This window comes from Pinus tabuliformis, chromosome 9, assembly GCF_031772625.1.
Source record: "Pinus tabuliformis cultivar Carrire ecotype Pingquan chromosome 9, CPIR1, whole genome shotgun sequence".
Lineage (NCBI taxonomy): Eukaryota > Viridiplantae > Streptophyta > Pinopsida > Pinales > Pinaceae > Pinus > Pinus tabuliformis.
In genome coordinates, this window is record NC_142307.1 from 903832253 (window position 1) to 903976431 (window position 144179).

A 144179-nucleotide genomic window follows, 5' to 3' on the forward strand; every position below is an offset into this window, starting at 1 on the left:
TCCACTTGGACCCCCAACACTGTATCTTTTAGTTTTTATGTTTACCTAATTGTAGCACAATTTACTATTTTTGGCAGTTTTTCGGTTCGTGAACTTCCGGAGTTGTTTTGAGCTCCAAAACGAAGTTTTTACGGAAAATGAAATGAAGTATTATGATAACCAAACAGAGATCGTATGCTAAAGTTACGACCCTGGAAAGTTTATGTAACAATTTACCCAAACAGGGCCCACAGTTTTGGCGATTCATCTCCTTGGGTTAGGTTTTTGGATGTTCAAGGTTTTCCTTTGTTTCTCAATAATAATAGGTCTTTGAGCCTTATTGTAACACACTTCATAGGCATGTAGCCACCACATCTCTTCTCAGAGATAAGCTACTATAGCCCAAGCTAGTTTATTTCCATTCTGTTTGTAAGCATATTTCAGTATTCTGACATTAATGAAATGAAGTGTTATTTCTGTTGCAATTCTGTATTTATGGTTATATGTTTAATTTGTTGCATTCATGTTTAAGTTCAGATCAGTGGTATCATAGCGGTTTGCTCTTTCTCTGTTTTCTTTGCATGTCCCCAACGAGGTTAGGGTATAAGGAGTTAAGGCTTGATCTGGTTGAACCTTTGTAAGACCAGTCTCACAAACCCCGATAGCCTCTCATAGCAGAAGAAAATAATGATGAGGGGGCAGGAGATCCATTCCAAATATTTCTTAAGGAATCCCTTGAGCGATATAGGAACGTGGTGATGGATAACTTTTCCCAGATCCTTCGACGACTACCCATAGGCGACGCATCTTCATCCAACAGCAACTCTGGAGGCGCTACTCCTTTTAAGGTACAAGTTAACTTTGATATTCCCGTATTTGAGGGACATATAGATGTAGACGTTGTAGATAAATGGTTGAATCTGTTGGATATATATATATATATATATATATATATATATATATATATATATATTATATTAGTTCATGACTTTTCTAATCGGGAAAATATTACTTTTTCACTTCTCAAAGCTGCCCCACACGTCAAGGACTAGTGGGAAACCTATTGTGAATAAAAGGATGAGAGGGAATCCTCACTGTTTTCATTCGCACCCACTTGGGATTCTTTCTGAGACGCCATTAAGGAACACTATTATCTTATTGGGAGTTATGAACATAAATACATAAAGTGGACCATGCTATGGTAGGGAAGGGACCAAGATGTGTCGGAGTTCACAAATGTTTTCCATACTCTCTGCACGAAGTTGGGTATCAAGTATTTTGAGTAGCATTTGTTACTCAAGTATCATGATTGTCTACACAAGTACATATAGGATGAGATGGAGTTCCTGGACATCTCCTCACTTGGCACGACATACTGTTATGTTATCAAGATTGAGCAGAAGTTTAAACAGAGGAAGCGAGACTTTGGATCTACGAATTCAAAGCAAGGAAAAGGCGCCCCCAAACCACAAAGCAAAGGCCAAAGCCAAGGCGGTGCGACCCAAAACAACCCACAGAAGTCGCAACCAAAGAACAACACCATGAAGACAAAGAAGGACATGGGAAAATGGTGTGAGTTCCATAGAAGTTCCACCCACAACGCAAGTGAGTGTCGAGCTAAGTAGTCACTAGTGGCCGATTTGAAGGATTTTGAATCAGATGTAGGTTCGACTCTAAGTCAGAACTCGACAAGGGGAATGACAAAGGGAAGTAGATCATTGATGCGGAGCCCGATGCCACTGTGGCCACCACCAAGATCCAGAAGAATGAGCTTGAAGATCCAGAGGAGGGGGAATGCCTCTTCCACTCACATATGTGGGTGAAAGGTTCTCCGATGGAGTTCTTTGTCAATAGCGAGAGCCAAAATAACCTCATTTCAGCAGAGGTCATGAATTAGTTAGGCCTACCGACGAAAACACGTCTACAGCCATACACCATCGAGTGGATTCACCAAGGACAAGATCTTTGCGTCAGCCAATAGTGTCGGCTTCCCTACAGCATCAAGCCCTTCACAGATGAGGTACTGTGTGATGTTGTTCGTCTTGAAGTTTATGATGTATTATTAGGACAACCATACTTGTGGAAGTGACATGTTCTATATGAGTCTAGACCTCACTTTGCGATTATTACTTTGGGCAATAAGTTGTATAGGATACTGGAGGTAGACCCGTCTACTGCTATCTCTTTGATCAGTGGAAAGCAATGTAGTAAGATCATTTCTCAGACCAGGAAATTTGTTTTCCATATGATTCACCCTCAGGGCAAGAAGAAGTTTGTAGCCACGACTTCTAGACAGGTCTCCTTCACACAATAGAAGCAAATGGACAAGGTCGTGGAGGAGTACAGATACATTTTTGCCTCACCTATAGGGGCACCTCTACACTGTCAGGTCAAGCACTCCAATGATCTGACCCCTGGCGCGTCGCTACCTAATGGACCAATCTATCGACTCTTTGTTCTGGAGAGCGATGAGATCAAGATGCAGATTCAGGAGTTGTTGCAGAAAGGGCACATCAAGCCAAGCTCATCACCTTGTGGGAGCCCAATTGTATTGGTACAGAAGAAGGATGGGACCTAGAGATTCTGTATTGACTATTGGGTGATGAACAAGGTCATTGTCTGGAATAGGTACCCAATCCCACAGATTGATGACCTTTTGGACCAGCTCAAGGGGGCCAAATATTTATGTAAGATTGACTTGAAGTCCAGTTATCACCAGGTGCCTATCGAACCCTCCAATGTGTGGAAGTCTGCCTTCAAATCCAAGGAGGCCCTTTTAGAATGGTTGGTCATGCCTTCTGGGTTGACGAATTCCCCCACAACCTTCATGAGATTCATGGACGACATCTTGCAACCCTTCACCAATGCATTTGTGGTGGTGTATTTAAATGACATCTTGATATTCAACGAGAGTTGGGAAGAGCACCTTTGCCATATTCGACAAATCCTTCGAACCCTGCGACAACACAAGCTATGTGCCAATTTGGAGAAATGCACTTTTAGCATGACCCAGGTTCAATATATGGGGTACATCATTAATGAGCAAGGTGTGCACGTGGACCTAACCAAGGTACAAGTCATTCGGGATTTGCCAGCCCCAACCACTGTAACAGGGCTTTGCAACTTTCTGGCTCTTGCTAATTTCTACCACAAGTTTGTGTTCATGTTCTCTCATATCACTTGACCTTAAGTCAAGTCACCAAGGGTGGAGCGAAAGCAAAGTTTTTTTGGTCTGAAACCCGACATAAGGTGTTTTCTGAGTTAAAGCATCACCTCTGCTTTGCACCAGTGCTCACGCTACCAAACTTGCAACAACCATTTGAGATTGAGACAGACGCCTCAGACTATGCTATTGGTGTAGTTCTTACTCAGCAGGGGCATCCAATGGCTTACCACAATCTGAAAGTATCCCACTTATGACAAAGAAATGTATTCCATTGTGCAGGCATGTGGTCAATGGAAGCATTACATCATGGGGAAGGAAACGGTCATCCACACATACCACTGACCCACTGCAATTCATACAGACACAAGGGAACTTGCAAAATGATCACCATTAGAAATGGTCCACATACCTACAACAATTCCATTTGAACATTAAGTACGAGAATTGTAGCACCAATAACGTTGCAGACTTCCTCAGCCAACCACCAGTCATGGCGCTGATCACTATGCTCGACTCCTCTGGGAACAAGACTTCGGGGTGGCCACATCTTTACGAGAGTGATCCAAAATGCAGCAACACATACTAGACACTCCTAGAAGGTAAGAAAGTTCAAAATTTTCACCCCCAAGATGCATTGTTATGCCACATGGGACACATCTGTGTCCCTTCAAGCGAGCATGCCAAGATGATTTGGGAGGCACACTTCAGTCGGATTGCTGGACATTCCAAAGTAAAGAAAACAATGGCAGTACTGCAGAAGTATTTTTGTTGGCCGAACCTTCGTCAGGATGTTGGGAGGTACATTAAATCCTGCACTACCTATGACTTTTCCAAACCAGCCATAAAGAAGCAAGGCCTATATAGTCCTCTGCCTACTCCTAGTTGACCTTAGGAATTGATCTCCATGGATTACATGTCGGGTCTTCCTTCTACTAAGCACGACGACGACTTTGTTTTCGTTGTCGTCGACAGATTCTCTAAGATGGCCATTATGGCGACCTACAAGAAGAGTGTCATAATAGAGGCCACTGCTAAGCTCTTCTTTGTGCGAGTGTGGGTACACTTTGGGATCCCATAGTCCATTGTCCCTGATTGGGACAACAAATTCCTAAGTGCATTTTGATAAAGTATTTGGTCGATGTTGGATACCAAACTCACTAAGTCCACGACTTTCCACCCCCAAACTGATGGCCAAACAGAAGTCGTCAACAGGATGATTGTACACATTTTGCACATGTACAACTCGCAGAATCCATGCACATGGGATGAAAGCCTCCCCTATGTCCAGCACAGCTACAACAGAGCTCTCCACAGCTCAACGGGCCACAACCCATTTTAGGTAAGGTTGGGATTTCAGCCATGATGTCCCATTGATGTGGCCATACCATTTGCAACTAATCAGGCAGATTTGGTTCATGTCCAGTGTGAAGCCAACAAGGCTAACAACTTCATTGAGCACATTCAACACATCCGCCAGCAATTCCATGATATATTGGACAAAGCCATTGCTAAGTACAAGCAGCACGATGATCAACATCGGGTGTCGCACAAGTTCTAGGTGGGCGACAAGTTTGGCTACATTTGCAGGAGTAGCGTCTCGCTGGACCCCACCGCAAGCTTCGCTCGCTCTGATATGGGCCATACACCATCACCAAGGTTGCAGGGGACAATGCCTTTGAGATTAGCATTCCATTGTTCCATGGTCTTCACCTAGTTTTCAATGTAGATCGCCTTCAGCCATACTTTCCACCATTATTTGACACATCCGACGTTGCAGAACAACTCACACCAATAGAGCTAAACCCAAATTACATGGAATAGGCCACAACTGATCGAATCATGGACACAAAGATCAAGAACACTCACCAGCAGAAGATCCAACTATATCGGGTTGTCAAAGCTGGCCAACTCCTTCACCAAGGCTAGTGGCTCACAAGGGACCAAGTTCAGCAAAAGTTTCCCCATCTCATGGAGGCACTCAACGCAATGGGGACCATTGCTTCCTAACGGGGGAGGAATGATCCAAGTGGATATTGGTGGCCACCCGTCTATTCCACTTGGACCCCCAACATTATCTTTTTCAGTTTCCTTATTTGTAGCACAATTTACTTTTTTTGGCAATTTTTCGGGTCTTGAACTTCCACAGCCATTTGAGGCCCTAAACGACGTTTTTAGGGAAAAAGGAGAGACTGGTAATGTCCAAAATTAACTTGCCTATTTGTTTTCAACCTCCTCTTTGAGATCTTCAAAACGAAGTATTATGATAGCCAAATGGAGATCGTATGCCAAAGTTACGACCCCGAGAAGTTGATGTACCAATTTACTCAAACAGAGCCCACAGTTTTGGCGCTTCATCTCCTAGGTTTAGGTTTTTGGATGTTTAGGGTTTTCCATTATTTCTCAATAATAAATGGCCCTTTGAGCCTCATTGTAACACAGTTCAGAGCTATGTACCCACCACATCTCTTCTCAAAGATAAGCTACCATCGCCCCAACTAGTTTATTTCCATTCTGTTTATAAGCATATTTCAATATTCTGAAATTAATGAAATGAAGTGTTATTTCTACTGCAATTTAGTATTTATGGTTATATGTATAATTTGTTGCGTTCATGTTTAAGTTTAGATCATTGTTATCAAAGTGGTCTGCTCTTTCTCTGTTTTTCTGTGCATGTCCCCAATGAGGTCAGGGTATAAGGAGTTAGGGCTCAATCTGATTGAACCTTTGCAAGACTAGCCTCACAAACCCTGACGACCTACCATGGTGGAAGAAAAGAAAGATGAGGGGCAAGAGATCCTTTCAAAATATTGCTCAAGGAATGCTTTGAGTGATAGAGGAACGCGATGATGGATAACTTTGCCCAGATCCTTCAACGACTACCCATAGGAGACGCATCTTCATCCAGCATCCAATCTAGAGGCACCACTCCTTTTAAGGTATAAATTAACTTCGATATTCCCGTATTTGAGGGCTAGATAGGTGGAGATGCCGTAGATAAATGGTTGAATCTGTTGGACATATATTTTTCAGTTCATGACTTTTCCAATCGGGAAAAGATTACTTTTTCACTTCTCAAAGTCACCCCACATGTCAAGGACTGGTGGGAAACCTACTGTGAACAAAAGGACGAGAGGGAATCCTCATTTTTTTCAGCCACACCCACTTGGGATTCTTTCTGAGACGCCATCAAGGAACAATATTACCCTGTTGGGAGCTATGAAGATAAATACATAAAGTGGACCACGCTACGATAGGGAAGGGATCAAGATGTGCTAAAGTTCACAAATGTTTTCCATACCCTCTACACGAAGTTGGGTATCAAGTATTTTGAGTGGCATTTGGTACTCAAGTACCATGACTATTTACACAAGTACATCCAGGATGAGATGTAGTTCCTGGATGAGATGTAGCTTGGCATGACATATCGATACGTTGTCAAGATTGAGGAGAATTTTAAACAAAAGAAGCGAGACTTTGGATCTGCGATTCTGAAGCAAGGAAAAGGCACCCCCAAACCACAAAGAAAAGGCCAAAGCCAAGGTGGGGCAACCCAAGACAACCCGCCAAAGCTGCAAGCAAAGTACAACACCATGAAGACAAAGAAGGACACAGGAAAATGGTGCGAGTTCCATAAGAGCTCCACTCACAACGCAAGTGATTGTCGGGCCAAGCAGTCACTTGTGGCCGAGCTAAAGGCTTCCAAATCATATGCAGGTTTCGGCTTTGAGTCAGAATCCGACAAGGGGAATGAAAAAGGGAAGTAAATCATTGATGCAGAGCCTAGTGCCATTGTGGCCACCACCAAGATCCAGAAGAATGAGCCTGGAGATCCAGAGGAGGGGGAACGTCTCTTCCACTCATAGATGTGGTAAAAAGGCTCTTCGCTGCAGTTCATTGATGACAACGGGAGCCAAAAGAACCTCATTTCAGTAGAGGTGGTGAAGCAGTTTGGCTTACCGATGACAACACATCTGCAGTCGTACACTACACGATTGGGTGGCTTCACCAAGGACGAGATCTCTACGTCAGCCAGCAATGTCGACTTCCCTACAACATCAAGCTCTTCACAGATGAGGTACTATGTGATGTTGCTCCTCTTGAAGTTTGTGATGTATTATTAGGACAACCATACTTGTGGAAGCAACATGTTGTATATGAGTCTAGACCTCACTCTATGATTATTACTTTGGGCAATAATTTGTACAGGACACCGGAGGTAGCCCCGCCTACTACCATCTCTTTGATCACTACAAAGAAATGCAGTAATATCATTTCCCATACTAGGAAATTTGTTTTCCTTATGATTCACCCTTAGGAAAAGAAGAAGGTTGTGGCCACGACTTTCAGACAGGGCTCCTCCGCACAATAGCAACAAATGGACAAGGTCGTGGAGGAGTACAAAGACATTTTTGCCTCACCTATAGGGATACCTTTGCACTGTCAGGTAAAGCATTGCATTGATCTGACCCCGGGCGTGCCGCTACCCAATGGATCAATCTATCGACACTTTGTTCTGGAGAACGATAAGATCAAGAGGCAGATTCAAGAGTTGTTGCAGAAAGGGGACATCAAGCCAAGCTCATCACCTTGTGGGAGCCCTATTGTATTGGTACAGAAGAAGGACAGGACCTGGAGACTCTGTATTGACTATCAGGCGCTTAATAAGATCACTATCCGGAATAGGTACCCAATCCCACAGATTGATGACCTTATGGACCAGCTCAAGGGGGCCAAATATTTCAGCAAGATTGACTTGAAGTCTAGTTATCACCAAGTGCCTATCGAACCCTTTGATGTGTGGAAGACTTCCTTCAAATCCAAGGAGGGCCTTTTCGAATGGTTAGTCATGCCTTTCGGGTTGACGAATGCCCCCACAACCTTCATGAGATTGATGGACGACATCTTGCAACCCTTCACCAATGCATTCGTGGTGGTGTATTTAGATGACATCTTGATCTTCAACCAGAATTGGGAAGAGCACAACTACCATATTCGACAGGTCCTTCAAACCCTGCGACAACACAAGTTGTGTGTCAATTTGGAGAAATGCACTTTTGGCATGACTTAGGTTCAATGTCTGGGTTACATCATTAATGAGTAGGGTGTGCATGTGGACCCAACCAAGGTACAAGTCATTTGGGGTTGGACAACCCCAACTACTCTAATAGAGCTTCACAGCTTTCTGGGTCTTGCCAAGTTCTACCGTAGGTTCATGTTGGGGTTCTCTCATATCACTTGGCCTTTAAGACAAGTCACCAAGGGCGGAGCGAAAGAAAAGTTTTTTTGGTTCGAAACCCAACATAAGGCATTTTTCGAGTTGAATCATCACCTCTGCGTTGCACCAATGCTCACGTTACCAGACCTACAACAACCATTTGAGATTGAGATAGAAGCTTTCAACTATGCTATTGGTGCAGTTCTTACTCAGCAGGGGCATCCAATGGCTTACCACAGTGAGAAACTTTTAGATACAATCTAAAAATATTCCACTTACAACAAAAAAATGTATTCTATTATGCAGGCATGCCGTCAATGGAAGCATTACATCTTGGGGAAGGAAACGGTCATCCACATAGACCACCGACCCCTGCAGTTCATACAAACAAAAGGGAAATTGCAGAACGATCACCATCAGAAATGGTCCACATACCTGCAACAATTCCATTTAAACATTAAGTACAAGAAGAGCAACACCATAATGTTGCAAACTGTCTCAGCCGACCACTAGTCATGGCACTGATCACTGTGCTCGACTCCTGTGGGCACGAGACTTCGGGGTGACCGCATCTTTACGAGAGCGATCCAAAATTCAGCAGCACATACCAGGCACTCCTGGAAGGTAAGCAAGTTCAAAATTTTCACCTCCAAGATGCACTATTATGCCATCTAGGACACATCTGTGTTCCTTCTAGTGAGCGTGCCAATATGATATGGGAGGCGCACTATAGTCGGGTCGCTGAACATTTCAAAGTAGAGAAAACAGTGATAGTACTTCATAAGTATTTTTATTGGCCGAACCTTCATCAGGACGGTGGGAGGTACATTAAATCTTGCACTGCTTGCGCCATTGCCAAACCAACCATCAAAAAGCAAGGCCTATATACTCCTCTCCCTACTCCAAGTCGGATTTGGGAATCTCTCTCCATGGATTACATGTTGGGCCTTCCTTCTACTAAGCACGATGATGATGGTGTTTCTGTGGTCGTTGACAGATTCTCCAAGATGGTGATTATGGCGGCCTGCAAGAAGAGTATCACAACAGAGGCCACTTCTAAGCTCTTCTTTGAGCGAGTGTGGGTACACTTTGGGATCCCATAGTCCATTGTCTCTGATCGAGACAACAGAGTCCTAAGTGCATTTTGGTCAAGTCTCTAGTCGATGCTGGATACAAAACTCACAAAGTCCACAACTTTCCATCCCCAAACTGATGGCCAAACAAAAGTCATCAACATGATGATCGTACACATTATGCTCATGTATAACTCAAAGCATCCACGCACATGGGATGAAAGCCTCCCCTATGTCCAACACAACTACAACAGAGCTCTCCACAGCTCAACGAGCCACAACCCCTTTTAGTTAGGGCTGGGATTTCAGCCATTATGTCCCATTTATGTGGCCATACCATTTGTAGTTACGCAGGCAGATTCAGCTCATGTCCAGTCAGAAGCCGACAGGGCTAACAACTTCATTGAGCGCATTCAACACATTCGCCAATAGGTCCATGATATATTGGACAAAGCCAATGATAAGTACAAGCAACGCCATGATCAACATTGGGTGCCACATAATTTACAGGTGGGCGACAAAGTTTGGCTACATTTGCAGAAGGAGCGCCTCGTTGGACCCCACCGCAAGCTTCGCTCGCTCTGATATGGGCCATACACCATCACCAAGGTTATAGGGGACAATGCCTTTGAGCTTAACATTCCATCGTTCCTTGGTCTGCACCTAGTGTTCAATGTAGACCACCTTCGGACATACTTTCCACCATTGCTGGACACATTCGACGTTGTAGAACAACTCACACCAATAGAGCTAAACCCAGACATCATGGAACAAGCCACAATTGATCGGATCATGGACACACAGATCAAGAACACTTGCCAACAAAAGATCCAACTATATTGGGTTGTCAAAACTGACCAACTCCTTCACCAAGGAAAATGGCTCACCAAGGACCAAGTTCAGCAGAAGTTTCCCTATCTCATGAAGGTACTCAACGTAATGGGGACCATTGCTTCCTAAGGGGGGAGGAATGATAGGTGGATATTGATGACCACTTGCCTATTCCACTTGGACCCCCAACACTGTCTCTTTCAATGTTTTTTTTTTTCCTTAATTGTAGCACAATTTACTATTTTTTGCAGTTTTTTGGGTGTTGAACTTCCGAAGCCGTTTTGAGGCCCTAAATGACGTTTTTAGGGAAAACGAAACATCTAAAAATCTCATTTGCCTCCTCTTTGAGATCTTCAAATTGAGATATTATGATAGCCAAACGACGATCGTATGCCAAAGTTACGACCTCGGGAAGTGGATGTACCAATTTACCCAAACGGGGTCCACAGTTTTGGCACTTCATCTCCTAGGGTTAAGTTTTTGGATGTTTAAGGTTTTTCATCGTTTTTTAATAATAAATAAGCATTTGAGCCTCATTCTAACATAGTTCAAAGGCATGTAGCCACCACATCTCTTCTCAGAGATAAGCTACCATCGCATGAGCTAATTTATTTCCATTATGTTTGTAAGCATATTTTGGTATTAAGATATTAATGAAATGAAGTGTTATTTCTGCTGCAATTCTGTATTTATGATTATATGTGTAATTTGTTGTGTTCCTGTTTAAGTTTGGATCACCTTTGAAACCACTCGAGCCCCTCTAAGCTCCCTTTCTTTCCCCTCTTGCAGAGTCATAGTTCCCCATTCTTTTGTTCATATCCTTTTGTAGTTAGTGATATGTTTTATTATTATTATTCAATCTAAAATTTTACATATTACATCGCTTGACTTTTAGTCATTCATCATGTACACATATACATTACTAGTACGATGATCTAAACTGAGGTATTACATACCTAACATATATTATTGTTGCAGTGTATCTCCCTAAGCTTGGTATGATGTGTCACCTTGGTAGAATTTATTATTGCAACATGTCACCTTATTATATATAAGGTTGGAATGATCATGGGTTAACTCCAGATTTGCATTAAGGGAGAATGCCATTCTAAAAAGCTACATGTGTCTAACATTTCCACATGTCCTTTTTTATTTTTATTTTTATGCCTTAATGCATAAACCAAAGATGATGAAGGGGCACAGTGTGGCCTCCTACCCCTCCTCAACTTTGTCATATTTAAAATTTATGCACTCCTTTATTAATATTAAAATTTTTTCTTTTTTCTTTTTGTATATATTCATTTTAAATAAAATTTTCCAATACAAATATATTTTTGTGATATTTTTGTAGAAATCACACTATAACTTCAACAATTGATCCTTGTTTTACAATTTGTGAGATGCTAGGAGAAATTAATGCACAAGGATCTCCAGTGAATGGCTTTTGATACATTTTACCACTTTATTCATACTCATTTGTTTATGGAATACAGATTTAGGCACTTTGACAACTTTTTAACATTAAATATTTATGCGACTTTTGAGTTTAGATTGAGATTCTGTTAGTTTTGTGTTGCTGCATGATTTACATAAACATCTACTACCTACTTGTGAATTCAAATGCACCACCTAGCTTAAATGCAACATTTTGTCAAAAGCGGGCCCAACAACCTAAAAGTAAGTTTAAGAGGGTGCCCCATTTTAGATAACAACAATTAGTATGGATGGAAACTTTCTAATACAAATAGAAAAGCCAAACATAAATTAGAGACACTATCATTCACACAAAAGACAAATAAATTTTGTTTTGTTTTTTCCCTCAAGGCTTTACTTTCACAACATAAATTAATCTAAGCTTCCATACAAGCTCTTATGAGCGTACCCTATTCTCTTGCCAAAAGGTAAAACACAAGTTGAAGAAGCTTACAAAATCTTTGGTGAATGTAGTGACATTCTCTTGGGAAGTCCCAAGCCATGGAACCTTAAAACCATCAATGCCTCATTTAAGTGAAATGGAGGTGAGACCAGAGAAATAAAGTCAATATTTCAATAAATGGCCATCATTTATTTTTTTGTTTAATAAAGAAGCCTTGGAATGAAATCACCAACAAATATGAATTGCAATTTTAGTCAAAAAGTGGTTTTCAAGAATAAGCATGGTGTAAAATTTTATGAGAGAATGAATACAACGCAAAAACTTCATCCATTAACTCAGGTCTTTAAAAGCTAACATTTGGTCAGTTGAAAAAGAGTGACTTGTGAAAGGGATCTAATGCTATTGACATAGAGCCTCACATGCCAAATGTTGAATTATTAAGAGGAGCCAAGTAGGGCTTGGAGTTTCTTCATCTAGCAATGTAGAGCTTATGTTGAATGACCAAAAAGCATTAGGGAGCGTTTGGAATTTCCCGATCCATTAATTTTAGTTGTAGAAGATATTCTCAAAGCTAACAATTCTAGTTGTAGAGCAAGAGCAAATGCATGGAAGTTGAAATTATATTTTTCACACATATTTAACCCATATATGCCCCCTGCGGGGTCACATCATTAAATAATTGAGTGCATAGTAAGAAAGGGGGGGGGGATGGTGGGATGGGTGGGTCTGGGGATTAAGAGTGATCTTGCTAATTGATTGACCCATTCGAGTAAGCCATATATCAAGCAAGCAAGCTTGTTTCACTTTAAGCCTACCATTATTAACTTCCTCATCACATCATTAAGGCCCATGACCCATCATTACTTGTTGGAGGATGATGTCGAAGTAGCCTAAAGGGGACCTTATTGATGGCATGAATCATTCACAAAGAAAGAGAAACATTGTTGAAAAAATGTAGGGGTAGGATTGTTAAACTTTGCTCTTTTAAAGACAACTAACATGTGTAGGCAATATAGGAGGATTGGGTACTAAATAACATGTTAGACTTAAGACACCCTTAATGGGGGATGAGGAACCTCAATTTTTGTCATTGAGGGATGACAAGCTGTGACAAGGAAGCAACAAGGTGACAAATCAAACCTAACAATGTTAGACACATCCACATGGGCAAGGGATAAACAATATTTAGCGCATGCCCTTGCTATGCCACACAATTAACTACTTTACTTGTCTTGTGCTAGTTCATATCTATCAAATGTGTTAGTTAATGTATATAGAATAAGACTACTTTTTCTTGGCATTATTGCTTAAGACATATTCACTATGGAGTTGAGCATGAACAACCCTAAAACTATTCATAATTTCATTTTAAAGTGTAAGATAATATTATCACATCAACCTAGAAACTTGCATTTCAAAGCTAACCCCAAAATTGACATTTTTTTTTGATGTCTATAATCTTATAAATGATCACCATATCACAATTAGTGTGGGCCATTCACAACAAACACTTATGATGATGTTAACATACACATAAAATTTTAAAAAATACATATATGAAACAAAATATTAACATAAAGATATACCACTACAATAAAAAATGGAGTTGTCTATAATGCGACTTTTTGAGATTCCGGTGATGGAATCCGGCGGAAGAAATTGAGATGAAATCATGATTTGTTGCAGTTAAAATGGTTTTTTAACTGCATATTCGGATTCAGCACCCTGAAAAACCCCTGGGACGCTTTCATTGTGCAGAAACTAGTTATCAAACTTCGATTTCAATAAATTACTGCCGGATTTTCACCGGAAAAAATCGCCGGAAAGGCTTTCAAAAAGTCGCGTTAAAGACTACGGCATAAAAAATATACATAAATAATAATTACAAATCAATAAATAATGAGTAAAGACTATGGCATAAAAAATATACATAAATAATAATTACAAATCAATAAATAATGAGTAAAATACGAAAATGAAACTGTGGATAATGTCTTTACTTTATAAAGAATACAAAAACTAGAAAAACAACTTAAATATTATGTCTGGATAATGAATCACATTTGGTTGGTTCAAAAAATATAGTACAAAATTGGTTGATATGATTAATCCAAAATATCTTTATTTCTAAACAGTGTAAATAAAAAAAACTTAAACTCAAAACACTAAAATATTTATAATCTAAATTTTAAAATAAAAACTTATCATTACAGACCAAAAAAATTAAAACAAAATTTATTATAAAACTTAAACTCAAACCACTAAAATATTTATAATCCAAATTTTAAAATAAAAACTTATCATTACGAACCAAAAAAATTAAAATAAAATTTTTTAATTTATAATAAATTATTTGATATGAGTGATTCAAATTACCCTATTGCTTATAGATAAAAAATTATTAAAAATATAATTAATTATAACAATTAGATCTATCATAATTCCAAAATTAGAATTTAAAATACACTAAAATCACAATCTTCTATTATAATGAAAATTCTAATTCAATTAAAATTGAATTATTAAAAAGAAATATTCATAAAAACCCTTCTGGTGGCCGTATATCCCACTGTCCTAAAAGGAGCGTGGAGACTGATAACTTTGACATATGACATGATTACCATGGCCGCATGATTTTGACTGTGACCAAAAAAAAAGTAGGTGTCCGACTTTAACGCTGTCCAGCAAATTCAAATACGGCGAGCGAAAAAAGAGAGGAGAATGCTAAAATACCCGTAAATGAGGCGAGCGAAATTTATTAAAAAATCATAAAATTAATGAAATGATTGATTTAAAAGCATCGGGATCTATGTTTTTTCAAACATAGCGCATTTGGGTTCGGCGTCCTGTCCTCACTGGAATTTTCTTTTCACTTGATCTGCCTCGTCTGGATTGGGCTGGACTGAAATACATTGAACATTGGAGTTGTCGAGCGCGAGATATGGGTCAGCAGTCCCTCATTTACAGCTTTGTTGCAAGGGGCACGGTGGTCTTGGCTGAGTACACCCAATTCACGGGCAATTTCACAACAATTGCCAATCAATGCCTTCAGAAGATTCCTGCCAGCAATAATAAGTTCACCTACAATTGCGATCGTCACACATTCAATTATCTCGTCGAAGATGGTTACAGTAAGCGGTTTTTTTCGTTTTATTAAAATTTGAATTCGTCACGGCTTTGTTCTCATTGGATTGCATTGCACTGTGATACCATTCCCATGGGAATTCAGGAATTTTCTAGTGGAACCGACCCAGTTCCGTTGCTTTGCTTTTAGGGTGTATATTTTGTGTTCATTTATGGTTCTGTGGGAATTGAACTCGTGACCATCTGTTGACAAATGGAGTTTGAGCTTGCTTTGGACACAGTCTGATAATGGGTTGCTGGTTTATACTTCTTTTATAGAGTAGAAGGGCACTACGTTTTAGCTGGTCAATAGATGTTAGCTCTTAATTATTAATAAGTAAACAATATTGCGATCTAAGAAGTCAGTGGTAGAGATCTCGTATTATGAGAAAAACCTAACTAGGTTACACTTCTTCAGTTAGATAGATCGCCAGATCGGCAGGGGTTGGTGCCTGCTTTTTCTTCAAGGCACACAGAGGCAAACTAAGGGTATTTGTATCCACGGTTCCTTTAGGACGGAGGTCATTTGGATAGTGCTCCAGATCATGAAGATTGCCGTGAGAGAAATTCTGAGTGGTTCAACTGTGAGGATTGAATATTCTTAAATGGCCAGTGTGGACTTGCCAAACCATGATGAGAACATGGGTGCCTAGTAAGCATGGAGTTATGTTTGATCCTTGAGCTTAGCTGGTTACAAAAACGACTATCTTAATCCAATTATATGGTTAAAAGATCAAATTAAAAATGAAATCAAATTATACTGTATGCTTCATTTGCTCTTGCCTGCAAACTGTCAGGCTAAGTCTGCCTTCTTGTGTTGCATTACTGAGTTGCTGCCTTGTATTGCGCATTTGTTTGTAACACGACATGTGGATGTTTTCTCTGAGACTTCTTTTGAATAGATGTTTATGGGCTAGTTTTGAACCTTGGGCAGTGTATCCTTGAGAAAAAAATGGATTGAAATGCTGTGCAGATCTCTTGTCTATATGCACATATGGATGCTGGCCTTGGAGGATGCTTGTGAAATGATTTTGTAGACGTAGAAATGCAATGCAATGGCTAAAGTATTTACTCAATACATTTATTACCATTCGTTGACTGATATAATGTAGTAATGTACGGCAGGTTTAAGGTTGTTGTGTAGTAATATTCCACACCTAAGACATTAGAAAAGTAAGTGAGACTAGAAAACTAAAAGATATCCTAGATTAGTATCATACTCTAAATATATCTGTTTGGGACTCAATTACTGATTGGAAAGCTATACTATTCGATTACTGGAGTTGTATGTGGATAAAATAGTCATCCAGATTCTTATTATCTAAGGTCTTAGTTGCCTAGGTACTGCTCTCGGGATTTGGGAAATCCATTCCTGCTGTCTTATAAGTGCTGGAAGCATTGGAAGTTGTAGGAAATATTCCAAAAGCATGGAGAGTGGTTCTGGGAACTTGGCGGGAGCTTTTGGGTGTGGAGTGTGCCTCTACTAGTGTTGTTTCCATGTCATTTTGCACATTCCTGGCTGCATGGTACCCAAATTACCTTTGTTTTTGCGTGTTTCCTGCCTGGTTGGGCAGACAAACCGCCAACTAGGAAGAATGCACGCTTATGAATCTGCATATTTGTATGATTTGCACTCGTTGTTGTTCTGTTTTCCAAAGGTGTATGATGTCCATTGTCTTAATGGTTGTTGTGTCTTAACTTTCTTGACTAACTTCGGTATTCATCTTTTCATTTTTATTCTTCTTAATGGTTCCATTTGAATTTTCCTGGATGAAGTTATTAATTTTAATCCAGGAAACATGACATGCGTCCAGGATATGTGTTTCTGTATTCTATGTATCAGACATGTGACATACTAGGACCTGTATGGAACAAGCATTTGACACCTTCTAAAAGAGGGCATGTGTCAAACATGTGCCCTGGCACTACCCCTATGTGTCCTGTCCTACTTATAGAATGAGGGACAAGTGGTTGAAGGGAAGGTCAAAGATATGGGATGTATTTCTTGATGATATGAGTTTGAACTTTGGACAACAATTTTTAATTGGCATTAGCCAACTTGGCTCTTAATGAACTGATGTTGGGTCTTGACTCTTGACTCTTAAGCCAACTTGGCTCTTAATGAACTGATGTTGGGTCTTGACTCTTGACTCTTAATGAACTGATGTTGTAGCCGGTCAATGATGGTGATCCTCTTGAGGGGTTGTCCTCGATGCCATTGGATGTAGATATTGGATTGGACATAAAGGAGGAGGAGTAGGAGGATGAGGATGGAGGAGAGAGCAGCGATAGTGGTGGTGATATTGATGACTCTAACATGGACAAGCTATGAGATTATTACAACTATGGTTCAAATATCCACCCCTTTTGCATTTGCTACAAGGATTCTTGCATATAGTATTAGTAATTCTGTATCTATGTAATACATTTTGATTTTGATGACATGAAATGACTCTGAGAAAACTGTAGGCTATGGTTCTAATTTCTAAACCTCTTTTATGAGTAGAATATTTCTCGTGTGTTTGATCATTGCTGATGAAGTAACTAGTTGTATCAATATTTTGTAAATGTATAAGAAATATTGCATTTTTAATGTCTACATCAAATTTTTGTATTTGTATCTAATGTGTCCCTTTTGTTCTGTTTTGGGGATTGATGTATCTTGTGTCAGATACTCATGTTTACATATCCTTCATGTCTTGTGTTCCAATGTCATGTGACTTAAGTTTTAAAGGCTGTCACATCCTAAGTCTGTTGATCTACCTTTGTTATTCATCTTTTCATTTTATTTTGTTCTCAATGATCCCATGTTAGTTTACATTTCCAAACAGTCCAAGACTGTTTTGAAATTCATCTAGACACTAGGTTTTGGACCTTTCATTATCAATTTGGATAAAGTTCAAATCATTATATAATAAAATATATTGACAACTATTATAAAAGAAGGAAGAAAAGAAGGGTTATAATATTTATTCATCTTTTCATTTTATTTTGTTCTCAATGATCCCATGTTAGTTTACATTTCCAAACAGTCCAAGACTGTTTTGAAATTCATCTAGACACTAGGTTTTGGACCTTTCATTATCAATTTGGATAAAGTTCAAATCATTATATAATAAAATATATTGACAACTATTATAAAAGAAGGAAGAAAAGAAGGTTTATAATATTTAGTTAAATTATGTATTATGATAATTTTACACACAGTTACATATTAATATTAGGCTCTTATTAATGTTAATAGGTATTGATAGTTACATGTTTTAGAGAGCATTAGAGAGCTCCACATTGAATTCGGTTCCTACATATTTTTGTTTTGTTTTAATATATATATTTACTGTGTTATTGGATCCACAAGGTCTTAATGCTGGATCCACGGATCTGCGTTTCAGATCTGAATATGTATCTCCTCAGATCCACGTAGGATCCATCATGTAAATGAATTCGTCAAACCCATTCGTCAAACCCAGACACAGATCCTGCACTGCTGAAATGGATCCTGTGCCAACTAGCCCTCACACGCTGAATCGCGATTCCCAAGCAAATAACATCAGATTTTTAGGTTTTCTTAAATTTTTTTAAGGATATTTGCCACCTATTTGAAACCTTATTTAGCAAAGAAATCTATTTAAACTTTTAGTTAAATTACTTATTAATACTTATTATAGTTGTATAGTAGTATAAGTAAGTTATTAATTACCTGTAGCCTGTATGGCACATGATAATGCCAGTAGGAAAGGTCTGAGATTAAGAATTTTAATTTTCAATTTTTGATAATGCTAGTGGGAAAGCCTTGAGACAATACATAGATGATAGTAGATACTTCGTTTTCAGTTTCCTAATTGTATAAAGGATGGCTGTGTCATTAATAATTTAATTAGATCAAGACCATTCAACCCTAGGAATAGTATGTTACATAGACTATAGCATATTCTCAAACAGTGTATATCATTACTAGCTGGGAATTTTTAGACTTTAAGGCATCTTTCAAGGAAGATGACAGGTAGATCATGATGTAGAGTTGAAATATTCAAGTGACGAGGACGTAGATCCCTTTCTGGATATGTAGTTACACTTTACATCATCATATCAATAGAGTGACCATTGATGAGACACTCAGTTTTGTTGTTAGTTGTTACAGTTATCTTTTTCGTGTAAGCCATGACGCATCGTGATTTCAGTCTTTAGATTTATAAATTATCTAATGATTTCCGTTCTAATGTTGTGATTCATGAATGGTTTCATTTTTAATTTTGAATATGTTTTTTTTTAAATTTAAAAAATATTATTGTATTTTTTGTACATGGCATTTCCCCGCCATATCTGGATCTTGTTTTTTCAAAAATCTGGTGGATCTGTATCCCAATCCGTATCCATTACTGGTAACTGAGTATATTTATTACCTCTCTTAGTTGCTGTTTCTTTTGAATTTTTGCAAAAATTCTAACTGCTTAGGAGACCTCTACCCTTGTTTTGGACGTTCCCATGTTTCAGCAACTTGTGCAAAACAGGTTAATGTTCTTTATCGAAGTTAATGTCATCCTTCTATGTCATTACGTCCTGCCCACAAACCAATTATATAGATGGTTATTTCTCAACCAAAAATAACTTGTGCCTTTTGTCTTAGAATTCGTTCAAACTTATTATTGAGGTACTTTGTGAAAAGTAAAGGACTTAATCACGATGTTACCAGAAACGATAAATTAGAAACAGAACATGACAGGACAATGGAATGAGAAATGGAGGCCAGAGGATTTTGGGATTAGAAATATCCCTTCCATGCATATTATGGAAACAAGATTAAAAACTCAAAGGTAAAATACATGGTTTTTTTCTATGCTATAAATTGAATTTCATTAACGTCATAATGCTTAGGTGTCCTTTAAAGATCTAATGGCTGTATTTTTTGGATGCCACAATGGGCAGAGAGATGCCCTGTCCCGTAAATGCTATTTTTCAACTATTTTTGTCAGAAAAGGTACTGTGCTGTACGGTTTCGGGTAACTTAGCTTGATCATACTAAGTCAAACTTAATAGAATTGCTGATAGACTTCTTTGTGAAGATAAAAAAACCGTGGCATGTCTATTTTTAAAGATGATCGGAACATGTTCTGGGTCATTGGGACTGTTTCTTGTCACCCACGTCTAGCGTGGACTTCCCCAAGCCATGGGGAAAATGTAGGGATAACTGCGGAGTTACATCTGAGCCGATACTCTCACCAGCTAAAAATTGAAATCAAGAAGTTGGCCTAACTATAAGTGCTTTAAAATGCTAGTGCAGTACTTGAAGCACACTAACATTTTTGTGAGCTTTATTACTTTTAGAACAGACTGAGAGACTAATCAATGATTAATGATTACTGTTACCACTCTCCAAAGAGTTGTCTCAGCATAAAGAAAATTTAGGTTCTTAGAATCGAATTTTAAGTCTCTGCTAAAATTTGAAGGAAACTACTTATGGGCTATTTCAGTTTGACTTTATAATTTTAGATGAAGTTTAGCTGACTGGAACTTCAGGTGAATTGTTTTGGCATCCAGAGTTTTAACTTTCAATTTCAAATTACATTAGGAAAGGATAGCAGTATCTGCTCTAGCAGCTTTGTGTCAACATATGCATTAATATTCTTGATTATACTTCGTTCTCAATTTCTCTTTAATCTTGCAAAGGGGTTTCATTTGAACACACAATTGTGTTAGGTCCGTCACAGTGAGAATTTTGCTCTGAGAAACTGGCTTAGAATCGAAGCAATTATTTATGTTGACAACGAGAACAGATCAGTTCCAAGTTCTTCCCAACTGTTTCTGTTGGAAGGGTTAATAATATAATATCTGATTAATTCCCAAAAATCAACAAATTTGGGCTTCTTTTGTATACACCATGGGTGTAAAGTTGGAACTAAATACTAGTCAGTTATACCAAGAGGTGGACTCTTAAAACATCAGTAGCAGCATAGATCTACTTACTTTTTGCCACAAGGATTTCTAATTCAATTGAAATCATGCTTTCATTGATATCAAGCAGCAGAAAGCTTGGAGTTTGCAAATCAAGGCGGCAAGAGTAGCCTCCACTGAGTTGGTACTGCAAACTTAAATTTGGATCAAAAGATTCTCAAGATGATTAAAATGAATATGAAAATGTGAAGCAGGAAAAAAGTGCTCTTTAAATAGAGATATCAGGAAAAGGGGGTAAAGCTGACTGAGCATGTCTTAGTTGTTCTACCTAGGGAAAGAGTTGCAACACCAGAAAGTCATAAATTGCTGCATTGATATTCTTCTGCACCTGGAGTTTTTATTACATATTGTGATAAAAAAATAATAGAATTTTTTCAAAAAAATCGTTAATTCTCTTGGTGATATTTTTAATATTCTTAACTGCTAGAATATGATTTAATGTTGTCTAGTGGCTTGACATAATTTTGTACTTCGTGTTATATGATGATTATTATAACATCATTTGTGGGGCACTTATACATGTGAAATGGCCTCACTAGACTTTTGTAATATTGCACATGTGCACATAGAGATAGTTTTGGGAGTTATTTGGTGGTGAGCTATCTTTGAGGTACTGGTGACCTGTATTCATAGGTTATTCTTATCCAGTACTCCCTTATCTCTTGATGGGCTTATCAACAATTTTTATGAATTGGTGGATCTCCATCCACAATTGTGCCTTATGATCAACGGTCCAGGTTTCTCTTGGTTACTATAAATTTAGGCAATTGTTATTGGATCTATAAGAGAGTGGCAGGTGGCTTATGGTATTGATCATTATCCTTTACCCTATGGGTTCTTGGGCTAGATCAACCATATGCTTGGGAGTTGTATGAATTCCATATGAACTCCATTCTTAAGCATTCTCTAGCTATAATTGGGAGGGTTTATTGAAGAATAAGAAGGCATTTCAGATGTGGATTGTTAAATTTCCATTAAACCTAGCACCTGGTAAGTCATTAACCTAGCAAAAAGTAGATCTATTGAATAATTTACATAGCTAGGTTCTTAACTTAGTTAGCAGAAGTAAAAATAACCAATCTCATAAAAAACACGACACACAAAGTCTGCCCAACAAAGTTTTTCATTAATAATCCAAACTTACACGGGCTTCTGTCTTGGGATACTGGCCCAATTAAGAAAATACAGAAACTTGGATTTGATCTAGCAGATTTTCCCTAGATTGATGCTTGATTTTCTTTGCAGTTCTAGATATCTAGCTTCCCTGCATTCCCTCGGATCTAGCACATCGCTTACTGAGATGCCTCTCTTAATCTTGTGCTGCTGTAGTGCGCCTTTCTCCTCTCATTAGCCTTGGTTTTATAACTTTAAATTGAGCTAAATCCCTAACCCTAACCCTAATCTTCAAAGTGATTAACGATCGAGATTAGATCTCGCCTCACTTGAGATCAATGGCTAAGATTAAAACATAATCACTAAAGTAAATTATTTACTTTTCCTAAGTTTCTTTTAGTTCAATAAGCCAACATAATAATATGTGCTTTTTGCTAAGTTACATTAGCAATCTTGCTCACACTAGAGCAAGTGTTCTAAGGAGACTACGGGCGATTTTTGCATGCCTAGACATAAGACCTGTGCAGAAGTACTTGTTTGAGCTACAAACATCAACATGGATGTTTCCCTACCTTGAGGCTTTACCATGTAAATCTCTTGCCTCCTCTCTTTTGATTGTTAGATCCGCTTTATTGGTTTGATGCTTTTCGTAGGGTTTTGGATAAGATAGATCTTTGGTTATATGTTTATGTATATGTTTCCAGTCTTTCACAGTATTAGAGCATATTGACTATATCTAACTACTTGGAAAAAAATCATTGCATTGAATTTTTTTGGGCATTAAATTTAAGTATATTAATTGTATTCTTCAAGTCTGCTAGTCTAGTTTTTTATTTTTATTTTTATAAATGTATAAATTTAAAAATAAATTTAGCCCATAAAGATTAGTTTATAAACATGCAATTTATATGCCAACCCTTGACAGGCCTTTAATTAGATCTAAAGCAACTGATGGCCGAATTTGACAAGAAAACAACCAATCTTGACTAATTTGCATACTCTCGATCAAATGTCAGGACCAACGTTGCACGAAACGAGGACTGAACGAGGACGTTTTTTGGGAAGCAGTGACGCGGAAGCGTCATTTCCAAAAATCTAGGAAGCGAAGCGTCTCGGAAGCGTCTACTATATATATATATATATATTAATATTTGTTTTGCATTTATATTCAAAACAAACATCCCAAATACCAAATTAGTTGTAGAAGACATGAAAAAATGCATATTTTTACATAAATCAAGATAGATATGTCATCCATGATTCCATTGTACATCAATGATTAATTATTCGAGCATCAACCATCTATATTCTAGCAATTGCAAACATACATCAAATTTTTAAGCATATTATAAAACATAAAATATTTAAGCATATTATAAGACATAAAATATAAAGCATATTATCTAGCAAGTGAGCAACTGTCAACATTTGTCATGTCCAAAATTCAAATAATAATGTTTACAAAATAGGCCACTTGGTCACTGCCAAGACAAAAAGGTTCAAATTCACAACAAGCCTACAAGTCTAATGATTAATCTACGAAAAAAGTAGTAAATTGTGAATATATCTACTAATCTCTTCTCCTTCCACCACGAAGAGAACGTGGCGGTGGGCCTCCACGTGGTGGCAATGAAGAAGATGGTGCATGTGGAAGTTGCGGGAGTGGGGTTGAAATTGATGAAGACGAATCCCTTGCTGTTGGTGTTGAACCATGGAAGTTGGGAACCAAGGGACCAGATGGGGGTGGCATCTCAACTCGATCATCATCATCCAGGAATCACTCAAAAAATTCATACCAAAAAAATCACTAGTTAACAAAAAAAATAAAAAAACAGGAATTAGGGAAATGCTTTATAAGCAAAATTCATACCACAATGGACATACCTGGAGAAGAGCATCCTCTAGTTGCTCTAATCGCAACACTCCATCCTCCAAATTGGGCTCCTCTGGATTCTTGTCCCAAACCTTAAGGTCTTTATTATTCTTTGCATCATCACAATAATGGGACAACAATCGCAAGTTGTAATGAACATAAACCAAGCTCTCTGCCCGATCTAAACTCAACCTGTTCCTTTTAACATTGTGGATGAAAGAATAAGAGCTCCAACACCTCTTTGCAGAAGAAGTGTTTACCACCTGTGATAGCACCCGCAATGCCAAAGTCTGTAGAAGTGGAGTAGCACCTCCATGCATGTTCCACCACTCAAGAGAAGAAAAACTCTCTCGATCTCTAATTGCATGCATGCTCCCAAATGGACAAGTGCTAAGCATATAGTTGCTCAACTGTTTCCGTACCATGGCAGCCTCCTCCTCATCAGGGACTAATTTACCCAATGCAATCATATATTTTTCTAGAACCTCTGGATCTAGGTGTGGTTTTCTCTTGCTCCCCCCGGTGCTGGTGTTGAAAGCCATGATGGATGATAGTATTTAGGTGTCAAAACATATGCTAATGCATGCAATGGAACATTTAGCATTTCCCATCAGTTTTCCACCTCTGCATGAATATAATTGTACAAGGTGATATCTCTAGGCTCAACAATGTCTTTAATCTGCCCCAACATGCTATCCATTTACTCATACACCTACCCAATTATTGGCCGATCTGAATCTGCAAACTTGATCATGTAATAAATTGGTTTGGTGATTTGCAAAACATATTTAATCTGTGACCAAAGAACATGTCAAGAATAATGTACTTGGCTACATTAGCACCATCTTTATGAGTGTTAATTTCCTCACATGATTCAGAGGTCACCATATTAGTTAAAGCTTGTCTCACCTTCACTAGCCTCCTAAAGGTGAGGTAATAACTTGCAAATCTTGTCTGCAAGTTTAAGCAACTGCAACTTGGAGTAAGTGCCATAGAAGTAGTTTACCCTTGTATGCCCCGTGATAAATTTATTGAGTTGCTTCCCTTTCCTGTAAAGCTCATTAATCCATCCACAATCTTTATGCTTCACAATCAGTGTTGCACGAAGCGCCCCCCCCGGTTCGAAGCTCCGAAGCGCGTCCCGTACGGAAGCGCCTAGGAAGCTTCATCGGAAGCGGCGCTTCGGCTTTTTAAGCCGCTTCCTGGAATTTCCGAAGCGCCGGACGGAAGCGCCGCTTCCATGCCTCCGAAGCGCGCTTCATACGGCGCTTCGGGCCTCAGAAGCGCGGCGCTTCGGAGCAGGAAGCACACGCTTCACGCACGCTTCGGCCAAACAGGGCGCGCGCAAGGGAAAAAGACATTCTTTTTTTAATTTTTTTTTTAAGTTATGTTAACTCAGCATTAAGGGGGTGGGTTAGGGTGAGGTTAGAGTGAGGTTAAGGTGAGGAATGAAAAGAATAAAGCCCCCATTCATTCCTCATTTTCTCACTTTGAGTTTATGAGAGTTGGAGAAGAGAGGAAAGGAGAGGAGAAGAGAGGAGAGCTTGGAGGAGTGAAGAAGGAGGAGCTAGGAGAAGGAGGAGGAGCTTGGAGGACTTCATCTACAAGAGCTAAAGAGGTAAGTTCAAACCCCAAACTCCCTTGCTTTTTTGACAATTTTTTTGTATTTTTCTCCTCCCTCTCCTACTCTTTCCCATTGTTTCTACTTGCTCCTTTATTTACAGGTTGTCCACCACCTATATCCATATTCCAAGATGGTGTTCTTTTGGCTTCTATGTATCATTCCACTCTTGGTTTTAATGATGGCAAAGGTGAATAGGAATAGAAGGGAAGAAACAGAAGAGGACAGTGGTGATGGTCCTAATAGGAGTGACCCAATGTATGATGAGGAGGAAGGGTTTGAAGAGGAAGGGGATGAACCTGAAGGGGACACTGAAACACAAGATGGGAAAGCTACATCAACACCCTTGTGGAACTATGTGACCAAACTTGATGGGGGAAAGGGTGGTGGATCTTACAAATTTGTGTGCCCTCATGGTTGTCATGGAGGAAAACCATATTGTGGTTCATATACCCGTCTGAGGAGGCATCTTTGTGGGGTGCTGGACAGTGATGAAAAAAAGGGTCCTGTGGGGGTACAAATTTGCCCAAACATTTCAACTGAAGAAAGAAGAAAATACATCCAAATAGAGATGGCTGCACAACAAAAAAACAAGAAACAAAAACTCATTTTGAATCAAGTGCAACCTCTAAATTTGGTAGTTGCTCATCTCCTCATGGTACTTCTGCAAGCTCTGGAGGTAGAAGAACAATAGGGGATTTCCTTAATGTTGCTGGGAGGGATGATGTGGATGGAAAGATAGTCGTTTTCTTTGTGCTTGCGGTGTACCATTCAATGTGCTTCGCTCTCCCTATTGGCATGAAATGGTAAAGGCCATTGATGAAACCCCAAAAGGATACAAGGCCCCCAACTATGAGAAAGCTAGAAAAATGTTATTAGAAAGAGAAAAAGCTAAGGTTCAAAGAGCTTTGACACGTTTTACAAATGAGTGGGTAGATTCTGGGGTATCCATTGTATCAGATGGGTGGACAAATATTAGAAACCAACATTTGATAAATGTTCTTGGTGTTTCTTCTAGTGGTGCAGTATTTATTGCATGTCATGACTCCTCCTCCATCACTGCATCTGCACAAAACATTGCAGATCTCCTATTGAAATCAATCAAAGATGTTGGTCCGAATAATGTGGTTCAAGTGATCACAGATAATGCAACAAATTGTAAGGCAACAGGAAAAATTATTGAGCGTACTCATCCACACATCTTTTGGTCTGGGTGCCTGGTTCACACATTGAACCTTTTGATGCATGATATTGTGAAACACAAAGAATGTGGGTGGATTGCTGAGGTTTACAGGAGAGGGAAGCAGCTCATTAAATTCATCACAGGGCATACAAGGGTAAACTACTTCTATGGCACTTACTCCAAGTTGCAATTGCTTAAAATTGCAAAGACAAGATTTGCTAGTTATTACCTCACCTTTAGGCGGCTAGTGAAGGTGAGACAAGCTTTAACTAATCAGGTGTGTGCTGAAACATGGGATGAAATTAACACTGACATAGATGGTGCTAATGCAGTCAAGGACATTGTTCTTGACAGTTACTTTTGGGGACAGGTTAAATATGTTTTGCAATTCACCAAACCAATTTATTACATGATCAAGTTTGCAGATTCAGATCGACCAGTAATTGGGGAGGTGTATGAGCAAATGGATAGCATGTTGGGGCAGATTAAAGACATTGTTGAGCCTAGAGATACCACCTTGTACAATTATATTCGTGTAGAGGTGGAAAACCGATGGGAAATGCTAAATGTTCCATTGCGTGCATTAGCATATGTTTTGACACCTAAATACTATCATCCATCATGGCTTTCAACACCAGCACCTGGGGGGGGAAGCAGGAGAAAACCACACCAAGATCAAGAGGTTCACAAAAAATATATGGCTGCATTGAGTAAATTAATCCCTGATGAGGAGGAGGCTGCATTGGTACAGAGACAGGTGAGCAACTATACGCTCAACACTGGTCCATTTGGGAGCATGCATGCAATTAAAGGTCGAGAGACTTTTTCTGCTCTTGAGTGGTGGAACATGCATGGAGGGGGTACTCCACTTCTACAGAGTTTGGCATTGCGGGTGCTATCACAGGTGGTAAACACTTCTTCTGCAGAGAGGTGTTGGAGCTCTTATTCTTTTCCACAGTGTTAAAAGGAACAGGTTGAATTTAGACCGGGCAGAGAGCTTGGTTTATGTTCATTACAACTTGCGATTGTTGTCCCATTACTGTGAAGATGCAAAGTCTAATAAAGACTTGTTGATTTGGGACAAGAATCCAGAGGAGCCCAATTTGGAGGATGGAGTGTTGCGATTAGAGCAATTAGAGGATGCTCTTATCCAGGTATGTCCATTGTGGTATGAATTTTCCAATTTTCCCTTATAAAGCATTTCTCTAATTCATGTTTTTAATTTTTTTTTGTTAACTAGTGTTTTTTTTTTTGCATGAATTTTTTGAGCGATTCTAGGATGATGATGACCGTGTTGATATGCCACCACCCCCACCCCCATCTGGTCCCTTGGTTCCTAGGTTCCATGGTTCAACACCAACAACAGGGGGTTCTTCTTCATCAGTTTCAGTGCCACGACTTCCACAGGCACCATCTTCTTCATTGCCACCACATGGAGGCCCGCCACCACGTTCTATTCGTGGTGGAAGGAGGAGAGATTAGTAGATATATTCACAATACTACTTTTTGTCATAGATTACTCATTAGACTTGTAGACTTGTGAATTTGAATTTTGAACCTTTTTGGCTTGGCGGTGACCAAGTGACATATTTTGTAAACATTATTATTTGAATTTTGGACATGACAAATGTTGACAGTTGCTCACTTGCTAGATAAATCATAATATGCTCTATGTTTTATGTTTTATAATATGCTTAAATGTTTAATGTTTTATAATATGCTTAAAAAATTTGATGTATGTTTGTAATAGCTAGAATATAGATGATTGTTGTACATACTAGTAACTACAATGGAATCATGGATGCCATATCTATCTTGATTTATGCAAAAATATGCATGTTTTCATGTCTTCTACAATTAATTTGGTATTTGGGATGTTTGTTTTGAGTATAAATGCAAAAAAATATAATATATATATATATATATATATATATAGCAGACGCTTCCGCGGACGCTTCGCTTCCTAGATTTTTGGAAAATGACGCTTCGGCGTCCCCGCTTCCACTTCGCTCCCGCTTCATGCAACATTGTTCACAATATCATGCATCAAAAGGTTCAATGTGTGCACCAAGCACCTAGACCAAAAGATGTGTGGATGAGTACGCTCAATAACCATTTCCTGCTGCCTTACAATTTGCTGCATTATCTGTGATCACTTGAACCACATTATTCGGACCAACATCTCTGATTGATTGCAATAAGAGATCTGCAATGTTTTGGGAACTTGCACTGATGGAGGAGGAGTCATGACATGTGATAAATACTGCACCACTAGCAAAAACACCAAGAACATTGATCAAATGTTGGTTTTTAATATTTGTCCACCCATTTGATACAATGGATACCCCACAATCCGCCCACTCATTTGTAAAATGTGTCAAAGCTCTCTGAACCTTTGCTTTTTCTCTTTCTAATAACATTGTTCTAGCTTTCTCATAGTTGGGGGGACTTGTATCCTTTTGGGGCTTCATTGATGGCCTTTACCATTTCATGCCAATAGGGAGAGCGAAGCACATTGAATGGTACACGGCAAGCACAAAGAAATCAGAGTATCTTTCCATCCACATCGTCCCTCCCAACAACATTCAAGAAATCGCCTATTGTTCTTTTACCTCTGGAGCTTGCAGAAGTACCATGAAGAGATGAGCTGCCAAATCTAGAGGTTGCACTTGATTTAGACTGATTTTTTTGTGTCTTGCTTTTTTGTTGTGCAACCTCCTCTATTTGGATGTATTTTCTTCTTTGTTCAGCTGAAATGTTTGGGAAAATTTGTATCCCGACAACACCCTTTTTATCATCACTGTCCATCACCCCATAAAGATGCCTCCTCACATGGGTATATGAACCACTAAATGGCTTTCCTCCATGATAACCATGAAGGCACAAAAATTTCTAGCTCCCACTACCTTTTCCCCCTTCAAGTTTGGTCACATAGTTCCACAAGGGTGTCAATGCAGTTTTCCCCTTAGTGTTTCATTGTTCCCTTCAAGTTCCATCCCCTTCCTCTCCAAACCCTTCCTCTTCATCATACACTGGGTCACTCATATGGGGACCACTATCTTCTTGTTCTTCTTCCTTCTATTCCTAATACCCCTTGCCATCATTAAAACCAAAAGTGGAATGATACATAGAAGCGAAAAGAACACCATCTTGGAATATGAATATAGGTGGTGGATAACTTGCAATTAAATGATCAAGAAGAAAGAATTGGAAAGAGTAGGAGAGGGAGGAGAAAAATACAAAAGACAATGACAAAAAATGAGGGAGTTTGGGGTTTGCACTTACTTTAGCTCTTGTAGATGGAAGCCCTTCTTTACTCCTCCAAGCTCCTCCTCCTTCTTCTAGCTCCTCCTTCACTCCTCCAAGCTCTCCTCAAGTTTCTCCTCTCTTTCTCCTCTCTTCTCCAAGCTCTCAAAAAATACAAGTGAGCAAATGAGAGGTGAAAGGGCCTTTTAATCCCTTCATTCCTTACCCTAACCCATCTTGGACCCACCCCCAAGCAATAGATTTTTTTTTTTTAAAGTTGAATTAGTGGGGCCGCATAGCGGAATCGGCTAACGGCCCACGAAATCGGTTGCAATCCGTACGGATTCAACCCCGAAACGTGGTGTTTCTGTTGGGCGATTGACCGACTGAAACGCGGATTGGGCCGAACGGTTTCGATAGGGCAGGAACCGTCTTTTCTAGCCTGATCCGCGTTTTGGAATTTTCGAAACGCGTTTCAGCCGACGGATCACCCATGGATCCGTACGGATCGCGTTTTGGGGTTTTGATCCTTGGGGGGGTGTTTCATACAACACTGGTTAGGACTCAGTACCAGATATGCTAAAAAATGCTTAGAACTTGAAGAAATCAAGCATGTGATCTAGATCCAATTTGCAAATCTATAAAAAGCAGGGCTAAGGAAATTAGATCTGAGGTGCTAGACTAGCAGATTTAAAAGATAAAATAGTTCTACTTGTAAATTGATGCTAGAAAAAAAAAACTTCAATTGCTATTGTCTAATGCTCATGGAAGGAAATAGATCTCCTGTCCAATATTTCAACAAACAAAGAAGTTCATCCAAGGAGTTAGATGTATGACTTTGGTACCATAATCGGCCTTCATTTTCGCTACATATTGAGACTATCTTTTCCCAAACATGAGCCGTCTATTCATTGTAATATGTTTTTTAAGTAATTCTTCAACAATGTACCAAATGGATTTGATATAAAATATCATAGATTTGATCAAATTGATTATTATAGTATGTTATGTATTTGGTTGTCATGAGGTCTTGGGTTCAAAACCCATTCCCTCTCAACTATAACTATCCTTTTGTCAAATGGCTTTTGCATTTGGAGGACTTGCCACATCACTGCCATGTAGACTCAGCGACCCTTCCAATGTGTGCCACATCAATAGGTGCATCCAAATACAACTTGCCATCTCAGTTGTCACGTGTCATTTTATACACTGCCATGTGTCATTTTCAACACATGCCATATCAACATTTTGTACATGCCAATAAGCATTATGTACATGCCATGTTAGATTTTGTACCTTGCCATGTCAGTATATGATTGATTCCATTTACACCAATCAGAGGTTGACATGTGGCACTTCTAGCTTAGCTTGCGAGAATCGGCACCAATAATTTTAAGCTGATTTTAAAATTACCATAACTTTGTCATATGACTTTAGTTCAGTGTGGTTTTTTGTATACTATATTTTCCAATTCTCTATATGGTGACATAGTTGGATCTAATGATTTATTGTATTTGATGTTGGTGATTTTTATTTGTTCCAAAATCTCAAGGCTAGACCCATTTTTGGAACTTAAAATGGTCATAACTCACTGATACATACACCATTTTGAGTGATTTTTTTTTTCTCTTTTCCAAATGCATAAAATTTCATAGTCTATGTAATGGTGATATCAATTTCTAATGATTTGACCATATGATTATTGAGAATGGTAATGGAGACATTTCTCTTTTGTTTGACTGCAACAATAGTCTATTTGAGATAGTTTTTTGATGGTAGAAATTTGGTTTTATTCTTGGCACAATGTATTTATGATGGGGAGACCATTTTGATTTTACATTGCATTTGGTGCATATTTATGCACTTGTTGAACTTGATGATCATTGTGAGATCACGTTCAAGTTCTTGATGATCATTGTGGGAAGCATGTTCAAGTTGGTCGTCGACACTTTTTAGCTTGTTGGGTCACATTCAGCTTCATCTTTTACTATCATTCATGTCTTCTTGGAGGGATTGTTCTTCAACACAATTTGGACTTGCCATGATGATTTCCCCCTTTGCTTTTAGTGGATCTTTCTTGCAGTTAGCTTTCTATTTATTTCATCTGTTAAAGAGTGGTGTGTGTGAAGAGTTTGGAGACATATTGGTTTTGCAGATTATTACTCTATTTTCAGTTTCTTAGCATTTCACCATGAAGATATTGATGTTGTAATTGCTCATGAAGATATCAATGTTGTCATTGCTGGTCATTTTGCATTGATTCTTGATGGTAGCAGTCTTCTCCTTGTGCCTTATTGAGGACATGGTTGCAGCTTATGGACGTTTTTATACATTGTTCCACTCAACAGCTTATCCTTGACAACAACAAAGTTTGAAGCTATCTTTGCCACTTATCTAGGATGTTTGAAGTTTATGGGGAAATGCAATGTAAAGTTATCTTCTTCTAAATGTGTTCATTACAATACCTAATGTAATGATTATCTAGTGACCTCATTTAATGATGTATAGCCTATCATTATGATGATAGTGAGAACATCATTTTGAGGTCTTTGTGCACACAATGAGGCATCATTAGACTAGTGAGATCTCAAATAGCTCACATTATTGGTCTATTATTCTTATGTAACACAACTCCTTTCTTGACTTAGGTGTTCATTCCTTTAGTTAACATTAGAGGGGATTTTTGATGTGTTTTAATATTGTCCAGTGGCTTGATGTAATTTTGTAATTATGATTAACATTATATCATTTGTGGGGTACTCTTACATGTAACATGGCCTCACTAGACTTTTTTAATACTGCACACATTCAAATGGAGATGGTTTTGGGTAATTTGGTGGTGATTTGTCTCTCAGGTAGTAGTGACCTGCACCCATAGCTCATTCTTATCCACTACTTCTCGCATATCTCTTGATGAGTTTATCATCAACTTTTATGGATTGGTTGATCACCACCCTTCATTGTGCCTTATGAACAATGGTCCAGGTTTCTCCTGGTTACTATACTTTGAGGCAATTGGTCTTGAATCTATAAGAGAGTGGAGGGTGGTTTATGGTATTGAACTGGAAGTTGCATGGATCCCATATGTTCTATAGCTGATGTAATTGCAAGAATTTGTTGAAGAATAAGATCTTGGTTCTGTGGATGTTTCCCCACCATGGGGTTTTACCACATAAATTCCTTGCCTTCTCTCTCTTTCTTGATTATTAGATCTATTTTACTGATTTGATGCTTTCCACAGGAGTCAAGATATGATAGATCTATGTTTATATGTTTATGGAATATGCATATGTTCCTGGTCTTCCATAAACGGTATTTGTCTTATGTTCTTATATTCTGCTGTACTTTCTATTATTTTGCCATACTTTAGGATCCATATGCATGTCTTTTCAACATTCTGTGTATGTTATGGATTGATTATATCTATGAATTAACATTAGAGGAAATAAGCCCAATAATACTTTGCCACTGCGTACCTGTTCAAACAGAGTGTGTCAATGTTCATACACATGGTTGTTTGATGTGTCTCCTTGACAAGGGAGATTGAATTTGCTTGTCACAAAAGGCACACGCACTTAACTGAATTTAAGTAGGACAATATTCTATTCTAATTATACCAAAACGTTGGGTTGAATTGCAAGTATATTGGAATATTATTTAATTTCAGACTTCTTGTTGACTTGTTACAGATAAATCTATCATACTAATATTCTGAGCTAAACATTGATTAGTTAAATATTGCAAAGTCAAGAGAGTCAGCAAATGCAGGTTATGTTATATTTCAATCGAGACAAAGAAGAGTATGCAAGAATCAACTTACATCACCAAGAGAGATTAGGATAATCTAAATAATTTAATATTTTTGTCTTCCATCTGGATTATGCCCAATTCAAATAAGGAAACTTCATGAAGTTTCTTTCCAAACAAGTTCAGAGTTCCTTATTTGGGACTGTTCATGATATGAGCCTTTTGGAGCAGTTCTGTTGTTGTTTGAACTTGGGAAATTATTTCGTATCTCATATTTGATTTTCATCAACAATATGTAGGATTCTTTTGTTGTCAGAGCTTTAGTACTTTAATTTTTCTTCTGGGAGAATTGTTGCCTAATATTTGCTGGGCATACTTTTTTTTCCCAAATTACATGCTCTTGGGGAACCCCCGAGGACCTCCCCTCATTTTCAAGATGTTACCCAGGGTAACCCCTAGAATCTTCAGGGTAACCCTAGAATCTTCGGGGCACAGGGCTGGTCAACAACTAGGCTTGAAGCCATTACAGTAATACAATTGTTAAGAGCTCAGCATGTCACTTGCGGGAACTGGGGATACTTTTTTTTTCCCAAATTACATGCTCTCGGGGAACCCCCGAGCATCTCCCCTCATTTTGAAGATGTTACCCAGGGTAACCACTAGAATCTTCAGGGTAACCCTAAAATCTTCGGGGCACAAGGCTGGTCAACAACTAGGCTTGAAGCCATTACAGTAATACAATTGTTAAGAGCTCAGCATGTCACTTGCGGGAATCGAACTTGTGTGGGGAGGATAACAACATTCCGGCCAACCACCTGAGTTAAACCAATTGACTTTTATTGGGCATACTAATGAAATTTCTTTTGAAGTTTCCATGTGTCGGTTGAATATTTCGAGGCTGGTCTTGATTGCCATTTAGCTACTTATTGTTATGCTGTGACTAATTGTTGTCTCTAATTCTATAATTGCTTTTGTGGGAGAGCTGATCACAACTTTTAGAAGCTTGTCTTTGCTGCTTCTAATAAGCTATTAGCTGCTTTACTGTGGCAAATCCTTTTTTGTAGAGTAATATAAACTCTTTTGTTGGAGTGCTTGCTGCATGTTTCAAGTCATAATCTTGTAAGTTATACTATTTTTTCATCACAGGCTTTAAAATCTCATGGTTCCTGACCAATTACTGTTTTGTTTATTCTGTGTTGCAGCATACTGTGTTGTTGCAGATGAATCAGTTGGAAGACAACTACCAATTGCCTTTCTGGAGCGCATTAAGGATGACTTCAAGAAACGATATGGTGGTGGAAAAGCTGACACAGCTGTTGCTCACAGCCTTAATAAAGACTTTGGGTAAGGGTAAAAGACACAAGTAGCTGTCACGACAAATAAACTTTTACTCTGGAAATTTATTTTCCTTTCTTTTTCTGGTTCAATTTATTAAGTTGGGACTTGCCTTGTTCGTTCTTGAAGACCAAAATTGAAAGATCATATGCAGTATTGTGTTGATCACCCAGAAGAGATTAACAAACTTGCAAAAGTGAAGGCTCAGGTTTCTGAAGTTAAAGGCGTAATGATGGAGAATATTGAGAAGGTAATTTCTTTCTCTCATGAACATTTATGAGAGCATCTAGGATCACTAATTGAACATAAGCACCCCTATTTGGCGGACCTTTTTTTGAAAATGCATCATATATTTCATTGTAAATCAAATGTATGTACATCAAGTTTGTCACATAATGAACTGTCACACAAGATCTCCCTACACAAGCAATGAGATTTAGCATGTCTGCTTTGGTTCCAACTTAAAGAGTATCGGTGTATTTCATAAAGTTGGCATTCGTGGCTCGAATTGGGATAGCCAATTATGATCTGAATGCGGAAACTTCTCCCAGGTTGAGCAGAGTATTTGCCTAATGAATAGTTGCTCAACAATGCTATTTTCATGTGCAAGAGATTTATGTCTGTCTGACCACATCTCACACACTCTTCTGCCTGCTCAGAATATAATCTATTTGTCCGAAGAAATAAACTCCCTCCAACGAAGAGGAGAAATAAAGAGAACATTAAACTGGACAACAATTTAGGCCCAAAACATTCTGGGAATCTTTCAGTTTCACATTATATGCTTAACTATTTCAAGTTTATGACAAACCACACAATATTTGTTTGTAAAACTAGTGCAATGTAGTTAATTCTTTACCGTTTATCTATTATAAGGACTGAAATCCAAGTATGAGTGGGACTTATAGATACTGTGACACCTCCTGATTCACCTTGTTTTCTAATATTTAACATTCCATTTTTTATTAATGATTTTCCATTGCTCAAGTTGGCCAAATCTTAGCATAAAGCTCCTTGGTTTGATAGTACTTAAGCGGCTTAGCATAAGACTATCTCCACATCTTCCAAATAGGTCCATGAGCATCCACGTATAGCTAAAACAGATGATCATTTGGAATAAAAAAATTTCCTTACATCTGTTACTAATCTTGTCATTAAAGCCATCAAGTCTTCCTCCTTAGACCCCTCCATAAAAAATAACTCGTTCCAAACAAACTGCAGACCCCTAGAAACTATGGACAACCTAAGATTCATAAAACAGATACCCCCCGAGACCCATTGTCACTGCCATTGGTGTATGGTGTACCTACCCATGCCTTCTCCCGCTTTCTTGCACAAAAACTTAAACCCTTGACTGGCCAAACCCCTTCCGTTATTAAAGACTTCTATGACTTTATTCAAAAATCAAAACTTTTACACCTTGATTAACATGACGTCATGGTAAGTTTTGATGTGGTTTCCTTATTCGCAAAAATCCCGGTACTTGAAGCCATTAATCCTCTCTCCAATATGATTGACCCGGAGACCCTTTGTCTTGTCGACATTTGCCTTATCCACCTTCTTTACCTACCAAGGAGTCTGTTATGAGCAAATAGAAGGTATTGCAATGGGTTACTCTCTTTCCCCCGTTGTCGCCAATATTTATATGGAAAATTTCGAAACCAAAGCTTTGAATATCTTTCATTTAAAGCCCAAATGTTGGTCACGGTTTGTGGACGACACTTTTGTAATATGGCCCCATGGTCTTCTCGCCATAGATTCCTTTTTAACCCATCTCAACAACATATACCCCCACATCCAATACACCATGGAAATCCATGAATCCAACTTGCTTCCTTTTCTAGATGTTCTTGTCTCTCGTCAAACTAATGGTACCCTCTCCCACCAAGTCTATGGGAAAAAAACCCACTCCGACCGTTATCTCCATGCCAACTCTCATCATCACCCTGCTCAAAAGTTGATTGTTCTCAAAATCTTAGCCACTCGAGCCTTTCGAAACTCAGCTCCCTAATTTCTTGTAAAGGCTCTTAGCCAATGGTTACTCCCTTTCTCAGATCAAAAGAGCCCTCCATTCTGTAGCCCACCCAAATCTTTAAAACAACTTCCGTTCACCCCCTTTCTAGAATTTCCCTCCCCTATACCCATGGCTTCATTGATCACATCTCTAAGATTCTTTCGAAAAAGAATGTCAAAGCACTGTTTTATCCCCATACCACCCTTAACAATCTGTTTGGGTTTTCCAAAGACAAATTGGATCGCATGCTTGGCCCAAGAGTTTATCACATCCCTTGCTCATGTGTAAAATCATATCGGTTAAACTGGTAGGTCCTTTAACATGTGACTCAAAGAGCATATAGCTGACACCCATCATAATCAAATCTCAAAATCCACTCTAGCAGAGCACTCCCACAATACCAATCACCTCATCAATATTGATGATTTCAAAATCTTGGGTTCAACTCCTTTCTACCCCTAGTGCATTATTAGAGAAGCCCTCGAAATAGAAAAACATCCCAACAAATTCAATTGTGAAGATGGCTATAAAATTAGTCAGCCTTGGAAACCCACCATCCATTTTCTCACTATCCCAAACTCCTAACACCTCTCACTAGTATTTTTATTTCATCCATTGTCACCCCCTTGAGGCCTCCCTCTATAACCCTTATGAAGTTATACCTCTTCTCTTTTATCCTGTTTCCCCCTTATTTCCTTCACCCTCATCCTTGTTAAACTTGTTACTCCCCTTATTATTCTTGTTTTCTTTCTTACACCTCCCTCCCAATTTTCGTCACATTGTTCTTATATCTTCAATCATTGTTTTGAATTTTATCTAATCGTTAGTACCCTTCCCCCTGTTGGAAAATGTAACTAGTTTCGGTCTTCATAATGAAAGAAAAAATATTATTGAATTTATCTATTATTTTTATCTTTTGATTTAGCATGTTCTTCATGCTCATTAGAGTAATAAAGAGTCACAAAAATTTGTAAAAGAGTCATGTCAAATTTGACATTTGTAAAGAAAGGAAAATAATCTTTTATTCTTACAAAATTTGTTATCAAACCTTCAAGTCGGCCCTCCCTCTGTAAATCCGGTTTGTGTGGCATCACCTTCCTGGACAACTATATAAAGAGGTAACTTGACTTCCAAGAGATAGCAAATCATCTGAAAAGGAAGTGCGAATTCTGTGATTGAGTAAAGAGAAGAATAACAAAACTGAAGTCAAGGAGAAGTTTGAAGCAATGTTGCACGAATTGTACTCGTATAAGACTCATCTGGCTATTGACTCAACGACCCGTATAAAGACACGGGAATGACTCGTATAACACTCGACAAAATACAAAAAAAAGTTTAAAAAATATGATCTCCAAAAAAAAATTAAAAAAATATGAATTTTGAGTGGGTCCACGGGTCTTATGCGGGTCTTCACAGGTTCAATACGAGTAGATGTGTTCTATGCGGGTTTGGACGAGTACGAGTAGAGATCGCGCGTCCTATGGGAGTGATCCGTCTCGTTATAGAACCCGTCAAGACCCGCGAGTCTTAGGAGAGTGGTGCTACATTGGTTTGAAGTCAAAACAAAAGAAGGCAGACCAAATTCTAAATCCTATTCTTTCACACGTGTGATTTCTTTGAAGTTCTGTGATAGGGCCAAAAATCTGAAGCAACTTACAATTTGTGAGGGTAGAAATTTCTCTGAAGTTGGTAATCGAACAATGATCTTTTTTTTGTAGCTTGATTGAAGTTTGAAGAAACTTAACTTTGACTTTGACTTGGGAAGAGGGTTGACTTGGAAGAAAGATTTGGTCTTGGGTTGGATATCTCATTTTGAATTGATTCAATAAGAGGATTGTTGGGTTTTCCCCTTTTGAGGGGTTTTGCCCTGGCTTGAAAGCCTAAATTTTTGTGTCTCTTACTTCTTTGTGATCTTGGAAGAATAGTTTGTGTAATTGCTTGATGAAGAAGAAATAATAACTAATAAAAGAAAGAAGATTAACTCTCACAAGTAATTACCAAGTAAGAAAATCTACTTTACCTTTGATTTTCTAACATGGTATTAGAGCTAAGGTGAAGAGGAGACACTATTACTAGATAGAAAATAGATGGTCATCTTTGGAGCAACTATATTTAAAGACATCTCTAATAGAACAGTTCAGTAGCAACTTTCTTCCAATTCTACATGCCTAATTCAATGGCTTTTGCATGCAAGGAGAACAATAAGCTAGAAGGCACATCCAACTTCAAGGCATGAAAAAAGAGAATTGACTTAGTTCTTAGAGAGAATGATGTCATGAAATTCATTCTAGGAAAGGTTCCAACTCCAAATGAAAATAATGCCCAGGAAATGGAAAAATATGAAAAAGGGAAAATTAAGGCTCAAAGAATTCTCTTTGAGTCTATCAAAGACCACCTTAAATCTTTTGCATCAGATGCATCTACATCTAAAGAAGTCTATGATACCTTGGTGAAATTATACATCAAAGATCAACTTCAAGAAGTTGGTGAGAAAATATTTGATCCAGAATTAATTATAGTGGCAATCAAGGCCTTACCTAAAGAGTGGGATGGTTTTGCATGCAGCATCTATGCAAGAAAAGAAGCTCCATCATTTGAAGAATTATGGGCTTAATGTTCAATAGAAGAATCTAGAATCAAAATTAATTAAGTCAATGGAGTTGCATTAATTGATAGAGACTGATTGGAAAGGTCAACCAAGTTGTGTCCAAAGTTGACTGAACAATAGATTGGCTAACCCTTTATTGTTATAATCAATTAGTTGAAGGAACTATGTGATGAACTATCGTCAAGGCAAGAAGCAGTGCAGTGTTGGACACAGTACATGATGCAGTAGGTGAAGACCTTAAGTACATGGTCATGGACTGTTAGGAGGCAGATTTGGAGCGCTAGTTCAAGAAGTTGCAAGATGAGCAGACTCAGTGATAAGAGGGCTGGTTGAGGAAGCTACAACAATTGCATGTAGCTGATGTAAGGGAAGTATGAGTACTTCTGAGACAAGCTGAGTCTTGTTGATGCACTCTCCCTGTTTGAGAGGAAATGAGCATGGATTTCTCCTCTTAGGTTGAGAGGGAGTAAGGTTGGATACTGGTTCTTGTTGAGTCAGGTATTGTGGCAAATTAGGATTGATATCATAAATCAAGTACATGGACATGGATAAGGAGAATGGTGGATTGGATAAGCATCTTGGATAGTCATTTTTGAGTCATGTACTATGATGGATTATGATGGAGATCCTAAGTCAAGTACAAGGACTTGGATAAAGAATGGTCCGGTGGACAAACATTCCTTGAGGGAAATGGTCCGGTGGAGGACATACTCTAGGTATCCTAGGTGGAGTATGTACTTCAGAGAGGCGATGTGGTGTTCGATGGAATGCCTCCTAGCATTGTGCTCTGATCTTGTGAAGAGATAGAGTGTACCTATCAAGGCCTTGTTTATGTGACAATGCTGGCTATGATGATAATATTCTCATTGATGCTTATCAATCTAGATCCCTTCTTATGTGAATATTTCAACTTGAGATAGACCTGTTGAGTCATTATGAATACCTCCCTAGTTAAGAGGGAGTGTTGGAAAATGTAACTAGTGTCGGTCTTCATAATGAAAGAAAAAATATTATTAAAGTTATTTTTTCATTTTTTTTTTTATCTTTTGATCTAGCATGTTCTTCATACTCATTAGAGTAAAAAAGAGTCAAAGAAATTTGTAAAAGAGTCATGTCAAATTTGACATTTGTAAAGAAAGGAAATAATTTTTTATTCTTGTAAAATTTGTTATCAAACCTCCAAGTCGGCCCTCCCTCTGTCAAGTTGGCCTGTGTGGCATCACTATCCAACTATATAAAGAGGTAACTTGACCTCCAAGAGATAGCAGATCATTTGAAAAGGAAGTGCGAGTTTTGTCATTGAGTAAAGAGAAGAATAACAAAACCGAAGTCAAGGGGAATTTTGAAGTCAAACAAAAGAAGGTAGACCAAATTCTAAATCTTACCCTTTCACACGTGCGATTTCTCTAAAGGTCTGAGATAGGGCCAAAACTCTGAAGCAACTTAGAATTTGTGACAGGGCTGAAATTTTTTTGAAGTTGGTAACTGGACAGTGATCTGATTTTTGCAGCTTGATTGAAGTTTGAAGAAACTTGACTTTGACTTTGACTTGGGAGGAGGGTTGACTTGGAGGAATTCTTTCGTGGGTTGGATATTTCATTTTGAATTGATTCAATAAGAAGAGGATTGTTGGGTTTTCCCCTTTTGAGGGGTTTTTCCCTGGCTTGAAAGCCTAAATTTCTGTGTCTCTTACTTCTTTGTAATCTTGGAAGAATAGTTTGTGTAATTGCTTGATGAAGAAGAAACAATAAGTAAAAAAAGAAAGAAGACAAACTCTAATAAGTAATTAGCAAGTAAGAAAATCTACTTTACCTTTAATTTTCTAACACCCCCTCGTCATTCCTCTCCCCATTTTAATCTTCTTTTGTTTCTCTTCCCTTCCCCTTCTCCTTTTTAATAACTATAATTAATAATTTCTAGCTAACATTCCTTACCAAAAGCTTCAAATCATTGTCATTTACTTTGATTTGTTTCTTTGAATAAACTAACATCATTTCCTTTATTAAATTTTTTTGCCCCTTGTAATATTATCTTCTTAATCACTTAACGACACACAGTGAAAAGGATTAAGACATTAGCGCTATTACCTTTAATAATACTATTGATATCTATATTAATAATATATTAATCCTATCAACATTATCATTTTGAATATTACAACATTAATACTTAAGTCGTTTAATATTAATACTAATGCTTTTAGCCCCCGACGCAGCGCAATTTGTGATGACCGTGAAAATGAAGTGGTTATGTACTAGGACGTTCGAGGTTCGAATCCCCTCGATTTACCTGTGTCTGTAGAAGGGGCATACATAGGCACCTAGGGGTTATAGTGGTAACAATAGAAATTGGCCTTGTTTCATGCAAATATGAAACCAACCTAGTTACTGATTCCTCTAGTCACAAAAAAATACTATTGCTTTTAATAATATCAATTTTACTATTACTTTTAATAATATCAATTTTACTATTATTAATATTATTAATTAAACTTATTTCTTGATTATTATTATTAATATCATTTAAATAATAATATTAATTCATTTGTTTTATTAATAACAATATTAATAAGGTCAAAAGATCTTAGCTTGGTTTGGTGAACAATTCGTTACCCTAGTTGCATGGGTTTAAGTCTCCAGAGGCATGTAATTGGCGTGGTTGTGGCATTTATGAAATAGTTGCATTTGGTGTAATAGTGGAAGCTATCAAAGCTATCAATTCTTACGAAATTCCGGTTTCGATTTAAAAAAAAAGATGAAATAAATATTAACAATATTACTATTTAAATATTACTAACAATAACATTAATAGTAATGATATTACTAAAATACTTTTATAATATAATAATACTACTAATAACAATACCAATATCTCTAAGAATGCACGCTTCTATGATTCATGACTTATATCAAGTATTTTCTGGACTAGATCACATACAAATTTTCAAGTCAATGCGTTTTTATCCACTCACTGTGGTTCATCATCAGGAAATAGATTAATAGTTGAACTAGAGAATTAATATATAGTAGAGGTGCAACGGCTAATTCGAGCAGTTAAAATGTTTTATTAATTAATTTATCAATTATCTATTATTTAATCATGTAGCTAGAATGACTAACCCAAAAGTGACAATATTCTATTAAATTATTTATTCATTTATCTATAATTTAATATTTCAATCTAAAGTTCCTTTTGACTAAATAATAGATTAATTAAATAAATATCACTCTTGTATATTATTTTTTGACTTTTGTTTAATTCTTTTATTGATTTTTAATTTCCATTCCCTTTTAGGATTTTTATTTCAATTCTCTAATATGTTCCTATTAAAGAAATTAAACAAAAGTCAAAAAATAAGAAGAGTGATATTTCTATTATTAATCAAAATGTACTTTAGATTGAAATATTAAATTATAGATAAATGAATAAATAATTTAATAAAATATTGACTGTTGGGTTAGCCGTTTCAACTTCATGATTAAATAATAGATAATTGAATAAATAAATTAATAAAATATTTTGATTGTTGGGATTAGCCATTGCATCTCTACTATATATTAATTCTCTAGTTTAGCGATCCATCTATGCCCTGATGATGAACCACACCATAGTAAGTGGTTCGAAACGCATTGACTTGAAGATTTGTATGTGATTTAGTTTGAAAAATACTTTGATATAATACCAATATCTATTACTTACTAAACATATTAACTCAACATTTCGATAATAGTATTAATAACAAGTTTAAACAAATTAATAATTTGCTAATTATGTCAATAGCCATGTCTCTTTTGGAATAGGGCTTTCAGAATCTTAATTTAATTATCAATAAATACTAGCTGGAATATTTGAAAATATTTATAGTAGTATACACAAATCAATGGTTGAGATTTATCTCCAAAGTAGTTATGTCCTAATGATGAACCACACTTGTTGGTTCGAAACGAGTCGGCCAAAAATTTCTCTCATGTGATTTCTACGGAAAGACTTAATTCATTATGGATCACAAAAGCCTGAATAAAATAGTTATGTTTTATTTACTTTTTTAATTAAATTGGTTAATTAAACAAATGCCATATGAACAAGTGCCATATGAAGTGAGTTATGGTTTTTGGGCATGTGGCATTGATAAGCCATGGTATTGTAACAAAGCCTCTTTACAAATTAAGAATCTCCATGGTAAAGTGGGGCTAAATCTCCATAGTTAAGATTCCTGCCCCATTTTTTTTAAACGTGTATATATCTATATATATATATATATATAAAATAATTAATAATAATTTAAAAGTAAGTTATAATTTACATATTTGTTTATGATTTTTTTTAATTTTTACCAATGTGAGATGTGTCATGAAGTAATTGTTTTGATGCTTACTATGAATTGATGTCTATCTATGTTTATTATCCATTTAATTTATATGTCTGCTTTAATTAATATCTATAACAAGATCCCCCTTTTTTGGCCTATCTAATTATTTTTAGTCTTATGGACCTAACTTATCCCTAAAAATTCCTATTAGTAATAACATCATTACTTTGTGACAAATTACAACAATAATATTGCCTTTTAATTTTAATAATATTGATTTTACTCTTGGGCTAAATCTCCATAGTTAAGATTCTTGCTCCATGTTTTTTCAAACATGTATATATATATATATATATATATATAAAATTAATAATAATTTAAAAGTAAGTTATAATTTACATTTTTTTTTTATGATATTTTTTTTTTTTTTTTAATTTTTTACCAATGTGAGATGTGTCATGAAGTAATTATTTTGATGCTTATTATGAATTGATGTCTATCTATGTTTATTATCCATTTAATTTATATGTCTGCTTTAATTAATATCTGTAACAAGATCCCCTTTTTTGGCCTATCTAATCATTTTTAGTCTTATGGACCTAACTTATCCCTAAAAATTCCTATTAGTAATAACATCATTACTTTGTGACAAATTACAACGATAATATTGCCTCTTAATTTTAATAATATTGATTTTACTGTCAAGTCCCACTAGCACAACCAATTGAGGATGGGCCTCGTCAGCAAGGCGAGCCAGGATCAAACCTCATAGGGGGTGGTTGTGCCCTGTGTTACGGGAAGGAGACATGCTAAAAATTCTAGTTAGCTAAGGGTTGGTGTGGCCCAGGTTGGGTGCGATCCGTAGGTGACTTTGACGACTTAGATACGCCTGGGTCGTGACTTCTCAAGCCACAGGTCAAGCCTGGAGGATCCTAGACAACTTGACAAAAAAATAAAAATAATATCAATTTTACTATTACGAATATTATTAATTAAACATATCTCTTGATTTTTTTTTTTTTTTTGTAAGCTTGGTAGGACTACATCTTCATCATTCCAATTTCTCACTCCGATTAGGGGGATAGCACAAGATTTGAACCCATGACTTCCGGTTCGGTGAGACTTCATTTCCACGACCATTGCCAATTGAGCTACCCCAAGCGGACTATTATTACTTTTTTTTAACCAGAATGATAGTTTGGTATTTATATGCAAGTCTATGCTTGGATCACAACAAATACATTTGGTAGTAAATCTTCAAAATTTTTTCATGAACCTTCTTATCCAACAAAACTACAAATTTTTCCAAAGGGACTCCAAATTGCACAAGAAAAAATGGGGTTTTGTAGGTATATACCTTACAAAACTGGTCCATCAAAAAACATAATTTACATGCCATACTATAATTGATTGATAATTTGATAATGCAGTCCTTCATAACTGTGTAATGCCAATTCATTTAGCTTTAAGGAATAGGAGAAGCCCTGATTCAAGCATTGATTTTTAAATATCCCAATTTTAATTTACATCCTTCATTAGCACATAAGTTTGAATCTTGATTGAGATCACAGAGAACATGGAAATATGTTATTGAAGAGAACCATTTCGTTGCTTTCCTAATTCTTTCCATAAAACTTTCTAATGTTTTCTCCCTCGGAGAGGAGCCCTTCACTAAGTCTTGAATAAGGAGGGAGTCTACGAAAACAGTGAGATAAGTTACATGTTTTTCTTTTGCTAACTGAATCCCCTGGTAGAGGGCACAAGTTTCAGCTTGGTTGTTTGTCATGCATTCTAGGCCGCATGAATACTATGCAACTTTAACTTCCTTAGCCCCATGAATACTTTGCAACTTTAACTTCCTTGGGGCCATAGAGCACCCATCCCCCTCTTGCCATTCCTCTCTTAATTTTAATTTTAATTTTTTTAATCTGCAGAAAAATTGTAAACTTTTATTAATATTTATAAAAAGTTACATAAGTACATGCCTTATGCATTCAACATAAACATTCCTCTCTTAATTATTATTACTACTAATAATAATAATAATAATATCAATTAAATTAACAATACTAATAATATTAATTAATAATAATACAAATAAGATTATAGAAATAAATATTAATAATACTACTATTCAAATAATATTAATACTAACATTAATGTTAGTATTAATACTGATAAACTATCATAGTATTAATAATATTACTGATAACAATACTATTAACATTTACTAATTAAACCCCCGGATGCGGGTGCTGGCACGTCACAGGGGGTCGAGCCACATGCCCAGCATGTGCCGCCCCGTGCTAATAGTTATAGTTAATGGGAATACGCCGCCAAAGATCAAAATTCCGCAACCCGAGCTCTGGGCATTCAATGCCGTGCAGAGTGAATAGATGGAGTTGCAGTATGCAGTTATTGCTCGCCCACAGCGAGGGAATGAGGCAGGATATCAAGGTGCAGAAGAGACGCTACGAGCGCATTGGCATAGTGAGGCTGGGGAGACACAGACGCGGGAGAATTCTGGGTGGGCGGTTATCCTACCACCTCGGCAAGCAGTCTTGGTCTTCAGTCGTTGCAATTCAGGTATATGCCTTCGGTGGGAGCAGCAATCCAAGAGCTTGCAAGGCAAACTGGTTACAAGGAGTGAATTTCCTCCCTCAGGCAAAGATTGCTCAGAGGTTGACACGCCTGAGGGGGACTTGTGGCGAGATCCGCCTTGTGTTTGGTCTTACAATCCGCCTCAGGTTCACGAGGAAGACAGAGGGGTGTCCATGGCAAAGCTACGGGAACGGCAACCAAGCAGAAGAGGACCTGGGCGAGGTTCGTCCTCTCGACAGCCGGCAGCGGATGAGCACCATCACTGCTGCTGCTGCTACTGCTACAGGCGGGCAAGAGCCACACCAATTCGAGCTGGGCAATTCGTGGAGGTTGGTAGCTCAAGTGAAGGGGAGCCAGTTCTTCCAGCATTTGGCTCGGTTGTGTTCACCCTGGGAAGCTCACAGGACACTGCAGGTATCAATGCTCATATTTCAGTTCTTTTTACTAAAGTTCCTGAAAGGAATGATGGTGGGAAGCCTCCAGGATCAGCGGAACCACCTCCAGTGGGCACAGGGGAGGAAAGCCCTGTTCTGCAGCCACCAACTGAGGTGGGCACCTCAGGGAAGGAGATTATGCACGCACCCTCGCATCCTCAGGCGCCGGAACCTCAGAGTACTGCAAAGGATCCATGGACCGCCATGTGGGAAGGAGTCCCTGAAGGCAAGGGATGGTGCTATATCGTGGAAGATAAGAGTCTCTGCGACGACTGATCCTCCAACGCGCGCACCGGCTCATGCCTTTCTCTCTCAGCTCGGTTCCAGGATAACGGTCTCTGCGGGTACTTGGGTTCTGGTCATCACTGTGTTTGTTCACTTGCAATTTTTAAATCTGTCTTGTCTATGTTGGTCTAGTTTATACTCAGTTTTTAGTATGGTCTTGTACATGTCGGTCCAATGTAAGTTCTCTGATGGACATAGTCCACAGTCAATTTTTGAGGGGAGCCCCTGCGTGGGCCGTCATGTTCTGTTGCTTGTCAAGTCATTTTGGTTTCCAGCCTCAGTAAGTTTTTGGAGGAATTTAGGAAGTTCTGTAAGTGCTGCCCCTGCGAGGGAGCTTTTTGTTTCAAAGCTAAGCTATCCAGAGTGCCACTGCTGGCCCTGGACGGCATGTCTCACTGATTGTAAAGTTTACCTGTAAATATAATACAATAGAATAGCTAGTTTTTACCGAGAAAAAAAAAAAAAAATTTACTAATTAAACATATTAACTCAACATTTCAATAATAATATTATTATTAACAAGTTTATAATAATAATAATAATAATACCCCTCTTTTACCTAACTAATGATTTGTAATTTGAACCTAACTTATCACTATAATTTCTTTTTAATATTTGTAGTTATAATTAATAATATTTCTAATAATATCTAGACTAATGTTAATAATATTAATATTAATTATGAATGCTAGCAAAGACTTCACATCCCATTATCTAAATTCAATGTGATCCAAACAAGTCTTTGTGATGGGTAATGTGCCCTAACCAATAACAATAAAATCAAGGCTAGGTAAAATTGGGTAGAAATGCCTCCCTTGCCAACTATATGGCTAGAAATGAAAACAATAGTTGGCCATTTAACATCCATGGTCATACAAAGCAAAGAAACTAGGGATCTTGTAAACACAAAAAATCTAGAGTAGTTATCAAATTTCTAATCTTTCGAACCTTGGATTTTCTGTGAGGGTTTGTAGGCCCCCTCGACATTCAACAAAGCTACCTACATTGTGGGTCGATAGTGGTATATATAGTGTTCAACATCATCTTCAACAATCTTGATCAACACCTCTAGGGGATCAATGAGACCATGCTTTTGAGACTAGAGGCTTATATCCAATCGTTCGAGATATGAACCTTTGCTAACTTCGGATATTCCTTAACATTTGTGGTTGCTTGAGTATTTAGCAAGGGGAGCGGATAGTGTTCTTGTTGACAACTCCCTCGAGGAGTAACTTTCTCCTTCCTAATTTTCCAGGTAGTGGGATCAAGAGGGGTTGACATTAACATAATGATTGACTGTGCCAACTATACTATTTGTTTGTCGACGTCACATTGCTCTAAAATTTCTTTTGGACCGCTTGCACCATATATCCTCATTATTGTGTTGGGAAGCATTTTGAGCTTGGGATAGAGGAACACAATTAACCAAAGGATGAGAGAATCATATCATACCATAAGGGCACAATCCCATATTGTATGGTCTAAACTAAACACCTAAGCAATTATTTAGGATTTTGATATGCCTCAAGGGATTTTGACTTGTCAAATTTTAGATAGGCTCTCCTCTAGGGTACAAGATTAAAGAAACAAGGAGCCTCGTTATAGATAAATTCCCCAGTTAGTGAGGTTATGTGAAATAATCCCAAATTGCATGAGTAGGTTGGGAATTCCAGTCAAACAAAGCAACATAGCTAGGTAGGTTGTTTGATTGAGAAATTCAGAATCCATGGGGACACTCCCATCAAGATGTTTTGATAAAGATAGGCACCAAGAGATCTAATAACAACTCTTCTTAAAGGAAAACATAAAAAGTCATCTTGTTAGGCATGGGGTGTTGTCAAACAATGGAACCCATGTGGCTTCCAAACTTCCTTATCCCATGTCTTAATAATGGCCTATGTAGGAATCTGATTGAAAATATTCTTGAAAAATATGTACTTTTTAAGCTCATCATAGACAATAATATGCTCATCAACAAAAATATCCATAAGGATTTCATCAGGGATTAGATTAGTGGTTCGTGAAATGCCTTCAGTACAAACTTTCGAGGGGCCTCTAGTGGAATCATTGTTTTCATAGTGAACACACTCAATGTTGCTATGGATAGCAACTTTCAATGGATCAAATGACACATCCTCACTTGTAAGAAATGCCATTAATATGCTCTCGAAAGCCTTGTGACAAGATGGAATGACCACTTAGGGTCATCACAAGACAACTAACCTATTAGGATCCATATTATTGGTGATAATTAGGGATAGATGCATATAGAACCAAACCACACAATTCGTAGCTAGATCTCTACTCTTTAATCTTCCTTCTTGTAAATTGTTTATTTGATTGTCACAAGGAGGAATTTCTATCTTGGTCTTCACTTTGAGAGAGGATCCTAATTTGGTAGTAGAGAATTATTTCTATTTAGAATGGAAAATTATCTCTGAGGAATAATTTCCTATACAATTGAAACAACTATTGTCAAAGTTCGTAGCATTTGAGTGATGTGGGTCATTTGTTTGTCTAGATTAACCATTTTTCTATTGAGATTAGCAATGCTTTGTCGAGTACTTAATTCGGCAATGCAATTTGTCTTCCTTCTTTTCCTTTTTCTTAGATCAAGTTTCTACCATAAATTATGTAAGGATCTCTTGTAAGTACTTGCAAAACAATGCATTGATATCAATTTGATTTGAAAGGGGTGTACACTTATGAAACACACAACCACAACACCAATTGCACAAAAGTTATTTCACCACCCACAATCTCAATATTATGGTTCAACTTATAAATTCTTTGACAAATCAAACAAAAAATCCAAGATGATGGTGCAATTGTTTAGACATCATAAAAGCCAACTCAATTTCATTAACAAAGAGAAGATGTACAACATGAAGTGTTCTCACAGTGTTGAAAATGATAGCGAGAAAGGGTTCCTTGATTTGTGCCTTAATCCAATGGAACTCAAAGAGTTCTTCCTTAGCATGCATGAATTCCTATAAGTTAGGAATCAATTCCTATAATTTAGGATGAATTCCTAAGATTTAGGATGATTCCCTACAAATTAGGACGAGTTCCTATAATTTAGGATGAGTTCCTAAAAGTTAGGACGAGTTATGAAGCAGTTAACTAATGTGCAAAAGTGGAAGGTCGAGTTTATTGTCTTCTAGTGCGAGTTAATTTGGGAAAAGGACAAGTGATTGAATCTCAAGTTCTAAAATTGAGACGAGACGAGTTGCATGAGTTAGTTAACTAAGTTAACTCATCAATCACAAAATCAATTCCTAAAATATAATTTGCCAGATTTAGCCATTCAAATTGCTTATAAGGAGGATGAAGGCACTCATTGTAATCATTCTTCTTGAGCACAAGTATTGTGTGTGAGCTTGTGAGAGAGCGGGACAAGGAGCTTGTATATGAGTTGGTAGAGAGCAATTTTCCTTGGTAATTGTGCTAGGAAATAGGAGGAAATTCCTATTTTATAGGAGTAGCCTATGTGCTAGGTTTTAGGAGGATTTGCGCTAGGAAACAAGCCTCCAAGATTGCACAAAGGAGAAGGAATGGAGATCAGGGCCTTGTAGGTGTTTCAACTTAGTACAAGTAGAGGAAATCATATTTGTTTCTATTGAAACAAAGTTGTATTGTAAGAGATCTTTTGCTCAATATTCTATTAATAAAATTCTCAATCAAACAGAGGGTTTTCCCAGTCGGGTTCTGTAGAAAAAATGTGTTGTTGAATTGTGTTATTGTGCATTTATTTATGTTCTTATTCCACTGCAAAATAAGTAGAGAAATTCTGCGTTTATATGAAAAGAAATTAGATTTTAGATTGTTTATATTAGCAGTTGCAAAATTTCGTGGATTTTCTACATGGTATTAGAGCAGTGAACAAAATCGACCAACACAGATTTCAGATTTGTGAGATGGACACAACAGGGTTGAGAGATCAGGATAGACTTGATGGCGCCTTGAACTTTGGTGCTTGGAAAGTACGGATGTCATTCTTGTTGGACGAGTTTGGACTGAAGGATTATGCTGAGAAGGGTGTTGCAAAACCTTCCGATCTAAGCCAGTTACAACAGTTCCAAAGGGAGATGGCCAAAGCTAAGAGGATGATCTTAGATGGACTCTGGGATCATATAGTTTTGCTTGTTTCCGGTAAGGATACCACAAAAGAAATGTGGGATGCTGTTGAAGCTATACCAGGATCCCTATGAGAATCATAAAACGATTCTCAAGGAAAAGCCGAGGACAGTCAAGATGCAGAAGGGTGAGAACGTAACTTTCTATCTCACCAAAGGTCAAAATGTTCGTGATGAGCTAGCAATTGTAGGAGAGAAGCTTGATGACAGTGAGCTAGTGCGGACAACTATAAATGGGTTCACAAAGAATGGCAAACCTTTGTTTAGGGAATATTTGGACGAGATGAGCTACCAGATTGGGAACACATGTGGAGTGATTTCACTCAGGAGGAGCTCAGGCTCAGTCTTGTCGAGGGCAACAATGGCAAGGGGTCGAAGATTGAGACTGAAGATAATTTTGCTCTTGCAGGTAAAGCCAAGGGCAAGAAGGGCCAAGGAGAGGCCGAGTCTAGTCAAAAGGGCAAGAAGAAGGATCTAAGCAAGATCAAGTGCTTCCATTGCCATGAGTTTGGGCACTATGCTACTAAGTGTCCAAATTGAAAGGAGTTCAGTAAGGATCATGTTGCTGCATCAGTAGAGGTAGATGTATTTTCTGCCCAGTTCGAGAAAGATTTCTCATTGATTGCTTGCATGGAAAGCTTAGCAGATAATAATATATGGTATATTGATTCAGGAGCATCCTTCCACATGACTGGGAACAAGAAGAGTTTCATCCACCTGAAGGAGAAGGACATGCAATTTTAGATTGAGGTAGGAGATGATGGTCAATGTGCAACTAGAGGAGTTGGTACTGTCAGTTTTCACAGGGAGTTAGGTAATCCTCTTCATCTTTGATATATTCTTTATGTTCCAGGATTAAAGCAAAATCTTGTTTCAGTAGCTACCCTTGAGGACAAGGGATATGATATAATCTTCAACAGAGGTAAGGCATACCTCCGACACTTAGCTTCTGGATGTAAGAAGCGGATAGGTGTGAGGGTGAAGAATCTCTACAAATTGCATGTAGAGACAGGTGTAGCCTTGAGTAGCAAGCCAGGGAGAGCTCAGAGTAGAGAAGTGGTGGTTGAGCAAAATCAAGATAGAGCTCTCAGGATGGAGCCTTAGCCAGTATCTCAGTTTCGGTCTAAGTTAGTTGGCAATTGGGATGACCAATAGGATGATGAGGAGCATAACCCAGGCCGAGTGGAGGCAACCACTCAGTCAAAGACTTCTAGTATAGGGAGAGTTTGAGCTAAGTGGGCAGAGGATTTGGTCAAGGGAGATCAAAAGAGAGTTGAATCTTCCAGTATCACTTGCAGCCAGAGGAAGCAACCATAGAGGTACACAAGGTACATGGCACTTATGACTGAAGTGATGGACTCACAGAACATAGTGGGAAAGTACAAATCTTCAGATCAGGTTCCATAAAGGAAAGAAGGTAAGTCTTCTAGTTTAGAGGCAGTAGTTGCAACAACGGAGAACATGGTAGCATTGGAGACAAATCTAGTTGGACGAGGGTCTTCTAGAAACACCTTCCTCACTAAGAGGGAGTGTTGAGAATGATAGTGAGAAAGGGTTCCTTGATTTGTGCCTTAATCAAAGGGACATCAACGAGTTCTTCCTTAGCATTCTCAAATTTCTATAAGTTAGGAATCAATACCTATAAGTTAGAAGCTAATTCCTATAAGTTAAGATGAATTCCTAAGATTTAGGATGAGTCCCTGCAAATTAGGTCGAGTTCCTATAATTTAGGACGAGTTCTTAAAAGTTAGGACGAGTTATGAAGCAGTTAACTAATGTGCAAAAGTGGAAGGCCAAGTTTATTGTCTTCTAGTGCGAGATAATTTGGGAAAAGGACAAGTGATTGAATCTCAAGTTCCAGAATTGAGATGAGACAAGTTGTATGCGTTAGTTAACTCAATTAATTGATCAATCACAAAATCAACTCCTAAAATATAATTTGCCAGATTTAGCCATTGTAATTGCTTATAAAGAGGACGAAGGCACAAGTATTATGTGTGAGCTTGTGAGAGAGAAAAATAAGAAGGAGCTTGTATGTGAGTTGGTAGAGAGCAATTTTCCTTGGGAATTGCACTAGGAAATAGGAGGAAATTCCTATTTTATAAGAGTAGCATATGCGTTAGGATTTAGGTGGATTTGCGCTAGGAAAGAGGCCTCCAAGATTACGCAAAGGAGAAGGAAAGGAAATTAGGGTCTTGTAGGTGTTTCAACTTAGTACAAGTAGAGGAAATTAGGGTCTTGTAGGTGTTTCAACTTAGTACAAGCAGAGGAAATTAGATTGGTTTCTATTGAAACAAAGTTGTACTGCAAGAAATCTATTGCTCAATATTCTATCAATAAAATTCTTAATCAAGCAGAGGGTTTTCCTAGTTGGGTTCCCTAGAAAAATTGTGTTGTTGAATTGTGTATTTATATCTATTCGTATTCTGTTGCAAAATAAGTAGAGAAATTCTGTGTCTATATGAAAACAATTAGATTTTAGATTGTTCATATTAGCAGTTCCAAAATTTCGTGGATTTTTTACACAGTGGCAGAGAATTATTTCTATTTTGAATGGGAATATTTCACGTTTTCTAAGGATTAGTTTCTTATCGTGCTATAACAACTATTCTGAAAGTCAATGGCATCTGGGTTGCTGAGAATTCAGAGGGAAATGAATATGTTAATTCTCTTTAACTTGATAACTGCTTGTGTTACCTTTTTCCTTATTAGCTTTGTTCCTTATTATTATAATGTGAGATACATCAAACAACTACCAAAACAATAAGAACAGTGACACAGTATATAGGCTGCAAGCCAGGGCCAAAACCAATGTTGCACAAAGCAGGGACGAAACATGGACCTTTTTTGGAAGTGGGGATGCGGAAGCGTCATTTCCAAAAATCAAGGAAGCGAAGCATCTCGGAAGCGTCTACTATATATATACATATATTTATATTATTTTGCATTTATATTCAAAACAAACATCCCAAATACCAAATTAGTTGTAGAAGACATGAAAACATGCATATTTTTACATAAATCAAGATAGATATGGCATCCATGATTCCATTGTACATCAATGATTAATTATTCGAGCATCAACCATCTATATTCTAGCAATTACAAACATACATCAAATTTTTAAGCATATTATAAAACATAAAACATTTAAGCATATTATAAAACATAAAACATAAAGCATATTATCTAGCAAGTGAGCAACTGTCAACATTAGTCATGTCCAAAATTCAAATAATAATGTTTACAAAATAGGCCACTTGGTCACTGCCAAGACAAAAAGGTTCAAATTCACAACAAGCCTACAAGTCTATTGATTAATCTACGATAAAAGTAGTAAATTGTGAATATATCTACTAATCTCTCCTCCTTCCACCATGAAGAGAACGTGGCAGTGGGCCTCCACGTGGTGGCAATGAAGAAGATGGTGCTTGTAGAAGTTGTGGGAGTGGGATTGAAACTGATGAAGATGAAGCGTTGGTGTTGAACCATGGAACCTGGGAACCAAGGGACCATATGGGGGTGGCATCTCAACTCAATCATCATCATCCCGGAATCGCTCAAAAAATTCATACAAAAAAAACCAATAGTTAACAAAAAATTAAAAAACAGGAATTAGAGAAATGCTTTATAAGCGAAATTCATACTACAATGGACATACTTGGAGAAGAGCATCCTCTAATTGCTCTAATCACAACACTCCATCCTCCAAATTGGGCTCCTCTGGATTCTTGTTCCAAACCTTAAGGTTTCTATTATTCTTTGCATCATCACAATAATGGGATAACAATCGCAAGTTGTAATGAACATACACTTAAGCTCTCTGCCCGGTCTAAACTCAACCTGTTCCTTTTAACGTTGTGGATGAAAGAGTAAGAGCTCCAACACCTCTCTACAGAAGAAGTGTTTCCCATTTGTGATAGCACCCGCAATGCCAAAGTATGTAGAAGTGGAGTAGCACCTCCATGCATGTTCCACCACTCAAGAGAAGAAAAATTCTCTCGATCTCTAATTGCTTGCATGCTCCCAAATGGACCAGTGCTAAGCATATAGTTGCTCAACTGTTTCCAGACCATGGCAGCCTCATCCTCATAAGGGACTAATTTACCCAATGCAATCATATAGTTTTCTAGAACCTCTGGATCTAGGTGTGGTTTTCTCCTGCTCCGCCCCCAGGTGTTGGGGTTGAAAGCCATGATGGATGATAGTATTTAGGTGTCAAAACATATGCTAATGCATGCAATGGAACATTTAGCATTTCCCATCGGTTTTCCACCTCTGCACAAATATTATTTTATAAGGTGATAATGTTTTTAATCTGCCCCAACATGCTATCCATTTGCTCATACACCTCCCCAATTTTTGGCCGATCTGAATTTGCAAACTTGATCATGTAATAAATTGGTTTGGTGATTTGCAAAATATATTTAATCTGTGACCAAAAGAACATGTCAAAAATAATGTCCTTGGCTACATTAACACCATCTTTATCACTGTTAATTTCCTCCCATGATTCAGAGGTCACCATATTAGTTAAAGCTTGTCTCATCTTCATTAGCCGCCTAAAGGTGAGGTAATAACTTGCAAATCTTGTTTTTGCAAGTTTAAGCAATTGCAACTTGGAGTAAGTGCCATAGAAGTAGTTTACCCTTGTATGCCCTGTGATAAATTTAATGAGTTGTTTCCCTTTCCCGTAAAGCTCATTAATCCATCGACATTCGTTATGCTTCACAATACCATGCATCAAAAGGTTCAATGTGTGAACCAAGCACCTAGACCAAAATATGTGTGGACGAGTACGCTCAATAACTTTTCCTGTTGCCTTACAATTTGCTCATTATCTGTGATCACTTGAACTACATTATTCGGACCAACATCTCTGATTGATTGCAATAGGAGATTTGCAATGTTTTGGGAACTTGCATTGATGGAGGAGTCATGACATGTGATAAATACTGCACCACTAGCAAAAACACCAAGAAAAGTTATCAATGTTAGTTTCTAATATTTGTCCACCCATCTAATACAATGGATACCCCACAATCCACCCACTCATTTGTGAAATGTGTCAAAGCTCTTTGAACCTTTGCTTTTTCTCTTTCTAATAACAATGTTCTAGCTTTCTCTTGGGGGACTTGTATCCTTTTGGGGCTTCATTGATGGCCTTTACCATTTCATGCTAATAGGGAGAGCCAAGCAAATTGAATGGTACACTGCAAGCACAAAGAAATCAGACTATCTTTCCATCCACATCATCCTTCCCAACAACATTCAAGAAATCCCCTATTGTTCTTTTACCTCCAGAGCTTGTAGAAGTACCATGAGGAGATGAGCTACCGAATCTAGAGGTTGCACTTGATTCAGAGTGAGTTTTTTGTTTCTTGCTTTTTTTGTTGTGCAACCTCCTCTATTTGGATGTATTTTCTTCTTTTTTTAGCTAAAATATTTGGGCAAATTTGTATCCCCAAAACACCCTTTTTATCATCACTGTCCATCACCTCACAAAGATGCCTCCTCACACGGTTATATGAACCACTAAATGGTTTTCCTCCATTACAACCATGAGGGCACAAAAATTTGTAGCTTCCATCACCTTTACCCCCTTCAAGTTTGGTCGCATAGTTCCACAAAGGTGTCAATGTAGCTTTCCCCTCTAGTGTTTCAGTATTCCCTTCAAGTTCATCCCCTTCCTCTTCAAACCCTTCCTCCTCATCATACATTGGGTCACTCATATGGGGACCACTATCCTCTTGTTCTTCTTCCCTTCTATTCCTACTCCCCCTTGCCATCATTAAAACCAAAAGTGGAATGATACATAGAAGCCAAAAGAACACCATCTTGGAATATGAATATAGGTGGTGGACAACCTGCAATTAAATGAGCAAGAAGAAAGAATGGGAAAGAGTAGGAGAGGGAGGAGAAAAATACAAAAAACAATGACAAAAAAATGAGGGAGTTTGGGGTTTGCACTTACCTCTTTAGCTCTTGTAGATGGAAGCCCTTCTTTACTCCTCCAAGCTTTCCTTAAGTCTCTCCTCTCTTTTCCAAGCCCTCAAAAAATACAAGTGAGCAAATGAGAGGTGAAAGGGCCTTAGTGGGGCCAGACGGTAGCCCACGGAATTGGTTGCGATCCGTACGGATCCAACCCCGAAACTTGGCGTTTTCGCTGGGCGATCTGCCAACCGAAACGCGGATCAGACCAGACGGTTCCGACAGGGTAGGAACCGTCTTTTCTGACCCGATCCGTGTTTCGGCTGATGGATCTGTACATATCGCGTTTCAGGGTTTTGATTCGGGGGGGGGGGGGGCGTTTCGTGCAACACTGGTCGAAACCCCTCCTCTTGATGGGAAAACCCTTAAATCTCTTCTCTTCTTATAGATCCTTCAATTGACGAATACCAAGACCTAGTGACTCAGACAAATACCCTCCAAGATCAAGATCAACCACTAACTCGGCCTCCTGTTGCAAGAACTTCGACCTCCTACTGCAGATCTGAAATTTTGTCTCCCCGACAACTGCTGCAACTGTTGCTGCCACACTAGAAAACTTTGATCTTCTTCTAGTAGCCTTCCTCTTCCCTTCGCTTGCCTTTCCTTGAGACTTAGGGCTAGAGAGATGCCCTAAGTGACCTTTGCTTGACTTCTTTCCTCTCCTCCTTCCAAGATCGAACCAGAGATAACCCTTGTGCAAAAACCCTAGCTTTGTCTTGCACGTGGGAGAGAGAGAACTAGCCCCTTGGACCTCTTCTTCGTCCTCTTCTTCGCATAGAATGAGTGATGAGTGAGTTGTTCTTTGGAGGACGAGTACCTCTCTTTATATAGGCCTCTTCAAGGGGTAGACGTGGCTCTTCACTTAGGCCGACTTGACAACTCTAGGCCCTACTTGATCTTGGAGGGAATTTCGACATTTTAAGACAATTTTTTCTTTTCTTTACAAGATACAATGTGCCCATTGGGGTCTTTAGTATATGACAATGACTCTTAGACCTAGGACAAACTCTAGAAGCACTCAATGGGTACTTGACCTATAAAATAAAAGAACTTGAGCATGAAACCCATGCTCCAATAATAATAATTTCTTTTCATTTCATAATTTACAAGAATAAATTTCGTACTTATGAAGACCGAACCTAGTTACACATTTTTCAACACTCCCTCTTAACTAGGGAGGTATTCATAAGAGGTACATGGTCATTCTCAATCTGAAGATATCTCATAAAAGGAGTCGGATTGGTAACCCATTTGTCTAGCATTATATTAACCAACATTGTCACATAGCAAGGCCTTGACTAACAACTCTATCTCTCCACAAGATCAGAGCACAATGCTGGCGAGACCAATGATTTATAGACACCATCATCATTGTCTCTCAAGGTACATACTCCAAGCGGGGGTTCACCAAGTATGTCCTTCTTTGGACTATTCTTATCTTGGATAGCTAGTCAAAGAATATCGGTCCACGACTACTCTTGTCTTGAATGCCCTACCACATTCTCAAAGAGTATCGAATGCCAGATGGTTACCCAATCCTCCATTCTTTCTTCCCAAGTGAAGACAAGAATGTAGTGTCTATCTCTCCCTCTCAATTAGGGAGGATACATCAACCAAACCAAGCTTGTCTCTTAAGTACGCAAGCTTCTTGTTCGAAAGTGACTTTGTCAATATGTCAACTACCTGCTCATCAATGGAGATATACTGTAGCTGCAACACACCATTTTGTACTAGCTCTCGAATATATTTGTACTTCTTGTTTATATGCTTTGTCTTTCCATGAAACACTAGATCTTCAGACAAACTTATACAACTGGTATTATCGCAAAATATCACTATAGGGTTCATCAGTCCTTCAAAGTTCAAACTAGTCGGATAACAACTTCCTTAGCCATATGGCTTCTCTGCTTACTTCATAGGTTGGAACGTATTCAGCCTCAGCACTACTCAAAGCAACCATGTCTTGCTTTTTGCTCATCCATGAGACCATGGAGGATCCCAAACTGAAACATCCTCCTGTAGTGCTCCTTCCATCTTGCTCACTGCCTCCCCAGTTGGAATCTGTATATCCAATCAGTTGGACATCATTCCTTCTATCATACTTCAGACAGTAGTGGATGGTTCCTCGCAGATATCTCAGAATATGTTTTGTTGCTATCCAATGATCATGCTTCAACTCCACTTGGAATTGACTGAGAACATTTACTGCAAAGCATATGTTTGGTCGAGTATTCACCAAGTACATTAGTGAGCCAATAAGTTGTCTATACTTGGAAGGATCCACAGGGCTTGATTCAGAACTCCTTAGTCTCTTCAAGTTTGTGATCATTGGAGTGGTCATAGGTTTGCAGTCCATCATGTCAAACCTTTTCAGCATCTTGATCACGTACTTTCCTTGACCCAAATAAACTTCATCAGGTCCTTGCCAGACTTTTAGTCTCAAATAGTAATGCATCAACCCAAGATCCTTCATGTCAAATTATGCTACTAGTTGCTCCTTACATTCTTCAATTCGACCTTCTACACCTGTCAAGAGAAGATCATCTTCGAATCAACAAAACTTTTTGTGAAACCTATACTTTGCAGGCATGCATCCATTCTAGCATACCATGCCCTTGGTGCTTGCTTGAGGCCATATAATAGTTTCTTCAATCTGCGAACATATGCCTTACATCTTTAACTTCGAATCCCAAGGGTTGATCTATATAGACTTCTTCATCTATTGTGCCATTTAGAAATGCAGTCTTGACATCCATTTGGTGGATGTTCCATCCCATCGATGCTGCCAGAGAGACTAATGAATGAATCGTTGTATATCTTGCTGTTGGAGCAAATGTCTCTTTGTAGTCGATGCCTTCTAATTGAGAGAAACCTCTAGCCACAAATCTTGCCTTATATTTATCTATACTTCCATCTGCTGCATGTTTGATCTTATAGATCCACTTGGAAGTTACCACAAATTTGTCTTCGGGCCTAGGTACGATCTCCCAGACTCCATTCTTCATTATAGATTGATACTCTTCATTCATGGCATCTTTCCATTCTTGATTATTTACAACCTCTTCAAAAGTGGATGGTTCTGCTTCTATTAGTTTTGTCATGTATGCAACATACCCAGAATATCTCTTAGGTTTCTTGACTTTTCTAAATGAGCCTTTCGCCGCCCCATGACCTTTTGCATCAAGTAATGTAGATTTCAACCAATTAGGTATTTTCCTTGTTTCAGGGATGACCACAGGTTGAACAGGCTCACTAGGACCTTCTTCTTCATGGTGTGATTCTTCTTCTCCCTTATCAACTTCCTCGTCAAACACTGGAAATTCTTCATCACCAAAGTTTATGGAAAGTTCCTTTGGTTTCTTGAATGCAATGCTTTTATCAAATATGACATCTTGACTGACTTCTATGTGATGTCCTTCCTTTATGTAGATCCTATAGGCTTTCGATGAGTTGTCGTACCCAACAAATGTTCCCTTCATGCCTGATGGATCTAGCTTCTTTCTTTTGTCCTTTGGTATATCGATATATACAGGACAACCAACGATCCGTAGATGATCTACAGATGGCTTCTTTCCAGTGAACACTTTCTCTGAAGTTTTGTTGTTTAGGGACCTGTGGGGACTTAGATTCTGAATGTAAACAACTGTTTTCGTGGCCTCTCTCCATTGAAACTTAGGTAGATCATGATCGTGTAACATTGCTCTTACACTTTCTTCAATGGATCTATTCTTCCATTCCGCAACTCCATTTTGCTCAGGATTCTATGGGACTATCAACTCCCTCTTAATCCCAGACTCCTTACAAAATGCTATAATCTCTTTGGATGTATATTCTCCTCCATTATCAGATCTTAGTATCTTGATTCTTCTTTCTGTAAGGTTCTCCACTTCAGCTTTGAATTCTTGAAATTTTGTGAACACTTTGTCCTTGGTTTTTATTAAGTAAACCCAGGTCTTTCTTGAATGATCATCTATAAATGTGACATGATCATCTATAGATGTGACATAATATAGATGACCTCCAAGTGATTTAGGAGTCATAGGGCCACATGCATCGGAGTGAATGAGATCCAAGATTTCTTTTGACTGTAAAGCACTGCTTCCAGATGGTCTCATGGTATTTTTACCCAATGCACATCGCTTACATACTCTTTCATGATCTTCCTTCAGTTCAGGTATTCCATATACTATGGAACTTAGAGTTGGAAGGATCTTGAAATGTAGGTGACCAAATCTTCTATGTTAGAGTTCACACAAGCTAATTTCAATGTGAACTAGGGCTTGGGCCATAGGAGATATCAGTCTATAGAGTCTTCCTTCTCGAATGCCAATGACTTTAGCTTGTTCTATACTTGAGTCTTTACTCCATACAACAACCCTTCCATCAATGAAAGCTACTCTATCACCCTTATCTTCTAAGCTTGAAATGGAAAGTAAGTTCTTATGCAAACCTGGAACAAATAGAATGTTGTTGAGGTGGATGTTGCTTCCATTCTCCAGCTTTATAGATGTTGATCCAATACCTTTTACGGGATAGCTCTTGTTATCTCCAAGTTCCACTGAATAAGTGGATTTTCCTTTTGATAAGGTCTTCAATTGTTTGGAATGGCCAGTCATGTGTCTTGATGCACCACTATCAATTACCCAAATGTCTTCATCTTGGAATGTGCCAGAGAGAGCCGAGAAGAGACCTTCATCCTTTTCCTTGATTGATACCTTCTTTGAAGAAAATAAGAGACTCCATGCTTTCTTGATACCTTCCTTGAGATGGCTTGCTATCTTGGAACGTTAGTTTTTGGTAGCATCAGATGTGCTCTAGCCATGAAAATTGGAGAGGCCAAGGCACATGAGTTCTAAAGAACCCAGAAACTGTTTGGTGAAATTCCACCCGGATTGTATTTTATTAAAATAATTAATATTTTTAATGGGGTTTCTAAGTCTAAACTTAGGAAAATTAAAGTATTAATGGATATTAATTAAAATACGGGTGGGAATGTTCTAGAACGTGAATCAAGTCAAGTTTTAATCGTAGCCTTTGATTAGAGACTTAATCTCGACCGTTGAAGTCTCAACGAGAAAAGTATAAGGAGGCTTGGGGTTCTTTTAGAAACACACACAGAGAGAACGAATTGATCTAGAGTTCGATTTCTCGGGCTAGGAAGCTGAGAAATTCGAACTGAGTTATCATTCTGCAGCAAAGGGGCAAGGATAGTTTGGGAATACTGGACAGAGAGGTGCAGAGACACTAGTGGAGGTAGCACAACAGCTAGAAGGATTGATGCTGGGCCAATCTAGGTCCACGTAGGCCTGACGAAAAGCCAGAAGGGCCAACACAGAAGTGAGGCTGCCCTCGCGCAGAAAGCTGAAAACTGCCGGGGAGATGTCGGAATAGCCGGGAGAGGTTGACGCAGGAGTTCCAGAGGCAGAAGAGAGCGCTGAGATGATGCAGAGCCTATAAGGCTGACACAGGGCCTATGTAGGGCCAACACAGAGATAGTCGGGGTTAACCAGTTCTGCTGCTGGATCAGCCAGAATCTGATGGGTGAAGTGAGGTAATCTCACCCAGTTTTTCACCATTATATTTTTTCTCTGTCACTGGATTACCGGGAGGGAAACCAACATTGTATTCACAACTACTGCTTAATAATATAAAACCCTCAGAGCTGTTGCATCGATTTTCCCGCATTGGGTTTTTCCGGGGACTATTTTGTCCAAAAATAACTGAGTCCTATGTATCTTGTTCTTTGCTCAGTTTTTTGTTTCATGTAATCAAATAAATTGGTGTAGGCTTACGAAGTAATTTGCTTCAGTATTATTCAGAAAATAACTTGATAATGTATATTGAAGTCAAGTAGGAGAAGTAAATTCAGTTTTGCTGCAGTAGGGGTTCCTTGAGGATAGGAATTTTCACATGGTATCAGAGCATTGATTTTGAAACAGGAAGAGTAGATCCAACGCTGAGCAGAGAGGCCAATAGCTACATTTGGCAGCAATTCGAATCTCCTTGAAGGGATTGCGCCTTGCTGGGAAAGCAGAGATTCCGAGGAAATCTCTCTTTGAGAGGTATGATTTCTGGTTCGTGAGTTTGCAGAGGTAGAGGGAGTGACGCAGAGCCTTAGCGCAATGCTTGAAGGACGCAGTTTCTGCTGGGGCAGAAATCCGTCGAAAAAGAGCGAAGACACATAGAAGGGGAATTTTCTCCTCGGAGGATTTTTCTCGCCAAAAGTTTGAATTTTTCACTTGCCGGGCAGCAGACCAGTGCTGAGCAGTGACTAGAGGAGTCAGTTCGACAGTTTGGGTGAGATGGCATCACATGGGCTCAGAGATCAAGATAGGTTGGAAGGAGCTTCCAACTATGTCATATGGAAGACCAGAATCTTAGCTGTTCTGGAGGAGTACGATCTCGAAGCCTACGTCAAGAGTGTTGTGGCTGTTCCCGCAAACAATGATCAGAAGAATAAGTACAAGGCGGAGTAGGGAACGGCAAAGAGGTTCATACTCGATGGAGTTCGTGATCATGTGGTCTCACACTTGTAGGGCAAAGATACAACCCGAGAAATGTGGGAAGCTTTGTCTTCATTGTGTGAAGGTTCTTCCGAACAATGGAAGATGTACTTAGAGCAAAAGTTGCAACGTACATTGATGCAGAAGGGAGAAGGGGTTAACTCCTATCTTCAACGTCTTCAGGACACTAGAGACCAACTTGCTGCAGTGGGGTCTACTCCTTAGCCTACTACGATGGTAAGGACATCCCTGAATGGAGTTTCAGATGAATGGCAAGGCTTCATCCAAAGTATATTGGGTAGGGAAAGACTACCTTCATGGGAGGAAATCTGGGCAGCCCTTCAACATGAAGAATTAAGGAGGGATCTGGTTAAGGTCAACCTCAATGGAAGCAGTGGGAGTGGCACGAAGACCAAGGAGGAGGAGGAGAATGCAACTCTAGCATCAAAGGGACAACATAAGCAGAAGCGGAAGGACATTTCGAAGGTGAAATGTTTCAGATGTGGCGAGATGGGCCACTTTGCATCCTAGTGTCCTTTGAAACAAAAGGATAAGGATGAGAAACATGATAATAAGGTTTCTCTAGCAAAAATTGATGAAGATGAGTTTGCCATGAGTGCCCACGCATCTCCAGGAGGGAAATGGGGCGATATTGAACTGTAGTCGGGTTGACTACATGTGGGCAGGATCCTTGAGGAGTCCACCTCTTGGATCAATTCCTTGCTACGGGAACCCAAATATTCAGTAGTAGCAAGATGGACTTAGTGTTAGATGATGCAGTGGGTTGGTTGGAGAGATAGATGCAGTACCCTAAGACCAAAGATTGATCAACGCAGAGCAAGGTTGGCAGTAATGCAGATGGCATAGTGCAGAGGTCAACAACAACGCAGAAGATTCAAAGGGTCAAAGACTAGTAGCAGTCAGATTCCAACATTCACATGTTATTATGCTAAACACAATTAGTTCAGAAATTTGGGATGCTTTTCTGTTGCTGAGCAACAACAATTGGAAAATGACGCAGTGCTGAGCTAACAGTGGTAGTGTTAGCATCAGATGCAGAGGGAGATGTAGTACAGATGCAGCAGTGGCAGTGGCAATGCCATGGGCAGCAATAGCACAATGTTGGTGGCAGCAAAAGTGCGGAAAGGAGATGCTTCAGAGACAGAGCAACATGCAGTCGGACATTGTTGCTAGAGCACATTCCTTGCTAAGAGAGAGTGTTAGTTTTTGGTAGCATCAGATGTGCTCTAGCCATGAAAATTGGTGGAGAGGCTAAGACACATGAGTTCTAAAGAACTCAAAACCTGTTTGGTGAAATTCCACCCGGATTGTATTTTATTAAAATAGTTAATATTTTAATGGGGCTCCTAAGTCTAAACTTAGGAAAATTAAAGTATTAATGGGTATTAATCAAAATATGGGTGAGAATGTTTTAGAAAGCGAATCAAGTCAAGTTTTAATCTTAGCCGTTGATTAGAGACTTAATCTCGGCCGGTGAAGTCTCAACAAGAAAAGTATAAGGAGAAGGCTTGGGGTTCATTTAGAAACACACACGGAGAGAACGAATTGATCTAAAGTTCAATTTCTGGGGCTAGGAAGTTGAGAAATTCGAACTGAGTGATCATTTAGCAGAGGAGCATGGATAGTTCAGGAATACTGGACAGAGAGGCAGAGGGACTCTAGTGGAGGCAACATAGCAGCTAGAAGGGCTGACGCTGGGCCAATTTGGGCCTATGCAGGCTTGACGCAGAGCCAGAAGGGCCAACGCAGAAGTGAGGCTGCCCTCACGTAGAAAGTCGAACACTGTTGGGGAGCTGCCGGAACAACCAAGAGAGGTTGATGCAGGGGTTCCAGAGGCAGAAGAGACAGCGCAGCGCAACACTGACGTAGGGCCTACGCAGGGTTAGCACAAAGATAGCCAGGGTTAACCAGTTCTGTTGCCGGATCAACCAGAATTTGTCGGGTGAAGTGAGGTAATCTCGTTTAGTTGTCTGCCATTATATTTTTTCTTTGTCACTGGATTGGCGAGAGGGCAACTAGCATTGTATTAAGAACCACTGCTTAATAATATAAAATCCTCAGAGCTGCTGCAGCGGTTTCCCGCATTGGGTTTTTCCGGGGACTATTTTGTCCAAAAATAACTGAGTCCTATGTATCTTGTCCTTTGCTCAGTTTCTTGTTTCATGTAATCAAATAAGTTGTAGGCTGCCGAAGTAATTTGCTTCAGTATTATTCATAAAATAACTTGATAATGTATATTAAAGCCAAGTAGGAGAAGTAGATTCAGTTTTGCTGCAGTAGGGGTTCCTTGAGGATAGGAATTTTCACATGGAACACTTCTTGATGAGCTTCTTCATTGTAGAGGAGATCTTCATGATGCCCTTTGCTAACCTTAGCTCTGATACCATGTTGAGAATTCAATAGGGCAATGAATATGTTAATTCTCTTTAACTTGATAACTGCTTGTGTTACCTTTTTCCTTATTATCTTTGTTCCTTATTATTATAATGTGAGATACATCAAACATCTACCAAAACAATAAGAACAATGACACAGTATATAGGCTGCAAGCCAGGGCCAAAACCCCTCCTCTTGAGGGGAAAACCCTTAAATCTCTTCTCTTTTTATATATCCTTCAATTGACGAATACCAAGACTTAGTGACTCAAACAAATACCCTCCAAGATCAAGACCAATCACTAACTCGGCCTCTTGCTGCAAGAACTTTGACCTCCTACTGCAGATCCAATTTTTTTTTCTCCCCGACAACTGTTGCAACTGCTGTTGCCACACTAGAAAACTTTGATCTTCTTCTAATAGCCTTCCTCTTCCCTTCACTTCCCTTTCCTTAAGGCTTAGGGCTAGAGAGATGCCCTAAGTGACCTTCACTTGACTTCTTTCCTCTCCTCCTTCCAAGATCGAACTAGAGACGACCTTTGCGCAGAAACCCTAGCTTTGTCTTGGACGTGGGAGAGAGAGAACTAGCCCAAACACTTCGACTTCCTTTGACCTCTTCTTCGTCCTCTTCTTCGCATAGAATGAGTGATGAGTGAGTTGTTATTTGGAGGACAAGCTCCTTTCTTTATATAGGCCTCTTTAAGGGGTAGATGTGGCTCTTCACTTAGGCCGACTTGACAACTTCTAGGCCAACTTGATCTTGGAGGGCATTTTGACACTTTTAAAGACAAAATTAAATTTTCTTTACAAGATACAATGTGCCCATTGGGGTCTCCAATATATGACAATTACTCTTAGGCCTAGGACAAACCCTAGAAGCATTCAATGCGTGCGTGACTTATAAAATAAAAGAACTTGAGCATGAAACCCATGCTCCAATAATAATAATTTCTTTTCATTTTATAATTTACAAGAATACATTTCATACTTTTGAAGACCGAACCTAGTTAAACATTTTTCAACATGAATGATGTAAATCATTTGTTGGTCTTGATGAATCATTGTGCCACTGAGATTGGAAATTCCCTCCTAGAGTAGTTCAATTCAATTTTGCAACTTGTCTTCCATCTCTTTCTTTGTCAGTATCTACCATAAACTATTAAGAATCTCCCTCAAAATGATGCTTTGATACTAATTTGATTTGAAATGCTACTTACTAAATGCACAACCATAACACAAATTACACAAATTTTATTTCACCATACACAACCTCAATGTCATGACACAACTTATAAACTAAACAAATTAGACAAAAGGACACAGATGATAGTGGAATTGTTTAGGCAACAAAAAACTCAACACTAGAATTTTATTAATAAATAAAAAAGGTACAACATGAAGTGACCAAGTAATATAGCCCATATACAATGTCATGACTGGTATAAATAGATGAGTTAAGGGAAAACAAAGCATTTTGTCTCTCATTTGTTCATGTTCTATATAGCATGATAATATACAAAAACGAGATAAATATATGAGGTTGTCAGAAGATGATGATCTACTGTGGTTGTTGGAATTTGTTTGAGTTGTCCTACTATGATCCTGTGCTTTACACTATTTTGCTGTGGTGCTTATGACAATGTTAGTGTACACATTTGTGCACTCGTGCAACCATACCCATCATGAGCAATCTGGGCACATAGTTAGATTCCTCAACCTAACTTTTAGCATGCTTGTGACAAAAACACTTTTTCTCGCAAGTCTATTACAATGCATAACTTGCACCAATTGCTTCTTCACACATTTCTTTTGTGAAGCAACAACCATTTATACATGCTCATACTTGGATTTGTCGACAAACTTCTCCTTAGCACAACTTCCACATTGTCATGCACATAGTCAACCTTTAATATCATTTAGGATCAAACTAAGAAGAAACCACCATAGAAGTTGCTTGTGTTTGGTGACGAAGAGACACTAGTTCAAGAGAATTTTTCTTGTTGTGTGTTTCCAAGAGCAAAGAAATGAAATAAAATTATGTTAATGTCCTGTAATGACCAAGATAGTGAACAAACTAGAAGATACAAGTAATAATAAAAAAATATTTCCCAAGGCATTTTGTCCCTGAAAAAGAAAAACAAATGACATACTAACAAATAAAATTAGCTTTAAACTTGAGCAAACCTATGGCAATGTAGTAAACTACAATCTTGGAGAGGATGGCAAAGACAACAAGCAATGCCATAATGGAGGGAGCATGTTAACCAAGCTACAATTAGATTGCTTAAGACAAAGTGGCCTTTAGTCAAAGGTCAGAACCAACGGGGGACCACGTTTCCCATTGATCATTATGAAGTTAGCAACACTGAGCTTGGTAATGCCACATATATAATGGTAGACTAAGAGGAGTCGATTGGGCTAAGGGAGGCACAAACACTCTTCTAACACCTAAGTCGACAAATTCTTAGAAGGGGAAAATACGCTGATGTGCTCACATCCATGAAAATTACATTAGGCATGGGACGGAGTAACAACCTCTCTCCGTTTGAGTCCTAGAACTAATATGATGAGCCAACCATGGGGCAACTCGAGCAAGGGGAAAATGTATGATCAATTTGATAATATAAGGAGGCACTATATGAACAATATGACAATATTGATATTGCCAATATTTCTAAGTTTCCCATGATGCTTGATTCTCCCACTGACCATGATGGGTCGAAATAAGGATGTGATTAATCTAGTAGATTTGGAGGAGTAATGCTTGCCTTATCATAAAAGGGCAATTGCTTCTATGAGAAACGAGCCCAAGCATGTTTAGTTAAGATAATGGAAGAAGTAGAAAGGGACCTTGTAATAATGGGGACACTTGAGAATAAAATGTTCCTCATCCTCAACCTTCCAGATCGACTGTAGTTTGCAAGAACCATATTCTTGAGAGATATGGTGATTTATCTTGATTTGTGATGAGAACACAACCTTAATTAATTGGCCAAGAGGGATGTTGAGACTTTTGTGACCAATATTGTTATAGATAGTTTAGACAAATAGTAATATTAAAAATAATCTACAAGAAATGTTCTGGATAGAAAGTTAGATTGGGGCTAAGAGGTTGAGAGGGAGAAACTCAAGTAACCTGGATAGACTACCAACATATGTCTTCCACAATCACTCTATTAATCTTTTCTTTTAGGAGGAGAAGGTGACGAGGGGCATCTAAAGAGTTCTTACAAACGCTATAGAATACCAACATCGACTCTGCCCTAAGTATCCAAGGGAGACAATCTCCTCAAAATAAAAAAGCGCCAAGTAATGATATCTTTTGTTATCCTGAGGATGAGTTGTCAAAAGATCAATCTTTGAAGATAAGAGATAAGCTTGAGGATCCTCTTGGGATGAATGGGGCAAGCTCCAGACATAAATTAGAAAATATTTTGATGAATAGCCCCTTTGCAATGGATAATGGTTTGAACTCTCTCTACATGTGCCCAATCAACAGTTCTCATGTTTGCACCCCAAACTTTTGAGCCATAGAAAACAATGGGCTTAATAATGGTTTCAAAAATATATTTTTGGAGGGATGCCTTGGAAATGGATCTGGAAGCACTAGTACTTGAACACATTTATTATGCATATCCCTTACAAAGGTGTGTTCGGGGCATGGGTCTTAAGCTAAATATAGGACATGTAAATTGTATGAGCAGAGAAGTTTAAGCGATAGTGATCTCAACTAGTCCATCCCTAAAGTAAAAAAATGAAGCATGGATAGAGCATCCATAAATGTGTTAAAGATGAAAACCTTAGTCTCGCTAAGGTTAACATGAGCTTGCAACGACTACAAAAGAGGGTAGAGTATCTAAATCTCTACAATTTATGGTATTGAATTGAGATGTTAGCTGAGTTGAAGCACAACTATCCTTGAGGTGTACAAGCAACTTGACCTTGCTATGCATATTGAAATTCATTGGTAGTTGTTTCTGCCGAAGCTGAGGGGAGCCATAGAGTGTGTTGAAGGGAAATTTGAATTGAAAAATTAGCTTAATTATAAAGATTGTTGTTGGAAATGTTGATTTTGTTAAATTTTCTACAAGGTGTACAATAGAATAGAATTTTATGGTAGATAATTACTTCCTAATGATTTCCAACCAGTATTTATGCCACTATTATTAATAATTATTGAATAATGACACTTTAGAAAATCTCAACAGTAAATGCAACAGAAACAATAAATATCATAGAAAGACAATCATGCACAATAGAGACAACAAATTTTACCCTGGGAAACCCAACCTTGGGAGAAAACCCAACAACTTTTATCTAGGATAAATTATTCTTCAACAAGGTTTACAAATTAGCAACTTATCTAGAAAATTGTGCGAATAACCCAAGTCATACACCAATCACACTTGGTAAAAAACCAACAAGTCAACATTGGTCTCTTTATAATTTTTCTTAGGCTGAGTTGGAGACCTCTTTAGCCATCCAGGAATACATCCCAATGCTACAAAAATCAACACTGCCTCTTAGCGAGGGAGGTATTGTCCTTAGCTGCAACAGATTTCCCCTTAGCTAAAATTTCTCCTCCCACAAGAAAAGTTCATGAGCTTGCTATGTTGATGTAGTGACTTTTCACATGCACGTCTAGAGATCACTCCATCCTGGAGTAGGCAATGTGAGTAACCTGGGCCATTGCCAAATGAACATGGCTCCTGTGGTAAATGTATCAATCTCCTTTGGTCAAATCAACATGACCTAGGCAAAGTCCTTCATGGCTTCTCAAGAGAGGATCTTCCCCTAGACCATTCACTCTTGGCCAAATCAACATGGCTTATCCAAAGTCCTTTATGGCTTCTCAGGTTAATTGCGTTAATCTCCTATGGTCAAATTAGCATGACCCAACCAAAGTCCTTCATGGCTTCTCAGGAGATTTTGTCCATTCTTGCAAAGACATCAACACTCCCTTTCAAGGAGGGAGACTTCCTACATCAGTATACAAACTTCGCTTTGGATAGAAACTTGGTGAGAATGTCCATGATTTGCTCATCAGTGGATATGTATTGGAGCTAACTTGCTTCCTTCTACACCATGTATTAGATGAAGTGATAATTGATCTCAATGTGCTTCGACCTGATCAAATAGCCCTACAAGTAGCTTTTGAAGCCACACCGCTTCTTGACTTGCGACATTCGCTGCAATATACTTTGATTTTGCTGTACTAAGTGCAACGAAAGTCCGCTTCCTATTGAAGTAGCAACCCGAGGTGCTCTTCTCATTCTCTGCATTCCCCGCCCAAACTGAATTTGTATATCCTTGGAAGCTTACTTCACCACCTGACACATATCTCAGACCATATCCAACTGTACCACACAGGTACCTCAACACATGCTCCGCTGCAACCCAATGTACATGCCTTGGCTCAACTATAAACTTTGCTCAAGGTGCTTATTAGAAAGCAAATATCTGGCCTGGTGTTAACTAGGTACATCAAGGATCCAATCAACTGTCTATACATCGTGGGATCCACCAAATTTTAATCTGAAGCAAAATCACTCAACTTCTTTAGATTGGTTATCATAGGTGTAGCCATGGACTAGCAATCCATCATACCAAATCTCCTCAAAATCTAGACTATGTTTTTCCCCTGTCCGAGGAAGATCTCATCTGGTCTTTTCCATACCTCTAATCCCATGAAATAGTGCATCAGGCCAAGATCCTTCATCTTGAACTATGAGACCAACTCCCTTTGACACTGGAAGCAAATCCTGACTACTTCCTTTGTCACGGAAGCAAATCCTTTTGCCACTCATAGAAGGCATACAACTCTTAGAGACCTCATCTATGAGCATCTTGTTTGACAATCTCAACCCATGACATCCTCTTGGAAGGCTTCTCCTTCCACTCTGCTTGATTGTCTGCTTCCTTGGAACTAGAAGCTCTTCAGGTCATCTAACACGGTCTTGGACGTCCTAACAATCTGTACAATTCTCCCTCTCGAACACCAATCTTTCATTTCGAGTCTGTGCTTGAGCCCTTAGGCCACACAAGAACTTGGCCAAAATTTCTCTTTGTAGTCCACTCCCTCTTTCTGGGAGAACCCTCTTGCCACAAATCTTGCTTTGTACTTCTCGATGTTGCCACCTGTTGCATGAATCATTGTCTTGGTAGCCTCCACATTTCACTTGTTCTTCCTTTTTGCAAACTTCATTCAGGAGGCCATGGAAGAAAAAATCATAACCAAACAAAATACAAGGACAAGAGGCTAACCAAAATAATAATAATAATAATAATAATAATCAAGAGAGAAAATATGAAGTACTTATCTCTTGATTAAGGAAGAAGCTGGTGAGGATTGTAGGGAATTGTCAACTCCCTTTCTGACAAATATGTAAGGGAAGATTGGAAAGACACAATTGTCCACAAGCCAGAGATCACTACTATTGGTAGTAGTTCCTAAAGAAGGAATTCCTTAGGCTTTTTCTGAGGTGGATGCTCATCATCATCATCATCAACATTGGCTGCTGATGCATGTTGCTTTCGCTTCCTTTTCTTCTTGCGACACTGGGAGGCATAGTGTCCAAAATCATGACAAATGAAACACTTGATCTTTGACATATCCTTCTTCTAATCCTGAACAGGAGTGGGCTTTCTACTTGTATTCTTCTTGTCTAACATGGTATTAGAGCTCTAGGTTTCTTGAATAATCCTAAGTGTTTTGTACACCTACTACTTCTCTGCAATTCATTGTTCTATTCGTGCTCTGCCTGTCAAAATAAAATTTTATGCTGCTCGCCCTTGTTATGTGGTAACTCCACTCATTTTGTGGCCTACTGATATGGTCTGATTGCTTGTTGAGACGGTCTTTGAACATTGCCTCTCCTATGCCACTCCGAGCTTGTCAAACTTGGTGTAACTACCTTTATTGTGAACTGTTACTTAGAGGCTTCCATTATTTTCTCTTGAGCCGTTTCTCTACCTTTGCGTGAGAAATTTTTGCCATCTCTGTCAAGTGGAAACGATTGACCATCGTTAGATCTATTGTTGTGCACAACAACCTATTCTCTTGTTGGGCGAGCGGGCATGTTATGAGCCTTGTTGTCGAGGTGCCTCCACGTTTGAGCAATGATGCCTCCATTTTTGAGTAGTGGTGCGGTGAGCGTGGAGAATCAAACACTCTGTCTGATGCTGTGCTGAACGGGTATGCATTGAAGTTGTGAATTTGCGCGACAGTGGAGGTCGTTTCTGTGTTTGGCTTGGATATATCCAATGCGTTTCTGTGTCTGGTTGACTACATATGTTGAAGGTGTGAATTCTGTGCATTAATCCTTGAGGACCATACATCAACGTTCGCTGGTCAACTTAATCTATGGTGATACCAAGAAAGCATTGAGAACCTTGTGGGTTGCAACCCTAGTCAGAATTGGATTTGAAAGAGTTATGGTTTCGAGATTGCAAGTTTGAATCCAGTCCAAGGCTGCTGCGAGGTCAAAATCATAGCTTGAGTGTTATGCAAGCTATAAAGGATGAGCCTCTTCCATTTTGATAGTTTTCTTTCCAGTAAATAGCAAATCAATAGTAGTAATGAGGGGAAGATTTTCATAACCATCGTTGGTGGCACAAATGTTAGGATGATATGTGAGTTTATCATGAACCATGCTGAAGTTGTAGACAGAAAGGAACCACACGTACAAAGATTTATTGGAGCAAAGACACGGTACCTCATATTCTTTATAGTTTGTTTGTATCGATATAAAACATGAATGCTTAATGTCCAGAGTTTGAGTTCGCTTTGATTTCCAATTTACAATTTCTGTGATCTGACAAAGAGGAAGCACATATCCAAGACCAACGTAGAGAGAAGCAGGATCATCCACAATATTACATTTTCCCACATAAACATGCATAATGTGACCACTGCATGTCGATGCTCGATATGAACCTTTGACTCAATTGCAAGCTTCTCAACTTTAGTCGATGGTGGAGGGCACATTGAAGGTGTTTCTAGAGGCGTTGATTCACATTTGAGAGGATTTATTCATTTTTGGGAGAAACACTTGTAAGATTTATCTGTTTTTTCAATGAAAATGATCGGAATTAATACAGTATTAGAGCTACTAAATACTCTGATACTTTGTCCTTTTGATGACAATGAAAATTAGCAAAACAACTCTTGAAAATATTCAAATTTGTCTACAAAATGCACAAGAAAATATTGATTTTCTACAACTTGAATCACAGTTCCAGCGAGATGAGCTTCAGCAAAAGAGTTGTCATTCTAAATTGTTTTATGTTCAAAACAATCCTTTGTTCAAGATTGAGACAAACTCCCATCAACAGCAAGAATATGAAGTTGAGGTTGATTCAATGCCCAGTTCCAAAGTAGATTTGCATAAAGATACAGATGTAGAAGTTCAATCTGCACTTCCCAAGCCAATTATCAAACCTTGGGAAGAGATTGTCAATAACAGAAACAGAATCGGTCTTGGATATGACAAGGATGTGTCCTTTCATATTTTGGACTATTCCAAGCCCATTCAATTTCAAAGTGTTGGGTTTCTTCATGACATTTCACCTTCACCTATTCCAGATTCTGAACCCCTTCCACAATAGATTGTTAAGTGCCAACATTGTGACCGAGTTGGCCATATGAAAGATCACTGTTTTGATCTTCATCCATGTGAGCACTGTCATAAAACCACTCATTCTTCAAACAGATGCTTCAAAAACAAGCCTTTTGCAACAACAAAGTTTCATCTTGGATGGATCGCTTCTTGGAAATGGGCTTCAATAGCCAAGAAGATTTTTCAGTCATATGTCAGAACTTGTTCTAGAGTATTGAACAGGCTTGCAGTTGAGTTTTCTCCATCTTCTCACCTTGTATCTGATAAGGGAGGAAGTGATGGTCATATACAAGCTTCAAAGCTACATAAAGCGAGCCTAAGCCACAACCTGCGATACCATATTCAGAGTTGTAGCCAGAGACAAAGATGCCCCTGAGCACGCCTTTGGTTGGTGGTCAGCTTTAAACCATCTATGTGGGATTGAGACCTCCCTTTTCAGGTTGAGTTTCTCCCTCTTCAAAGAATTAGGGATACTTCCTCTAGCAGAAGATTTCAGCTTCTTGCCAATTCTAGAAGAGTTCCAGGAATTGCATTAAGCACTCCAGAGTTGGTGGTCATCCTTAAACCACCGTAGGTTGTAGACTTCCCTCTTCGAGGTTGAAGGTCTCCCTCTCCAGAGCATTAGAATCACTTCCTCTAGTAGAAGATTTCAGCTTCTTGCCAGATTTGGAAGAGTTTTGGGAACTGCACTAAGAATTCTAGTGTTGGTGGTCATCCTTAAACCACCACCTTATACCAACATTTCAAAGAGCACATTCAACCTAGTGCTGCCATGCATTTTTGCACATTTTGTATTACAACTCTCTTCTTGGACTCACACATACCCCTTCGGATTAAGGGGGGGAATGTTGGACACCTAATCCGCTAAGGGTTATGGTGAGGAAGTTAAACAGTCAAAGGGAATCCAAGAGACCATGGAAGATGAATCCAAGAGTCACTCCAATGTAATATAAATGTATATCTTGTGAATATGAAGAGGGATCTCACGCTTATTCTTCATATCTTTTGTCTTCGCCATGGTTGTGTCTAACACTTCTTATCAAACTCTCCAATGTTCCTTCTTCCTTTTTCTTTCCTCGTATGAGCGGCAAGGGCTTGTGTTTCTTTATCTTGCGGATTCTGCAAGATATTCCTGGACAACAATATGGCCTCTTGTTGGACACAATCAATCCTAGCGTATCAAATGTGCGTAGTTTTTCTCGTGCACAACTTCCCTGAATAAATGGCTCCCACGAGGAAGGAAATACATTGAGAGTCACTGTAACAAGTTGTGTATCATCAATGATGTCTCCAATGGCTATAAGCTCATCTTTGATCTAGGAAACTCTGATAAGATAAGGGATTACAGAATCTGATCTAGTCATCGTGCAAAGATGCTTTCTCAAGGTTAACTCCTTGTTAGTGTTGCTGCTTTCAAACAATCCTACCAGAGCATCATATACTTTCTTGGTAGTCTTCAATGCAGCATCATGAGGAATCAAGTGGTCCTTTATAGAATCTACCAAGATTCTCTTAGCCTTGGCTTCATTCTTCTTATACTTGGTTTTCTCCTTAGCTCCCTCTGGCTTTGGAATAACTTTTTCTGCATGATTCTGAAGCTCATTCTCTTCCAAGATAAGGAGTATCCTGGCTTCCAAGATCTGAAGTTGATGTCACCATCTAACCTGTCCTCAACTCTGAGACTTGGTGCCATTTTGACAAAAGATCCTAAAGCCAATCAAACTGCTGAATACAATTTCTTAGGCTGACTTCAATGGCTGATCTTTCAATAAATCTCTGATACCATGTTGAATTTTCTACAAGGTGTGCAGTAAAATACGATATTCTGCCAAATAATTACTTCCTAATGATTTCCAACCAGTATTTATGCCACTATTATCATTGAATAATTACACTTCAGAAAATTTCAACAGTAAATGCAGCGGAAACAATAAAGATCATAGAAAGACAGCCATGCACAATAGAGACAACAAATTTTACCTTGGGAAACCCAACCTTGGGAGAAAATCCAACAACTTTTCTTTAGGAGAAATTATTTTTTAGCAAGGTTTACAAATCAACAATTTTGTGTAGAAATCTGTGCCAATAATCCCAGTCATACACCAGTCAACCCTGGTACAAAATCAACAAGTCAATGCGGGTCAAATAAGCCAAAATAACAAGAAATCAATGCTGGTCGAACAGCCTAAGTCTGTGGTCAAATTTTGGCCCTGCGGTCAACTCTGCCTGTGGCTGGTCAAAATCTGCGTTCAGCCTGCGGTTAAACCCACATGTGTGGCCTCCAAATATAGTCAAAACAGTTTGGTCAACTATGTCCGCAGCTTGTTCAACTCAGTCAAACACAGCCTGGTCAATCTCAGTCAAACTCGTCCTCCTACATCACACATGCAACTGTCCAAGAGAGAGAAATAGACCTCAGAAACTCAAATCAAACTTGCTCTTTGTTGGTTGAACAAATTAGGCATCACATCATCTATTTATACTTGTTGAATCGGTGTGACAACCCAGTGGACACATCCCTTCACTTCCCTGGGCCAACTTGACTTTCCTGGGCCGACTTCTACAAAAATAATTTATTATTTTAATTTTCTTAGGCCGACTTGGAGACCTCCTTAGCCATTCGGGAATACCTCCTGATACTATAAAAAATCAGCAGATTTGGAGGGATCAAATGGGTCAATAAAGTCGCTGTTGAAAAATGCAACCTTTGCCAAGCCCTCTACACTGCTGCGATACTAGCATATTCACCTTACCATTGATGCTGACCTCTACATGAGGCTGAGATGTCCTCACAGCCGTTCATGAGCCATATATCTATTGAAATTTGAGACCACTACAATAATAAGGTGTAGTGAATATTTATGCAAGATTGTCTTTTCACGTTGTTTGTAGAAATACAATGCTCTAATGCCTGGTCTACACAAATATTCCAACAATTTTTGCAACTACTTGCTCCAAATTTTTTAACTTACGGAATAGCTCTACTTGATTATGGCTCATGGCAAGGGATACATTTTGGTAAAATGTTTGTTTTCTGTTCTATGTGGCTTTATTTGCTTATCGATTACTTAATTCTGTTGGTGTTCAAGGAATTTCTAGCTGGTTTATGTGTAAAGCCATACCTTTGCTCAGGTATAAGAGTCATTCTGTTCTGCTTCATATATTGTTTTTGATAATTGTTGATCTTATGCTTCTACCACTCAATCTTCTTGTCGGCAAACAATTTGTCTGACATCTGATTTGGTGACATTCTCCTCTCAAGTTTGTTTGTAATTAGCAGTGAACTGATATTGTTGGGTGATGAACAGTATATTATATATATGCATTATAAAGGGAAGTAGAAGCCATTGACCCTGTTTGAGAGATATGTATTATGCAGATACGCAGTTACATAACTGGATGAGTAGTTGTAGACCATTCCCGACAGTTCTTAAAATCTTATTTATATGCTGACTTGGTGGTTGCAAATTGTTACATGACACCTTGTTGGCCTGTCTGATGAAGTGGTTCTGACAAGGTGGCTCAAGGTTTCACAGCTCTTCCTATGGTCCTACCATGTTGGCAACTTAAGATATTGCAGGTCCAGTAATCAGAATTCCAGACAATTAGATGAAAGAATGAGAAATCATATCAAACAATTGCATGTTGGAGGTTGTCAACTATCCAATCTTCAGATAAAGGAAATGAATTGATTTGATAAGAATTGTGATAAGAGAGAGTAGAGCCAGCCAGTAAGGTTTGATTTAAATGGGCATGCTTTTACATAGAAATGGTTTATCCTTCTAACATTTGATGATTGTAATCTTTTATCAACAAATTTGATTCCCATTTCTTTCATTTTTTTTTTGAAATTGCTTCAAGAAACATGTCCTGAGGTCAGGGGCTACACCGCATGACACAGGCTTCTTTTGGCTGAGGTGACAGGTCTGAGGGGTATTTATCTATCAAATTCACCTATAACTTGCACCTGGCCTCATCCCTTTCTTCACTATTCATTTTGGTGGGACAGACCACAGAGAATAGGATTCTGGTGGACGACTTAACAATTCACTCACCAATGAACTAAGGCCCTGTTGGGAAGCTGTTAGTTATTTATCTATTGGGTGGCAGAATTTATGTTTGGTAGGGGTTTAAAGTGTATCAGCCAGAAACATGCTTCAGATTGCATTCTTCTTTGGTTTTGTTTTTGCTTTATCAATTTTTTTAAAGGTGGTTGTTAGCTCTGCTATATGATATCAATGTTCTAAAGATTGGTAGCAAACTTGGCCCCTGGTCGTGTTCGAAGAAGGCCTTTAACGGCTGTCCTTCCCTTCTCCCTTACTTCTCTCACCTTCCCGCCATCTCCATTTCGCCTGCTTTTTGGTTAAAATCATATAAAGCGCCCTCACTCTTAAGCCCCAAGCGCTAAAACCTATACCCCATATAACTGCGCGCCTTCGCAAATTCCCATTGCCGTGACTTCAACCGTCGCTCTCCGTCACCCCCGATCCAACGTTTCCCTGTCACATCCGACGAAATCCATGTGATTTAAACCCTGCCGTCCGATCATCTCCGACGCGATCGGATGGCATCCGCTTTTCCTGCGACCACAACATAGCGGCGCGTTAACATGCGATAAAGGGTGGTTTTCGTTCTTTCCCTGCCGCCACGCATCACGCTCCGAGTGGGATCGCTCTCCCTTGTACGTTTACCGCCTAACCCTCAACGGTGGTGCGGGCAATACCACTTACCGCCCGTCCTCTGTACCTGCCTGTTAACTCCCGCACGTCTCCTCCTGATGACCGTTGGATCTGCCACCCGAGATCCAACGGCCCGCGTTCATTCCGCTCCGTTTCCCTGATAGTCCCCACCAAGCGATCCCCGCCGTCTATCCGCTTGATCCGACGACTGATTTCCCTCCTCCGTCCTGCTCATACATTCGCCATGCAGTCCACTCGCCCTGACCATTCCGTGCGCCTGAAGGACGAAGGTGACCTGTTTACCAGTACCCAGTGCATTTGCTCTCCAACAACCGCCTTCAACAGACAGTATGGCTGAGAAAGAAAAGGACAGGGCCCGAGCAGGTGAAGGCATTGAATAGTTATGGAATTTCATTCTGCACGACACTCCACCCGCCCGAGAGGACAATAGAGCGCAGGAAAAGATCACATCCATCAACTACAGCAAGCAATCGCACCAGAAACTCCATCAGGCAGTTAAAGTGGTTGGTGGTCAATTATGACCCCTCCATGCTTAGAATGGCTGAGTGCCTTTGTAATGAAACTCTATATATACCCGGAAACAAGATGTAATCAGTGTTGATGGTTGTTGTTTTGATGTAAGGTTCAACTTCTGGAGACTGTAACTACTTTGATACTTGCAGCGTCTCGTCTTCATTTTCAGCAATACAAGCTTCTTTTGCTGTTAATTGCTCACTTTCCATTTCTATTTTGTTCTAGGCTGTGCCTGATATGCAGTTTTCCTGAGCTCTTGATGTGTAGCATTAGAGGCGCTGTCATCCTACCTGTGTGTTAAAATCTTGCATGCATCAGTGAATGTGTTAGTCAGGTTTCTTTTCACTTAGTGACAGAGCTGTCATCCTGTCTGTACATTAAGGAATTAGATTTGCAGACCTCTTTACTGGTTGTAGCCAGCCATCACAAGGTTTTGTGCATCTGTTGGTGTGGTCAGTATTCTCCATATTCACCCAATCATTGAACTATGAGTAATTGGTGGTCTAAAGCCTTGTAATCTGGGGGTGTTCACGCATGTCTGGAGTTAAGCATAGTAGAAGTGGTTATCTGGCTTGAACAAGCATCATTCCTTCCATTCATCCATTTCCAACATTAAGTTGAGTTTGTAATGTTCCCGAGCATCTCCGAGCTACAACCTAGGAGAGTTTCTTGGGGTGATAACATTAATTGGCGCCGTTGCCGGGGAGAGGAGATTGAAGCTCAGCTTCCTTAGGAGAATGACACAGTTCCAACTTTGATGATAGACAAAGTCTGAACGCATTTCTGGTGGTAATCATCTATCTGGCGACTCTACTAAAGGACCAACCTAGTGGCGACTCCACATTACAGTTCTAGCTCAGTTTGTGAGGCATACCCGGAGAAATCCTTAGAAATCACCAGCTAACCCAGTGCCCGACCCTGAGAAGATTGTAAGCAAAGGAAAACATCACAAAAATGAGCATCAGGATCAAGGAAGCTTAAGAAATCTTATGTATCTCTGCAAGAGAAGATTATAGCTGAGGATATACAGTTTAAAGATTTAGAGCCTAGCATTGTTAGTAAAGAAATACCTTCAGAGATTCATAAAGCTCCTTGTTCAGTCAGTTCCCCTTTGGATCTTAGTCCAAAGAAAGCCTCCCATACAGTCCATCATATTCCTTTGTGTCTGTCATCTATTTCATTGCCTCCTGCCATTCAGCCTGCCAGTATCCTTCCACCTATCCCAGTCATGGCAGGCCAGCAAGCTCCCACAAAGATGGAAAGAATCATAGCTGCTAGGTATGGACCCCTGGTCTTGCCTGTTCCTTTGAATGCCATGCCTGCAGGAGAATATCAGAAATATATGCCCAAATTCACTGGTACAGAGGGAGTAACAACTGAAGAACACCTTGAATCTTTTTATAGCTATGCTGATAACCTAGATATCAGTGAAGATGATGTGTGGATGAGAGTGTTTGTCCAGAGCCTTGATGGAGAGGCTAGAAAGTGGTTCAAAGAATTGCCCCATAGGTCCATAGCAGACATTGAAGCATTGGATGATGCATTTCTGAAGCAATGGGGGGATAGGAAAGATCTGCTCTATTACCATACAGAGTTTGGAAACCTAAAGAGGGAGAATGGGGAATCATTGCCTGATTTTAATAAAAGATTTAACCGTATGTATAGTAAGATACCAGTTGAAGTAAAGCCTACTCCCACCTCTGCCAAACTCACTTATGCTAATGCTTTTGACTCTGATTTCTGCTTGCTTTTGAGAGAAAGATGTGCCACTCTGGCTGAAATGCAAGACGCAGCGTTAGAGGTGGAATCAAATATCATGGCTGCAGAAAAGCTCAAAAGTCATGCTGACAGAAGGAGGCAGAGAGGTGAGGCTTCGTCTTCCTCTGCTTGTCTTTAGAGCCTAAATTAGATAAGATGACTAAAATGATAGTCATTGGCTGCTGAAATATCTAAGCGGAAGGTCCAACAAAGTTCTGGAAAGACAAGGCTTCCAAACACATTTGCTCCAAGAAATCCAAATCCTTTCAGAGGAGCAAATGAACAATTGCAAATCATTCAGAGGGGTAAAGAAGCAAATGAAGAACAAATGGTTAAAGCTCCTTTCCAAAATGTAGTCATGGAGGAGGAACAAGTCGAAGAGGAGGATGAAATTCATTGCATGGAAGATAAAGGCAGTGCTACCTTTTTGACATTAGCTGCATATGAAGAATCATTACTCCAGGACCAAACCAGTGAAGAGTGGGACAGAGAGGCTGTTCTACAAACTGATGAACAACAAAGATATAATCTGAGGTCAAAAGCAAACAATGTCAAGGAGAATCCTGCTCAAAAAGCTGATGTCCCAATAGAACAACAGAATATCAGACAGAAAAGACCAGCAGCTGATCCAGTCATCTTCAAAGCACCAGCTCAAGAGGTAAGAGGTCTTGACAAGTCCCCTTCCTCTTTCAGTTTTGAATTAGAAGTCCAGAAGTTAAAAATATCTGTACCTCTGATAGAACTAGTAAAGAGTGAAGTTTTCAGAAAGCCTATCCTTGATGCTCTTGAGCTGAAAGCCTCACAAAACCCTACTGACTACGTCAATTTGCAAGATGATAAGCCTGCAATTGTGCTTAGTCCAATGACTGAACCTGCTGATGATAATTCTCCATCATTTTATGTCTCCTTGACTATTCATGACAAAATACTCCACAATTGCCTGCTAGACACAAGGGCCAGCCACGATTTGATGCCTAAAGCTGTCATGGAAGAGTTATGCCTTGATATCACTAGACCATATCATGACTTATTCTCATTTGATTAAATAAAGGTAAAATGCCTAGGATTAATCAAAGACCTGGCCATTACCTTAAGTCAGTTGCCCATGAAGACCATGATTATGGATATTGTGGTCCCTCCCATGTTTGGCATGCTGCTGTCCAGAGGGTGGATTAAGAGACTAGGTGGGACATTACAAAATGATTTATCTTATGCCACTATCCCAGTTTTTGGAGGGGAAACCAGGAGATTGTACAGAGAAGCACAATTGGCCCACATCATCAATGATGAGAGGAATCCTTCTAATCATCCCATATATGCTGTGGACACTGATTTTGGAGCTTGTATTCTCCAAATTGAAGAATCCCAGAAGGCCTCAATGCAGATCAAGAAACCAATGAATCAGGTCGAGGGAGAGCAAGGAAGTCAGGTTTGGGAAATGTTCTTTGATGGAGCATGTTCTAGGGAGACCGCAGGAGCAGGGGTGGTGCTGATATCTCTAGAACAAGAAAGCACACATCTGTCTTTTAAACTGGCTTTTCAAGTCACGAACAATATAGCAGAGTATGAGACTCCGATATTGGGTCTCAATGCAGCTAAAGACAGAGGAATCAGGAGCATAAAGGTATTTGGAGATGCTGATCTTATCATTCAGCAAGTAAACAAAACATTTCAAGCAAAGCACCCAAGGCTGAAAGCATACAGAGATGAGGTATGGAGACTCAAAGATTCTTTTGATAATTTTTGTATCTCTTATATCTCTAGAGTCAGAAATCAGCTTGCTGATTCCCTTGCTGTGTCTTCTAGCATGTTTATTCCTCCCATGCCTCCCAGACTAGTTTATGAAGTTCAAATGAAATATAGGCCATCCTTTCCTGATAATGTCCAGCATTGGAAAGTTTTTGAAGATGATGATGAAATAAATAGGTTCTTGCAAGTCATTGATGAATTCTCTGAAATGCAAATTGACCAAGAGAATGGAGCCTTGGAAGAAAACCTCCAGTCCCAGCTTAGAGACAGGATTGGTAAAGATAGCATTGTCCAACTGCCCAACAATCATATACCTAAGGGTCTGGTTCCATTAGAAAAGCTGTTTGACCAAAATGATGTGCCTTATAAGGCTGCCCCCAAAAGAAGACCAATCTGCAGTCTGTAGGCATAATATAGGCAGTCCAGATACATAAATCTGTCCACCCATCTGTCTGCTGCCCAGAGTGCTGAATACTGCAATTTAATGAAGCAATTTTCTGATGTCTTTGCCTGGGAATATAGTGACCTGAAAACATATGACAAAAAGATCATCCAGCATAAAATTCCTTTAGAGAAAGACACCATCCCTTTCAAGCAGAAGCTGAGACCAATAAATCCTTTGCTCCTTCCTCTAATTGAAAAAGAAATCAAGAAATTACTGGCTGCCAAAATCATAGTCCCTCTCAGATATTCAAAATGGGTAGCCAATTTGGTAGTGGTGAGGAAGAAAAGTGGAGAAATCAGGCTCTGCGTTGATTTCAGAAACTTAAACAAATGTTCTAAAAAAGACAATTATCCTTTACCCAAGATGGAACATTTGCTGCAGAAGGTCTCAGGGGCCAAAGTAATGTCTTTCCTGGATGGATTTTCAGGGTATAATCAGGTTGCTGTACATCTAGATGACCAAGAAAAGACTGCATTCACCACTCCTTGGGGCACTTTTATGTATTCCAAGATGCCTTTTGGGTTGATGAATGCCGGAGCCACCTTTCAGAGAGCTATGGATATAGCATTTGTGGGAGAGAAGGATAAGTTTGTCCTTGTCTACCTTGATGATATAACAGTGTATTCCAGCAACCATCATGACCATTTGCAGCATTTTAAAAGGGTGTTCCTGAAGTGCAGAAGGTTTGGGATTTCAGTCAATCCTAAAAAGTCATAGTTTGCTTTAGAAGAGGGCAAGCTGTTAGGACATGTTGTTTCTGCTGCAGGTGTCAAAATTGACCCAGAAAGAGTAAGAGCAATACAGACCTTGTCTGTCCCAAGATCAAAGAAAGATATCCAGTCCTTTCTGGGCAAGATAAATTTTGTAAGGAGGTTTATCCCAAATTTTGCAGAACTTGTAAAGCATATTACCTCCATGTTGAGAAAGGGGTCGGAGGTCAAATGGACTGATACAGCAAGAAGATCCTTTGAGTCCATTAAGAAAGCTATTATGGAAGCTCCCACTTTAAGAAGTCTGGATTACAGCAAGGAGTTCCATATATTTTCATTTGCCTCTGATGACACCCTTGTAGCAGTTTTATTGCAAGCAGATGAAGAAGGCTCAGAGCATCCAGTGGCTTTTTTCAGCAAAACATTAAGGGATGCTGAGCTGAAGTATGATATCATTGAAAAACAGGCATATGCTCTTATCAAGTCTTTGAAAGCTTTCAGAATTTACATTCTGCATTCCAAGATAATTGCATATGTACCCTCTGCTTCAATAAAAGATGTTCTAACGCAGCCTGATGCTGATGGAAGAAGGGCTAAATGGATTGCAAAGCTTATTGAATTTAACATAGAATTGAAGCCCACCAAACTGGTCAGAGGTCAGGGCCTTGCCAAACTGATGGCAGAAGAAAATTGCAGAACGCTGGACATAAATCTCATGAGCACGATTCCAGAGAGACAGAAGAAGAAACAGCTGAACTAGGGAAAAATCAGTCATTGGTAGAAAATTTAGCTTCTTGTGATTGGTATTCTGCAATAGCTCAATTTTTGCTAAAGCTAGAAATTCCTACAGGCCTTAGTTCAAGCCAAGCTAGAACTGTTAAACTCAGGGAAGCCAAATATTGTATTCATGAAAACCTGCTATACTGGAGGGACCCTTCTGGAGTTCTTTTGAGGTGTTTGGACAAAGAACAATCCATTGAAGTCATGCAGCAGTTTCATTCCGGCCTGTGTGGAGGGCATCATTATTGGAAAACTATAGCCCACAAGATTCTCAGAGCTGGATACTATTGGCCCTCCTTGTTTTCTGATGTCTTTTCATTTGTTAAATCCTGTGACAGGTGCCAAAGATTTGAAGGGAAGCAACAATTGAAGTCCTTGCCCTTAAAACCCATACATGCTAGTGGCCCTTTTCAGCAGTGGGGCTTGGATTTTATTGGAGCACATTCCAGTGGCCAGCACAGATGGATCTTAGTAGCCACAAATTACTTCACTAAATGGATTGAGGCCATCCCTACCATAAAAGCTGATCATAATGTGGTCATGAGGTTCTTAACGGAGAATATCTTCACCAAATTTGGTTGTCCACATAAATTGGTTACAGACAATGCAGCAACCTTCAGGGCAAACGAATTGGTGGACATGTGTGACTCAATGGGCACTAAGCTGGTTCATTCCACCTCATATTACCCTCAAGGCAATGGTCTAGCAGAATCTTCCAACAAAGGCTTGATAAGGATAATTAAAAAGCTACTGGAAGACAACAAAAAGAATTGGGATTCGAAACTCAAATATGCACTGTGGGCTGACAGAGTAACCACCAAGAAATCCACAGGGAATTCTCCATTCAAGCTGGTATATGGCACTGAGGCTGTATTCCCAATTCAGTTAACCCTCCCTGTGGCAAAGTTCTTGCAAGAAGAGCAGAATGAGGAAGAGGACATGGCAAAAAGGATCACTGATATAGCAGAAGTACATCAAATCAGAGAACAGTTGGTTGAAAGATCTGTGGCACATCAGAAGAAGATCAAGGAAGCTTTTGACAGAAGAGCCAAAACAGATAACTTTCAGGTTGGAGATTTGGTTTTGAAGTGGGATGCACTGAAAGAGAAGAAAGGCAACCATGGGAAGTTTGATGCTTTCTGGATAGGGCCTTTTATCATTTCTCGGATCCAAGGGAACAATACCTTCATACTGCGAAGTATGGAAGGGGAGGCAGTTTTTGATGGCCCTGTTAATGGCCGATTTTTGAAAATTTATGTTATTTAGGGTCTTCGGCTTTAAAATTGTAAATATGTTATTTTATCAGTTTTTAGTGTAGGCTCAGTTAGACTCCATGCCCAATGGAACACTAGGAAATTTTGCTAATTTGGTTTTCACAGGAAAGGCAATGATCTGCAGTTCTTGAGACCTCACAGGGAGGATCTCATCCCCAGAAGGAGCCAGTGTTAGCTCTGCTATATGACATCAATGTTCTAAAGGTTGGTAGCAAACTTGGCCCCTGGTCGTGCTCGAAGAAGGCCTTTAATGGTTGCCCTCCCCTTATCCTTTACTTCTCTCACCTTCCCGCCATCTCCATTTCTCATGCTTTTTGGTTAAAATCATATAAAGCGCCCTCACTCTTAAGCCCCAGCGCTAAAACCTATACCCCATATAACTGCGCGCCTTCGCAAATTCCCACTGCCGTGACTTCAACTGTCGCTCTCCGTCACCCTCGATCCAACGTTTCCCTGTCACATCCGACGAAATCTATGTGATTTAAACCTTGCCGTCCGATCATCTCCGACGTGATCGGACGACATCCGCTTTCCCCGCGACCACAACGTAGCGGTGCGTTAACGTGCGATAGAGGGTGGTTTTCGTCCTTTCCCTGCCACCACGTGTCACGCTCCGAGTGGGATCGCTCTCCCTTGTATGTTTACCGCCCAACCCTCAACGGTGGTGCGGGCAATACCACTTACCGCCCGTCCTCTGTCCCCGCCCGTTAACTCCCGCACGTCTCCTCCTCCTGATGACCGTTGGATCTGCCACTTGAGATCCAACGGCCTGCGTTCATTCCGCCCTGTTTTCCCGATAGTCCCCGCCAAGCGATCCCTGCCTTCTATCCGCTTAATTCGACGACTTATTTCCCTCCTCTGTCTTGCCTGTACATTCGCCAAGCAGTCCACTCGCCTTGACCATTCCGTGCGCCCGAAGGACGAAGGTGACCTGTTTACTAGTACCTGATGCATTTGCTCTCCAACAACCGCCTTCAACAGACAGTATGGCTGAGAAAGAAAAGGACAGGGCCCGAGCAGGTGAAGGCATTGAATAGTTATGGAATTTCATTCTGCACGACACTCCACCCGCCCGAGAGGACAACAGAGTGCAGGAAAAGATCACATCCATCAACTACAGCAAGCAATCGGACCAGAAACTCCATCAGGCAGTTAAAGCGGTTGGTGGTCAATTATGACCCTTCATGCTTAGAATGGCTGAGTGCCTTTGTAATGAAACTCTATATATACCCGGAAACAAGATGTAATTAGTGTTGATGGTTGTTGTTTTGATGTAAAGTTCAACTTCTGGAGACTGTAACTACTTTGATACTTGCAGCGTCTCGTCTTCATTTTCAGCTAATATAAGCTTCTTTTGTTGTTAATTGCTCACTTTCCATTTCTATTTTGTTCTAGGCTGTGCCTGATATGCAGTTTTCCTGAGCTCTTGATGTGTAGCATTAGAGGAGCTGTCATCCTACCTTTGTGTTAAAATCTTGCATGCATCAGTGAATGTGTTAGTCAGGTTTCTTTTCACTTAGTGACAAAGAGTTGTCATCCTGTCTGTACAGCAAAGAATTAGATTTGCAGACCTCTTTACTGGTTGCAGTCGGCCATCACAAGGTTTTGTGCATCTGCTAGTGTGGTCAGTATTCTCCATATTCACCCAATCTCTGAATTGTGAGTAATTGGTAGTCTAAAGCCTTGTAATCTGGGGGTGTTCACGCATGTCTGGAGTTAAGCATAGTAGAAGTGGTTATCTAGCTTGAACAAGCATCATTCCTTCCATTCATCCATTTCCAACATTAAGTTGAGTTTGTAATGTTCCCGAGCATCTCCGAGCTACAACCTAGGAGAGTTTCTTTCTTGGGGTGATAACAGTGGTCTTGCCAGATTCTCAAGATGTCCAAATGATCAATTATAGCTTGTGGTTCTAAATGCTCGGTAATGTTATCTTTAAACCTATAAATTTTTTACATTGAAACATAGGGCAGAGTATATTATCGCATGCACTTTATGATGTATGTATTTCACAACTATGTAGAATTTTTCTATCCTGAAAGAAAATAATTTTCACCACGGAATTTGCTTTAGATTCTTTGGTGTTCACTGGATTGTTTTGATTACTATTATCAGGGTTTTCTCTACAAGGAGTCACCATATCCTGAATTAAGTTTTGAAAAGTCCTCTATCTTCAAGAAGAATTTTCAAGCTGTATGTTATTGAGGCTCTAACCTTGTTAGCAAGTTTATGAAGGAACTAGATATAGCATTATCCATCACATCTTTGAGTCTTATCTCCATTTTCTAGTTGACTCTGGTTCTTCTTTGTTTCTGGGATGGTTAAAGATAAAGTTGTGATTGAGTTTTAGGAAATGTACACGTGAGTCCTGTTGTATCTTCTTAGATTTCCAATCTCACCATCCAAATATGTGCTCTAGATTTTGAACTACTCCCTTGGTTGTGATTCAATTGGATTGAGGTGTCCTCTGCTGTTCCTCTCCTTTCTGTAGCATAAATGACACATGCAAGTTTATCTTGGATATGTTGCGGCTTGTTACAGCCCTTTAGTTATGTTTAATACCCCCCTACTATTTTGCACCTTAATGTAAACCCATCATTTTGTTGTTCCATGTCTAAGGATCTCACCATCTTTTAATTAGTTCATTTTAAAATTTTTTCATCTCGTTACTTTTGGCCTGCATTCAAGTTCCAATCGAAGTTGTGTTTAAATTCAGTTTTGAGTGCAAATTTTGAGTACAGAAAGGAAAAGAAAGTTCAGCTTCAAAACCTATTTTAAAATATTCACGAAGTACTAAGTAGATACATACATTTTGATTATTTTTCGAATAGCATACACAATCTAAGAAACTGACATGAATATAGAGATATTGAACATCAGAATGTGTATTTATTGCATTGTAGTGTTTTCATTGTAACACCCTAACATAAACCAAGTTGATGAACCAGTCTCTGTTCATAGGGTTCGGCTTTTCTTCCTTCTACATTTACCAAAAATCAAGAGCATCAGGTGAAGTAAGAGCACTCAACTTATGATTACTTGCAACTCTTTCCCAGTCAAAGAGAATTCCCGTCAGCATGAACTGTCTAGTCGAGTTCATTTGCTTTTTTCGTTTGACTCCCTCTTTTGGGATGCAGTCCTGGTGGTCTATTTATTATCTGAGGTCTTCCAAAGCTATCTCAGGTCATTTTCTTATTTTGTTAGTAGCTCCCAGGCTTACCATGTGTAGCTTGTTATATCCAAGCTTTCATTTTCAGAACATCATAGCCATGTAGTGTCTACATGAATTTCTGGATTATATGTGGCATTTGGATGTTATTTGTACAGGGTTATGGCTTTAGAACTTACTCTGATAGGGCCACATGCCAATTTGAAATATTGTTGGTTGATTTAGATGGTCTATCAAAGTCCAAGTAAAGTTGGTTACAGTGGTTGATGTAGTTGCCGCAAAAACTTCAGCTGCTCAATTTTGTGATATCCCAATTCTTTGGTCAATTTGTTTGTTGTTCTGTCTCATGAATCCTAGTCCATCATTCTGATATCTGAGTTGCTCAAGGCTGATCCAGAGCTGATCTTTTTGATCCGTGAAGAAATTCCTTGCCTCCTCTGCTGACAGCATGTATTGTCCAGTCCTGCAATGACATTGTTGTGCATACTCTTTCTGTCAACGGAGAGAATTACCATCAATGAGGCTGAGAATTGAAATTAGACCAAAAGATCTGTAATTATGAAATTTGCTGCGTCGTCTCCTATTTGTGAGATCACACTCTAGAAGAAAGTGAATTGCTTGTTCTAATTCCAAAAAGGCACTCATAATAGACTCACGAAACTCTGATTAGGAGATTTATTGTCTGCCACTTTCAGTTGCTGCATGATCTCAACTAACGGGAACAACAAATGCTATCTCAATTCACAAGAAATATCAAATCTAACTGGATGTCTAAGTGTACCGTTATTTGGTTACTTTTGATTAGTAGATTTTTTGTCTGCCACTTTCACTTGCTGCATGATCTCAACTAATTGAAACAACAAATGCCATCTCAATTCACAAGAAACATCAAATCTAACTGGATATCCAAGTCGCAGGATGCTTCTATCCCCATTTTATGGGAGGAAATTACTCAGCCCATACTAGAGTTGAATCCTTTGGGGATAGACTTCCTACCATTGGATTTGTGTCTGTTGCAGGCTACATAATGTGTTTCCATTTTGCGCATTGTTTCTTTGAATCTTAATTGCTAGTTTTCCGACTTTTGTATGGCCTTTTAGGTAACGTTGTTCTTAGTTTTACAGGTCCTTGATCGGGGTGAAAAGATCGAACTTTTGGTTGACAAAACAGAGAACCTTCGATTTCAGGTTTGATCTCAAATCATGCTAAGCAATTTTAGGGGATAGAAACATTCCACTATATGTATGTATGAACCCTTTTTCAGTTTTCATTTATATAAACATTGTTGCAGAATTCTGTATTTTCAAAGTTTGTTTTAATATAAGTTATTAACTTTATCTGGTTTAGTATTTAAGATTTTTTTTGATTTGCTGATATGAAAGCATTTTTACTATCTTCTTGCACAGGCTCAAGACTTCCAGAAGCAGGGAACACAACTTCGCCGAAAAATGTGGTTTCAGAACATGAAAGTCAAGCTGGTTGTTCTTGGAATTGTCTTTGTGTTGATTCTTATAATCTGGCTCTCTATATGCCATGGATTTAAGTGCAATTAATCTTGATTACATGGCAGTCCTTTCTAGATACAATCCTTTCGAGGCATTTATATTCATTTTTTGGCAGCTTGGCTTATAATAGATGCAGGCTCTCTTTGAAAAGAGTATCTTTTGTGTTGTGTCCGAGTAATGTATTTCATTCACTTGGATACTGTCATCATTAGATACTGATTATCTATGTTTTTCTCTGACGAGGGACAATGCCTCGACTCTTCATAGTTTAGGTTATTGGCGCTACCCATCAGCTGTGATGTCAATCTCTTTTATAAATATGAATCCCTGCTTTTGGTTTTCAATTTTAACGTTCACATAGCCTCTATTATCCGCAGTGCTTAATTATAAAATCCATTTTTGTCACCTCTGGTATTGTGCATGCTAAGGAGCATGTTTTTGGTTTCTGTTTCATTTATTGCTTCTTATGGACAAGTTGAGAGCACGGGGCTTAAATTTGGTTCCCATCAATAGCCTCTTACTTCATAAGCATTACATGTTTCCAAATTAAATTGCCATTTAATTCCATGGCATGGACAATAAGAGTTATGGCAGCTTATGATTATAACGTATTTAAGAGTCACCTTGTTTGATCTGCTAAATTGGTTGGATCATGAAAACTAGCTACATGGGAAAAATTTGAATGGGAGTTTTATGAGCACCAGGGGGTTAAAGTCCTCATGATGCTTTAATGGAATGGAACTCCCATCTTAATTACTTGGAACTCTTATCTGAATTACTTGTAACTGCTCTAGAGATTAGTTTATTGGTTGTTTAAGGTGCTATTTATCTAAGAGAGGGCTTCGCTCCTAAAAGCACTTCTATAGCAAGCATACATGACTTGTTCTTTTCAAATGTAGTAGCGAGTTATAGTTTTGTGGTTTCATGATCAAGCTCGAACCTTTCTCCTTGGCAATTTGGGATATCTATTTAAGCCTTTTTTATCTGGCTCCGTATTTGGACCATATCAATTGTTATCAAAGTCATGATTAAAGGACATATCCAGGTGTTATAACAATTTTAGTGTCAATTTCAACGAATTTAGTTGGTAGTTGTTTCTTAGCTTTAATGATTTTTCTCATATTGTTGGTGATTATTGAATGGTTACAACCAGCGTAGATCCATCTAACACCGGATCTATCATGCGTTGAGAGGGATCAAATCTTTAGAGGTGCAAACCTTTCTTAAAGTTCTACACTCCAAAAAGAAGGTTTGCACCTTGAGGGATATGATCCCTCTCAGCACATGATAGATCCAGTGTTAGATGGATCTATGCTGATATATATTATAATATAACAAATTGAATATTATATTAAATTTAATATTGTATTAATCTAAAGTTATTAAATTTAATAATAATAATATTATAATATATTTATATTAATTTCTTGATATGAATATTAGATTTAATGATGTTTTTACATGTCATAATAACAAAATTTATAATAAAATTATATCAAATTAATATATATGATTTTTCCTTGTTAATATTTATTTTACAAATATTTAATTAAAAGAAATATTAAAAGATTTTGGAGCAGAATTTTCCTTTTGTTGAATTAACTTTTTTCTTGTGATGATTTAATAATGGTATTGGCTTTAGCAAAGAGTATAGATATTTAAATTTTACCTAATTTGGATCTTTAATGCAGTAATTTTTTTTGTTAAAGGTAAAGTTATGATCAATTCAAATTGACTTATATGATAAAAGATCTATTAAACACATGAGATAATTTATTATGCGTTCAAATTATATATAATACTACATTTTTATTTTAATAATTAATCTTAGTACATTAATAAGATTAAAAAGTTATATATAATCTAAAAATTCAAGTTGTATATAATTTAAGATTCAAGGGAATGTTTTGGCTGGCATTAGCTAACATTATTTTTATTATTTTTTGAGAACGTGACATACTTACACATCAAGGTAAGTTATCGCTAATCTAAAAATTCAAGTTCTATATAATTTAAGATTCAAGGGAATGTTTTGGCCAACATTAGCCAAAATTATTTTTATTATTTTTTTGAGAATTTTGACATATTTACACATCGAGGTCATATTGGATTGTAGAATGTGTCTCTCAGTGCAACCATGATATATTAATATATATATATTATAATATAACAAATTGAATATTATATTAAATTTAATAATATTAATATTATAATATAGTAATATTAATATTATATTTAATATTAATATTAATTTCGTAATATCAATATTAGATTTAATGATGTTTTTTACATGGCATGGTAAAAAAATTTATAATAAAACTACATCAAATTAATATATATGGTTTTTCCTTTTAAAGATTCATTTTACAAATATTTAATTAAAAGAAATATTAAAAGATTTTGGAGTAGAATTTTAGATTCTTTGTGTTGAATTAATCTTTTTCTTTTGATTTAAGAATTGATATTGGCTTTAGTAAAGAGTAAAAATGTTTAAAATTTTACCTAATTTGGAACTTTAATGTGGTAATTCATTTTGTCAAAGGTAAATTTATGATCGATTCAAATTCACGTATATGATAAAAGAGCTATTAAACACATGAGATAATTTATTATCCATTCAAATTATATATAATAATACATTTTTATTTTAATATTTATATATATAATCAAAAAATCCCAGTTATATATAATTTAAGATTCAAGGGAATGTTTTGGCCAACATTAACCAAAATTATTTTTATTATTTTGTGAGGGCGTGACATACTTACACATTGAGGTCATACTAGGCTATAGAATGCGCCTCTTAGCGCAATGAGGGCCTTAATTGCAATTTTTTGTCCAACAAATTAATTGGAAAGTGGAAATCACATTTTACATACTTGGAAATTTGGTTTACATATCTATCATGTTTTTGATCTACTTTGTGAACTATTGAAACCCTTCCTTGGTTATGTTCAATTTCTTGTGATGTCACAAAAATCTGATCTACATTAGTACATGCTCAACATTTGTTTAGAGTCCGAAACAACTTTTAACTTGTCCACCAATTTTGTTAAAAGCTCTATCCTTTGTCGTTCATGCCTAACCAATAGATATATCATCTTGTACTAGTGATTACATGCTAGTGATCATATTCAAAGCCTTAGTTTTATGCTCAGTGTTACTCCCATGTTCTCACTAGTTGTAGAAGTCATAAGCTCAAAGGTGTGACCTTAAGGGAAACTATAGGGAAACCACTACTTTCACATCACTGGCTTTGCCATATTCTCTTTAGACTACAAATATTCTTAGTTAAGGTGGGTTTCTTAAATGTTAACTAAGGTCAAAGTGTATAGTGGGATCAAGAGAGAGCTCTGTGTTGAAAGTGTATAGTGGGATCAAGAGAGAGCTCCGTGTTGATGTTATTAGCTGAGTTCAAATTTGATTTAAAGATTATTTAGTGCAATACAAGGTATTGTAATTGATTTGTGTTAAGGAATGATAGTTTTCATCGTGATTATTGCTTTTTCAAAATTCTTTACATTTGTATGGAATCAAAAACATGTGATGTAACAATAATTAGCACAACCACATTAATAAATGTGATTGATATATACTAAAAGTGTATATCAATCTTATTATTATTATTATGAATACTACTATTATTAATTAATATTATTAGTATTAATTATTATGATTATAATATTACTACTATTGTAAATTAAATTTAATAGCATTATAAATTAATAAATATTAATAGTAATTAATACATTATTTTTTATTTCATTTATTATTAATTATTAATTAATTCATTTTTATTATAATGAGATTGACTTTTGGATTAATCACATTATTAAAATTTGGTCAATTTCATTATCATTATGGAAAAACTCTCTATCATTTTTATTAATTAAAAAATATAAATATTGTTGATATAAAAAGCGTTAATAAATAATAATAATAACAAATATGGTTTCTATTGATTTATTAATATAAACATTGTTTTTATATAATTATATTAATTATTATTAAGTAATTAAACTCATATTTATATTTAACCCAAGGATTAATATTAAAAACCCTATGAATAACATTATATTCTACAATATGAACCCTTAGATTAATAAACCCAAGTGATTAATTCTAAAACCCCAAGGTATTATAAACTCAAGAGAATAATATTAAACCGAAGGTTTATAATCCCTAAGATAAACATTATAAACCGAAATGATTAATAAACCCAAAGGATTACTACTAAAAACCCAAGGGAATAATATTAAATCCAAGAGATAAATATTATAAACCTTAAAATAAATATGGTTGACCATGATTGACCACAATTTATTATCATATTGACATAATCTTTGTTAGAATGCGATGTTGGACTATTGTTGACCATGATTGATTTTCATATTGAAACAACCTTTGGCACACTGTGACATTGGAAAATGGTTGGCCATGGTTGATTTTTATATTGAGACAATCTTTCTCACAATGAGACGTTGGACCATGGTTGACCATGGATGACCATGGTTGACACAATGTGACGTTGGACAAAGGGATTGATAAACCCAAGGGACATAAACCCTTAGATTGATAAACCCAAGGGATTGATATTATAAACCCAACATATTAATTCTAAAACTCCAAGGTATTATAAACTTTAAGGGAATAATATTAAACCAAAAGGATTAATATTATAAACCCAAGTTATATAAACCATAAGATAAATATTATAAACCCAAGTTATATAAACACTAAGATAAATATTATAAACCCAATGGGTTGATACTAAAAACCCTAAGGATTATAAACCAAGGGAATAATATTAAACCCAAGGGATAAATATTATAAACCCTAAACTAAATATTATAATCACAATATATATAAATCCCAAGATAAATATTAGAAACACTAAAATAAATATGTTGACCATGGTTGATTTTTATATTGAGACAATTGTTGTCACAATGTGACATTGAACCATGGTTGACCCCGCTTGACCATGATTTATTTTCAAATCGAGAGAACCTTTGTCACAATGCGACATTGGACCATGATTGACTATGGTTGATTCTCATAAATGCGATGTTGGACTATGGTTGACCATGATTGAATTTATAAAACATGGTAGACAATGGTTGACCATGATTTATATTCTAAACTCAATGGAATAATAAACCCTAGGGATTAATACTAAAAACCCAAGGGACTATAAACCCAAGGGAATAATATTAAACCTCAGGAATACAAACCTTTAGATTATTAAAACCAAGGGAATAATAAACCAAAGGAATAAAAATTATAAACTTAAGGTATATAAACCCTAAGATAAATATTATACACCCTAAAATAAACATGGTTGACCATGGTTGATTTCCATATTGAGACAATCCTTGTCACATTGCAACATTGGACCATAGTTGACCATGCTTGACTATGATTGATTTTCATATCAAGACAATCTTTGTCACAATGTGACGTTGAACCATGGTTGATTTTCATATTGAAACAATATTTGTCGCAAGGCGACATTTGACCATGGTTCACTATGGTTGACCCTGGTTGACTGTGATTGACCACATAAACCCATGGGAATAACAAACCCAAGGGATTAATACTAAAACCCCAAGAATTATGAACCCAAGAGAATAATAGTAAGTCCAAGGGACTAATATTATAAACGCAAGGTATATAAACCCTAAGATAAATATTATAAACACTAAAATAAACATGGTTGATCATGGTTGATTTCATATTGAGACAATCCTTGTCACAATGCGATGTTGGACCATGATTGATTTTCATATCGAGACATTCTTTGTCACAATGCGACGTTGGACCATGATTGATTCTCATATCGAGACATTCTTTGTCACAATGTGACGTTGGACCATGGTTGACCATGGTTGGTTTTAATATCGAGACAATCTTTTTCACAATGCAACGTTTGACCAATGATGACCATGATTGACCATGGTTGACCACGTTCGATTTAATAAAACATGGTTGACCATGGTTGACCATTGCTGATCATGATTGTCCATGATTTTCACATTGAGACAATCTTTGTCATAATGCGACATTCGACCATGGTTGACCATGGTTGGCTATGATTGACCATGATTGATATTATAAACCCAATAGAATAATAGACCCAAGGGATTGATGTTATAAACCCAAAAGATTTATACTAAACCCCAAGGGATTTTTTTTTTTTTTTCCACAGGAAAAAAGCGGTAACTTTTTATTTAAAAAATGAAAAGTTACACAAAGCATATGCATTGAAGCATTTCCATAAGTTGCCCATTGGGCTTGAGTGCTTTCGCACACAATGCAACGTAGCGAGGCTACCGTGCATTTAGAAAGAATGAAAGAAAAGAAAAAAGAAAGGAGGAAAGGACAGAAAAACTAGTTCCCGGTAGTGAGTAGATGACTCACACCTCATGTTTTTCTACCCTTCTTCTTTTCGACCTTGCGCCACTCTCCTTGAGTGGGCTCGATCGAAGCTAGGACTAGCTGTGTTTCTGCTTTCTGTGGAGCTGTATCCTTGTCTGAGTTTGAAGTATCTGAGGGGTGATGCCGTTTGATCCCTCCCATACTCAGATCCTCGCTTGTCTTCTCTGCCTGATTTGAATGGAACTGTGAAACCTTGTTGGCTGATATGTTTTCCTTTTGGGTCTCCTTTCCTTGGGAAGGCTCAGAATTCTCTGTGGGGGTAACTTCCTCCTCTGCTTCTGATTCGTCGTCCTCTGAGTCAGGAGGGGGAAATTGCCATCCTTTCCTCTGCTTCCCTTTCTGCTTCTTTTTACTGTTTTCTTTCTTGGCTTCTGGGCATGTACTTTGCAAGTGTCCTGTCAACCTACAGTTCCTGCATCTGAAAGCAGTGTTTTCGTAGTCTAGTCCTTGCAGCCAGTTTTGTTGTTTGTATACCAGCCTTATACTTTCTGGCAGTCCTTTACTTAGATCTACTTCCACGCAAATGCGTGCAAAGGTGTAGATCCTCTCATCAGTCCTTTCTAGATCTGTTTTGATATATTTCCCTATGCTGTTCCCAATTCCTTCCAAAACTCGTTCACTCCAAAAGTGAAGGGGAAGGTTATATAGACGGACCCAGACCGACATTTTGGAGACAATCATTTTGTTTGGATCAAAATCTGGAAACCATGGGGTCATAAAAAGACCCGATGTTCCCCAAAACCAAGGCCCAACACTGATGATTGTATCTCTGACTTCCGTGGATGCGAATTTAACAATGAAAAACCCCTTGGAGCATAAATGTATATCACATTCCATGGTCCAATTGGTGAAGATCCAGTGAAATAGATCCATTGGCTTTGGACAAAAACTGTTGAATCGGCAGATTAGGGCTTGTGTTTCATATGAATTAGCGAAATCTTCAAGTCCTGTAGAATCAAAGTTGAGGGCTGAGGTTTGCCCTAGCTGATCTACTATGTATGGCCTAGGTGTATATCCACCTTGATCTGGAGGGGACCCTGGATCTCTGTTACCCTGTAATATGTTTTTGTAAGAGGATCCTCCCTTGGGTTGATGCTGAGATGCTGTCTTTTTCCCCTTGTCTCCTCCTGAGGAGCTTGGATGTCCCTGGAGTAGAGCCCCTCCTCTCAGCCTAAGGTTTAAAGCAATGGTTGTTTCTGGGCTAATATCATAGTTTCTCAGGGTTCTGCTATCTTGAAGGGACCACCTACCACTGACCAAATGTTGGATCTGAACAGGGTATCCCATCAATGCCCATATTTGCTGTTTCAACTGCATAATGGTGCTTTCTGCATGTACCCACACTAGACTGGTTTTCCCCACAGGGGGTTTAATAAAAATCTGAAAACAAGTTGATGTTACCTGTTGCCTGGGTTCTGGCTATTCTAGCTGCCCATGACATTGCGCTGCCGCGATGTTGAGAAGATCAGAAACCCTAGCCATGTTGTTTTCCCGAGCCGCAGAGCTACATGTCGGATCAACCTTATTCAGGCCCCGATTTACTGGATTGTAAGCCAGATCTGGCGGATCGATAGCAGATCTAGGGTTATCTGCCAGCGTCAGAGTCTCACTCTCGTCTATGAAATCCACGCCCACAGCTTCCAAGATCTGGGTCTCCACGAAATGTCTGATTCGAGCACAGGGTATGACAGGAATACTGACGGATTTCTTGATCTGCCGAACCAGACCCAGATCGATCCATCTGTTAACGGCGTCCCCAATCTGCCCCGCCTCTGTCACTACTACGTCTCCAGCCTCTTCTGCATATGACGAAGGTTTCTTCGGATCGCTGCTCCCACCCTCCTGCAAGGCCACCACACCGGCATTTTCACTCCCAGGCATTGTATGCGCAGGTTGGGCGTTCGATACTCCAAATAATATCAAAACCCCATGGGATTATGAACCCAAGGGGAAAATATTAAATCCAAGGGACTAATATTATAAAATCCAAGGTATATAAATGTCGAGATAAATATTATAAACACAAATAAACATGGTTGACCAAGGTTGATTTTCATACTAAGACAATCCTTGTCACAATGCGATATTTGATCATGGTTGACCATGTTTGACCATGCTTGACCATGATTGATTTTCAAATAGAGAGAATCCTTGTCATAATGCAACATTGGACCATGGTTAACCATGGTTGATTCCCATATTGAGACAATATTCGTGATAATGCGACGTTGGACCATGGTTGACCATGATTGAATTTATAAAACATGGTAGACAATGGTTGACCATGATTGATTTTATAAACGCAAGGGAATAATAAGCCCTAGGGATAATACTAAAAACCCAAGGGACTATAAACCTAAGGGAATAATATTAAACCCTAGGAATATAAACCCTTAGATTAATAAACCCAAGGGAATAATAAACCAAAGGAATACAAATTATAAACCCAAGGTATATAAACCCTAAGATAAATATTATAAACCTTAAAATAAACATGGTTGACCATGGTTGATTTCCATATTGAGACAGTCCTTGTCACAATGCGACATTGGACCATGGTTGACGATGCTTAACCATGATTGATTTTCATATTGAGACAATCTTTGTCACAATGTGACATTGAACCATGGTTGACCATAGTTGATTTTCATATTGAGACAATCTTTGTCACATGCAACATTTGACCATGGTTGGCTGTGGATGACCGTGGTTGACCATGATTATATTATAAACCCAAGGGAATAATAAACCCAAAGCATTGATACTACACCCACCGCTGATTAAAAAATATGGCCACTTAACAGCAGGGCATTGAATCACCGACTCACTAATTGATTGATGGAGCTATATTCATTGTAGAAAGGGTGACTATGTTTGACTGTGTCATCACGTTGACTATTGTTATATATGGTAAACATAGGATTAACCTAGCTTGATCATGACCAACTATTTAAACAATGACTATCAATGTTGACTATGTCTATCTAGTGTGGTTGATTATGTTTGATTATGTGGTTCAACATGGTAATCATGTTGGATATTGTTTGCTATGATTCTCATGTTTACTATAGTTGACCATGTCACCAATTGTCAACATGTCTTAATGTATAAATTACTTTTAGTTAAAACACTATAAATGTGTAGATTAATATTATATTACACTTTTATCAATCTTATTTAAATGTTATAGTAAGATTATATATATGTTTTAACATTATATTAATATCATAATTAAATATTAATAATATATTTAATATTAAATATGTATTAAGTAAATATTGTTTTTATATCAATGTTATAAACCCATATAGTATAAATATAACATAATGTTAAAACATATTATAATATCACAATGCTAATTTATAATTAATATATTAACCTACCCTGGTTAATATATTATTAAATTATTAATATTATATAAGATTATTAATATTAATATATTATTAAGTTATTAATATTCAGTTTTAAGATTTTTGAATATCACATCACTAATATTAAAATTAAATTTTACATATCATATTTACAAATCATAATTAATATGATATATAAATATTACTTATTTACATTTATATATTTACTTATTTTCTTTTATATTATAATGCTACCCATTTATTTTCATTTATATTATAATGTTACACATATATGAAAATTTAAAGAATAAACAATTAAAATATTATAATAATCAGTATGTAATAATATTATGAAATTTTTAATAATCAGTATGTAATAATATTAAGAGATTTTGATGCTGGGAATTTTTTTTAATAAATTTATTAAAAATTCCACAACTAAATTCGATCAAACCTATATTTTTGGCAATAAATTATGGCGTTTTTTTGCAATAAATTATGAAAAACGCATGTTTTGAAATCATTAATGACAAAAAACTTTTCAATCAAACGCAAATTCAAAACATTTTGATATTTGATTGTATTAAGTGACTGTTAACCCTTTCGAGGAACGCTCAGATAAATGATGTTGGCTTGGGCCTTTTTTTCCCAGGGAATTAAATTTAATGAAATCATTGTTTTTATTATAAAAATGATTTTAACAACTTCCAATATTTCTAATATAATGAGACTATATTATAATTACATTACATACATGTTACAATGTTAATCTCTGATATTTATAGTTTTATCAGTTCATATAATACAACTAATGATGTTTTTAAAATATAATTTTTTTTTAAGTACAATTTTGGTCGGTCATTCCTAAGGATGAGATAATACGGTCAATTAATTTTTGTAAGTTTGACAAGACTACATCTTCATCATGTTTAATATATCACCCTGATCAAGGTGGAGAATTGAACCAGTGACTTCACATCAAGGAGTGCTTTAACAAAGCACCCAATCACCATCTATCCAAGACCCAATGGATGACAATACGGTCAATCTTTACATTTGTCCTTCCGAGGAATTTTTTTACAAGAAAACCAAAAACAATTAAGCATGGAACAAGAGATGATTAACATGCATTCACACAATTATTATAGCCTCTAACACATTCGTGCTCGAAGCTGGAAGGATCCTGCATCATCGAACGTATCACACCTGCATACGATGGCTATATGGTTGAACTAAAGTCATTTGTTCATCCATGAAATTAGTTATTCCACGGTTAGATATGAGATTCTTGATTGCCTCCCTCCTGTTAGTATCTGTTAGTCCTGCCCGTCACCAGTGATCAAATGTGCTCTTTCAAAGTTTTTGTTAGGGTCCTAGGTCAAGTTTTTTATAGTTTCAGTAAGCCTTCAAATAAAAAACTTTGATCATTGGTTGGTGTGTCTAGGTTAGTGCTACTCCCTTCAACGTTCATGGTTATCATTATTCATCATGGCCATGTCATTTTTCAAGTGTTACAGGTCATGGATAAGTCAAATAATCATATAGGTCTTGGTCTAGGTCGTCACTTGTAATTGTCATCATTATGTCAGTTTTAAGCTAAAAAGCCATGTTTATGGTATTGAGTCCACACATAAGGGAGTTAGCAAGCATATGTAATAAAGGTAAAGGTACTACTTCAGTTCATAAAAGTATTGTTGCAAAACACTTCACTTTTGGTTTCAAAATGAAGGATGATGTCATGTCATGACATATGCAAAAAAGTGAATTTAATTCTTATAAGAGACCATACAAGCATTTATTTCACTCATTCCATTGGCATTGAGCACTAATTCACTAGCAAAGTCCATCTTAGTACAACAAGCATCGAAGGACAGTCTCAAAAGGTCACTGTCACCCACTCCAAAGCTCCACGCGCCATGTTTTCGGCCAATCACGCTGCGTTTTTTACCCTTGCTACTTTTTCACTTCTAGAGGCAAAGAATACATCTCCAGAGGTTTTCTATGGCCAATGAAGGTTCCATCAGCCTATTGAAAAGTAAGTTAAAGCTCTTTCCACCTCCTATCAACATTTATTTCATCTTTTCAGTGGAGAAACCCTCCCACAGTCCCCACGCTATGTTTTTGGTGGGTGAGCTCCATAGTTTGGGTTGCAAGCAAATATACCTAGTTCACTACCTATTCTACCCTTATCCACACCCAAATACACTTCCCACAACCTTTCTTACCCTTCCTCCCTCATTTCCCTAACCCCTAGACCTAACCCTAGCTTCTACATTGTGTTTTTGGCAGTTTTAGGGTTAGGACTATGTTTAAATTCCCTACAGTAATCCCTTCACTATTTTCATAATTTTCCACCTCTATAAAATTCCTAACACGTCTCCCTACCTACCCAATTTTTCTTACCCACATCTCTCTTCCCTAACCCCTTCATTCCCTCACCTAAACATACTAATCCCAATCCCCTCCTCCCTTTAAAAAACTCTGTTTTTCCCATCTCTTACACTAGGGTTTTGCTTTGCAATTATAAACAATGGAGGGAGGAAAGAAGCCATACAACAAAGGAGGTTGGGTGTCAAGGTTTGAGCCACTTGACACCAAAGAATTGAGGTCTTCAGCATTTGCCAGACAATGTTTCCAAAAGGTGGGATGTTTAGGGTTTTGTGAGCAAATTCAACAAGTAGGATATCATGCCAAGTTAACTAGTCTTTTTTCCACAAACCTTAGGAGTGATAAGGTCAACATTTCAGGGTTCAACTTCATCATTTCAACTGAGGCCATAGCTACAGCTACAGGGATACCAAATAGTGGAGAAAAATGGTTCAAACACTCAGATTTGGATGTTCTAAAATATAGTTTTTTCACAAAAATTCAGTATAAGGAGGCTCCCAATAGTGTTTTTCCTTTTGGACTATTGCATGAAAATTTTTCTCCATTAATGAAGTTCATTATGAAATATTTTACATGTGAGGGCAGGTTCTGAACAATGTGTAAGTATCATATCAGATTATTGATGCACTTCACCGGTGTAAAGCCTCTAAACCTACCTCACTACCTATACAAAAATTTAGTTAAGATGGCAAAGAAAGTGCAAAACAGAAAGGGTGATCACCAAGCTAGTCTCTACCACCATGCTTTAATTAAAATTATTGTTCTACACTAGCTTAAACAAAGGACATCTCTTGGGAAACCTTCGTGCAACCCACAATTTTTCTGCCTTCTACTAGTCAGCCTACTAGCCATAATACACCACCAACATCATCCAAACCAAGGGAGGTTGGCTCATCTAGTAGAGTTTCAGTGAAGAGGAAACCTAGGGAAGAAATCACTTAGACCTACATCAGAGGGAAGAGGCTTGTGTTTTCTCCTAGAGAAGAGGAAAGGGCCAAGCCTACTTCAGTTGACAGGGAAGCATTTCCACATCACCATGAGACATCATTCCATGAGCATATTCATGAAAAACAGGGAAAATCATTGAAGAAACTTGTCATGGAGAAGGAGGCTAATATTAGAGGTTTGAAGGATGATTTGGCTAAAGCCAACTTCATGATTTCATTTATGTAGCAGGAAAATAGGCAACTCAAACTGAATCAAATGCTAATGAAAAAACATAGAATGGGTGTCGAGGATGAGCCGTGCAAAGGTAAGAAAGTCATTGGTTTATAGAAAATGGAGGACACTGAAGTTAAAGTCAAGCCAAAGAGGCCTAGAACGAAGGGAATGAAGAGGAAAGGAGACCAAATGAGTGAGCCATCTACACCTTTGGAGCAACAAGACATTAACAAATCCATTGAACAAGATTTTGAGAAAAATAGGGAGTATTTGCTGGATAAAGTTAATTTCCACTTGGAGAAGCTCCTTAAAAGGGCCAACATGGCCACCAACTTGCAAAGGCACATGGATAGACATTATTACACCAGAAACAGGGTTTCCCAAATCAGAATTCAAAACTTGAAGAGAAAACTAAGGGAAACCCTAATTCAGCAAAACAAGGGGGACAAGCTTGAGTTGTTGGCTAAGGCTTCACTCATAGCTTTAAGAATCATTACCTAGCTCCAAGGAACAAATTTCAAACACTTTGAACAAATTTTGGAATTTTTTGAAGATTTTGGGTATTTTGGAAATTTTACACAATTTTTGGGCAGAAAAGGTAGCATGTCCCATGCTACATTTTTGCTGGAGGCCTCCAAATCATGAAAATTTTTCATTTTGGATTCCTTATGACTTGAACATTAAATTTATGTAATAGGAGATCCATGTCAGTAGCTTTTTCTAGGTCAAAAAGTCAGAAAGTACCAAAAAAACACCTTTCTGCCATGTTTTTCAGAGGCACGCTATGTTTTTGGAGTAGCTGTGGGAGAAATAGTTTTGGAGGTCTAGAAGCAGAGTTTTTTCAGTTCTTTAAGATTCTATGGTGTATTAGATAGGAAAATCTTTCTCCAACATTTTTCAGATCTTGATTTGGAGCTTGGGAACCCCTCCAAAAGTCACTTACAAGTAACACGCTACGTTTTCTCCAGGCATGCTACGTTTTCAGGCAATTCGCCACGTTTTTGCCTGGAACTCATTTTTCTCAATTTGATTAGTCCAATTCGAATTTTGCTGATGTATTTTGTCATTTTATGGGTTGTGATGATGCATTGAGGTGTAATTATGTTTTTCAAAGTAAAAACTGAGTAATCCTTGTATAGGTTCTTATGTTGAAATGAATCAGTTTTGCACCAAATTGGGAGTTGGTTTCTAGCCTCCCTAGTCTTAGGTATGGTTGGAGATATTCTTGTAAGAAGTTCCTTGAATGTTGGATTCGACCCCTGAGAGGGGAAACCAATATTTTGATCTATATGTGACCCGATCTAAGTTAGAGAAAGGGTTGGACATTAGTGAGTAAAACTCTTGGAGCTTGTATTCAATTATCTTTTTTATAGGAAATCAAAGGATAGTTGCAACTATTATTCAGGAATTCTTGTGTTGTGAGTTTGTGATAATGTTTTCTCTCTGTTATAGTTTTATATGAATGATAATTTCATCTTCTTTCCATATCTATGCTTTTCAGTGATTTTCCTAAGAGGTTTTAAACAAAATTCTTAAGTTTAAGCTCTGTTTTGTTAGGAATTTCATGTTTATGTTACCTTCTGATAAATGAATTCATGATTTCCATTCTCATTTTTAATCTTTTCTTTTCCACCCTACACTACATCGATAAAACCCCAAAGTATCACAAAGGCATACCTACCCTGCTCATTTATATCTCTTGCAACCTAAACCTTTGATATTTTGACCTAGTTCCCTGATTTTCACTCATGATGCAACAAAACCATAAATTTCAAAACCCTAGAGTTGAACATACCTAGCCTAATATCTTTTTCCACTCCAGTCATATTTGGCTGTGAGATTTATAGAGAAAATCCCTCTCTAGTTTAGCAGGGTTAGCTACTGAACCCTAAGTGGTTTGTGGTTACCTTCGCCGATCTCCTTTCTTAGCCTTGGGAAATTGCGGAGGATAACATTTTTTCATTGTTGTCGGGGACACGACTGATATATTTTTCCTGGGATTAGTTCTACAAGTGCATTCAAGACTGGTCCTGTGGGTGATAGGTTCCAGTACTCGAAGAAGGCTGATTTAAATCACATCAAGTTAAGGTGTAAAACTCTGGATCCTAAAAGACACACGAGGTCAAACCTTGACCGAAATCCACCTCCTGTTGTTGATGATCCAGAGAAATTGCTAAGGAAACTCAAATATCCTCTTCCTGAAAGTGGAGCTCGTAAATTGGTAAGAACTACTTCTTTTCCTGATCAATTTCTTACTATTGAAGATCTTTCTTTTGATATCCAATTTGAGCTATCTCTTTTCCGATCAAAGTATGAATCTTACCTTTTAGAAGTAGTATTTGACCCTATCAAGTTTGATTCTTACCCGAATTCTTCTAAATTCCCGTTTTCTAAAACTGATCATGAGCTTTGGTCAAACTTTAATAAGCTCCAAAGCCTAGCTGACTAGCTTCAGATCACCACCGAAAATGCCTACATTCAATATCAACTTGAGAATCTGTCTGCTGCTACTTCCTCTACCATACCTGCAAATACATTAGCCATATCATCTGTCATTGCTAATCCATCACCACCACCTCCATTGATATCATCATCCCCATCAACACAACCAGTTGTAGTTCCCGTACAACTTCCTCCAATAGTCATGGAAAGGTTTTCCCCTCTAGCATTACTTGCTCAACTTGCTGCCCTACCTCAAAACTATGGCCAAAGGCTTCCTCTTTTTGATGGAACTTCAAAAATCACAGCTCAATAGCATGTTGACAAATTGGTTTCACCGATGTTGAAGAGGTTGATGAAGAGGATGATAAAATGAGAATTATAGCACAAAGCTTTTCCGGAGAGGTTAAGAAGTGGTTATGTGGTTTGGAAACTGGTTCCATTAACAACTCTCAACAGCTGATAGAGTTATTTTTATCCCGGTGGGAAGAAAAGAATAATCCATTACAAATTTTGGCTGAATACAATTCCATGAAGAGAAATCCAAATGAAACAGTGCAGGAGTTCACAACTAGATTCAATAAGGTGTACAATTCTATCCCTGATGACATGAAACCTCCCCCTGGTCTAGCACTCCTCCACTATCCTAATGCCTTTGACCCGGACATGGTTTATCAACTTAGCGAGAGAAACCCTGCCACTTTAGAATACATGTAGAGAAATGCAGTGAGTGTGGAAGCTAATTTGCTCATTAAGAAATCAAAAATAAAGCGAGAGAATAAAGTTACCATTAAGGAGGAGTCCTCCTCTTCTTCTGATGGTAAACTCAACACTCTTATAAAAATCATGGAAAAAATTATGGAGAGAATGACCATTGTAGATCGATAGGCGGAGCCTTCAGTAAGGAATCCAAATTATAGGGGTCAACAACAGTCACAATTAAGAAATAAGCAGAAAGAGTAGAAGAATCAAGATCCTCAGGGACAAATCAGAACTCTGTTTAAGCAAAATTATACTCAAGGCCTAGAGGAAGACGAAGAAGAAGAGATTGCTGAAGCAAACCATTTCTTTGAGGAAGATCAACTACCTATTTTTCTAACCGAGGACGGTCAATTCTCTCAGGATTCTTTTGCACCAAGTGATTAGCAAGGTGTCCTTGCAAATGGTGATGCATGGGCAGTGTAGACCGAAGAATACCAAAGGGGTTATCAGAATTCTCTCATCCATTTTCAAAAGAAATACAATTTGAGGAGTAGGAATGTGCCTGTTACATTGAATCAAAAGAGGAAAAGTGCTTAGAGAGATGCGCAAGACAAAGAAACAACCCCTGCAGATCAAAACAAAGAAAAGGAGATTCTTATTCTAAGTTGGGACAAGACCAATGAAGCTTATACCAGCAATGTAAGGAAGGATAAGGAGACTCAAAGTGAAGGTCAGAGAAAGGATTCTTATACCAAAGGAGAGCCCGAAAAGAAGGATACCACTTCAAAAGAGGTAGAGAAGCAATCTAATTTGTTTAGTTTAGAGAATGAAATTTCTAAGTTGAAAGTTTCTATCCCTCTAACTGAACTAGTCAAGAATGATAAACATAAGTCTTATATTTCCAAGATGTTAAAGGTAGATCAAATTTCAGATATGGTTAATGTCGCCGATGATGAGCCTGCAATTCTGTTTGGTCCAACTGTAGAGGGGAGTCCAGAAGATAGTAAAGTCCCACCATTCTACCTTAGTCTGAAACTCCATGATTTTATCCTTCATAATGCCATGTTAGATTCTGGGGCCTCACACAACCTTATACCTAAAGCCATTATGGAAAAACTGAGATTAGATATCACCCGACCATACCATGACCTTTATTCTGTTGATTCGGGAAGAGTGAAGTATCTTGGTCTTATCAAAGACTTGGTAGTGTCTCTGGACCAGATTCCTGCAAGAATGTGTTGATGGATGTGGTTGTTGCTAATATTCCTCCATGGTTTGGCATGTTGCTCTCTCGGTCTTGGGGAGCAAAGTTGAAAGACACCCTACAACTTGATTTCTCTTATGCTACTATACCGGTGTTTGGGCAGCTTAGAAAATTGTATCGAGAGAAAAAGATGAAGTTTATGATTAGTAGCAAAGAGAGACCTAATAATCACCCAATCCATGATGTACATACTGACTTAGAGTCTTTTATTTTGTATAGTGATATGAGTCCAGTAGATGATGATAGTCAGATTGTAGAAATTTTAGAAGTTATAAGTAGTGTACATAAAGATTTGATTGCAGAAAAAGAGAAACAGGATGTAGATTGTTTGCAGCCGAAAATTTCACCTGAAAAGATTGTTGAATCAATGCAAGAAACATAAATTGTTGAGACAACGAGTCATCCTCCAACAAGTCAGACAGATCAGCCCTCCAAATTTCAATTTTCTGATGAAGAAGATGGTCTTTGGACCCTACAGTTTGATGGAGCATTGGGAAAGGAAGGAGTTGGGATTGGCATGTGGATTCATGGTCCCTTGCATCAGTCAGGTAAAGTCCCTCACAATGTAAGATTAAGTTCATATAAGTTGGATTTTGATTGCTCAAATAATGAGGCAGAGTACGAAGCATTGATTTCTGGCCTTAAAATTCTCAAAAAGCTGGGAGCAAAGAAGATTTCAGTTTATGGCGACTTCGAGTTGGTGATTAAACAGGTAAAAGGGGAGTACCAGGCCAAGCATCCAAGGATGCGAGCTTATCAAAATTCTGTCCTTGATATTCTCAAAACTTTTTCAGAATATACATTGTCTTTGATTCCTAGAAGTCAGAATTTTATGGTTGATTCCCTTGCCACTGCAGCAAGCATGTTTAAGATCCCCATCCACTCTAATAAGAAGTTTTCAATTCATGTCAAGCATCGTCCAGCTATCCCTGACAATTTGAGATATTGGCAGGTGTTTTGGGATGATAAGAAAATTAATAATTTTTTGCAAATGGAGGATGAATTCTTGCATTCCCATATTGATGATGTGTATGATGAGAATGATCAGGAAATTGAGGCCACCAAGGTTGAAATGTTGCAGCTGAAAGAAAATAACATTCCACGAGGTATCGTTCCTTTGGAAGAGTTATTTGATCGTGATGATGTTGCCAAAAATCCAACAATGGTCCCCACAAAAAAGTGTCGAATATATAAACATTGGCACAGCTGATAAGAAAAAAATGGTCAAGTTATTGAAGTCTCTATCCCCTGAGATGAAAAGTAAATACACTGCTTTAAAGGCAGAATTTTCTAATGTATTTGCTTTAGACTTGTCGTAGTGGCTACAACCACCCTCCAAAATTTTGGCTTGCACCAATTTTGGAGCCTCCCTTGGAGAGTTTCACTTCATGACTGCACACACTCGGGTTCAATATGTGAGCTCGTGTGAGTCTTTACATTCACCTCGCTTGTTTATTGCACTCAAGTCTCTGCATGTTGATGTCTAAGTCATGCTTGCGAATGTTTTCTGGTTATGCTCAAAGTATTTGCTTCGTATGTGTTTGATGTGTTCGCCATGAAAGCATCTGTCGCACTCACACACGGAGTCACATTCATTGTCACGCAAGTGTCGTCTCGATCATGAATGATCAATCACGAGTGTCGCGCTTGTTGCTTGCACCGTCGGTTAGTGATGTTGAAGATGTGTATCCGGATGGTTTGGTTGTTTCGTCGTCAAGTCATGTGAGTGTGTGTCCATATGATCACCTATGCATCTTTCAACTGTTCACACACTTAGTCATTTTTGCTGAAGTTTTGACGACTAGACTCCTCAGTGATAACTAGACCATCACCCTATTTTCAACTCGATCGATTGTCAACCAGAACAATGCAGAAGCACCAAGCTAGTTCTTTCAACCTGTGATGTCCGCAAGCATTTTAATCAACACTCATGAAGGCCACCCAGACAGTCGACCGACTGTTCATCTCAGGAATTGCGAAGTCCAAATGAGTAGGCCTCCTGCTGCCCATTAGTCAGCTCATCTCAGAAATTGCGCAGAGATGATCAGCAAGCCGACCTCCTAGCCTTAATGTAGTTTCCCCAGCCAGCAACTCCTAGAAACAAACTACGTGTTCCCTCCAGGAGTTGCGTAGTTTCTACTACCAATAACTGAGAAGCCAACTGGAAATTCCCTCTTGGAATTGTGTAAGTCTGGCTGCCAATGACCCCAACAGCCAACCAACAGTTCCCTCTAGGAATTGCGCAAGTCTGGCTGCCAGTGAACCCAGCAACCAACCGACAGTTACCTTTGGGAATTGCGCAAGTCTAGCTGCCGGTGACCCCAACAGCCAACTGGTAGTTCCCTTTGGGAATTGCACAAGTCTGGCTGCTAGTGACCCCAGAATCCAACTGGAAGTTCCCTTTGGGAATTGTGCAATTCTGGCTGCTAGTGACCCCAACAGCCAACTGGCAGTTCCCTCTGGGAATTGTGGAGATTTGGCTACCAATCTCCCGGGCAGTTCCCTAGAAAAATTGCACAATCCTTGCCTGCTGACCCCTCATGCAGCCCGACCTGTTCCTCTGGAAAATTATGCAAATTCGGCTGTCTAGCCCCTGTTGACTGTTCATTTCATAAAATTCATAGAGCATGCATGCCTTGCCTTCTAGCAACTTGGACTATTCCTCCCAAAATTTGCACAATTTTGCCTCCCAGCCGAGCTAGACCTTGTAGTCAGTCACTATCGACTCAGATCGCCTGCTTCCATCTCTCAGTGACTCTTGCGTAGTTTTCATCAATAGTTTCTTGGAGCCATCATCCCACATCATAGCCTTGCTCCCTCTCCCTATCACTTGCATTCGAATGATCATGTGTCATGGTAGATTAGGAGGTTTTGGATTTGATGACGTCTGTCATGAGTGACTATAGCTACAGGTACACCAACAAACATGTCAAGGCAACGAATGGGATGAATGAAGGGAGCACATGCAGATGGAAAGGTTCACCAACGGATGAACGAGCGAAGCATGTGAAGTGGACGAACGCGACGAACATGCACCTTCGCGAACAAGTGAGCCTATCAAGCCTTCCAGCATGAAAGCAAGGAACAACATACTAAAGCTTCATCAAGTGAACCAAGGACCATCGAAGACTCCACGCACTTCGCCATGCGAAGGTGAAGCTATGGTACACCTTTAAGACATCCATCACTCAATAACACTCTAGCTCGACATGCACTCCAACAGTAGCACGAATGTACCACCATTGACATGTCAAGTCATGTCGAGTCAATTCATGAGTCATGTTGCCCACATCTCTACCATGGGCTTGTTGTCAATCAATTTGATGTAATGTGGAAGTCCAAGAGACCCACTTGTTGAACATAGAGTCATGTAAGTCGGAAAGTCATGGAAGTCGAATGGTCCTGAGGGTAGTCGAACAACCACAAGGGTCAATTTCACCCTTGGCTATAAATACCCCCCTCATTTGTACATGAAGGGACTTTTCACCTCAACGCCTCCCACATAGCCAAGAGAGTCTATAATATTTTCTTTTAGGAGTAAGTAGTGGCTCCAACGCCTCGCTTATGGGGTTAGTGATGTATGGTGTAACGATGTGTCTTGGAATTTTCCCTTAATTCAAAAGCTCGTGAACAGGCCAGCATGTTTTCACACATGTATTGTATTTGTTGTAAGACTGATCTTTAACACTTGCAATGCATGTTGTTTTAACCATGTGTTCTACATATGAACTGATTCATTTATTGTAATGCATAATCTATTAATGGAAATGTGTTGTATATGCTGTTAATGTTGTCTCATCTGTGTCTACTATTCTGCCGGACATTAGACAGACCTTTCACATGAACCTTGTTGTAACAACCGTTTCACTCATCTCAGACTGATCCGTGAGTGTTGTACATGTTATGTTACCTTGTATGTTGTGACTGCCGCATCCGAGTGGACTGCTCCACTGGAAACTGTGTATTTCCTTTGTGTTGTGTGTTCCTAGCCGAGCTGGGACTAATCCCTTTCAACCTGGAACTCACCTTCACCTTTTCCCCTCATAGTGAAAGAACAATTGACACAAGTACACTTACACTCACTAGGCATGCAAACCTCACTTCTCAAAGACAAAGCGAACCACTCTCCTGTGCTGACAAGAAAGAGTTGAGGCAAATCCTTAAGACAATGGCAACCGGGCCATCATACCGGATGGGACTCCCACATCAAATGGTGTGAGGTCTAGTTGGGACTTCATACTAGGGTGATCCCCTGAATGTTGGTGGGTCCAACACCGTCAACATTTCTGGCGCTAGAAGGAGGGCAACTAGTTGTACATGGCTAAAATTCCCCTCACACTCATTCGACAAACATCTAGTCAAGGCAGTAACTCGCACTCTCTCTCACCTACATAAAACTCAGCAGTTGGTTACTCCTCACCTCCCAGTGTTGAGCACGAGACTTCATATCAACACCTTCACTCTGTTCATCCCATCACTCGCTAGCTCGCAAAAGTAGTCGGACTGATCCCAGATAGACAACATCTTCCATGTGCAGTGAGGAAGCCAGAGGCCAATCCCACAGAAGTTGTGGTACCATCAGTGGAGGAAGCAACCCTTTCCACACTTGAAGGTCCAGGAGGAGCTATCAAAGACAGAAAGAAACCTCCAATCCTTCGACAACGTGAAAAAGGCACTCTTGTGATCTCAGGATCAGAATTTGGTGTAGGAGGCGGAGGAGGCAGAGCTGGAGATGAACCAACAGACTCAAAGTCGGACACATCAGGTTCCGAAGGAGAGGATGAGCACGAAGAAGATGAACAGATGGCTGACCCAAATATTGAATAGATGACTCAGGAACCATTGGTTCTCCCGGTCATCTTGCATAAGATGCTGAAGCGAGTAGAGAGAATGAACGTCAAGTTAGACCCTGACAACACGGTAAAGGCAGAAGACCACCTAGACAACTTCTACCTACAGCTGCAGACCCTTGAGGTGCGCTATGATGATGTTGCATGTAGGTTGTTCCCATGTACCTATTGGCATTATGATACATGTGTTGTCCTTGATGGAAACTCACTCAGATGAAAGATCACAGTACAATAGGTTAACAACAAAGAATTACAGATCATACTACATAGAATGAGAGGTACACGCAGGTTCACCTTGACCAAGCTGCGTGTTGAGTTCCAAAAATTCCTTTCCCTTAGCTACTTTTCTTATCCTTCCTTCTCTGTTTTTCCATGTAAAATGCATCTTTATCATAAAAAAAACCATTACACATTGCCTTAAGGAGTATATTTCAGTGATTTACAGGTTATACTTTTATGTTTGCTATTTGAATAAGTTTTTGTCTTTTAGCTACAGAACGCAGCCACATTCTGCAGCTAATCGGCTGTTCCGCAGCTACTTCCACGCTTTTGCAGGTTCCACGTGTCAAGAGGGGAAAAGGACTACATGGGTAGCTTGGAAAACATCAGGGCATGGATCATATCCTATTCATCTGGCCTAGATCGACGAGGAAGACTCCGGTCAAAGGGAAGTCAAACATAGATACCTATGGCAAATAGGACTCTGTTTTGCACACGTTTCTCAGTGATGGGATCCGAAGCAGTTTCCTGAGGCCACAGACTTCATCTGCCACCTGCGCAAATAGAATCCAATAGCCATTACCATAAGATTTATGTTTCCAAGCAACCAAGGACAAGAATTCTGCATACTTGCCTGTCTACGTGTTTTGTTGTAGCTTATTTCTCTCTTTAAAACAGTTGTATAATTTCCCTATAAATACCTGTGTGAAGAACGCAGAACAAGTTCAGTTTTTGCTTATGTATTAAGTTCAGATTTTCGCTCTGTAGTTTGAAGAACTCATTCTCTGTTTTAATATAAAGACTCTGTTTCAATGGATACCTGAAGCGTTGTTGAAGTGTTGATTAAGTGCTGATAATCCGAGACCTTTGCAGAGGGCCCCTGCATTGGTCAAGGTTACATTTTATTTCTGTTTTGTCTTTCATAGTTAATTGTAAATTCACTATGTTTTTTCCATGATGTTTATAACCATTTTCTAACTCTGTTCATAATGCAGCTTGTGTCATCTTCTTATTAGCACATAATAGCTCTTTTGTTTCACTACTTTCTAGTTTCTTATCAGTAGCTTGAAGTTGATGTCAGTAGCATAGAGTAATTTAGATTTGCTGATCATTAGTCTAGTTTCTTTCATTTGCTGTTCATTAGTCTTTAGATTTGAATTTAACTGATCAATGCCATTTTTGTTGTTAGTTTAATAACTCATGTTGTAAGTCAATGTTTCCAAAAGCCCTTTTAGTGGATGGTTCATCTTAAAACTAAGTGGTGAAGTATTTGATTTATGAATGAGTCTTTCTTTGCATTTTTATGTTTACTTTTTGTTAGAACAATGAAGTATGGAGTCCCTCAAAATGCTATCACAAAGAGGTAGTTCTCCCAAAATTGTGTAGCAGAGTAATAAAGCACTTCATTTAGCTATTATAGTAGATTAGTTGCAATTTCATTTTCAATCGTAGTTTTTCATATAGTAGCAATTCCATTTTCAGTTGTTCATTAAGTTTTGATTCTGCAATAAATTAGACAATAGTTGTAATCTCATTTTCAATAGCTGCAATCTCATTTTCAGTTCTAATATCTCATTTAAGCTTTGGTTTTGTAATTGATTAGATAATAGTTTCCATCTCACTCATAAGTCCTTTTAGTTCATGTTTTGGAAACAATCATAACAACAAGAAGAGAAACTCTGTTTCTTGGTTAAAACTTTACTTCCAAAGCTGGCTTGAAGCACTTTTAGCTCTCATTTCATTTCTTTAGATTCTTAGTAGTAGTAGATTTAAATATTTTGTTAAGTACATTGTAGAACACTAGGAATTAAAAAGATCAAACCCCCAAAACAATAGAAAACTCAAAAACACTGAAGTAGGAAGGGCCATCTAGCACATATAGTGCACTACACTTCATCAGTTTATGATACCCGGATTGATAATTTATGTAGAGAAATTTAGGACACTAAATTGACCAAACACTGTGTATGCACGTAGGTTCACTGACCACAAGTAGCGTATACATACACACACACTTTCACAGAAGGAAAAGCGCGTATACCTTGGAAAACTATATTTTTGGTCCAAGGTATTTGGTCCATGGTATTTTGATCCATGGTATTGGTCCAAGGTATATGGTCTGAGGTATTGACCCTAGATATTTGGTCCAAGGTATTGGTCCTAAGTGGTTTTGGTCCATGGTATTGAGAAAGGCCTAAAACTATAAAAGGAGGAGAAGATCATTAGGCCATGTGTGCAAGTATCGAATATCTGATGAAGTGTGAGATGTCGTATGTAGGTTATTGGATTATGGTGTTGTGCTTGTTCTGAACCAATGACGAACCTTAGCGGTTGATGAAGGATAAGATCTAATGATGGATCGAAATCTTAAGGCTTGAAATGAATTATCATTATGTGGTTTGATCATGTATAGTCTAGATCTGAATACTGACGCATGTGTTATTCTGTAAATATTATGATCTGGGTATAATTGAAGTCTGGAATAGCTGCAGAATTATGAATTAATATTTGCAGATGTATACGCTGGTTGGATTTGAGAAAAGTGCGTATACACACAGGTTTGACACATGGAAGTAGCGTATACCTTATAAAGTATGTTTCAGTTGTTTCTGTTTGCTGTTGCAGAGTTCTGGGTTCTGGTTTGGGTTCTGGTTATTGTATTTTGGTGACAGTATTCTGAATGATCAGATTGATTATGATTTAATGATGGGTTGTCAAAGTGATTGATTGATTTGGTTGTGGTTGATTTAGAAAGTGATGATTGAGTCTCAGTGATTGGTTGATGCAGATGTATTTGATGATTGAATTGTAGTTATGATGTTGTTGATGGATCCAGTCTGAAAATTTATGAAACGTGGTCCTTAGAGGAAGAAAGAAGGTCGTAGCCTTCTGTAGGTCGCCGCCTATGTACTAGTAAACATATCAGCTAGTACAAGAGTTAGGGGGTCTCCCTTCCAGTAGAAGCTGGAGAATGAGAGAAGGTTGTAACCTTCTCCAAGTAGAAGCTTGCGTACTGGTATAAGCCTGCACCAGTACAAGATTGTAAATAGATTTTCTTATTATTAAAAGAAGACAGAGATGACAACAGCAGGTGGTTTTCATCCACATTGGGTTTCCACCTTATATCTTGGTGTTCATGTGTGTTGCTTATGTGTGATGCTTTATTCTGCTTTTACTGCACTGTCTAATAAATCTCTTATATACTGGTTAAAGTTCAATGCATGATAAATTGGGTAAATCAAAAGTTCTCTGCATATACGCTAGTTGCTTTAAGTACAATCGCGTATACATGCTAGTTCACTTAGCTGAAGTAGCGTATACAAATCTGTTTAGGAAATTAAATAATTGATATGATAATACTGATTCACCCCCCCTCTCAGTATTATTTCCAACAGTACCTTGGTTGGTCGCGCAGCCGCTTGGTATCACAAACTTCCACCGAACTCTATATGAAACTGGGTCACATTCAAACACATATTCCTTGAGAAGTTCATTGATGACAAGACCCCAGCCATGCTACTCAAAGAGTTGGGGAGCCTCAAGATGGAGGGAAAAGAGAAAGTGAAATATTTCAATCAGAGGTTTACGCGTATACTGAACAAGTTCCCAAGGACACTAAGCCTCATGACTCCATTGGTGGGCCCCAGTATTGCAGCAATAATGCTGCAACTCCTGGAACTCCCTTCTTTAACTTTATCAACCCGGTAGTTCGTAACAAACTTGGAAGCGACAGTGCTGTATGCAAAAGTACTAGCTCTTGCCGCAGCTGTCACTTGGTCAGCTGGCACAAGTCCGCTAGGAGCTTAAGCCAACTTCTATGAGCTCTTAGAAGAAGCTTTTTAAGTGATGAATGAAATCTAACTCAAAGGGGCTAATTTACTTGCAGAAAGAAACTGGAAAGCGGAAAGGAAATGCAAACCCTAGCAAACCCTAATTTTACCAGCTAGCCCTACTGATGCGAAAAAGAGGATGCAAGCTACTGAAAGAGATGCCATTGACTTCTAGGAAGGTAAAATGCATGTGTCTAAGTTATCACTATCTGAAGAAAACATCCTTTTGTATTTTTGAATAAGTTGTCACAATTATCATGCATACATTTAACTGTTTTTGACTGTGTAGAGGTGGATTGGCGAGAGGAAATGCTTGGAAGAGGTTGGGAAGGTTCAGAGAGGGCTCAAGGGGTCTCTAACATCCTTCCAGAGAGTTTCACAGAGTTTGGCTATCAAGAAACCTCATTCGTGAGCTTCTACAGGAAGTCTGCAGGGGTTCTACAGGATGTTTCAGGAATTTCTACAGGATGTTCAGAAATTTCTACAGGATGTTTAAAAATTGGATTTTGGAGGATGGGTGAGTGAGAGAAGATGCATGAATGGATATGGACGTAGGATAGGGGTCTGAAGTGGCCCAGGGACTGGTGGATGGAGTGGTGAGAAGGTGTAGATAGCTAAGTTGGCTCAAAGAAGGCTGAAACAATGATGTACAAAAACTAGGGTTATGTGAGCAAATGTGGAAAACGTGAGGTAAGGATTCTAAGTAGAGGGGTGAGTGGATGGTGCTGATGGAGAATAAGTAGATGAAGGAGTGGTATAGGTGCTCTGCAAGTCGTTTTTCCAATCTGAACCAACAAAGACTTGTAAATTCAAAGACCTAGTTACGTTGACCTAATTTGCTAGTTGTCAGTAAAGAGAATGAACAGAAGTGTGACCTGCAATGAAACCATGTATTTTAACTCATGCAACTAAGCAAACGAAATTCTGAACTTGTAACCAACTTGTACACATGAAGATCAAACACTAGTGATTGCATGGCAAAGCAAAATCAGTGTTTTTGTGGGTAGCAAAGTCATCCTAGTCACAACTCCTGATCCCACTGAGGGAGAGGTAAAACCACAGATGTTTGTTGGCCCTTTTCTTGAAGCTTTTTCTATTAACAACCTATCAACTAAATCTGAGCATGAAAAGCTATTTTACTCATCAAAAACAACATAAATAATAAAACAATGTTTAAATCTAAATAACAGATTTTATTCTAAGAATGCAGCAAAGACACATGAAAGTAAACAAAGGAGGTACTGGGCACTTGAGATGCTCCCAACCCCAAGAGCTACAGCCTCCTAAGAGAGATTTAGAGCTGGTGCAAAGCTGGATTCATCTTTATTGATCAAAAGAAATGTTACATTCCAAAAACTGTTCACAAGGAGAACTTGAAAATGTGCTGAAAGCAAAGCTAATCTATTGCCTAAAAATTGAACTACAAAATGACTACAAAATGAATACAAAATGACTAACTACTGGCTCCCAAAAATGACTAACTGAAATGAGGCCCTAAGCCCTCTTATTTATACAAATTGAGGACCCCAACAGTCCTCCTAAACTTTAGGGACTCGGTTGCCCAAAACTTGTAGTTAACAACAGTCCTACTTGACTTGCTTGGCTGCCCTTGTGCTAATTGATTTGGTGGCCCTTGAACTCCGAGCTGATGGTGGATAATTCGAGGTAAGGGCCCATAAATGAAGGGAACACCTTCCTAAAAATACTCTCCACGAATTTGGCTGCCAAGTGCTCATTTCAACCATTGACTTTGTCTCCAAATTGACCAAAAAGGCTACACAAAGCACACATTAGACTTGTTGGCATAATGACTAACCCAATTCACTCTATTAGCATAAATATAATAAAAAACATGCAATAAACTAATGATAATGGTGGATTAGGTTGAATTAGGAGTTTGAATGAGCCCAAATAATCATCCATTTTTGGGGCTCATCATCAGCCCGCTACTGAAAGTGTTGCTCATCCCCTGAGCAACCAATCTATCTCCTCATCTTTGATGGCCCTGGTGGCCTCCCTGTCATCCCAAGATTCTGAAGTGATTTCCTCTTCTCGATCATGAAACCATGCTTTTCTCTCTGCTTCTTCCCACTGCCTGCTCCTTTTCCTAGAGAATTCTCAGCCTTGGTATGATTGTGCAAGTATATCCAATCATATGAAAGGAGATGAAACCAGTGGAGGATGGAAGAAAAGAGTGGTTACATGCCTCCTCAACAGACTTCAAGCTTCAAATCCCTCTTCATAATCGATTTTGTCCTGCCCAACAACTCTACAGGATGTTTCTGGTAAAAATACAAAACTTCCTATAGAAAGTCCTGTAGCTTCCTGTAGAAGGTTGAACCATGACTAAATTGTGTCCGAACCCTGAAAAAAATGAGTGTTCATGGAGGGGATGGACGTGAAGATGCCTGGGAACTTGGTAGGGACCCTTCTGCTTGTGTTGGGAGGCCCCCTTTCCGCATTGTGTTCCTGCAACCTGCAACAGTTTCCATGGATTAAACTATTGTTTCGTCCAACACTTCTTTTTCGGATGGACAGTTCAGTATCATAGTTTCCCAGATGATGAGCAGTTTAGTGGCAACATTCTTCAAGTGCATGATTGCGTCCTGTTACCCCTGAAAATGCAGATGCGTTTTGATCTTTGCAGAGGCATTCTTTCCAGCACACAATAACTTCATATACAGGGTGATATTGGAAAATGAAGTAGTAGTATTCCCGAGTAGCAGATGGACACAATAAGATAAATCCAATGTTTTTATAAGTCCATATGTCTGAGATGTTTTGTTCAGCATAGGAAGGCACCTTGAAGATTCTGGGAGATATTTCAGATTTGGAAAAGTTCAAATCAGATTTTGAACAGGGTGCAGAATTATACCAGCTTACAGAGGAGCACTTCCATGAGACTTTTGACTTTTTTTCCTTTTTTTTTGTTGTTTTTGAATCAAAGTCAGAGTCTAAACCAACACATATATTTCAATATGTATGGTGCAAGCTCTGCAAACAAATCAGCAGTTATGGAGGATTATAATACATGTAGAAAACACAAATATGAGCGTTTTCTTTTATTGGAGCTGTTCTTGTATGATTGGGCAGATTTGAAGTTGAAGAGACATTGTTTTGAGAGAAGTGGATGCTATTTTCCCATCAGTTCCAGATCAAAAATGAAAGGCATTTTTTTGTTGGTCTATGTAGCCCCTAATTTCACATGTCTAGGTGCAGTTCTTTAGCCAATTTATATGGTATTTGAGTGCTGTTTGAAGAGGAGCATATGAGGCGCTTTCTAGAAGACCAAGCACAATATCTACACCAGGAGATGTGGCACGTCTGTGATAGGAGTTATAACCAGCAACCTGGCCACATTTTCCAGGGTTGTTATGTGCCTTAGTTACAACATAAAAGGGAGCATTCTTAACCATAGTTTCTGATGCCTGCTGACTACGTAGAGGGAGCGCACTACTTCAGATCTGCTTTACCCATTTGCTGTGATGCCCCTTATTTCAGGAATTAAAACAGATTCTATTAGCAAGTGTTTTTCAAGAAGATTCATGCATGGTTACCCTCCAATTCAAAACAACTCAATTCACCACCTTTTTGGAGTATATCATACATGGAAGAGTGTTTTCGATCCTACCTTTCTCGGGACTCCAAATTTGTCGAAGAGAAATCCATTTTCTCTGCTTTTGAAAGCTGTGTCGTACTTCCTGGAGAACTTCTTCCTGTAGAACGCTGATAAGCAGGAGGGTCTTTAAAAGAAAATGGCCAAGAAAGCTTGGTTTGTTGCTATGGAGCTTGTTGCAGCTGCAAGGACGATGATAAACTAGAAACAATAGCTGTGAGAGTTCGATTGGCTGTTTATGAAGATTTTCGTTGATGAAGGGTGAGCTGGCCAACTACACGTTGGCCCCATGCAGACTGTTGGTCCCCACTGCAGTGTTTAACTATTTTTTCTTTGCCTGTAATCACGTCCATCAATCATGCTGAAGTTTAAACGGTAACCACTGCCTGTTTCCAGATTTCCTCCTGAGATGGCTGAGCACACATGTCGTATCCACCCACCGAGCGTTGTTGAACTAGATGAGGGTGGCCAGTTGGTTGGCCACTGATTCTTTTAACCACAACCATCTCATTGTTTACACAGTTTTCAAATTACATTCATGCAATCAGAGGAACGAGTTTAGTCACGTACCTGGAAGTCGTGCGTGGCTGTTGTGAAGTGCTGAGGTCTCTCATTTGCTGCATGCATTTGTTTCTATGGTTGCATGATGGCTTGGTTGCTGATTCATGTCTATTTTCCTTGTGCAGGTGTCCTCTGGCTAGATGCATGCTGTAGGAGCTGGCTTCACATTCAAATCTGCACCCTCAAGTTGCTGCTGCTGAATTTTCACAGGACCAAAACTTGTTTTCACCATTTCTCCCGAACGATAGATCGGATCGATCTGAAACTTGCTGAGAATGTTCCTATCATCATGATGCACCTCCCATAGCAAAATTGAGATCAATGGACGCACATATTTCGAGAAAAATGGAAAATGGCTGAAGATTTCAGAGATCAATTTCTCGGAAACCGTGCATAGGAATCAGCTGAAACTGCTTGGGTAGGTTACTATCACCCATATGAATCTCCCCATGAAACATGTTTTGAAATGGATGCACAGATATGGAGAAAATGCAAAAATGGTTGAAGGTGATGGAGGCTGATTTCTTGGAAACCATGCACCGGAATTGGTTGAAACTGCTCAGACATGTTGCCATCGCCCTTGTACAATTCCCCATAAAATGGTTTTTCAAATGGATGCATGATCTTCAAGTTAGGGCAAAAACAAATTCTGTTCTATGTATTTTTTCTTCAAAGCATTCTGCAAGTTTTGCATGGTGAAAAAGAATGAGCTTGGGCTGTGATGCAGGCATGGAGATGATGGAGGAGGAGTTTGAAAAGTGCAGGAGGACTTCTGAACCCTTGAGGAAGCTACCATGTCCACCAAACTACTTTTTTTGCAATCCATTTTTAACTTCTTGTAATTTCTACAGGAAGTTCCTGTAGAAAACATAGTTTTCATAAAAGAAGCAAAATGAGGTGGAAAAAAATGATGGAGAAAGGAGAGGGATGGACACAGAGGTGCTTGCAGGCCTAACCAACAGATTCCCACCATCAGATTCCCTTTTAAAATTGAATTTGGTTCGTCCAAAGGTTCTACAGGATGTTTCCTGTAGAAATACAGAACTTCCTGTAGAAGGCACAAAAATTCCTTTGTCTTTGCTTTGAGTGATCCTCCTGACCTGCAATGTCCTTCTTGCAACCTGCAAGTAGTCAATGGAAATTAGCTTTATTTTTATTTTTATTTTTCTCTCTTTTTTTTTTTGAAAAACAACTAGGGCGCCTCATGGAGGTTTTCACCCTAATTGCCTGCCCTGGGCGCCTCCAAGGGAGGTTTTCACCCAGAGATCTTATTCTCTTTTCTCTTTTTCCCAACCCATTGACCGCCTCATGGAGGTTTTCAATCTATGAGCCAATCTAAGGCGCCTCTGAGAAGGTTTTCACCTTAGATTTTTATTTTCATCTTATTTTCATTTTTTCTTTTTCTTTTTTTTCTACCCTACCCTACTTGAAAAGCAAAATTCTTTTCAAGTATAAGAATACTTCCAATGGAGCCATGCGCACATCGAGATTAGAGATAAAATGATGTGGTGGCTTGAAATGCATGCTTTCACAGTTATCCGGATTTCAGAGACAAAATGATCTGACTTTGAAGGGATCAAACATAGCTGAGGAAGAGAGTACTGTTGCAACTTAGTGACCGTCTGAAACCATATCTCAATATAGCTATGATATCCTTGGTCCTTTTGTTGATCTGGATCATTCTCCATATCTTCTTCTATCATGACCTTCACATCTTCCTCTTTGTGCTGATTTTTCTCTTGACTACATGGAGGGGTTGATGGTAGCCATGAGGGAGCTTTCTTGATTTCTACTTCTGATGTTTTCTCTTCATCAAGTGCAGCCCATGGTGCTTTGATTTCCTCTTTTGAATCTTCTTTTGCCTTTGGTCCTTCAATGTTGTCAATGTAATCCCTACTTTGCAACACTCTTCCTGAGCTATGGTGAAGATCATTGAGCTCAAGAAGAGTCATTTGGACATGTTGTGCCTCAACATTGTAATGGAGTTGAGCTACTCCAATGTGTGGATTTGGAAATGGTGGTGTGGGTAGTTGAGTGGGGTGTATATTTGAGATGGATGTAGATGGGGTTGTGGTTGGGCAGGAATTTGGGGCTGCCTTGGGGGAGGAGGAGGCGATGGTTGTGGATGAGTAGGTGGTGGAGGAAAAGAAGCGGGAGGAGTGTTGTATTGGGGCCTCCACCCCTGATGAGGTGCATTCCACTGAGGCTGTGGCTGAGCATAAGAGTGAAACGAATGAGCAGCTGGTTGGGCATAATATGGAGATGGATCCGACCAAGGAGGGGGTGTGGACTAGGAAGGATGAGTAGGGGGACCCCAAGAAGGCATGAAAGTGGCTTGATAGGGGTCATAATAGGTATCGGATGTCCCTTGCAGTTCCGGCTGGTAAGATCTAGGTCTATGTGGCCTCCTTTGGTTCATATAATAGAGTGGTTCAGTGGCTCCTTTGGCTCTCTGATATGCAGCTTTAAGTCTAGGCAAGGAAGGGCACTGATTCGTAGGATGGTATTCTTCACAAACGAAACACACTTCTAGGGAGTGCATTGGACATTCGTTCCTAGGATGCCTTCTAGTGCACCTGGGACAAAAGATGGCCAAAGCCCTCTTGGATTCCTCTTGCTTCCTTTGGATCCGCAGGGTATCCAATTGCATGGCAAGAAACTGCCTCATATCACTCTTGAAATCTTCCATCTGATTTTCAAATTCATTTTTGGACAAGGTACTGCTCCCAACATTTCTGCTTGTAGCCATTTGCTCCAGAGGAATGGTTTCTTCTTCTTCTCCCCTTGAGGTTCTTCAAATATGTCTTGCTTTCCACCTAAGGGTTCTTTAATCACAGCCATCGAAGAAGAGAGAATGTTGGCTGTGTGAAGCAGTGGGGGTGTTGTGCAATCATTTTTCTAACTTATCTCTACTCCTACAAGGCATGAAATGAAATATTTTTGGTTGATTTTTGCTTTTTTCTACTTCTACCTGCAAAACTGAAATAGATTGAACTGCAACTAACTATCTTGCTAAAATGAAAATGCGGAATTGAAATGAAAGCAGGAAAGGACTAATCTATTTTTCTCAAATGAAATTGCAGGAATGAAATGCTAGTCTACGCTTGCGGAATTGAAATGCTAATCTACGCTTGCAGAAATGAAATTGCGGAATTGAAATGCTAATCTATGAAAGCAGGAAATATCTACTTTACTTTTGCAGAAATGAAATTACAGAAATGGAAACGAAATAAACTATTTAGCAGAAGGCGAGAGTAGGAAAATAGAAGAAAAGCGGCAATCACCAATACTCTGACGCTTCCCCGGCAACGGCGCCAAAAAGATGGTGGGCCCCAGTATTGCAGCAATAATGCTGCAACTCCTGGAACTCCCTTCTTTAATTTTATCAACCCGGTAGTTCGTAACAAACTTGGAAGCGACAGTGCTGTATGCACAAGTACTAGCTCTTGCCGCAGCTGTCACTTGGTCAGCTGGCACAAGTCCGCTAGGAGCTTAAGCCAACTTCTATGAGCTCTTAGAAGAAGCTTTTTAACTGATGAATGAAATCTAACTCAAAGGGGCTAATTTACTTGCAGAAAGAAACTGGAAAGCGGAAAGGAAATGCAAACCCTAGCAAACCCTAATTTTACCAGCTAGCCCTACTGATGCGAAAAAGAGGATGCAAGCTACTGAAAGAGATGCCATTGACTTCTAGGAAGGTAAAATGCATGTGTCTAAGTTATCACTATCTGAAGAAAACATCCTTTTGTATTTTTGAATAAGTTGTCACAATTATCATGCATACATTTAACTGTTTTTGACTGTGTAGAGGTGGATTGGCGAGAGGAAATGCTTGGAAGAGGTTGGGAAGGTTCAGAGAGGGCTCAAGGGGTCTCTAACATCCTTCCAGAGAGTTTCACAGAGTTTGGCTATCAAGAAACCTCATTCGTGAGCTTCTACAGGAAGTCTGCAGGGGTTCTACAGGATGTTTCAGGAATTTCTACAGGATGTTCAGAAATTTCTACAGGATGTTTAAAAATTGGATTTTGGAGGATGGGTGAGTGAGGGAAGATGCATGAATGGATATGGACGTAGGATAGGGGTCTGAAGTGGCCCAGGGACTGGTGGATGGAGTGGTGAGAAGGTGTAGATAGCTAAGTTGGCTCAAAGAAGGCTGAAACAATGATGTACAAAAACTAGGGTTATGTGAGCAAATGTGGAAAACGTGAGGTAATGATTCTAAGTAGAGGGTGGAGTGGATGGTGCTGATGGAGAATAATTAGATGAAGGAGTGGTACAGGTGCTCTGCAAGTCGTTTTTCCAATCTGAACCAACAAAGACTTGTAAATTCAAAGACCTAGTTACGTTGACCTAATTTGCTAGCTGTCAGTAAAGAGAATGAACAGAAGTGTGACCTGCAATGAAACCATGTATTTTAACTCATGCAACTAAGCAAATGAAATTCTGAACTTGTAACCAACTTCTACACATGAGGATCAAACACTAGTGATTGCATGGCAAAGCAAAATCAACGTTTTTGTGGGTAGCAAAGTCATCCTAGTCATAGCTCCTGATCCCACTGAGGGAGAGGTGAAACCACAGATGTTTGTTGGCCCTTTTCTTGAAGCTTTTTCTGTTAACAACCTATCAACTAAATCTAAGCATGAAAAGCTATTTTACTCATCAAAAACAACATAAATAATAAAACAAGGTTTAAATCTAAATAACAGATTTTATTCTAAGAATGCAACAAAGACACATGAAAGTAAACAAAGGAGGTACTGGGCACTTGAGATGGGCCCAACCCCAAGAGCTACAGCCTCCTAAGAGAGATTTAGAGCTGGTGCAAAGCTGGATTCATCTTTATTGATCAAAAGAAATGTTACATTCCAAAAACTGTCCACAAGGAGAACTTGAAAATGTGTTGAAAGCAAAGCTAATCTACTGCCTAAAAATCGAACTACAAAATGACTACAAAATGAATACAAAATGACTAACTACTGGCTCCCAAAAATGACTAACTGAAATGAGGCCCTAAGCCCTCTTATTTATACAAATTGAGGACCCCAACAGTCCTCCTAAACTTCAGGGACTCGGTTGCCCAAAACTTGTAGTTAACAACAATCCTACTTGACTTGCTTGGCTGACCTTGTGCTAATTGATTTGGTGGCCCTTGAACTCCGAGCTGATGGTGGAGAATTCGAGGTAAGGGCCCATAAATGAAGGGAACACCTTCCTAAAAATACTCTCCACGAATTTGGCTGCCAAGTGCTCATTTCAACCATTGACTTTGTCTCCAAATTGACCAAAAAGGCTACACAAAGCACACATTAGACTTGTTGGCATAATGACTAACACAATTCACTCTATTAGCATAAATATAATAAAAAATATGCAATAAACTAATGATAATGGTGGATTAGGTTGAATTAGGAGGTTGAATGAGCCCAAATAATCATCCATTTTTGGGGCTCATCATCCATCACCACTGATTACTACACGTCCGCACTATCGACCAACATTGCGCAATTCATCAAGCAAGCTGCAAGACCAACACTTTTGGAAAACTGTGAAGAGGCTATCATTGTTGAGAAGGCCCTGCACGGAGTTCGAGTCATTAGGGATGATGAATCGACGAAGGACTCCAAGGATGCGAGAATGAAGTACCAAGCAACGACGAGCAAGGGTAGAGACAAGGAAGCAACCGACATTGAGACCCTCACTCATTTTGTCAAGAGCTTTTCCACTGAAATGTACGAACTCAAACAATGCAGATCAGACACGTTCGCAAGCAGTCACCTGCCCAGACAGAGACATGCAAGCAGTTCATCAACCGACTCATCAAAGAGTGACCAGTTCATTCCAGAAATTGTGTAGAAGCCTGTGTTTCAGATCGAACAGTATGCAAATCCGAAATTCTATTCTTTCCACGAAGAACATCATCTTGAGAACTCTTGCCCAGGCTGGAAGCGAGTCACAAATACTTTTTATAGTTGTACACTCGAGGTGAGAAGCGATATGCAGGAGAAATCAGAAGACACATATAATGATGCAGAGGTTGCACTTGATGAGCCATCAAGCTCTGAGCATGTGGTGAACACATATCAGTGCTCACAAACAATGGCAAAGATGAACACCGAGAAGCAACCCCGGAAGAAAATTGACCATTACAGTCTTAGAAGTAAAGGGGCTCCCCCCACACTTGAGGAGATGAAACAAAAGGTCAGACTACTGATAAGGAAGACCGATCCACCAGCTGCCTCGAAGCAACAAACAAAAAATAAGTCCGGAAATACTGTGGCGGGTCAGAGTACGTCCATGAGCAACAAGTTGTAGAACACTCCACCGGACAACACGAACACCCGTTCCACCCCGGACACCTCGGTGAGTCTACCACCTTTGGATTATAACATTGTTGATGACATGAAGAAAAATTGAGCAAACATCAGTTTGTTTGAGTTGGCTAAGATCTAGAGTTAGCGAGATATCCTGTTGTGCGCTTTGGGATAGATAACGACGGACAACGCAACCTCTACTAGAAAGGGAGAAAGCACACCTCTCGTACCACTTTCAACTGTGCTCAATACACTCTGGATGGAAGAAGAAAACTCAGGTTTCGCTCCATTCCTACTATCTTTTGAAGTCTTCAACTACAATGTTCACAACTGCTTGGTTGATTTCGGCGCAGCAGCCAATGTCATGCCGCTCTCCATTGCTAAGAGGATCAATGCATGATGGAGCAAAACATCCGCAAGAATCATCCAACTTCATAGAACATCCATACCAGCCATTGGTGAACTATGAGACGTGATCATCCGACTATCCCATGACCGTCTAGTCAACCAATTCATATATATAGTGGTCGTGGACATTCCAGAAGCATATTACTCAGTAGGGACTGGTCTAGCAAGTTGGATGGATATTTTTCTACACGCTGGTCCCACATGTGGCTTCCATACAAGGGCAAGTGCAACCAAATATGGGTAGAATCCGAGAGGTACATGAAGCATAATGTCACTCCCATCAATGGCGAGAATGAACTGTTGGCTCTCGCAGAACTCATGTTCAACAACTACCTCCTTGAAACAACGTTGGGGTGTTATCCTACACGGCCAGCACCAACCCCATCAAGCACACAATTGGGACTCCTTCCTTGCCTAACTGATGGTAATGAAACTTGTATAGCACATTGTACCAATAGGAGCAGTAGTAGCAGTGACAACAATAGCAACAATACTAGTACATCAAGCAGTTCATGTATAAATGAGTTGTGGAATTTGTACTTCGAAGGATCAAAGACACAGGACAACTCAAGAGTCGGGTGTGTTCTGATGGACTCTTGCAACAAGAAGCATCTGGTGTCAAGCTGCTTGGAGTTTGAGTGCACAAACAATGTAGCAGAATATGAAGCACTCATGTTTGGCTTACAGAAAGCCATCAGCCTCAATGTGGTCATGGTTAAAGTGGTAGGTGATTCAGAGATAGTGGTACGACAGGTACGTGACACCATTCACTGTTTATCTCCACATCTAAAAAACTACCAAGAAAAGGTATGACGACTAATCTCAAACTTCAAAACGTTTAATATCATTATTGTGCCACGTACACGAAATGCAGGTGCCAATGCATTAACAAATGCAGCCTCAAGAATGTCACTGATTAGGGATAGATTTACTATTGAAATTTTGTACAAGCCATCTATCCCGGATAACATAACTAACTTATGTGTGCTCAAAGATGCAACAATAGATGACGACGAGCACAAGCACTCTTTGCAAGCAGGCATTGATGACATGAAAGGATACATTATCACAAAACGTGTGGTATCATTGGAAAAGCTATATGACTTGCAAGAGCGGTTCCAAGGGCCAAGGAACAACAAGATGCATTGTTTCACCATGAGGCACGAATTGATAAACTTGGGAATAGAAAAGGATCCGAAATTTATCAACCTTGGTACATGTTGTACACAGTAAGAACGATAAGCCTTCATCCGCTTGTTCAAACAGTACTGAGATGTGTTCGCATGGACGTATGATGATTTGAAAACTTATGACACACGGATCATCCAACATATCATCCCAATCAAGGAAGGGGTCAAGCCATATCAACAAAAGCTGAGAAAAGTACATCTGTCGCTTGAACCCCTCATACAAAAAGAGCTTACTAAATTGTTGGATGCACGGATCATATACAAAGTTCGTCATTCCACTTGGGTCTCCAACCTTGTGCCTGTACGAAAGAAGTCTGGGGAAATCCGCTTGTGTGTCGATTTCCAGAACATTAATTGCGCCTCAGACAAAGATAACTACCTCGTGCCATCTATGGACCATATCTTGCAAATAGTATCTGGGGCACATATGTTCTCTCTCCTTGATGGTTTTTCAGGATACAATTAGGTTCTGGTAGCAGAACCTGACAGACTCAAAACTACTTTTTGTACCAAGTGGGGTACGTTCGCTTATAGACGGATGCCATTTGGGCTTGTAAACGCAGGCGCAACATTTCACCGTACTATGGAAATCGCCTTTTTCAAACTCATTGGGAAAAGCATGGTGGTATACCTCGATGATGTGACTGTGTTCTCCAAAAGATGAGAAGACCACATACACCATCTTAAGAAAATATTTGAGCGATGCCAAAGATACAGGATTTCCTTGAACCCCAAAAAGAGCGTATTTTCCATGTCAGAGGGGAACCTCCTTAGACGCATTGTTGCCAAGAGTTGTATAAAGGTGGATCCAGACCAGGTACAAGCTATAACACACATTCCTCACCCGGTCAACAAGAAAGCCATGCAGTCCTTCTTGGGCAAGATAAACTTCCTCCGGAAATTCATCTCGGATTATGCACAAATAGTTAAGCCCATGCAAGATATTATCAAGAAAGATGTGGTGTACACCCTGGGCAAGAAAGGAAAGCATGCATTCACCCAGATTTAGCAAGCCATTGCCGAAGCACCCACACTGTACAACCCAGATTTCAAAAAGGATTTCCTGCTATACACCTTCGCTTCCGACAACTCGCTAGTTGTAGTGCTCACTCATAAAGACAAAGATAATAATGAACACCCCATCTCTTTCATGAGTGCAAGCATGTAGGGACCAAAACTTAACTACCCCGCCATTGATAGACAAGCTTATTTAGTTTACAAGGTAGTGAAACACTTCAGGCCCTACTTGCTGAAAAACCACTGCATAATCTTCGTTCCCCACCCAATAATGCGTACATTGCTAGTACAACAAGAGCTGGGAGAACAACGTGCGAACTGGATGACAGGTTTGCAAGAATATGATCTTGAAATCAAGCCAGTACACACGATCAAAGGACATGGGCTCTGTAGACTTGCAGCTGAAGCAGTACACGCCCAAGAGAGCGAAGAAGAGCTCACCGGTTGGGAGCAGGAGATTGAAATGTACGAAATAAGGCGAGCAACCCCCATGGAAAACGAAACCTCTTGGTACGCAGATATACATTGGTACCTTGAGCATGGCACCATACCCTCTCACTTTTCTATTAGACAGAAGAGGGAATTACGCTTGAAAGCCTTAGCATACCAGTCGGTGCACGGAGTGCTTTACAGAAAGCACAGTAATGGAGTTTTTCTCAGGTGCCTGGAGGCACAGGAATCAGAGAAGGTACTTCAAGATCTACATGACAGACCCGTCGGGGGTCACTTTGTGGGGAATACCATGGCACACAAGGTTATGCGAGCTAGTTTTTACTGGCCCACATTATTCAAGGACGCGCATGCCTATGCCCGCAAATGCTCAATCTGTCAGCGGTGCGCCGGCAAAATACGAATATCAACAACCCCACTACACCCTGTTGCAATGACTGAACCATTCCAACAGTGGGGCCTAGACATTATTGGGGAAATTTTCCCTCATTCGTCAAAGAAACACTGCTATATCCTAACAAAAACTGACTACTTTACGCAGTGGACAGAGGCAGTTCCGCTCAAACAAGTGAACAACCAAGAGGTCATCAGCTTCCTCCAGAAGAATATCATCTCACGCTTTGGCGTTCCGGTATCACTTGTTTTTGATAATGCAACTTATTTTTTATCTTTGAAACTCTATGAATTTGCATTAAAAAATGGTATTGTGTTAAAGAATTCATCGAATTACTATCCACAAGGAAACGATCTAGCATAGTCTACAAATAAGAACCTCATTCGTATAATCAAGAAGACCATTTTATCTGAACAATGTAACTAGCATACCACCCTGACGAATGCACTATGGGCTGACTATGTGTTATAGACATTTTTGGGCACTGCAACCCCAAGCATAAATGTCTATAAACCAAGGGCTCCTAAGTCCCTAAAGGTGTTGTTCCAACCCCTAAAAGAACAAGGTCAATTGATTACAACATCTCCCAGAAGTTCTCCATGAAAAACTACTCAGAACTGGTCAAAACTGGACCATTTCACCTGCTCCATAGGCAAAGTGTGTTGCATCCCACCTAAATACACACAGTAGGTGTGTTGCATTTCAAAAAGCCCTTCTATGGGGTGCGATGGGCGAGAAGGGATAAATGGAAGGATCAATCCGAAAGGTGGAGAAGCATGGAATCTTCCAGAAACTTCTCCTGTGACACTTGCCTCTCTGAATTCGACCAGGGATGAGTAAGAGATCATCAATCTCCAAGTGGAATCAAGAACTATTAGAGGGAAGACACTAATCAAATATCAAGCTGACTCAACTCCCTTGCAGACATCTATATATGGATCCCTCATCCCAGAGATCCAGAGGCTGGAATTTTGCATCTTGTAAGGAATTACTGTTGGTTTCTGGAGGCAACATCATAGTGTTGGCTGATCTAAGCCTTTCATGAGGTGAAGAAGGGCTTACTTGCTGAGAGGATGATGCTGGGTCAGAAAAATCGGTTGTAATTCTCTTGGCTCTTTCTTGATTATCAATAAAACTATTTAAGTTTTCCTCCATACACTTGTGTGATTGATGTTTTATGCATTTGTGTGGTTAATATACATCTGATCCTATATTGCTTATGATAATAGATCCATGTTCTCGTATAGTGTTATGCTGCTTTGATTCTACAGGTATTCTGTGAAGCTGGGTACGAAAACAAGTAGCAAAAGACTATCAGAAGAGAGAGGAATCGAGCAAGGAACCAAGCGCAAGACAGAGGTTGGTCTCCTTTATTCTTCTCTCATCTATCTTTCATAAAAGAAAATGAAAGTAGTTTTAGTTTGTTTGTTTCTAAGGTAGCTACCAGCCTTAGTGGGATTAGCACTTCTGCATAGACACTATTCCTAGTAACAAAATGGCGACTCCGCTGGGGAGTGAGTAGATTGTTTGTTCATCTACATTTGTTTACTTTATAAACTTACAGACGGAGCCTAAATTCAAGCCAGCTAGCCTTCGAACTGCATTTGCTATGCAAGTGCAAAGTAGATCAACGCTGCTTCAGTCAATCTCTGGGTTTTGTTGCCTGTAGTCAGTACACCTCTGTTGGAAACCCCTTTCCTTGCTGATATTCTGCCTCTATTGTGCAAAGAACTGTAAATGTTTTTATGTGTTTTTTTTGAGTCGTTTTCAGTTCTCCTTTACAAAGAAGTAACGTAATTGTACTGTCGTTTCTTGATTTGAAAGTGTCGCAAGTGTCATTTTCAGTCATAAAAGAGAATCTGATTGCTCTTGATAGTCAATTACCCTGTTACTATTTTATTTGATCTGAATTAGTAGTTTTTCTAGTGTTGAAAGCAAGTTTTCAATTCCAAATCACAAAGTGTTGTCATTGTCCTCATTTTGTTTTGAAAAGAAGCTTGTTAGTAATTGACGCTTTGAAAAATAATTCAGATTCGCGCATTAGCTTTCTTTTTATCATTTACACATTAAGAAGGCTGAAAACAAATACATGCACATTGCACGTGCATTTGCATTTAGACTGTTTGTTGGTTTGATTTAGCACAGTGCATATAGTGTGTGCTCTTTTCTCTTTGTTCAAAGAACGCCATCTCTATTTCCTTAGTAGCTAGGATTTTCATTTGCAGAAAGAAGATTAAACGACTGTTTATCATCTTAGATTGCATTTTAGGAATTGTACATCTACATCACGCGGTGAACCTAAAAGGCAAATTTCTTAAGCAAGATCAACTATAAAATAAATTTAATGAATCTAAAAACGCTTTGGAACCTAACGCACAACATCTAGAAGTCTAGGCTAGAGAGTATTCCGGCGTCGTTAAGCCTGGTAACTGTTGTTTTCACTGTTGGTTGGGTGATTCCTCCACTTTGAGATGATAAGTGCCAGTACGGACTTGTGCTCCCACGTACCGTCGAGTATATTTTGGGAGACCACAATAGGCTTTATCCTTTATCCATAGGAAGCCGTGTCTGCCGCCCTATCAATCGCAATGCACTGAACACAACATTCGGGAAGATTGACTGCCGTACCGTAAAAAGTATTCTGCAGTTTTGCGATTGGTTTGGTAATCCCTCTGTCTAGATTTCCAGAGCAGTCCCTTTCGTTCCTTTTCAGACTCCTTAACGGAAAAGGTCCATCTGAGAACTTGTCACTTCAGGCTCATTAAAAATCGAAGGAGACTAGAGTCATCTTTTGTTTTTTCTCGACTCTTAAAAATTGAAAAAACAAGTTGTGTCAAAGCGTCTAAATTCATCTAATTCAAAAATATACTTCCCCTTGATTTTTATTTGATTGAGTAATCCGCAATTGCGGAAGAAAGTCAATTGAAACCCCATCGTTCGCGGAGGCTTACGAGTCAACCGTCTTTGTCTCCGGAATCGAAACTGTTATGGACAAAGCGAACTCGTTTAACCGGTTCCAAATCCCCTGGTAAAGTTAGAACAAGTGTTCCAACACCATCAGAGACTCCGGTTACTCCAAAAATTTATGGTATCCCTGCCTTTACAGAAGAAGTTCAGCAGCCACCGGAGGACAGTAGCACTGATCCTAGTGTGAGAGTAAACACTTGTGTTACTGAACCAGTTCCATCTAAAACTGATTCGGAGGGTGTTATTCCCCAAGCATCTGTCGTTGCAGATTCCATACCTTCTTCGGCACCAGAAATATTTTACGAACCAAACGGTCTACCTCTTCCACCTGGTCTGATTGCTATAGAAGAGATTGTGGAGGATCCTCCATCTAGTACTCCATCGCAATTTGGAGTCGGGATCACTCAGTATCCTTCTTCATCAGAAATTAGTCTACCACCATTCGAAGCTTCTGTAGAATCGCTAGGCAATCTTTTGGATAGACTAGAAATGTCTGAACAACCGTCAACATCTAGGACTGTGTCGTCCGACACAGCGACGACAGAACTTCCTGCTGTCACTCCAACAATGTTCGTCGGTATACCATCTGTCCCAACTAGTTCTCAATCGCTAGAAGGGGCCCACTCAGGGGCTATTTCGACAGTATGGTCCGTTCCTGTTTGTTCATCCGGAATAGTATCCAGAAACTCTTATGTTGAGTCTCAACAAATTGATCCTTCAGGGTGTCAATTTGGGCAGTTTGGTCCTCAAGGGCAAACAATTCCTTTAAGTACCAGATTACTGCCGTATGGGGGGCAGTATACCCTTTCATTGTCTCCTCCAGGAGGAAAACCATACGGGAGTTCACAACAAAATTTAGGTTATGCTGGAATTACATCTAGCGGTTGGGTGCCAATACTGCCTCAACAACCAAGAGTTGTGTATTCAATGCAACAATGTTTACCTATGTCAAATATACCAACTACGCCAGCTATTGTGACGGTGTCGCAAGTACAAGCGTTGCCTATTGTATGTCAACCTCAGGTTTCTCAGGTTGTAATGCAATAGCCTCTTGGCCCTGCGACTCAACCACAATCGCCAACTAGTGGAATGACACAGGCCCAAACGGGTACAATTACCCCTCATCCTAGTCAAACAGTTAGTATTGGACAACAACACATGGCTTCGCAACCATGGCTGGTGCAATACCAACAACCGCAATTCCAACAGGTATACCAAGGATCTGAGCAACAAATCTTTGCAAATAGTGGGCAACCGTATATTCAAAACGGTCAAAATCAACCATTCTACAATGGTTATGCCCATCAACCTTACCAAAGTTACCAGCATCAAATGCATTATGCTGGTATGCAGAGACCAACTGCTCAGGCGATTCCATCTTATCCTGGGTATGCTTCACCTAACCTGAATCAACAATTACCCTTCGTGGCAACTTTAGAGTTATCAGATCTAAATCGGTTAACAAATGATCCAATCGCCTACGCCCCTTGGTGGCCAGCGATTCCGCATAAACTTCCGTCAGATATTCCTAAATTTAATGGAAATCTGGGTGAAGATCCGTCGAATCATGTGATGACCTTTCATCTGTGGTGTTCATCAAACACCCTAAACGATGATTCGATTAGGCTTCGCCTTTTTCAGAGGACGTTAACCGGTCCGACGAAAAAATGGTATATCGAATTACCCAGAGCTTCGTTTGACAACTTCAGTACCCTAGCCACAACCTTTTTAACCCATTTTCAGTTACCGATAAGGTACGAAACGGGAACATAACTTCTTACCAATTTCAAGCAAACAACGGCCACTCACATATCCGATCATATTCATGAGTGGCGACGTCGTCGTAGAATGGTAAAAACGTATGTTCCTGATTAGCTTTTAGCTGAATGGTTTATTAAGTCATTATTACCTTCCATCACGGAAGATGTGGCAAAAGGAGGAGTCGTCACTGAAGAGCAAGTTATCGCTCGTGCGCAATATTTAGACATGATTTACACTCAGTCTGGCACGATCTACGATAAAATACCTGACGCTCCCAGACCGGAATTTTCAGTCCCCCCTCCTCCTAAATCAAACAATGACTCTCATGCCGACGATGGCATGATTGGTGCGACATACACGAAATCGATAAAGGCTACATCTAAAAAGGCCTGTAAGATTTCTAGTCAAAATGCAAAAGAAGAACTTCTTGCCTCGGAAGTAAATGCCATCTCAACTGATAAAGGCAAAGAAACCAAGCAACCAGGAGGCAAGAAGAAAAACAAAGGGAAGAAGAAGAAATAGGAGGAATCATCACCTGAAAAATCTTCTGCAAACCCTCCTGGAGATAGGAAACCAAGAAATCCATGCATAATATGTGATGAGGATCATTGGACGAAAAACTGTCCATTTAAAGCTGAGCTTAAAAAATTCTGCAAGAATTCAAAAACCTCGGCAGTATTAACTGATCCGTTTCTGAATCCAGGAACAAATCTGGTTAACAGTGGAAATTCTTCCCCGTCCTAAGTGCTGATGTTGTCTGTTTCCAAACAAAAAAATGATGCTTTGATATCGACAAGGAATAAAGATTATGGGAATCCACAGCTGTTGAACAACAAGGATAAAGATCAACCTAGTAGTTCGACAACAACTTCGACAGAAGTTGCGCCACCCATCATTCCTGAGCTAACAATAAAACCACCAAAGGGAGTAGTACATAAGTCGACATTTAATCCTCGTGTCAGAGCAGCACATCATTATAATATAGTGGAAGATCTGGCCCAATCGCCATCCACTATGTCGACACTTGAAGTGCTGCAAAATTTCCCATCCCAAAAGCAGGCTTTATTATCAGCTATTGGTGGGATAGACCCAAAGGATTCTAATCTTGTGTCCTTTAATCATAAAGGATACGATCCTCAGTTACCAGCTCAAATAGCTTTCCTCATTCAAGTGAAAGCCCTCAAGAAAACTGTTCATCGAACAATTATTGATGAGGGGGCATCTACATGTATAATGTCGATGAGTTGCTGGAAAACTTTAGGATCTCCAACCTTGTCGCGATCTTCGACAACATTAAAAGCATTCGACGGATGAACGTATACCCCGTATGGTATTCTAAGTAACTTGCAAGTGGAACTAGGAGGAAAAACAGTAGAAATAGATGTCGAAGTAATCGACGGAAACCTCGATTACAACATCCTACTGGGAAGACCATGGATATATGCTATGGCTGCTATTGTGTCGACCTATTTTAGGAAGATTGCATTTCCCTTTCAAGGAGGGATTACAATCGTCGATCAACAAACTTTCCTCCCCAATGGTTCCCAAGTTACGGGAAGCATTCCGATGATCCATGGAAGCCCCCATTCGCTTCAAAATATCGGAGTAGGCCTACTAAAAGACCCTATATTAATGGGTACTTTTGCCCTCCCACCTCCAAATAATCTGGCAGAAGTGGCCACGGTGGGAACTTGCAACATGAAATCTTCTAGATTCAGAAGTTTCCTGAACATTTTGACAGCATGGATCATCGCCTTAATAGAGATATTGTAGCAATCAATTTTCTTGGCCTGGGGGGCAAACCCAAATCAACGCTCATCGAGTGTTTGGATAGATAGGTCTAAGGAATATGGCACCTCTTCAGATCCTTGGTCGCACGTACATTACACAGATGAAGGAATTGTTCAGTCAATGATGATTGATGGGGCACCATGGGAAGATTACCACCATCGTTCCCATCTTCCGAATAACCACGAAGATTATTCCGGCAACCTTAATAATTCTTCAGTTTTTGATTTTCTATCAAATACGATAAATATGGTGGATTCTGAGGATAGTTCTTTTTCAGTGTCAACCTCATTAAAAAATGAAACAACTCCCTTTCCAAATCGAGTCTTTGACTACGATCTCGTAAAATCCAAGTCGAGTATTTCAAATATCTCGAAGGTAAACCTTCATTCCAACCACCGTGTTGAATGCAATGAAGCTTGGGGGGCATGCACCTCGATTTACGTTATTATGCTGGGGGCATGCAAACTTATCACGAGCAGTGTTACCACAGGGTTCAAGCTCATTAAAAAATAAACCTAGCCACGAGCAATGCTACCACAGGGTTCAATCTCGTTAAAAAATAAACTTGCCTCGAGCAGTTTTAACGTGGAATTCAAGCTCGTTAAAAAATAAACATAAGCCATGAGAAAGTGTTTCCCCCAGCGTTTAAGCTCATTAAAAAATGAACCAATTTCCGATAAATAACCATCGTGAATGTAGTACTTCAGCCTTTAAAGCCTTGGTCGTGTTCTCATCATCACCTCCACTCTATATTGGCCGATCATTCACCTCCACTTGATTGTTTACCCCTTTTGAGGAATAGCTGCGAAGAGTGATCCTGTCAGCCGTCCTTGTAACACTGTCGTGATTGGAAAATTCCAAACCTTACCTAGAATCAGCTGCTACCTGAATTTATCACTCGTTCCTCAAAGACGAGTCTCCTTTGAGCTCTTTTCAACTGACTCGTAAAATATGAAAAGATTTCCGAGCCATTAGCCTCTCCAGCTCGTTAAAGTGACCGGAAGTGCTATCCCTCCTTTAGATTTTAATCTTTTTGGACCTGAGGGATTATTACACAAAAAGATCGAGAGCTTGTTTTGTTCGGTTCGTTAAAAGTACCAAAAATTCATCCCTTATGTATTATTTTATACTTTTTCAGACTTAAGGGATTAGATGACGAAAAAGGATTTTGAAGTTTCCTTTACATTCCTTTTCAGACTCTCTAAAATTGAAAAGGACCGAGTTGTCTTTGTCGTTAAACTCTTTAAAACCTAATAGCGACAAACTTGTCCATAACAGACAAGAACGAGTTTCACTATCACTAGGCTTGTTAAAACATAGCGTTGGGTTTGCCCGAAGGGAAAATTATAGAACAAGCATATGTTATCCTCCTCAAGCTTGACAAAAATAAAGAGGTACTGGTCAGCAATGATTGGGGAAAAATTGGGAAGAAAACTTGAAGAAACTTTGTTGGTAGCAAGTCGCTCTTGAACATGACACTTTCACTCCGTATCCTAGTCGGGTTGGGTTGTTCCATTCACTGGTCATATCACCATGGTTCCATCACACCATCCGCATTTGGGGTTAATGCTACCAATCCATCATGTCAGTGTCGCCGATATGTTCAAGAGAAGTCACTCAGAGAATTCACCTGTGTCTCACCCACTATAATACATTTTCGCTCCATTCTTTCATGACCGCCACCCTGAACCGTATATCACCAGATTGTTTTCACCTCCATTAAAATCATTTGCTCCGTTCCGTGTCATTGATGTGGGATTCATTAAGGCCCTCCTATGACGGATCACTTCTTGTTGACATCAGCTCATTATCCAAGAAGTCGATCTAGGAACAACCCTTTCAGTACTTTGAAGCTTGCATGCCTCAATGGCAAGTTTCTCACTTCCGGCGACAGGTTTACATCAATGGCCTTCGACCGAAATATTTCACGTGGTGTTCGATGCCAAGTCCCATATTCACACCACGTGAATTGTACTGCAGTACCTTGAGGATCATTATCAGTGATTCCTCTTGCACCCGTTAACGACTTACATCATTGGTTGGTAATCAGGCGATGTCTTTCCATGTTCGACTCCAGAACATCTCTCACATGGATCGACTTGTACTTTGAGTGAAGATCGAACGAGATTGAAGACCCCGGATCTAGTTTCATCCATCCGGGCTGCGATATATATTCAGGAAAATAAAGACATCGAATGTACATCATTGCTGCACAGATAATCATCCAATCTAAGGGATGATGGCTCTACCAGAATCATCAGTCTACACTTAAACGATTATCTGTCTCATGTACATGAAAAATGAATTTATAAAGCTGAGCATGGGAATGCCCGCCTCAGCTAGATCATGAAAAAATTATGAAGATAATGTATTGTATTGTACCTTATTACAGGTCTCCTTCCAGCTTGAAAGAACTTCGGATCCTCATCATAAAGCATTTCACCCGACATCAAAAGATTAACGACCTCATGCTTTAGGGGGCAACTGTTATAGACATTTTTGGGCATTGCAACCCCAAGCATAAATGTCCATAAACCAAGGGTTCCTAAGTCCCTAAAGTTGTTGTTCCAACCCCTAAAAGAACAAGGTCAATTGATTACAACATCTCCTAGAAGTTCTCCATGAAAAACTACTCAGAACTGGTCAAAACTGGACCATTTCACCTGCTCCATAGGCAAAGTGCGTTGCATCCCACCTAAATACACACAGTAGGTGCGTTGCATTTCAAAAAGCCCTTCTATGGGGTGCGATGGGAGAGAAGGGACAAATGGCAGGGTCAATCCTCAAGGTGGAGAAGCATGGAATCTTCCAGAAACTTCTCCTGTGACACTTGCCTCTCTGAATTCGACCAGGGATGAGTAAGAGATCATCAATCTCCAAGTGGAATCAAGAACTATCAGAGGGAAGACACTAATCAAATCTCAAGCTGACTCACCTCCCTTGCAGACATCTATATATGGATCCCTCATCCCAGAGATCCAGAGGCTGGAATTTTGCATCTTGTAAGGAATTGCTGTTGGTTTCTGGAGGCAACATCATAGTGTTGGGTGATCTAAGCTTTTCATGAGGTGAAGAAGGGCTTACTTGCTGAGAGGATGAGGCTGGGTCAGAACAATCGGTTGTAATTCTCTTGGCTCTTTCTTGATTATCAATAAAACTATTCAAGTTTTCCTCCATACACTTGTGTGATTGATGTTTTATGCATTCGTGTGGTTAATATACATCTGACCCTATATTGCTTATGATAATAGATCCATGTTCTCGTATAGTGTTATGCTGCTTTGATTCTACAGGTATTCTGTGAAGCTAGGTACGAAAACAAGTAGCAAAAGACTATCAAAAGAGAGAGGAATCGAGCAAGGAACCAAGCGCAAGACAGAGGTTGGTCTCCTTTATTCTTCTCTCATCTATCTTTCATAAAGGAAAACGAAAGTAGTTTTAGTTTTTTTGTTTCTAAGGTAGCTACCAGCCTTAGTGGGATTAGCAGTTCTGCATAGACACTATTCCCGGTAACACTATGTAACACCTAAGCCCTCTTTGAACACCTCACCATACTTCCTAGTCTATGGTAAATAAGCCATCTTCCCGCCAAATATCTACTTGCTTGCTCTTCACCGTTCCTAGGAATCCCAAGGCAAGCCTTTCCAGCTAGTTCGACGTAGGATGGATGCTCTCCATAAGATCCAGGAAAAAAGGATGAAAGCAAAAGAAAATTTCATACTCCACCAGAACCGTATCAAGATGTGGTTCGATAAGAAGTCTACAGGGAAAGCTAGCTTCGATGTGGATGACTTAGTTCTGAAATGGGATAAACCCCATGAAGACAAAGGAAAACATACAAAGTTCCAGTCCTGTGAATTGGTCCATACATAGTTCATGAGAAGCTTGGCCCATACACGTATCGTTTACAATCACTTGATAGGAGGATTGAAAACCTTCCCGTAAATGACCAAGATCTCAAGCATTATTTCCAATAGGTTGGGCTGCGCCCATGCCATGTACATAGTTTTCTTTCTTCTTGTTGTTTCATTTGATTTGTTTTGCTTATTATATTTGCTTTTTCTTTGTTTTATTATCATTACTATTTTTTTTTGCGTCCATTTTGTTTGTTTTATATATTACTATTTTTGTTTCCAGAAATAAGTGTTGCCAACTACTACGTTCTAGATTTTTAATAGAGTATGTGGCTGAAATGTAAAGAGACTTGTGACACTGCAGCACTTGGCTAGTCTTGTGTTTGTGATCAGATATTGATCCATGACCTAAGTGATAGCTCAAATTTCAAAGTGTTCGAAAGAGTGTTGAACCTGAGCGACCGGATAGATCTCGTCTTCCTGATTCCGACGCCTTGAATGGTTCGAAAAACTGACACCGTATGAAGGAGTTATTGAAATTTGAAAAGTCCAATAAACTGCATAAACCTTTCCTTAAACGTCTTTCTTTAAGTTCCGTATTGAGCACGTGGGCAGTATTCAGAAAGTGGGAAACGGTATCTCGCGTGGACTAAAAGTTTTAACCGGTATTTTTGAATTCTATGCAATTAACCTTAGCGGTCGACACGTAGAACGATAAAACCACTTTTCTCGCGAGCTCTCGGTGTGATATCGGTCGTGCAAGAATTTGCGCGATATTGCACGACATCTGTTCGATTGGACGGGTCACATCGACGGTGGAGATCGTCCAAGTTAGTTGGTGAGTGGACGACACGATATCCGTTGGATCGAGCGAGATAGATCGACGACGGAGATTCCGCTATTTGTAATGCTTCCAATGTATACCTGGGTCCATAACCCACAGGTCCACGCACGTATTGTGTAAAGATGCAGCTTTGCACAACCGCTGGGATTATCCCTAACCGCTGGGGTTATATCACAGCATATGCGCGCTAAACAGCTAATGTAACAGTCACCTCCGACGGTTTAGCTTGGTGAAGGAGATAAAATTAGGCGGATATGCTAAGTTTAACTAGAGTTAGGTGTAGTGCACCAAATTTGGTGGAGTATCCCTAGGGGATATTGATTAAATGCACTCAAGGAGCAGTTTTCATCCAGAGCCAGAGGAAGAGAGAGAGAGTGAAACAAGAGGCTAGCTAGGCTAATTGAATCCTTCTGAAGCCAATGGAATAGTCTAGAGAATCCGAGGAAGTCATCTTCATAGAGATTTTCATCCAAGGAGATTTTGGAGCTCAGGGCCACCAGGAGTTGGAGGCAGTTGTAGGAGCTACTAGTACTCATTCTC

General features: G+C 39.0%; 1 protein-coding gene across 1 annotated transcript; it reads left to right on the forward strand.

The window, feature by feature from the left end:
* Positions 1-14805: 14805 nt before the first annotated feature.
* Positions 14806-92175, forward strand: LOC149151687 (vesicle-associated membrane protein 721-like). The gene is made up of 5 exons (XM_089445705.1): positions 14806-15271; positions 35201-35342; positions 35463-35583; positions 91451-91513; positions 91733-92175. Exons 1-5 carry the CDS (start codon positions 15082-15084, stop codon positions 91877-91879), a joined length of 663 nt encoding a protein of 220 aa, XP_089301831.1. The 5' UTR covers positions 14806-15081; the 3' UTR covers positions 91880-92175.
* The last annotated feature ends 52004 nt before the right edge of the window (positions 92176-144179 follow it).

Coding starts and splice junctions, on each gene's coding strand:
- LOC149151687 (XM_089445705.1), top strand. CDS start 15,082: ATGGGTCAGCAGTCCCTCATTTACAGCTTTGTTGCAAGGGGCACGGTG. Junction 35,584..91,450: donor TGATGGAGAATATTGAGAAG/GTAATTTCTTTC, acceptor TTAGTTTTACAG/GTCCTTGATCGGGGTGAAAA. Junction 91,514..91,732: donor CAGAGAACCTTCGATTTCAG/GTTTGATCTCAA, acceptor CTTCTTGCACAG/GCTCAAGACTTCCAGAAGCA.